Raw genomic sequence first — 144179 nt, forward strand, 5'->3', positions numbered from 1 at the left:
ACTAGAGAGCTACGCTCACTAAATGCGGGACTACTTGTAGTTCCTAGAGTCTTAAAAAGTAGAATGGGAGCCAGAGCCTTTGGTTATCAAGCTCCTCTTTTATGGAACCAGCTTCCAATTTCAGTCCGGAGGCAGACACAGTCACCTCGTTTTAAGAGTAGACTTAAGACCTTCCTCTTTGACAGAGCTTATAGTTAGGGCTGAATCAGGTTTGCCCTGGTCCAGCCCCTTGATATGCTGCTATAGGCTTATAGCTGCCGGGGACGTTTTAGGATGCACTGAGTACCTATCTCCTCTTTTTCTCTCCTTAAGGATGAATTTTCATCTCTCAATCACACGTTACTAACTCTGCTTTCTCCCGAAGTCCTTTTGACTTTCGTCTCATGGGATCATCGGAACCTATAAAACAACATAGATCCTATCTGCCTGATGCATCGTCTGGGTCGTGGAATTCCTGCTCATGACTACGCCACTGTCCTGTTGAGACTCCGCCCTCCTCCTCCCCACCGCCATCTGCCTGATGGATGGTGGAGGTCTCCATCGTGGAATATGCCTACTATGAACTATTCATACACTCTGTCATATTCATTGAATGTATTTTAACTCTAAATCTGTCCTTCTGTACACATTACATCTATTGCATCTGTCCATCCTAGGAGAGGGATCCTCCTCTGTTGCTCTCCTCCAGGTTTCTTCCTTTTTCCCCTGAAGGGTTATTTGGGAGTTTTTCCTGGTCCGATGTGAGGTTTTGGGGCAGGGATGTCTATGTGTACAGATTGTAAAGCACTCCGAGACAAATTTGTAATTTGTGAAATTGGGCTATACAAATAAACTGAATTGAATTGAATTGTAGTCCTCAATGAAGACTTGTAGTCCTCAATGAAGACTTGTAGTCCTCAATGAAGACCTGTAGTCCTCAATGAGGACTTGTAGTCCTCAATGCAGACCTGTAGTCCTCATTGAAGACCTGTAGTCCTCAACGAGGACCTGTAGTCCTCAATGCAGACCTGTAGTCCTCAATGCAGACCTGTAGTCCTCAATGAGGACCTGTAGTCCTCAATGAAGACCTGTAGTCCTCAATGCGGACCTGTAGTCCTCAATGCGGACCTGTAGTCCTCAATGAAGACCTGTAGTCCTCAATGAAGACCTATAGTCCTCAATGAAGACCTGTAGTCCTCAATTAAGACATGTAGTCCTCAATGAAGACATGTAGTCCTCAATGAAGACCTATAGTCCTCAATGAAGACCTGTAGTCCTCAATGAAGACATGTAGTCCTCAATGAAGACATGTAGTCCTCAATGAAGACCTGTAGTCCTCAATGAAGACATGTAGTCCTCAATGAAGACCTGTAGTCCTCAATGAAGACCTGTAGTCCTCAATTAAGACATCAATGAAGACCTATAGTCCTCAATGAAGACCTGTAGTCCTCAATGAAGACATGTAGTCCTCAATGAAGACATGTAGTCCTCAATGAAGACATGTAGTCCTCAATGAAGACCTGTAGTCCTCAATGAAGACATGTAGTCCTCAATGAAGACCTGTAGTCCTCAATGAAGACCTGTAGTCCTCAATGAAGACATGTAGTCCTCAATGAAGACCTGTAGTCCTCAATGAAGACTTGTAGTCCTCAATGAAGACTTGTAGTCCTCAATGAGGACCTGTAGTCCTCAATGAAGACTTGTAGTCCTCAATGAAGACCTGTAGTCCTCAATGAAGACCTGTAGTCCTCAATGAAGACTTGTAGTCCTCAATGAGGACCTGTAGTCCTCAATGAAGACCTGTAGTCCTCAATGAAGACCTGTAGTCCTCAATGAGGACCTGTAATCCTCAATGAAGACCTGTAGTCCTCAATGAGGACAATGAAGACCTGTAGTCCTCAATGAGGACCTGTAGTCCTCAATGAAGACCTGTAGTCCTCAATGAGGACCTGTAGTCCTCAATGAAGACCTGTAGTCCTCAATGAAGACCTGTAGTCCTCAATGAGGACCTGTAGTCCTCAATGAAGACCTGTAGTCCTCAATGAGGACCTGTAGTCCTCAATGAGGATCCTTGTGAGTTAAACAGACGTGTTCAGCAGCTTCAGTTCAAGCTTTTCGGATCCCTGGTTCTTGATTGGATGAAAGTGATGGCGGTTGAGTTGGCGGCTGCTGTGATTGGTCCAATCCGCTCCATCTGATTGGTGCAGATGCCACCGAGCTGACACATGACTGCCGCAGCACCCTGATGTACGCCGGGTTTCCGCGGACCAGGATTTAGGGCCCAACATGGCCGCCGACGGGGTGGCGTGGGGACGTTCGAGGCAGCCGATTGGTCAGCTGATCAGTTTGGGGGAGGGGCGTCGGCCTCCAGAGCGTCCGAGATCATCTGGGAGAGCTGGGAGAACGGCGGGCGGTCGTCAGGCCTCTGGAACAGAGAGCAGGAAGTCACGGTCGCTCCATCGGTCTCTTCAAGTCAACCGGTCTCACCTCCCGCCAGCTGAGCTGCATGATGTCATAGATGGCGGGCGGGGCCATCTTGGGCCTGTACAGGCGGTGGCCCTTGGTCACCATGACAACCACCTCGTGGTTCTGGTTCTGTTCAAACGGCATGCGGCCCTCGGTGAAGACCTCCCACATCAACACACCTGGACACACAGGGAGCTCCATGGTTACACACTGACTGACTGACTGGTTGACTGACTGACTGACTGGCTGACTGACTGACTGGCTGGCTGACTGACTGACTGACTGACTGACTGACTGACTGACTGGCTGACTGGCTGACTGACTGACTGACTGACTGACTGACTGACTGACTGGCTGGCTGACTGACTGACTGACTGACTGACTGACTGACTGACTGACTGACTGGCTGGCTGACTGACTGACTGACTGGCTGGCTGACTGACTGACTGGCTGGCTGGCTGACTGACTGGCTGGCTGACTGACTGACTGACTGACTGACTGACTGGCTGGCTGGCTGACTGACTGACTGACTGACTGGCTGGCTGACTGACTGACTGACTGGCTGGCTGGCTGACTGACTGGCTGGCTGACTGACTGACTGACTGGCTGGCTGACTGACTGACTGACTGACTGACTGACTGGCTGGCTGACTGACTGGTTGACTGACTGACTGGCTGACTGGCTGACTGGCTGACTGACTGACTGACTGACTGGCTGGCTGACTGACTGACTGACTGACTGGCTGGCTGACTGACCGACTGACTGACTGGCTGGCTGACTGACCGACTGACTGGCTGACTGACTGACTGGCTGGCTGGCTGACTGACTGGCTGGCTGACTGACTGACTGACTGGCTGGCTGACTGACTGACTGACTGACTGACTGACTGGCTGGCTGACTGACTGGTTGACTGACTGACTGGCTGACTGGCTGACTGGCTGACTGACTGACTGACTGACTGGTTGACTGGTTGACTGACTGACTGACTGACTGACTGGCTGGCTGACTGACTGACTGACTGGCTGGCTGACTGACTGGCTGACTGACTGACTGGCTGACTGGCTGGCTGACTGGTTGACTGGTTGACTGACTGACTGACTGACTGGCTGACTGGCTGACTGGTTGACTGGTTGACTGGCTGGCTGACTGGTTGACTGGCTGGCTGACTGGTTGACTGGTTGACTGACTGACTGACTGACTGGCTGACTGACTGACTGGCTGACTGGTTGACTGGTTGACTGGCTGGCTGACTGGTTGTCTGGTTGACTGGTTGACTGACTGACTGACTGACTGACTGGCTGGCTGACTGGCTGACTGGTTGACTGGTTGACTGGCTGGCTGACTGGTTGACTGGCTGGTTGGCTGGTTGACTGGTTGACTGGTTGTCTGGTTGGCTGGCTGACTAGCCTGCTGGTGTGAGGGGCCTACCGTAGGCCCAGACGTCGGACTTGCTGCTGTATTTGCAGAAGTTGAAGACCTCAGGGGGCGACCACTTGACCGGGAACTTGGCCCCCGACGAGCTGGTGTACTGGTCGTCTAACACGTACCTAGAGGAGACAGGAGACACAAGGAGGAGACACATGGAGGAGACAGGAGACACAAGGAGGAGACACATGGAGGAGACAGGAGACACATGGAGGAGACATGAGACACAAGGAGAAGACAGGAGACACAAGGAGGAGACACATGGAGGAGACAGGAGACACAAGGAGGAGACAGGAGACACAAGGAGGAGACACATGGAGGAGACAGGAGACACATGGAGGAGACAGGAGACACATGGAGGAGACAGGAGACACAAGGAGGAGACATGAGACAAGGAGGAGACAGGAGACACAAGGAGGAGACAGGAGACACATGGAGGAGACAGGAGACACAAGGAGGAGACAGGAGACACATGGAGGAGACATGAGACACAAGGAGGAGACAGGAGACACAAGGAGGAGACAGGAGACACAAGGAGGAGACACATGGAGGAGACAGGAGACACAAGGAGGAGACAGGAGACACATGGAGGAGACAGGAGACACAAGGAGGAGACAGGAGACACAAGGAGGAGACAAGAGACACATGGAGGAGACAGGAGACACAAGGAGGAGACAGGAGACACAAGGAGGAGACACATGGAGGAGACAGGAGACACAAGGAGGAGACAGGAGACACAAGGAGGAGACAGGAGACACAAGGAGGAGACAGGAGACACAAGGAGACACATGGAGGAGACAGGAGACACATGGAGGAGACAGGAGACACAAGGAGGAGACAGGAGACACAAGGAGGAGACAGGAGTTAGCCAGCGGAAGGTTCCATGTGGAACACGGAGGAGGAGGAGGAGGAGGAGGAGGAGTCGTACCGCGTCATGCCGAAGTCAGAAACCTTCACCACCAGAGAGGAGCTCACCAGACAGTTCCTGGAAGCCTGCAGACACAGGAGGGAGGAGGAGGAGCAGGAGGAGGAGCAGGAGGAGAAGCAAGAGGAGGAGCAGGAGGAGGAGCAGGAGGAGCAAGAGGAGGAGCAGGAGGAGCAAGAGGAGGAGCAAGAGGAGGAGCAGGAGGAGGAGCAGGAGCAGGAGGAGGAGGAGGAGCAGGAGGAGCAGGAGCAGGAGGAGGAGCAGGAGGAGGAGCAAGAGGAGGAGCAGCAGGAGGAGGAGCAGGAGGAGGAGCAGGAGGAGAAGCAGGAGGAGGAACAAGAGGAGGAGCAGGAGGAGGAGCAGGAGGAGGAGCAAGAGGAGGAGCAGGAGGAGGAGCAGGAGGAGCAGGTGGGTCAGACGTGGTCCCTGCGTCCTCCTCCAGGTGCTCCAGGTGCGTTGGTACCAGGTCTCGGTGGATGAAGCCGTGGGCCTCCAGGTGCTGCATGCCCTGGCTCACGTCCAGGCAGAAGCTCAGCAAGGACCCCAGGCCGAGGCGTCCGCGCCGCTGCCTGAGGAAGTTCAGCAGGCAGCCGAGCTCCAGGAACTCCGTCACGATGTAGAGCGGCTTCTGCTGGCTGCACACGCCGTACAGCTGCACCAGCCTGGGGTGGGACAGCCTCCTGGAGGAGAGAGGAGTGATGAGGAGGCGCAGAGGAGACGCAGAGGAGACAGAGAGGAGGAGAGAGAGGAGGACAGAGAGGAGGAGAGAGAGAAGGACAGAGAGGAGGACAGAGAGAAGGACAGAGAGGAGGACAGAGAGGAGGACAGAGAGGAGGAGAGAGAGAGGACAGAGAGGAGGAGAGAGAGGAGGACAGAGAGAAGGAGAGAGAGGAGGACAGAGAGGAGGAGAGAGAGGAGGACAGAGAGGAGGAGAGAGAGAAGGACAGAGAGGAGGAGAGAGGAGGAGAGAGAGAGGAGAGAGGAGGAGAGAGGAGCAGAGAGGAGGAGAGAGGAGGAGAGAGGAGGAGAGAGGAGCAGAGAGGAGAGAGGAGGAGAGAGGGGAGGACAGAGAGGAGGAGAGAGGGGAGGAGAGAGAGGAGGAGAGAGAGGAGGAGAGGAGGACAGAGAGGAGGAGAGAGGAGGACAGAGAGGAGGACAGAGAGGAGGACAGAGGAGAGGACAGAGGAGGAGAGAGGAGGAGAGAGAGGAGACAGGACAGAGAGAGAGAGAGGAGGAGAGAGGAGGACAGAGAGGAGGAGAGAGGAGGAGAGAGAGGAGGAGAGAGGAGGAGAGAGGACAGAGAGAGAGGAGGACAGACAGGAGGACACACAGGAGGAGAGAGAGAGGAGGAGAGAGGAGGACAGAGAGGAGGACAGAGAGGAGGAGAGAGGAGAGAGAGGAGAGAGAGGAGGAGAGAGAGGAGGAGAGAGAGGAGGACAGAGAGGAGGAGAGGAGAGAGGAGGGGGGAGAGAGGAGGAGATGAGGTGAGAGAGGAGGAGAGTGGAGGAGAGTGGAGGAGGAGAGAGGAGGACAGAGAGGAGGAGAGGAGAGAGGAGGAGAGGAGGGGAGAGAGAGGAGAGGGAGGAGAGGGAGGAGAGAGGAGGACAGAGGAGAGGAGGAGGAGAGAGAGGACAGAGAGGAGGACAGAGGAGAGGACAGAGGAGGAGAGAGAGGAGGAGAGAGGAGAGAGGAGAGGAGAGGAGAGAGGAGGAGAGAGAGGAGAAAAGAGGAGGAGAGAGGAGAGACGAGAGAGGAGGAGAGAGGAGAGGAGGAGGAGGAGAGAGAGGAGGAGAGAGAGGAGAGAGAGGAGGACAGAGAGAGGAGAGAGAGGAGGAGAGAGAGGACAGAGAGGAGGACAGAGAGAGGAGGAGAGAGGAGGAGAGAGGACAGAGAGAAGGACAGAGAGAGGAGGAGAGAAAGGACAGAGAGGAGAGGACAGAGAGGAGGAGAGAGAGGAGGAGAGAGAGGACAGAGAGGAGGACAGAGAGAGGAGGAGAGAGGAGGACAGAGAGGAGGAGAGAGAGAGGAGGAGAGAGGAGGACAGAGAGGAGGAGAGAGAGGAGGACAGAGAGGAGGAGAGAGAGAAGGACAGAGAGGAGGAGAGAGAGAGGAGGACAGAGAGGAGGAGAGAGGAGGAGAGAGAGAAGGACAGAGAGGAGGACAGAGAGGAGGAGAGAGGAGGAGGAGAGAGGAGGAGGACAGAGAGGAGGAGAGAGGAGGACAGAGAGAAGGAGAGAGAGGAGGAGAGAGAGGAGGACAGAGAGGAGGACAGAGAGGAGGACAGAGAGGAGGACAGAGAGAAGGAGAGAGAGGAGGACAGAGAGGAGGAGAGGAGGACAGAGAGGAGGAGAGAGGAGGACAGAGAGGAGGACAGAGAGAAGGAGAGAGAGGAGGAGAGAGAGGAGAGAGGAGGAGAGAGAGAGGAGGACAGAGAGGAGGAGAGAGAGAAGGACAGAGAGGAGGACAGAGAGGAGGACAGAGAGGAGGAGAGAGAGGAGGACAGAGGAGGAGAGAGGAGGACAGAGAAGGAGAGAGGAGGAGGGAGAGGAGAGAGAGGAGGACAGAGAGGAGGAGAGGAGGAGAGGAGAGAAGGAGAGAGAGGAGGACAGAGAGAGGAGGAGAGAGAAGGACAGAGAGGAGGAGAGAGAGGAGGACAGAGAGAAGGAGAGAGAGGAGGAGAGAGAGAAGGACAGAGAGGAGGAGAGAGAGGAGGGAGGACAGAGAGGAGGACAGAGAGGAGGACAGAGAGGAGGAGAGAGGAGAGAGGAGGAGAGAGAGAAGGAGAGAGGAGGACAGAGAGGAGGAGAGAGAGGAGAGAGAGGAGGAGAGAGAGGAGAGAGAGAGGAGGACAGAGAGGAGGACAGAGGAGGAGAGAGAGGAGGACAGAGAGGAGGACAGAGAGGAGGACAGAGAGGAGGAGAGAGAGGAGACACAGGAGACAGAGAGGAGACGGTCCAACCGGTCGGTTCCATCAGAACCAGAGAGCAGAGAGACGCTCACTAGGCTCCTCCCTCAAAGGAGCAAGACTTTGACAGATTGAAACCAATAAATGACGAAGAACAAGCAGGACCCGCTGAGGAGGAATGAGGAACAGGAACAAATGGATCGACACACAGGAAGCCGAGTCAGAACCCACCAGAACCAATAGAACCCAACAGAACCCACCAGAACCCAATAGAACCCAACATAACCCACCAGAACCAACCGAACCCAACAGAACCAATAGAACCCAACAGAACCCACCAGAACCAATAGAACCCAACAGAACCCACCAGAACCACCCCTTGTGACCTTCAAGACGTTGACCCGTCATCACAGGCCACCATCACTGAGACGTGTAAAGACTTCTACTCCAGTTCCTGGTCCTGGCCAACCCCTTGATCTTGACCTTTGACCTTGGTCTTTTCAGGGCCTCACATCATGACTCTGGCCTCCTCGATGAAGTCCTCCTCGGACATGGCGCCCTCTCGGATGGCCTTGATGGCCACGCGGCGCCGAGCCCTCCACTTGCCGAGCCGCACCACGCCGAACTGCCCGCTGCCCAGCTCCTTCATGAAGGTCAGCTCCGCGGGGTCGATCTCCCACTTCTCTGGAGGGGGTCAGAGAGGTGCGTTCAGGGACACACGGATGTTTCAGACCGGAGCTCTGTGGGGACTCACCGTAGCTGAAGCCGGCGGTGGACGGGGCGGACCGGTCCTGCTTCCCGACGGGATACCGCAGCCTAGCAACCAGACCTGGAGGGGGGGGGGGGGGGGGTAAGTATGCGCCCGACACGACGGTTACCACCGTCCACGGAATGAAAGAAATGGCATCCCCCCGGTGGTCAGGAGAGAGAATGCAGCTCTAACACATGAAGCATAGACTTCTATACAACCAGAGGAGCCCCCCGGTGGTCAGGAGAGAGAATGCAGCTCTAACACATGAAGCATAGACTTCTATACAACCAGAGGAGCCCCCCGGTGGTCAGGAGAGAGAATGCAGCTTTAACACATGAAGCATAGACTTCTATACAACCAGAGGAGCCCCCCGGTGGTCAGGAGAGAGAATGCAGCTCTAACACATGAAGCATAGACTTCTATACAACCAGAGGAGCCCCCCGGTGGTCAGGAGAGAGAATGCAGCTTTAACACATGAAGCATAGACTTCTATACAACCAGAGGAGCCCCCCGGTGGTCAGGAGAGAGAATGTAGCTCCAACACATGAAGCATAGACTTCTATACAACCAGAGGAGCCCCCCGGTGGTCAGGAGAGAGAATGCAGCTTTAACACATGAAGCAGACTTCTATACAACCAGAGGAGCCCCCCGGTGGTCAGGAGAGAGGATGCAGCTTTAACACATGAAGCATAGACTTCCATACAACCAGAGGAGCCCCCCGGTGGTCAGGAGAGAGGATGCAGCTTTCACACATGAAGAATAGACTTCTATACAACCAGAGGAGCCCCCTGGTGGTCAGGAGAGAGAATGCAGCTTTAACACATGAAGCATAGACTTCTATACAACCAGAGGAGCCCCCCGGTGGTCAGGAGAGAGGATGCAGCTTTCACACATGAAGAATAGACTTCTATACAACCAGAGGAGCCCCCTGGTGGTCAGGAGAGAGAATGCAGCTTTTACACATGAAGCATAGACTTATATACAACCAGAGGAGCCCCCTGGTGGTCAGGAGAGAGGATGCAGCTTTCACACATGAAGCATCGACTTCTATACAACCCCCTTGGGTCAGCCTCCCAGTCGGTCACTCCCCTGTACGTGGAGGTGGCAGCTCTGTCTACCTGCTGCGTTGTGTTTGTGGTACTCGATCAGGTCGGGGATGGAGCTGAACAGGTGTTTCTCAGCCAGGTAGAACTGTAGAGGCGGAGCTTGTGTCTCCTTGATGTGGTAATGCTTTATAGCTCCACCTCCCTCTCTGCAAACACACGACAATAAAACACAACCAATAAGACTGAAGTCCGACGCTTATTAAACACGCCTCTTTGATACATCACAGGGTGCCCGACTAGAGGAAGCTCCTCCCTCCTTGGGGGCGTCCTTTAGGATGGAGGAGGAGTCCTCACCCCGCAGCCGACTTGGCGTAGAGCGACACGGTGTAGGCTCCCGGAGCGCTGGAGGCTCTGACCATGAAGGCGCCTTCTTTGTCCTGCAGGGGGCGACGGGGAGCACATTCAGCTTCTGACTCACGTCTGGAGCGCCAACCATGAGCCGCTTTGTTTGGGATCGAGGGGGGGGGGGACAACACAAAGGGTCACAGCAGTGATCCTCACCTCTCTCTTTAGCAGCTCTTCAGCCTTGTTCCTGTTGACTTGTTTACTGAACCAGCTACAACAAACAGTCATGTTACTGTCACAAAGCGTCTGAATCCAGAGTGAGAGCCAAGCAGAAATACGTCAACAACAACAACACAATGCACGTATTTAGAATGAAACAATCCAGAGACTCACACAAACTGCACCAGGTTCGTAGACGACTTCTCCGTCACGTAGTTACTGGGAATGTAGCCTTCCTCGCTGTGCAACACACACAGACACACACACAGACACACACACACACACACACACACACACACACACAGACAGACACACACACAGACACACACACACACACACACACACACACACACACACAGACACACACACAGACACACACACACACACACACACACACACACACACACACACAGACACACACACAGACACACACACAGACACACACACACACACACACACACACACACACACACACACACACACACACACACACACACAGACACACACACAGACAGACACACAGACACACACAGACACACACACACACACACCACCTCGTCATTCACTGTTCCAGGGTTTGATGCGTACGCTTCAAAACGTCTAAATGCAGCTTTAACTCATGAAGCAGAGACTTCTATACAACCAGAGGAGCCCCCTGGTGGTCAGGAGAGAGGATGCAGCTTTAACACATGAAGCATAGGCTTCTATACAACCAGAGGAGCCCCCTGGTGGTCAGGAGAGAGGATGCAGCTTTAACAGATGAAGCATAGACTTCTATACAACCAGAGGAGCCCCCTGGTGGTCAGGAGAGAGGATGCAGCTTTAACAGATGAAACATAGACTTCTATACAACCAGAGGAGCCCCCTGGTGGTCAGGAGAGAGAATGCAGCTTTAACACATGAAGCATAGACTTCTATACAACCAGAGGGGCCCCCTGGTGGTCAGGAGAGAGAATGCAGCTTTAACACATGAAGCATAGACTTCTATACAACCAGAGGAGCCCCCTGGTGGTCAGGAGAGAGAATGCAGCTTTAACACATGAAGCATAGACTTCTATACAACCAGAGGAGCCCCCTGGTGGTCAGGAGAGAGGATGCAGCTTTAACACATGAAGCATAGACTTCTATACAACCAGAGGAGCCCCCTGGTGGTCAGGAGAGAGAATGCAGCTTTCACACATGAAGCATAGACTTCTATACAACCAGAGGAGCCCCCTGGTGGTCAGGAGAGAATGCAGCTTTAACACATGAAGCATAGACTTCTATACAACCAGAGGAGCCCCCTGGTGGTCAGGAGAGAGGATGCAGCTTTAACACATGAAGCATAGATTTCTATACAACCAGAGGAGCCCCCTGGTGGTCAGGAGAGAGAATGCAGCTTTCACACATGAAGCATAGACTTCTATACAACCAGAGGAGCCCCCTGGTGGTCAGGAGAGAGGATGCAGCTTTAACACATGAAGCATAGACTTCTATACAACCAGAGGAGCCCCCTGGTGGTCAGGAAAGAGAATGCAGCTTTAACATATGAAGCATAGACTTCTATACAACCAGAGGAGCCCCCTGGTGGTCAGGAGAGAGAATGCAGCTTTCACACATGAAGCATAGACTTCTATACAACCAGAGGAGCCCCCTGGTGGTCAGGAGAGTCGATGCAGCTTTAACACATGAAGCATAGACTTCTATACAACCAGAGGAGCCCCCTGGTGGTCAGGAGAGAGAATGCAGCTTTAACACATGAAGCATAGACTTCTATACAACCAGAGGAGCCCCCTGGTGGTCAGGAGAGAGGATGCAGCTTTAACACATGAAGCATAGACTTCTATACAACCAGAGGAGCCCCCTGGTGGTCAGGAGAGAGAATGCAGCTTTCACACATGAAGCATAGACTTCTATACAACCAGAGGAGCCCCCTGGTGGTCAGGAGAGAGAATGCAGCTTTAACACATGAAGCATAGACTTCTATACAACCAGAGGAGCCCCCTGGTGGTCAGGAGAGAGAATGCAGCTTTCACATGAAGCATAGACTTCTATACAACCAGAGGAGCCCCTGGTGGTCAGGAGAGAGAATGCAGCTTTAACACATGAAGCATAGACTTCTATACAACCAGAGGAGCCCCCTGGTGGTCAGGAAAGAGAATGCAGCTTTAACATATGAAGCATAGACTTCTATACAACCAGAGGAGCCCCCTGGTGGTCAGGAAAGAGAATGCAGCTTTAACATATGAAGCATAGACTTCAATACAACCAGAGGAGCCCCCTGGTGGTCAGGAGAGAGAATGCAGCCTGGCTTCCCTCACCTGAACTGGTTGCGTGCTTTGTACCAGTTGACGTCGCCCTTGTCCAGGATGACGTATTCTCCTCCTTGGACCAGACTCAGGCCGTGCGGCTCGGTTCCCAGGAAGTCGTACAGCGCAATCACCACCTCTTCCTCCTCCTCCTCCTCTTCCTCCTCTTCCTCGTCATCATCATCATAATCTCCATCATCACCACCCTCAGGAGGCAGAGGAGGAGGGGGCCGCCGCTGGAGGAGAAAGAACAACTGTGTGTGTGCGTGCGTGCGTGCGTGCGTGCGTGCGTGCGTGCGTGCGTGCGTGCGTGCGTGCGTGCGTGCGTGCGTGCGTACGTGTGTGTGTGTGCGGTTACCCTCTCGTTGCGTCGCTTCTCTCCAGGAATCAGGGGTAAAGGTTTTCTGGAAACTATAAAAGAGGAAGAGCAGAAGGTTTTAAATGTTTACATGGCGGCTGCCTAGAGGAAGTGTCCCAATACCAAGTCTTATTATGACATGTTTACAACATTTTAATGAATCGTTAAGATACTCGTTTCTTACTGTCTCCAAACAGGTTGTACTCCTCGCAGCCCAGAGCCAGCTTGTCCACCTGCCGGCAGCAGAGCCACGCCCCTTCCTGCCAGAACTGAGGGTGGAACTTAGTGGAGACCACGGCGTTGTCTTTGATCTCTGCCCACGGAGAGGGGGTGTGAGTCACTTATGTATACGTCCTACAGCTGCATTCTCTCTCCTGACCACCAGGGGGCTCCTCTGGTTGTATAGAAGTCTCTGTTCATGTGTTCTACTGACCCCCCTTGAGGCTCTGCACCCAGAGGCTCCTGCTCTCGTTGCTCGGGGCGAACACGTAGAGGGTGACGGCGTCGTGCACCACCTGCACACAAACGAGGCTGCTTAGAACCACTCTGGAGAACCACTCTGGAGAACCACACTGGAGAACCACCCTGGAGAACCACCCTGGAGAACCACTCTGGAGAACCACCCTGGAGAACCACTCTGGAGAACTACACTGGAGAACCACTCTGGAGAACCACTCTGGAGCACCACACTGGAGAACCACTCTGGAGAACCACACTGGAGAACCACCCTGGAGAACCACTCTGGAGAACTACACTGGAGAACCACACTGGAGAACCACTCTGGAGAACCACTCTGGAGAACCACTTTGGAGCACCACACTGGAGAACCACTCTGGAGAACCACTCTGGAGAACCACTCTGGAGAACCACACTGGAGAACCACACTGGAGAACCACTCTGGAGAACTACACTGGAGAACCACCCTTGAGAACCACTCTGGAGAACCACTCTGGAGAACCACTCTGGAGAACCACACTGGAGAACCACTCTGGAGAACCACTCTGGGGAACCACTCTGGAGAACCACTCTGGAGAACCACACTGGAGAACCACTCTGGAGAACCACTCTGGGGAACCACTCTGGAGAACCACTCTGGGGAACCACTCTGGAGAACCACTCTGGAGAACCACTCTGGAGAACCACTGTGGAGAACCACTCTGCCTAAAGGGGGCGGGGCCAAAGTCTGTCTGGAGTGTGTTGAGCAGTTTTAAAAAATGGCGTCAATTTACTAAAGCATCATGGGAAATGTAGAGCGCGGTGGTCTTCTTAAAGGGACAGCGTGTGGAGACCAACTGAACCCCTTCAAAGACCGTGGTAAAGTGAAGCGCCAAGTCGGTCTAGAGTCCGCATGTCACTTTAAAAACATGGCGGACCCCGCCTCTCGCTCCCGGAGGACTCGCAGCGTGCTCACGCAAAACAAACGACGACTCTTAGTTCAGTCGATTAAACACAGGTTGAAACATAACTATGACGCTGGCCCTTTAAGGATGATGATGATGATGATGATGATATATACTTTATTAATCCCCAAGGGGAAATTAGTTCTCTGCATTTAACCCCTCCTTAGTTATTAAGGAGCAGTGGGCTGCAGTGAAGCGCCCGGGAAGCAACTGGGGGTTCAGTGCCTTGCTCAAGGACACTTCGACTTGCAACTAATGGGGAGAGCGGGGATCGAACCCACAACCCTGGGGTTGCAGGACGGCCCTCTTACCCCACTGAGCTAAAGCCGCCAAAAGGAGACGTTAGAACCGTGATAATAATGACACGATCAAAACCTCTTTTATTTTGAAGTCTTAGGTCGACTTTGAAGCAGGAGATGGGCTCAGGTGTTCAAGACATGGCGGACTGAAGGGTACGTGTTGGGGCAGGTGTGTACCTGAAGGGTACGTGTTGAGGCAGGTGTGTACCTGAAGGGTACGTGTTGGGGCAGGTGTGTACCTGAAGGGTACGTGTTAGCAGGTGTGTACCTGAAGGGCACGTGTTAGCAGGTGTGTACCTGAAGGGTACGTGTTGGGGCAGGTGTGTACCTGAAGGGTACGTGTTGGGGCAGGTGTGTACCTGAAGGGTACGTGTTGGGGCAGGTGTGTACCTGAAGGGTACGTGTTGGGGCAGGTGTATACCTGAAGGCACGTGTTGGGGCAGGTGTGTACCTGAAGGGTGCGTGTTGGGGCAGGTGTACCTGAAGGGTGCGTGTTGGGGCAGGTGTGTACCTGAAGGGCGTGTTGAGGCAGGTGTGTACCTGAAGGGCGTGTTGGGGCAGGTGTGTGCCTGAAGGGCGTGTTGGGGCAGGTGTGTACCTGAAGGGTGCGTGTTGAGGCAGGTGTATACCTGAAGGGTACGTGTTGGGGCAGGTGTGTACCTGAAGGGTACGTGTTGAGGCAGGTGTATACCTGAAGGGTACGTGTTGGGGCAGGTGTATACCTGAAGGGTACGTGTTGGGGCAGGTGTATACCTGAAGGGTACGTGTTGAGGCAGGTGTGTACCTGAAGGGTACGTGTTGAGGCAGGTGTGTACCTGAAGGGTACGTGTTGAGGCAGGTGTGTACCTGAAGGGTACGTGTTGAGGCAGGTGTATACCTGAAGGGTACGTGTTGAGGCAGGTGTATACCTGAAGGGTACGTGTTGAGGCAGGTGTATACCTGAAGGGTACGTGTTGGGGCAGGTGTGTACCTGAAGGGTACGTGTTGAGGCAGGTGTGTACCTGAAGGGTACGTGTTGGGGCAGGTGTGTACCTGAAGGGTACGTGTTGGGGCAGGTGTGTACCTGAAGGGTACGTGTTGGGGCAGGTGTGTACCTGAAGGGTACGTGTTGGGGCAGGTGTGTACCTGAAGGGTACGTGTTGGGGCAGGTGTGTACCTGAAGGGTACGTGTTGAGGCAGGTGTATACCTGAAGGGTACGTGTTGGGGCAGGTGTATACCTGAAGGGTACGTGTTGGGGCAGGTGTGTACCTGAAGGGTACGTGTTGGGGCAGGTGTGTACCTGAAGGGTACGTGTTGGGGCAGGTGTGTACCTGAAGGGTACGTGTTGAGGCAGGTGTGTACCTGAAGGGTACGTGTTGGGGCAGGTGTGTACCTGAAGGGTACGTGTTGGGGCAGGTGTACCTGAAGGGTGCGTGTTGAGGCAGGTGTATACCTGAAGGCACGTGTTAGCAGGTGTGTACCTGAAGGGTACGTGTTGAGGCAGGTGTATACCTGAAGGGTACGTGTTGGGGCAGGTGTATACCTGAAGGGTACGTGTTGGGGCAGGTGTATACCTGAAGGGTACGTGTTGAGGCAGGTGTGTACCTGAAGGGTACGTGTTGAGGCAGGTGTGTACCTGAAGGGTACGTGTTGAGGCAGGTGTGTACCTGAAGGGTACGTGTTGAGGCAGGTGTATACCTGAAGGGTACGTGTTGAGGCAGGTGTGTACCTGAAGGGTACGTGTTGAGGCAGGTGTGTACCTGAAGGGTACGTGTTGGGGCAGGTGTGTACCTGAAGGGTACGTGTTGGGGCAGGTGTGTACCTGAAGGGTACGTGTTGGGGCAGGTGTGTACCTGAAGGGTACGTGTTGAGGCAGGTGTGTACCTGAAGGGTATGTGTTGGGGCAGGTGTGTACTTGAAGGGTACGTGTTGGTGTGTACCTGAAGGGTACGTGTTGGGGCAGGTGTGTACCTGAAGGGTACGTGTTGGTGTGTACCTGTTGGTGTGTACCTGGAGGGTATGTGTGTGTGTACCTGAGGGTGTGTGTACCTGGAGGGTATGTGTGTGTGTACCTGAGGGTGTGTGTACCTGGAGGGTATGTGTGTGTGTACCAGAGGGTGTGTGTACCTGGAGGATATGTGTGTGTACCTGAGGGTGTGTGTACCTGGAGGGTATGTGTGTGTGTACCTGTTGGTGTGTACCTGAGGGTGTGTGTACCTGGAGGGTATGTGTGTGTGTACCTGGAGGTTATGTGTGTGTACCTGGAGGTTATGTGTGTGTACCTGGAGGGTATGTGTGTACCTGAGGGTGTGTGTGTGTGTACCTGGTGTGTGTGTGTGTACCTGGTGTGTGTGTGTGTGTACCTGAGGGTATGTGTGTGTACCTGGAGGGTGTGTGTACCTGGTGTGTGTGTGTGTGTACCTGAGGGTGTGTGTGTGTACCTGGAGAGTGTGTGTACCTGGTGTGGGTGTGTACCAGGTGTGTGTGTGTGTGTGTGTACCTGGAGGGTATGTGGGTGTGTACCTGGTGTGTGTGTGTGTGTGTACCTGGAGGGTATGTGTGTGTGTACCTGAGGGTGTGTGTGTGTACCTGGAGGGTGTGTGTACCTGGTGTGTGTGTGTACCTGAGGGTGTGTGTGTGTACCTGGTGTGTGTGTACCTGGAGGGTGTGTACCTGAGGGTGTGTGTACCTGAGGGTGTGTGTGTGTACCTGGAGGGTATGTGTGTGTGTACCTGAGGGTGTGTGTACCTGGTGTGTGTGTGTGTACCTGGAGGGTATGTGTGTGTGTACCTGAGGGTATGTGTGTGTACCTGGTGTGTGTGTACCTGGTGTGTGTGTGTACCTGGTGTGTGTGTGTGTACCTGAGGGTATGTGTGTGTACCTGGTGTGTGTGTGTACCTGGTGTGTGTGTGTACCTGGTGTGTGTGTGTGTGTACCTGGTGTGTGTGTGTACCTGGTGTGTGTGTGTACCTGGTGTGTGTGTGTACCTGGTGTGTGTGTGTGTACCTGGTGTGTGTGTACCTGGTGTGTGTGTGTACCTGGTGTGTGTGTACCTGGTGTGTGTGTGTGTACCTGGTGTGTGTGTACCTGGTGTGTGTGTGTACCTGGTGTGTGTGTGTACCTGAGGGTGTGTGTGTGTGTACCTGGTGTGTGTGTGTGTGTACCTGTGTGTGTGTGTACCTGGTGTGTGTGTACCTGGTGTGTGTGTGTGTGTGTACCTGGTGTGTGTGTGTACCTGGTGTGTGTGTGTGTGTGTGTGTGTACCTGGTGTGTGTGTGTGTGTGTGTACCTGGTGTGTGTGTGTACCTGGTGTGTGTGTGTACCTGGTGTGTGTGTGTACCTGAGGGTGTGTGTGTACCTGAGGGTGTGTGTGTACCTGGTGTGTGTACCTGGTGTGTGTGTGTGTACCTGGTGTGTGTGTACCTGGTGTGTGTGTGTGTGTGTGTGTGTGTGTGTGTGTGTGTACCTGGTGTGTGTGTGTGTGTACCTGGTGTGTGTGTACCTGAGTGTGTGTGTGTGTGTACCTGGTGTGTGTGTGTACCTGGTGTGTGTGTACCTGGTGTGTGTGTGTGTGTGTGTGTGTGTGTGTACCTGGTGTGTGTGTGTACCTGGTGTGTGTGTACCTGGTGTGTGTGTGTGTACCTGGTGTGTGTGTGTGTGTGTGTGTACCTGGTGTGTGTGTGTACCTGGTGTGTGTGTGTGTGTGTACCTGGTGTGTGTGTGTGTACCTGGTGTGTGTGTGTGTACCTGGTGTGTGTGTGTGTGTGTGTACCTGGTGTGTGTGTGTGTACCTGGTGTGTGTGTGTACCTGGTGTGTGTGTGTGAGTGTGTACCTGTGTGTGTGTGTACCTGATGTGTGTGTGTGTGTGTGTACCTGGTGTGTGCGTGTACCTGTGTGTGTGTACCTGTGTGTGTGTACCTGTGTGTGTGTGTGTACCTGGTGTGTGTGTGTGTGTGTGTACCTGGTGTGTGTGTGACCTGGTGTGTGTGTGTGTGTGTGTACCTGGTGTGTGTGTGTACCTGTGTGTGTGTGTACCTGGTGTGTGTGTGTGTGTGTGTGTGTGTACCTGGTGTGTGTGTGTACCTGGTGTGTGTGTGTGTACCTGGTGTGTGTGTGTACCTGTGTGTGTGTGTGTGTGTGTGTGTACCTGGTGTGTGTGTGTGTACCTGGTGTGTGTGTGTGTGTGTGTGTGTGTACCTGGTGTGTGTGTACCTGGTGTGTGTGTGTGTGTGTGTGTGTGTACCTGGTGTGTGTGTGTGTGTGTACCTGGTGTGTGTGTGTGTACCTGGTGTGTGTGTGTACCTGGTGTGTGTGTGTGTGTGTGTACCTGGTGTGTGTGTGTGTGTGTGTGTGTGTGTGTGTGTGTGTACCTGTGTGTGTGTGTGTGTGTGTGTGTGTACCTGTGTGTGTGTTTGTGTAGGTGTGTGTACCTGTGTGTGTGTGTGTGTGTGTGTGTGTACCTGTGTGTGTGTACCTGGTGTGTGTGTGTGTACCTGTGTGTGTACCTGGTGTGTGTGTACCTGGTGTGTGTGTGTGTGTACCTGGTGTGTGTGTGTGTACCTGGTGTGTGTGTGTGTACCTGGTGTGTGTGTGTGTGTGTGTACCTGGTGTGTGTGTGTGTACCTGGTGTGTGTGTGTACCTGGTGTGTGTGTGTGTGTGTGTACCTGGTGTGTGTGTGTGTGTGTGTGTGTATCTGTGTGTGTACCTGGTGTGTGTGTGTACCTGTGTGTGTGTGTACCTGGTGTGTGTGTGTGTGTGTACCTGGTGTGTGTGTGTGTGTACCTGGTGTGTGTGTGTGTGTGTGTGTGTGTGTGTGTGTGTACCTGGTGTGTGTGTGTGTGTGTGTGTGTGTACCTGGTGTGTGTGTACCTGAGGGTGTGTGTGTGTGTGTGTGTGTGTACCTGGAAGGGGTATTTGTTGGGGCAGGGGATCACTCCGCCGTGGCTCTTCACCACCTCGGCGCAGCGGACGCGGCTCAGCTCGATGGAGCCTCTCCTGAAGCGCTTCTGTTGACGGTGTGTAGACATAAACACACAAGATACACACAAGATACACACTCCTCTTGTCTGTAAATATGAATACTCGTACACATCAACAAGTACTGGCCTTCAGAAGCCCTCTACCGTGTGTGTATTCAGAACGAGGCAGTTTCATGAAGGTGAAGTATTTCTTGCGAGCTCTTGATGCTAACTAGCGTAGTGAACGGCTAACGGAGCTGACCTCTCTCCGCCCGTCGTAGTAGTCCAGGTGCGTCCTGGTGAGGACGAACAAGCGCTCCTTGTAGTTCAGCGGCGACGTCCTCTTCTTCTGCTGCGAGCGCTTGACCAGCAGCTCCTCCAATAGCAGCTCGGCACTCATCCTGGCCCCGCCCACGCCCTCAGCCCATTGGTGGAGGCCCGTCAGAAGGAGGAGGGCCGCAGCTGAAGAGAAGAAAACTACTCGAGACACCGTGTTATTTAAATAAGAGTATATATTTATATAACCTGTGAAGGAAATATATCTGAAGTAAACAACTTTAAAACAAGATTAAATCTGAGTTCTGACGTTTTTTCTGATAGTTGGAGGTATTTGTCCACAACTCTAACTTTATGTTGTATTAATGATAACGTGTTCAAATGTTTATAACACAAAATCATCCAGAGATAATATACTCAGTGGCGGGCCGTGGGCCTGGGGCCTGGGCCTTCAGTGAGGTCCTACACAGTCCCACCCGAATTAATCCACCTCTTATTCCTCTCATTATGATGCCATGGCTCTAGACCAGGGCTCAATACGTCGATCGCGGCGTAGTATTGGTAGATCGCATGACATTAAAAAAAATTGGCCCGCCCCCGTCATTTTCTCTATAGCACGTCTTTGTTTATTTATTAAACTAAACAGCCGTCTGATGTTGATCGTATCTACACAACAGCATGTCATTTCTCTCGGCTCTCCGTCTCGCGCTCTGCAGAATGCGCGCATCATGACGGAGAAAAAGAAGAAGAAAAAAGTCACTTGCACTCGTTTGTTCACTAAACAGGGCATTGTCGCACCCAAAGCAGATTCCAAGTATATGCTCGACCAAATCGACATCTTCTCCTCCTTCCGCCATTGCGGGTTGAAAAAACAGCTTTGTAGTCCGCGAATTAATTCCTTTATCAAATTCAGTTTCCTAGTTCTGAGGTTCTGCGTCTACCTGCCCATAGGCCCCGCCTCTCAATATTGGTAATCCAATCAAAAGACGTGCAGCACTCCGCCTGCTAGCTGGCTCCTGTGCCGGTTCCGGGGCCTTCTAGAAGGCCTAGAGGAGCCAACTCTAAAGCTGATTGGTTGACACAACATCGTCATTCCCATTCACTTGAAGCTACCAGCGCCCGCAATGTTGATTCTGAAGGCCTAAGGGCAGATGTTAGCCCCCTGGCAACACACGATGGCTGAATATGATTGGATAAAAGATCTAACATAAAGACCAGCCCTCCAAATCTCAACCTGGCGCTGGCAGCAGCGCAACCAAGAGGAACGCTATGAAATTAAGAGAATAACTCTTACTCTGGGAAATAATTGAATACATATTTGTGGGAAAATATATTTAGAAAAAAATATATATTCTGATGATGTTTAGGCCAGCAGAGAAGGCCTTGCTGGCCCTGACGGCCCGCCACTGAATATACTTGTAGTCACTTGAATACTTTGAGTATTTCCATGTTAAGGTACTTTATACTTGTTTCCTTTATATTTATTAAACCGCTTTTACTTACTTTGATCAATGATTATAATGTATTAATATAATAAATATTACTTCAGGTAAAGTATACGTTGATGAGTACTTTTACTTTAGAATACTGTATTTTACTTGATTCTTCTGGTTCTGTGTTTTCCGACAGCACCTGAATGCAGCAGAAGGAAGCGCGAGACCCCCTGCACCTGCTCAGGTGGTCACGATCATTTCCGGTGCAGTATCCATATTAGAGTAGTACTCGTGAAGACTTCTTGATGCGCTATGACGCGTTCAAAGACACAGTGACGCAGTATTTTGTGTGTATTTCTCACTAAAAGACGCGTTCAAGTATTTATAAGACTCAGAACTGGAGTTGTAGGAGTTTCTCGAGTCGACCGGAAGCTGAGCTGTTTCTTTACGCCTCAGGAGTTTAGTCAATAAAGTTTACCGACGTGAAGTTCGTCTCCTCACCGTCGGTCGTCACGTCGGTTCTCCGGTGAGCGCTCGTTTCCCACGACGGTGCGAGGCGGAGGAGCGGGATGAGGAAGTGAAGAGAGGGGGGCGGACACACACACACACACACACACTCACTTCCTCATACAGAGCTAACGGCGTGCGTGTGCGCGTGCGTGGGAGAGGATGAGGTCAGATCGTCTGACGTCGAGTGGAAACATGAAACCTTCAGAGTAAAGTTTATTTATTTAAAGTTTATTTATGTAAAGTTTATTCATTTAAAGTTTATTTATGTAAAGTTCATTTATTTAAAATGTATTTATTTAAAGTTTATTTATGTAAAGTTTATTTATTTAAAGTGTATTTATGTAAAGTTCATTTATTTAAAAAGATGTATTTAAAATGTATTTATTTAAAGTTTATTTATTTAAAATTTATTTATTTGAAGTTTATTTATTTGAAGTTTATTTATGTCAAGTTTATTTATTTAAAGTTTATTCATTTAAAGTTTATTTATTTAAAAATATATTTATTTATTTTCTTATTAAAAAACAAATGTAATTTTTTGCAAAAGGAAGAATTTCTTTGAATATTTGGACAAGTATTTTAAGATCTTTTTAGAAAGTGAGGTTGTTTTTTGGGAAACGTGAATATATTTTTTTTGTGGAGATTTAAGTTTTACAACAAATTAAAGTTTATAAAAATAAGGCATTTTTGTCAATTAAGGAAAACAAATTAAATTACAAAAAAACAGGAATTTGTTGTCAATTAAGGAAAAACCTTTTAAAAAAAGATGAAATGTGTCACTTAACCAGAAGATACAAGTATAACATTATTAATTTAACTACTGTAACTTTGTGTGAACTTAATGTTGAACATTTGAAGCCTTCAAACACAATGGACTTTGTGTTATAGAAAGTTATAGTGCTTTGAGTTATAGCTCTACTATATGTTTGGAAATTATTTATTTTACATTTGTATTAAATACATGTTTCTAAATGTTTGTAGACAATTAATATCGATATTTTGTTCATTTCTCAGTCCAAAAATGTCCTTAACCCTTGTGTTGCCTGAGGGTCATTTTGACCCGAATCAATATTACACCCTCCCCCCGCCTTAGGATTAATTTGACCCCATTCAATGTTTAATGTCGGTGTTCTTTCGGTAGTCAACAAACAAACATAAAGTGCCTCACACTTAAACTTGGAAAACAATATTAATTCTAATAATTTTCTGGAGGTTTTAATTGCTGGCGTCAAATTGAACCCAAAGGGTAAAATATGTTCGTAAATATAAAGGTAACAGGAGGGTGAAACATTTAATCGGGTTAAAATGACCCAAAGGCGGGGGGAGGGTGTAATATTGATTCGGGTCAAAATGACCCTAAGGCAACACAAGGGTTAATAATGAAAACAGACGTATTAATGGTGACGAGCGTGCACAGCGCCTGGCTGCCAGCAGGGGGCGGTAGAGAGCCTCGCTCCTGGTGAAGAAGCTGTGGACTCACGTTCATGTTGCTGCCGCTCTCTTTATGTAAATTAGACACGGTGACGTCACTGCGTGGGAGTGGTTACCGTAGCAACGTGATGCGTGACCTCACACGCAGGCACACACGCGCGCACATTGACGGTCGAGCTTTCCGTTCTCCGGTGACACACACGCACGCTCACAAACAAAACGTTACTCCAGTGTTGAGAACGGAAGTTCACCGAGCGATTTAACGGATCACGGAATTCACCTGCACGGTGAGTGTGTGTGTGCGTGTGTGTGTGTGTGTGTGTGCTGCTCCTCTTAAGCAGACGATTACTGCTTAATAGAAGAAGTTTAGAGGTGTTCGAAGTCTAAAGTCTCATTTAAAATGTTTCTTCAGTCAAATTATTGAAGTAAAAAAACTTTTTAGTATTAGAATTGACGGTTTGTCTTTTATATTGTGTTTCGGTTTAGTTTGTTTAGGCAAAATAAAAATATTCCAAAGTAGATCAATATTAATTAATAGATTTGATTGGCTCAAATAATTAATCAAATAGTAATATTATTGATGATTTTACATGAAAAGGGACTAAAGTATTTAATTAATATAATATAATTCTTATTGTCATATTTTATTTTTAAAAATGTGTGTTTCCGATTTAATTGTTATTGATATGTATTATTATTACAACTACTACTCGTCTCTGCATGAAGTTATAGTAGTTGTACTTGTTTGTGAAGCGCTAAATAAATAAATAATATATTAATATTAGTAGATGAGTAATTTTTTGTCGACAACATCTTGTGTAATTCCTTTGAATACTTTTATTTGTGATGGATTATTTTACTAAAGTAAAAAGATCTGAATATATAAGTGGAATATAATACTATCGTATATTAATATATATAATATTTAATTAATCTCTTGCGCACTCTTTGCATGTTTTCCTTTACTTGAAGTTAATTCTTTTTTTTTTCTTCAGATTTTAACACATTTGTGTTCCTTTAAATTTAAACATTTTCTAAATTTGTTCTCTCTTTTTTTTAATTCAGTTTACTTTCTCCGAGCCGTGAGTTTGGCCGATTGCAAGGTCGAGCGTCCCGACGAGCGAAACCGTATCTCTGATGCGTTAACGAGTTGTTGGCCGATGGAGCGCTACGAGTCTCTGGGTCTGATCGGCGAGGGAAGTTACGGCACCGTGCTCAAGTGCCGGCACCGAGACTCCGGACGACTCGTCGCCATCAAGAAGTTCGTGGACTCTGACGACGACAAGGCGGTGAAGAAGATCGCCCTGAGGGAGATCAAGCTGCTGAGGGTGAGTATCGATGAGACTCCGTGAGACGGAAACCCGGAGAGACGCTAAACCAAATTTACCACGACTCGGGAATCAAGAGGAAACATCGGAAGGGTTTCTGGAGCCCGATCGTTCTCTGAGATCTAGAAAATGACTCTTTACCATTTGCATATTTAAGGCTATAATTCATTATTTTACTCTGAACATGTTGCGCAATAACGTGACCCATGTATTGCAGCCCGCGTACCGACAGTATTACAGGTGTACCACCAACACCGTAAGGACATGAGACTCTTCATCACTTCATCACTGCTGCCGATGGCCGCTCATATCGATACCGCGACACGGTTAGGGTTAGGGTTAGGGGGTTAGGGTTAGGGTTAGGGGGTTAGGGTTAGGAATATGAATATACTCATGAATCTCCCCGCGTTCGCCCGACGGCTCGGCAGTTGAATGGAGATCCAAGGAATGCACGGGCCGACGCGTGTATCTTAGTATGCCTCGTCCGGTAGATCTTAAAACCCAGGATTAGGTTAGGGTTCGGGTTAGATTCGGGACTTCCTAATCTCTTGGACGGGTCTTTTCCAGACGGTTCTACTTCCCTTTACCCACTTAATCATTTATGAACTACTTGCACCAATAGCAAAGTTTTTGGTCAAAAGTCCGGTGATATTTTCTGAAGCTCATTTTCTCGTCCAGCAACTGCGTCACGACAACCTGGTGAACCTCCTGGAGGTGTGGAAGCGCCGCCGCCGCTGGTACCTGGTGTTCGAGTTCGTGGAGCGAACCCTCCTGGATGACCTGGAGCAGAACCCGAGCGGCCTGGACCTGAACACCGGCCGGCAGTACCTGTACCAGATCCTGAGGGCCGCCGCCTTCTGCCACCGGCAAAACGTGAGCACGGGAAAGCTCTTCCCCGAGGATTACCACAGGACTTCAACCCATCTGTTCCCATCTAGATCATCCACCGGGACATCAAGCCGGAGAACATCCTCCTCTCTCAGGGGGGCGTGGTCAAGATGTGCGACTTCGGCTTCGCCCGGACGATGGCCTCGCCCGCCGAGGGCGGCGTCTACACGGACTACGTGGCCACGCGCTGGTACCGGGCGCCGGAACTCCTGGTGGGAGACGCCAAGTACGGCAAGTAGGTGTCGCCGCGGTGCGCCGGAGCCGGTCCCATGCAGACGCCTCAGTGTGTGTGTGTGTGTGTGTGTGTGTGTGTGTGTGTGTGTGTGTGTGTGTGTGTGTGTGTGTGTGTGTGTGTGTGTGTGTGTGTGTGTGTGTGTGTGTGTGTGTGTGTGTGTGTGTGTGTGTGTGTGTGTGTGTGTGTGTGTGTGTGTGTGTGTGTGTGTGTGTGTAAAAGTTTATTTATATAGCGCCCTTCGCAGTACGAATACACAGAGTGCTTTACAATAAAAACAGTACAACATCATCAATATCATCATGTTAAGCATAGCAGCAAGGTGCAGAAGCCAGTGCTACATTACAAATTGCGGGTGCATTACCTCCGGTACACAAGACTTTTGAGCAGTCACAAACGCAGTAGAAGAAACCAACAAACAGTAAATTAAACATAGAGAGCAGAAAACCGATAACACACAGAAACCTAACCCAGAAATGCCTGTTTGTAGAGATGTGTTTTTAGCTGATTTCTGAAGCTATTTTCGGACTGAGCTGCTCTCAACACCTGCGGAAGTGTGTTCCACAGGCGTGGGGCCACTGCAGCAAAGGACCGATCGCCTTTGTTTTTAATCGTGCGCGGCACTGCCAGGAGCCCTGGTCAGCTGACCGTAAGGACCGGCTGGGGTGTGCTGTATGATGAGGTCATGTATATAACTGGGGGCGAGGCCGTGTATGGACTTAAAGGTAAAGAGAAGTACTTTGTACTGGATCCTGTACTGGATTGGTAACCAGTGTAGGGCAGCCAGTATAGGGGTAATGTGACACGATTTCTTTGACCTGGTGAGTAATCTGGCAGCTGCATTTTGAACCAGTTGGAGGCGGTTTATGGATGCCTGGTTTAGACAGGTGAACAGTGAGTTGCAATAATCCAGTCTGGAGGATACAAAGGCATGTATAGCCATTTCCATCTCAGAGTGGGCGATGATGGAGCATAATTTCGCGATGTTTCGCAGGTGGAAAAAGCAATTGCGACTCAGAGTCATGACGTGTTTATCCAGCAGCATTGCCTGGTCAAAATGAATACCGAGGTTTTTGATGGTTGGGTGGACATTATTTTTGAGAGGGCCCAGATGTTCTAGTACCCTGGCTGTGGTGCCATCGGAGGCGATGACCAACACCTCGGTCTTGGTTGCATTTAACTGCAGGAGGTTGTTAGCCATCCAACCCCCAATGGCGGCTAAACACTCCATCAGGATGCTGAGGGACTGCATTTGCTCCGGTTTAAAAGAGCAAAGCAGCTGGATGTCGTCAGCATAAAGGTGGTATGTGATGCCAGAGAATGTTCTGATCAGCTGACCCAATGGGATCAGGTATAGGGCAAAGAGTAACGGGGCCAGCACCGAGCCTTGTGGTACAACCAGTGCAGAGGGGCGGAGTCGGATTTATATGGACCAGCTGACACTGAGAAATGTCTCTCACTGAGGTAAGAGGCAAACCATTTTAGTGTTAGACCTGACACCCCAACCCAGTTCTTTAGCCTATCTAGGAGAATACTATGGTCGACTGTGTCAAAAGCTGCACTCAGGTCTAGCAGGACCAGAACAGAACTTTTGCCACAGTCGGAGGCCATCATGATGTCATTAGATACTCCAAGAAGGGCAGACTCGGTGGAGGGTTTCTACGGAAACCGGATTGAAACTTGTCACCAATGTTGTGTGTGGCCAGGTAGAGGTTAAGTTGGTTAGCTACAACTTTCTCCAGTACCTTTGAAATAAAAGGTAGCTTAGATATGGGCCTGTAGTTTAGGGGAGAGGAGGGGTCCAGGTTGGGCTTTTTGAGGAGAGGTTGGACAGCCGCCTGCTTAAAATAAGAAGGCACCACACCCGTGACCAGAGACATGTTTATAATTTTGACCAGACTGGGGGCAACAGAAGAGATAGCTTCTTTTAGCAGGGAGGTGGGCAGGATGTCTAGGGGACTAGAGGAGGTCTTCATGGCATTTACTACCTCCAACACCTCCTCCAGCTCAACAGGTGAGAAGTTGCTCATTGATGGTGTGTCTGTGTGTCTGTGTGTGTGTGTGTGTGTGTCTGTGTCTGTGTGTGTGTGTGTGTGTATGTGTGTGTGTGTGTGTGTGTGGTCAGACCGGTAGACGTGTGGGCTGTCGGCTGTCTGTTGGTAGAGATGCTAACGGGTCAGCCCTTGTTCCCCGGAGACTCCGACCTCGACCAAATCTACCACATCGTCCGGTGCTTCGGTGAGCACGCGCTAAGAAATACTCAGTGTCCTCTTTCCGCTCTCTCAACACTTCCTTCTCTCTCGGGGCGTTCTCCTAGGTAACCTGACCGCTCGCCACCAGGAGCTTTTCTACAGGAATCCCGTCTTCTCCGGAGTCAGAATGCCTGAACATTCCTGCAGAGTCCGACTGGAGCAGCGCTTCCCCGCGATCGCACCCGTGGCCCTGGACCTGGCTCAGGTACCCTGAGACATCCCTCAAGACCTTCACTATGCAATCAGTGTACTGGATCATTTCTACATCGTTGTTGTTGTTGTGGAAACCATTGGGGGGAATAAGGTGTGAGCTTAGAAAGAGGGCAGGTAGCCATCACTGGATGCGTCCTCAATCACCTCCTCGCCAGAGGAACGAGTCCCGATACAGACGTGCAGGGTTCTTACGGTCATGGAAAACCTAGAAAAGTCATTTTTAAATGGTTATTTCCAGGCCTGGAAAAGTCCTTGAAAAAAATGAAATCACAAAAGTTTTTGGAAAAGTCATGGAAATGTGTTGTATTCACATGTTAATCTACGCTGAGTTTGAAAAAATGTAAATGTTTTTAAAAGAAAGAAGCTTACATTTATAAGCAGGAAATTGTCATTGGCCATAGCAACAGTAGCTCAGGGATAATCCACTATCATGTATACAACCGAGATTTCACAAAATGTTTGGTCATGGAAATTTTGTTTAATGTCCTGGAAAAGTCCTGGAAATCCATTGGTCAAAATGAGTATGAACCCTGGACGTGGGGTCACATGACGAGAGCCTTTTGAGGACTTTAGACTTGACTTGATCAAATCGAGACGTCCATGACTCGAGACTTCACTCGTTATCCAACAGTAATTCCAAAAATCTTCTGAAGACAAACCCTGAATGACGGAGATCCTCTGCTGACGGTCCAGGTCTCGGATCATTTTGAGCTTTTAGGAATCTCTGCGACATTGAGCCGCGATGAGAGGAGCGTAATGCTGCCGTGTGTCTCCGTCAGAGTTGCCTCCAGATGGATCCGGAAAGACGAGCTCAGTGTTCAGAACTGCAAGAACATCCTCTGTTCACGCAAGACTCGTTCCACATCAGGTATCTTTGTAGTCTTTAGTCCTCATGCATCCACCCACATCAGGTATCTTTGTCGTCTTTAGTCCTCATGCATCCACCCACATCAGGTATCTTTGTAGTCTTTAGTACTCATGCATCCACCCACATCAGGTATCTTTGTAGTCTTTAGTCCTCATGCATCCACCCACATCAGGTATCTTTGTCGTCTTTAGTCCTCATGCATCCACCCACATCAGGTATCTTTGTAGTCTTTAGTACTCATGCATCCACCCACATGAGGTATCTTTGTAGTCTTTAGTCCTCATGCATCCACCCACATCAGGTATCTTTGTAGTCTTTAGTCCTCATGCATCCACCCACATCAGGTATCTTTGTAGTCTTTAGTCCTCATGCATCCACCCACATCAGGTATCTTTGTAGTCTTTAGTCCTCATGCATCCACCCACATCAGGTATCTTTGTAGTCTTTAGTCCTCATGCATCCACCCACATCAGGTATCTTTGTAGTCTTTAGTCCTCATGCATCCACCCACATCAGGTATCTTTGTAGTCTTTAGTACTCATGCATCCACCCACATCAGGTATCTTTGTAGTCTTTAGTACTCATGCATCCACCCACATCAGGTATCTTTGTAGTCTTTAGTCCTCATGCATCCACCCACATCAGGTATCTTTGTAGTCTTTAGTACTCATGCATCCACCCACATCAGGTATCTTTGTAGTCTTTAGTCCTCATGCATCCACCCACATCAGGTATCTTTGTAGTCTTTAGTCCTCATGCATCCACCCACATCAGGTATCTTTGTAGTCTTTAGTCCTCATGCATCCACCCACATCAGGTATCTTTGTAGTCTTTAGTCCTCATGCATCCACCCACATCAGGTATCTTTGTAGTCTTTAGTACTCATGCATCCACCCACATCAGGTATCTTTGTAGTCTTTAGTCCTCATGCATCCACCCACATCAGGTATCTTTGTAGTCTTTAGTACTCATGCATCCACCCACATCAGGTATCTTTGTAGTCTTTAGTACTCATGAATCCACCCACATCAGGTATCTTTGTAGTCTTTAGTACTCATGCATCCACCCACATCAGGTATCTTTGTAGTCTTTAGTCCTCATGCATCCACCCACATCAGGTATCTTTGTCGTCTTTAGTACTCATGCATCCACCCACATCAGGTATCTTTGTAGTCTTTAGTACTCATGCATCCACCCACATCAGGTATCTTTGTAGTCTTTAGTACTCATGCATCCACCCACATCAGGTATCTTTGTAGTCTTTAGTCCTCATGCATCCACCCACATCAGGTATCTTTGTAGTCTTTAGTCCTCATGCATCCACCCACATCAGGTATCTTTGTAGTCTTTAGTAGGAGCGTATGTTTCATTTGACTGTTATGTGTACGTGTGTCCGGTCCCAAGAACGTTGGAAGAGAATCTCTTTAAATTGGTCTCTCTCACCCTCTTGGACTGAAGAACTGTGTTTAACGTGTTGCTGTGATGACATATATCATGCACACTGTAACTTGAGTGGTTGGCAGAGGCATTCAATGTATGACAGTCATGCTAGGTTGTTTTATCTGACATTACCTGGTCTTATAGTTATTCCCCGGTACACCTTTAGATCAATAGGGGTACCAGGAGTCAAACCACCGGCATTTTGTTTCTTGAGTTGCCTCCAAATTAGAGTTACTGTCCTCGTCCATCTTTATTTGTGTCCTTACAGATTTTTGGACGAGCTGAATGCCAAGATCCAAAAAGACCACAGAGAAAACTCGACCTTCCCCAAAATAACCAAAACACGGAGACGAGAAAGGAGCGAAGGGGATGACAAGAGACAAGGAAGCAAAGACAAGAAGCAACCGGAAGCTGTGGATGAAAAAGTCAACAGGGAAACAAAAGGAAAGCAACCTTTGAAGCTTTCTAAGACTATTCGGAACACCTCAGAACCGTTAAAGGCCACCAAACAAGTCAAAACATTGGGCGCAAAGACGATCAATAATGCAGCAAAGACAACCGCGGCCATGAAAGGTAAACCGGGAAAAACCACAGAGCTGAGAAAGGAACCACAGCTTTTCAAATCAACTAAAACCCTTACTTCTGACTCACTGGAGGTTGCCAAGACTGCAACAGATCTGAAAGACGATGACGCAGTGGCAGCTGAATCCGAACACGGGAAAGGTGCTTCTCCAGAGCCGAGGCAAGACCATTTAAAAACTATGGATTCAAAAGACAGAGATTCTAGTGGCATGCATTCTAGCTTCTCAGACTGCATTGTGTCAAGTGTGACTGAGAGGAATGTGGAGGGGATCAGGAGATCATCGAAATCTGAGCCAAGTCAAGACTTTGGGAAGAACCACTCAAACTCAAAAGTGCCCAATTTGTCTCAAAGCTCCCATCCAGACAGGAGTTTATCTCCAAACGCGTCTATGAAATCCACCATTGACCGTACAGAAACCCACCTAACACAGAACATGGGTAAAAGGTCCACTTCAGAATACCTTGAAGGTGCCTCAGCAGCTGTAACTTCTAAATTAGCAAACAGTGATCAATTAGAGACAAGCGTGACAGGTAAAGCGTCTCAACCATCCAGCGATGACCACCTTGAGGTTGCTACCCCGACTGTCCCTTCTGGCTCCAAGCCATGCAGGACGACTGTGTCCTCAGTGCACCGGTCAGCCATGAAGACAGACCGAAGAGGGACTCCTGAATGCCCAAAGGTCTCACCCTCACACCACAGACCACTCGAGGCTAACTCAAACTTCGGCCCCAAAATCACCCAAAACCATCTATCTTCGTCCAACAGCCCTTCAGACCTTTCAAGGCAGTCCTCCACAGTTTTTAGAGAGGCCAGTCCTGCCCAGAGCACGATAACACCACCTAAAGGAACCGCGAATACAATGTGGTCCAAAACTGGCTCTTCCTCACACACTAAACCCTCAAATGACAGCATATCCGTCCCCAACACACCTTCGAGAGGCCTTCCAACAGACAGAGAACTTGCAGAAGTGTCTATCGCAACCAAAACTCAGCAGGATAGTCGTAATGCTTTGAACAAGGACCTCACGGACGACCACACTGAGATACCTGATGCTGCGGCTGGAGATTCTAAAGGGAGTCCTGAGTTCACTGAGCCATCCAGTGTCCATCTGGACGTCGGCACTTCTAAGTCCAAGATCACCTTCAGAACCACCTCCATGCCGAATGACATGCCCAAAACCAACGCGGCAGGAGGGGCCGCTGTTCTGAGAACGTTGGAAGTCTCTGACAAAGAGAACCGGGAGGATTTAGCACTTCCTGTGTCCATCAGAGCTTTAAACAAATCTTTAGTGAATCGGCCCTCAAAGGTTTCTAGAGACTCACATATTGAGCGACAGAGCAACAGCAGAGAAGCTGAACCGGACACAAAATCCACAAAACCCCCCTCCTTCAAGTCTTTGACCGGAGACCCTAAAAAACCAACAAAGTCCAACGCAACAATGACGGTAAAGAAAACCAACTTTCCTCCAGAGGCCAGAAAGAAGAGAGACAACCCAGAAAGAGACGACATAACCAACCTCTCCACGATCGCAGATTGGACCTCCTTCACCTCGACGGCGACTCCGGAGCCCAAAGCTTCCACCAGGATCTCCCTCCTTCTCAACAGGGACGCCGCCGACGTGGAAGAGTCTGATTTCGGCGTAGATCCTTCGTCTCCACCTCCTCCTCCTCCTCCTCCGTCCTCCACACCCCTCATCCCCTCCCTCCGTGTCGTCAGCCCGGCTGCCAGCGATCACCTTTCCCTGGGGGCAGGTTTCCGTTCGAGGGCCCACAGCTTTAGGTATTTAAGTCCTAAGAGGAGTTCTGAGCCCAACCGTTGCCTGGTGGCGTCGTCAGAGTCGTTTCCCTTTGCCTGAGAGTGAAGGAGAAGGTCCGAGTTTAATTCTGAAACCTGAGCAGCTGTTCTGATCTCATTCAGACTCATTTGTGTCTGTTTGGCTTTGATGTGGCTCAGTAGCTCAATGATCCACCTGCAAAGTCTTCCAGCCACTAGAACTGCCGTAAATGACCACAACACCAACCCTATTTGAGTAATAGCAATGGGCGACTGTGGCTCAGTGGGTAGCAGGTCTTTCAATCAGGGGGTTGGAGGTTCAATCCCCGCCCTAGTGGATGTGTCCTTGAGCAAGACACTTGACCCTGAGTGTCTCCCTGTAGCTGCTCTACGTGTCTGAATGAAACAGGATCGTACGTCTCTTTGGATAAAAGCGTCAGCTAGGTGACGTGTGATGTAAATATCTGAAGTCTGAACCAGGCGTCACTATCAGGCCGTAGGTAGAAGTTTTAACGCCGACCGTCAAACTAACATTGATTATTTGTAATAACTTCCCTTTGGGTTCCATTCAGGCCTCGGCCACAACTCTTTATTGCCGTTTGAATGTCTGATCGGTGACGCGGTGCGTTTCTTTGCGTTGGTCACAGGTGCGTCGGCCAGCCGAGGCGTCACAGCGGCGTCTACGGCCGCGCTGCCGGAGCCCTCGCCACACAGGTAACGCGGCGCGTTTCACTTCCTTTCCTTTCACTTTTGACTTTGAATGCGTCGCCACCGTCTCGATCTTTTCAGGCGTCGGAGAAGAACCCGACCGGCGAGCGCCCCTTCCCGTCCGATCGCTGTAACCTCGGTAACGGCGGCGGCGGCACAGCCACCAAGAAGAGGTCAGACATCCATTTTCCAGATCTGAGAAACTCGGTGATGCCAGAGGTCCGAGGACGAGAAGGTGACCGCCCACCTTTTTAAACAAAGTGCTCATTGACGTTCTGAAGGTCCTTAAATCCTCGTTAAGAGTTTGAAGCCGAGCGACTGTCAACGTCACCGTAAAAACAATTCAGGAACAACAAGAGAATTGGAAAAGGCAAAGTTACAAGACTCTGTGCTTAATTACTTCAAGTTTGAAGGAGTTCCTCATCTCAATAACCGTTGTGACTTTTGTTTGTATTATTTTGTCAAGAATTTGTCAATTAAATCATTTTGGAGAAGTCATGTTTTCCAATATTATGAACCAGATTTATTGATTTTCAAAAAAATGCTCAAAAGTACCTTTCATTAAGCATTTTATTTTTACAATGGTTCTTAAAGGTCACAACTGTCATGACTTGGGACTTCTGTTTTCGCCACTGGGGTCATTGGCGACCTCTGGTGGCCGAAAGACATTATTTCAGTCTTTCTGTGTCACACCTGTTTTTTATTTGGTAATGTTCAATTATCTTTGTTTGACCAGGGTATAAATACCTGGCAGTGTGCTAGACACGTCATCGCGACCTTTGTTCAGACCTTGTGATCCTCGTTACCCTCTCGTTACGTTTACTATTCTTCTGTGCTTTGGACTTACCTCTTTGTTTGGATTATACCTTTTTGGATTTAACGCTTTCGTTTGGATTATACCCTTTTTGGATTTAAGGAGTTTGTTTGGATCTACCTCTTGTGTTTGCGTTATTGCTGCTTCAAAGACACTTTTGCATTTTTTGAAACTCCGTTGTGACGGAGAGAAAATAAAACAATCTTTTGACTTTACTCTCTGCATCTGGGTCCTCAATTGCCCACTGGGTAAATCGTGGGTTACCACTCCAGCGACTAGGGTTTTCTTCCCGACTCCGGTGTCCTGACAACGAGTCACAAACAAGTCACATTATTGTCCTTGTTTCGGAGTAGTCGCTATACAAGAAGACCAGAAAACAACAAACCGTTTGATTCTCCGAGTCGAACGCCTCAGAGAGATGGCGCGGCTGTGTCCAGTCGCCGTCAAGGTAGCTCCGCGGAGATTGTGCGCTCTTTTAGTTTTTGTGTTTATTTTTAATATTTTCTTTGCCACAAACACATCGGCACTAACAACATACGACCGCAGCACACTTTTGGACATAAACTTTTGCGCAAAACAAGGGTTTTTGTCCACTTTTTCCATCGATCCAGCGTGGCCGGCAGAGATCGTACGAGCGAACCACAACAACAACAGTGGAGCCGCTACTACGGGGGGACGACGAAAACATCGAGGGAAACGGAGCGGAATTGAACAGACTGAGAGTTCAAGCCCACCGTCCACCTTTGCCCAGCATCCTTCTTGCTAACGTCCAGTCTCTGGAAAATAAGATGGATGATGTTAGGGCAAGGATCAGATTTCAACGGGACATGCGGGATTGTAACATCTTTTGTCTGACGGAAACATGGCTGACCCCGCTGGTGCCGGATCGAGTCATATGTCCAACCGAGTCCTTCTCTGTTTTCCGTGCAGACAGAACGGAAGAGTCTGGTAAATCTAAGGGTGGAGGGGTTTGCTTCATGACTAACAACATGTGGTGTGACCCCAAGAACATTAAGACTCTTTCTCGTTCCTGCTCGCCGAACCTGGAACATCTGACGATCTCATGCCGTCCATTCTACCTTCCCCGGGAGTTCAGCTCGGTCATCACCACAGCCGTCTACATTCCACCACAAGCGGACACCGACGTAGCACTATCGGACCTACATGATGTGTTATGTCGGCATCAGAACAAGTATCCCGACGCGGCTGTGGTGGTGGCTGGGGACTTTAACAAGGCAAACCTAAAAAAAGTCATGCCGAACTTTCACCAGCACATTACGTGTGCTACCAGAGGGGAAAGAACGTTGGACCACTGCTATACGCCATTCAAGAGAGGCTACAAGGCTGTCTCTCTCAGACCATGCCGCCATTTTTCTGCTTCCGGAGTATAAACAAAGGATCGCGCGGGAAGCGGTAGTGACGAGGAACGTAATGCGGTGGTCTGACCAATCAGAGGCTGAGCTACAGGACGCTCTGCGTGTCGTCGACTGGGACATGATCCAATCCAGTTCCAGTGACGTCAGCGAGTTTGCGGAAGTAGCAATGAGCCTCATAGCAACGCTAGCGGACACCATCGTCCCCACGGTAAAAGTTAGGGTCTTTCCTAACCAGCCTTAGGGACCTGGGTGACACCAGCAATGCCGGCCGCGGTGTCCGGGGGTCAAGAGTTGCCGGCCGAGTTTCGGAGCCCTTGGGAGGCCGCTAAAAATCAAAAAACACCTCAGGGACACAGTGGCCCTTCCGAGGTACCCTGTGGAAGAGACATATTTCAGTTCTGACCTTCGCTCGCCGCGTTATTAATGTTTAAAAAATGCATTAAAAGCATTGTAAATGTCATTTGCTGTATTCTCGCCACCAGAGGGCGCCGGGACATTTTTACCCGTTTTGAAATCGAAAACCCAGATGCCGCCATTGCTCCCGGTTTATCATGTGGCTAAGTAGCGATTTTTAAAAACGTCCAAAATGCTTGAAAATGAAACGCCAGACAGCCACGGATGCCCTGGTCCTTTATGGGACCACCATGACCACTTCACTCTGCAAGTACCCAGGTTTTGGGCACCTTTCCTGGGTACAAAACCAGTGAAATCATCTTAAAATAACCGGGGACATTGGCCACACTCGGCTGCCCATACAAGTGGTGAGCAAATGTCCCGATTTGAGAAAGTCAACTTCCCTTGAAATTATGCCTATTTCGGGAGGAAAATGGTCAATTTGCAAGAAAACTACCCAGGATCGCGGCGATTCCTCCTAGGTGCACATCAGTGAAAGTGGTCTGAGTCCATGGTACTTGGCCCCGTATTTTTATTCGCAATATTCACTTTTTAAAAAGTTTTAGAAGGCTTGGCTACTGATTAGCATGTGGCTTCTAGCGATTTTTCAACATGCTCCAAAATGCTTGAAATTGAAACCACAGAGTCCCCAGGGTGGCGTGACTAACATACTCAAAGAACTAAGCTCTAGACCCTTCATAAGAGGTACTTTCGGCACTTCCGGTCTAGCATGTAACTTCCGGTTTAGCATGTAAAACGTCCAAAATGCTTGAAAATGAAACGCCAGACAGCCATGGATGCCCTGGTCCTTTATGGGACCACCTTTCCTGGTAAAATGTCACTAAAAGTACCAGGAGAACCATGGTCACATTACGATAAAAGTACCCAGGACTTGAAGCACCTTTCCTGGGTACAACACAGGTGAAATGTCACTAAAAGTACCAGGGTCAATAGAAGACTATGAGTGAGACCGGCTGTACATTACATTACATGCAAGAGTCAATGGAAGACAATGAGCACCATGGTGACATTACTATACAAGTACCCAGGAATTGAGCCACCTTTCCTGGGTACAGAACAGGTAAAATGTCACTCAAAGTACCCAGGACTTGAAGCACCTTTCCTGGGTACAGAACAGGTGAAATGTCACTCAAAGTACCCAGGACTTGAAGCACCTTTCCTGGGTACAGAACAGGTAAAATGTCACTCAAAGTACCCAGGACTTGAAGCACCTTCCCTGGGTACAAAACATGTAAAATGTCATGAGTGTATGAGTGACACCTGCTGTACATTCGCTCTAAGACTATGAGTGTATGAGTGACACCTGCTGTACATTCGCTGTACATTCGCTCTAAGACTATGAGTGTATGAGTGACACCTGCTGTACATTCGCTGTAATAGTCAAAAGAAGACTGAGTGTATGAGTGACACCTGCTGTACATTCGCTCTAAGACTATGAGTGTATGAGTGACACCTGCTGTACATTCGCTGTACATTCGCTCTAAGACTATGAGTGTATGAGTGACACCTGCTGTACATTCGCTGTAAGAGTCAAAAGAAGACTGAGTGTATGAGTGACACCTGCTGTACATTCGCTCTAAGACTATGAGTGTATGAGTGACACCTGCTGTACATTCGCTCTAAGACTATGAGTGTATGAGTGACATTCGCTGTACATTCGCTCTAAGACTATGAGTGTATGAGTGACACCTGCTGTACATTCGCTGTACATTCGCTGTAAGACTATGAGTGTATGAGTGACACCTGCTGTACATTCGCTGTAAGACTATGAGTGTATGAGTGACACCTGCTGTACATTCGCTGTACATTCGCTGTAAGACTATGAGTGTATGAGTGACACCTGCTGTACATTCGCTGTAAGACTATGAGTGTATGAGTGACACCTGCTGTACATTCGCTGTAAGACTATGAGTGTATGAGTGACACCTGCTGTACATTCGCTGTACATTCGCTCTAAGACTATGAGTGTATGAGTGACACCTGCTGTACATTCGCTGTAAGACTATGAGTGTATGAGTGACACCTGCTGTACATTCGCTGTAAGACTATGAGTGTATGAGTGACACATGCTGTACATTCGCTGTACATTCGCTCTAAGACTATGAGTGTATGAGTGACACCTGCTGTACATTCGCTGTACATTCGCTCTAAGACTATGAGTGTATGAGTGACACCTGCTGTACATTCGCTGTACATTCGCTCTAAGACTATGAGTGTATGAGTGACACCTGCTGGACATTCGCTCTAAGACTATGAGTGTATGAGTGACACCTGCTGGACATTCGCTCTAAGACTATGAGTGTATGAGTGACACCTGCTGTACATTCGCTGTACATTCGCTCTAAGACTATGAGTGTATGAGTGACACCTGCTGGACAGTCCATTACCTGCAAGAGTCAATAGAAGAGTATGAGTGACACCTGCTGGACAGTCCATTCAAGGCCGGCCAAGGAGTGACTATTCTTGGGTAAATGTAAGTCAAATCCCCCTCTCAAAGAACCAGGGTCAATAGAAGAGTATGAGTGACACCTGCTGTACATTACATTACCTGCAAGAGACAATAGAAGAGTATGAGTGACACCTGCTGGACAGTCCATTCAAGGCCGGCCAAGGAGTGACTATTCTTGGGTAAATGTAAGTCAAATCCCCCTCTCAAAGAACCAGGGTCAATAGAAGAGTATGAGTGACACCTGCTGTACATTACATTACCTGCAAGAGTCAATAGAAGAGTATGAGTGACACCTGCTGGACAGTCCATTCAAGGCCGGCCAAGGAGTGACTATTCTTGGGTAAATGTAAGTCAAATCCCCCTCTCAAAGAACCAGGGTCAATAGAAGAGTATGAGTGACACCTGCTGTACATTACATTACCTGCAAGAGTCAAGAGAAGAGTATGAGTGACACCTGCTGGACAGTCCCTTCAAGGCCGGCCGAGGAGTGACTATTCTTGGGTAAATGTAAGTCAAATCCCCCTCTCAAAGAACCAGGGTCAATAGAAGAGTATGAGTGACACCTGCTGTACATTACATTACCTGCAAGAGTCAATAGAAGAGTATGAGTGACACCTGCTGGACAGTCCATTCAAGGCCGGCCAAGGAGTGACTATTCTTGGGTAAATGTTGGCCAGAACCACCTCTGGAGCACACTCCATGACCTTGCGCACCATCCGACCCCGTGCACCCACACTTAAGCACCCAGCCCTGAGTTAAAACCCATCTGCAAAAAAAAATTCGTTTCGGACCCCTGGTGGTATAAACGAAAATAATTGATATAGCCCGTGTCAAAATAGTACCCTGGTGGCCTGCCACCAGGGTACTATTTTGACACGGGCTATATCAATTATTTTCGTTTATACCACCAGGGGCCCGAAACGATAAAAATTCGTCAGGGTGGTTTTAACTCAGGGCAGTGCTTAAGTGTGGGGTCCACGGGGTCGGATGGTGCGCAAGGTTATGGAGTGTGCTCCAGAGGCCCGACAGACCAGTAATTACCCAGGTTTTGGGCATTTTTCCTGGGTACAAAACAGGTAAAATGTCACTAAAAGTACCCAGGACTTGAAGCACCTTTCCTGGGTACAACACAGGTGAAATGTCACTAAAAGTACCCAGGACTTGAAGCACCTTTCCTGGGTACAAAACAGGTAAAATGTCACTAAAAGTACCAGGAGCACCATACTATGCAAGTACCCAGGACTTGAAGCACCTTTCCTCCCGATTTAACTACCCTTGGAATGATGCCTGTTTCGGGAGGAAAATGGTCAATTTGCAAGAAAACTACCCAGGATCGCGGCGATTCCTCCTAGGTGCACATCAGTGAAAGTGGTCTGAGTCCATGGTACTTGGCCCCGTATTTTTATTCTCAATATTCACTTTTAAAAAAGCTTTAGAAGGCTTGGCTAATGGTTATCATGTGGCTACTAGCGATTTTGCTAACATGCTCCAAAATGCTTGAAATTGAAACCACAGAGTCCCCAGGGTGGCGTGACTAACATACTCAAAGAACTAAGCTCTAGACCCTTCATAAGAGGTACTTTCGGCACTTCCGGTCTAGCATGTAACTTCCGGTTTAGCATGTAAAACGTCCAAAATGCTTGAAAATGAAACGCCAGACAGCCACAGATGCCCTGGTCCTTTATGGGAGAACCAGGGTCACTTTACCATACAAGTACCCAGGACTTGAGCCACCTTTCCTGGGTACAGAACAGGTAAAATGTCACTAAAAGTACCAGGGTCAATAGAAGACTATGAGTGAGACCGGCTGTACATTACATTACATGCAAGAGTCAATGGAAGACAATGAGCACCATGGTGACATTACTATACAAGTACCCAGGAATTGAGCCACCTTTCCTGGGTACAGAACAGGTAAAATGTCACTCAAAGTACCCAGGACTTGAGCCACCTTTCCTGGGTACAGAACAGGTAAAATGTCACTCAAAGTACCCAGGACTTGAGCCACCTTTCCTGGGTACAGAACAGGTAAAATGTCACTCAAAGTACCCAGGACTTGAAGCACCTTTCCTGGGTACAGAACAGGTGAAATGTCACTCAAAGTACCCAGGACTTGAGCCACCTTTCCTGGGTACAGAACAGGTAAAATGTCACTCAAAGTACCCAGGACTTGAGCCACCTTTCCTGGGTACAGAACAGGTAAAATGTCACTCAAAGTACCCAGGACTTGAAGCACCTTTCCTGGGTACAACACAGGTGAAATGTCACTCAAAGTACCCAGGACTTGAGCCACCTTTCCTGGGTACAGAACAGGTAAAATGTCACTAAAAGTACCAGGGTCAATAGAAGACTATGAGTGAGACCGGCTGTACATTACATTACATGCAAGATTTTCAATCCGCCAAAAGTGATCGAAAATCGGACGCCAGACTTTGGAAAATAGAGCCGAATTATAGAGCCAGGGATGGCCTTTAATTCGGCTGGAAGTTCTTTTTCCACAGCGGGTCCGTGACCGCCGTGGCCGAAGAAAGTGTCCGGCGATCGGACTCGAAACCGCCAAAGTGCCCCTCCGCCGCGGAGGTATTTTTCGAGATTTTCAATCCGCCAAAAGTGATTGAAATCCGGACACCACACACACGCCCCATATGCCGAATTAAAGGTCTCGGTCTGGAGCTCAATTCGGCGGGGTCCGTGGATCCGCTCTCCCCAGGGAAAGCACTCGAAAGTCGGATTCAAACTTTCGCCTCAAACGCCTCCAAAACGCCCCAAATTGGGTCAATCGGGTCGGGTCCACCGCCCTCGGCACCCCGTGATAGTGCACTTTAATTCGGCCGCTTTTGTTCTGGTGACCCCTTATCAAATGAAGACAATGAGCACCATGGTGACATTACTATACAAGTACCCAGGACTTGAGCCACCTTTCCTGGGTACAACACAGGTGATATGTCACTAAAAGTACCCAGGTTTTGGGCACCTTTCCTGGGTACAAAACCAGTGAAATCATCTTAAAATAACCGGTGACATTTGCCACACTCGGCTGCCCATGCAAGTGGTGAGCAAATGTCCCGATTTGAGAAACTCAACTTCCCTTGGAATGACACCTATTTCGGGAGGAAAATGGTCAATTTGCAAGAAAACTACCCAGGATCGCGGCGATTCCTCCTAGGTGCACATCAGTGAAAGTGGTCTGAGTCCATGGTACTTGGCCCCGTATTTTTATTCGCAATATTCACTTTTTTAAAAGATTTAGAAGGCTTGGCTACTGATTAGCATGTGGCTTCTAGCGATTTTTCAACATGCTCCAAAATGCTTGAAATTGATACCACAGAGTCCCCAGGGTGGCGTGACTAACCTACTCAAAGAACTAAGCTCTAGACCCTTCATAAGAGGTACTTTCGGCACTTCCGGTCTAGCATGTAACATCCGGTTTAGCATGTAAAACGTCCAAAATGCTTGAAAATGAAACGCCAGACAGCCATGGATGCCCTGGTCCTTTATGGGACCACTTTTCCTGGTAAAATGTCACTAAAAGTACCAGGAGAACCATGGTCACATTACGATAAAAGTACCCAGGAATTGAGCCACCTTTCCTGGGTACAAAAGAGGTAAAATGTCACTAAAAGTACCAAGGACTTGAAGCACCATTCCTGGGTATAAAACAAGTAAAATGTCACTAAAAGTACCAGGAGAACCATGGTCACATTACGATAAAAGTACCCAGGAATTGAGCCACCTTTCCTGGGTACAAAAGAGGTAAAATGTCACTAAAAGTACCAAGGACTTGAAGCACCATTCCTGTGTATAAAACAGGTAACATGTCACTAAAAGTACCAGGAGAACCATGGTCACATTACTCTGCAAGTACCCAGGTATTGGCCACCTTTTATGGGTATAAAATAGGTGAAGGCTCCAAGTTAGCCTGTCACTAATTAGCGATGTTGCTCCATGGTCAATGTGCAAGCGGAGTACCCAGGACTCGAGCCACCTTTACTGGGTTCACATCAGTCAGTCAAGGCTCCAAGTTAGCATGTGGCTAATTAGCGATTTTTTTAACAAGCTCCAAAATGCTTGAAATTGAAACGCCAGATGGTCATGGATGCCCTGAACAACATACTCTAAGCACAAGTCTGTAGACCCTTCAGAAAGCTAACTTCCGTTAGCAGCATGCCAGCTAGCTAAAACCAACCAATCCTTGAAGAGTGTCTCCTGTTGTATACTATATCAAGTTTTTTCAAAAATGACCAAAAAATAATGAATAAATAATAAAATCCCATCTTACACTGGCCCATTGAAAAACTGTCTAACAGTCTAATTCAAATACCATAAATGAATCAAGATCGCCATCTAGTGGTTTTTTAATGTGTCACGGCAATGTACAGCACATGTCACAACTCAACCCTGGTGTCCCTGTCACAAGTACTACGTGTGGAAACCGCACTGACATCGTGTCTACTTTCAGTCCGTGTCACTATAAACCCTCTGGGATTTTTGTGACACCAGCCCCATATTCCCTTACCAAAAGCCGTGGGTTGATAGATCCATCCGTGAAGCTGTGAACGCCCGTACTGCTGCCTATAACTCCGGTCTTGTATCCGGCAACATGGACGAGTACAAGGCAGCGGTCTATGGACTGAGGAGGGCGGTGAAGGAAGCCAAGAGGAGGTACCGAGACAGAGTGGAATCACAGATGGAGCAGCGCGACACCAGGCGCCTATGGCAGGGGCTACGGACTATTACAAACTACCAGAGCAGACCCCGCAATGGTGAGTGCCGACGCATCCCTAGCGGACGACCTGAACTCATTTTATGCACGGTTTGAGGCTAGCAACAACAGCGCTAGCTCGCCGCTAACAACAACACCGTTAGCGTAGCCGAGGTGAGTTCTACCGCTGGGGATGAACACACACTCTCTGTGACCGAGCACAGTGTGAGGAGGGCTCTGTTGAGGGTGAACACCAGGAAAGCTGCAGGTCCAGATGGCATATCTGGGCGAGTACTGAAGACCTGTGCTAACCAGCTAGCTCCAGTGTTCACCACAATATTCAACCTCTCCTGGCTGAGTCCGTGGTCCCCGCCTGCTTCAAGAGATCCACTATTGTCCCTGTGCCCAAGAATGCTTCTCCAGCATGTATGAATGACTACCGACCGTGGCCCTCACCTCGGTGGTCATGAAATGCTGAGAGGCTGATAAAGGACTACATCTGCGCCTTCCTCCTTCCTCCATGGACCCGCTGCAGTTTGCTTATCGCCCAAACAGATCCACGGATGATGCTGTCTCCCAGGTACTGCACACCACACTCTCTCATCTGGACAGCCAGAGGGGGCTATGTGAGACTGCTGTTCATTGATTATAGTTCAGCTTTCAACACCATAGTCCCTCCAGACTGGCCGGCAAGCTGATTGAGCTGGGACTGAACACCCCTGTGTGCTTGGATCCTGGACTTCCTGACCGCCAGGCCACAGGTGGTCAGGGTGGGCAGACACACCTCCAGCCCCTCACCCTGAACACAGGATCCCCAGGGTTGCGTCCTCAGCCCCTACTGTACTCCCTGTACACACATGACTGTGTGGCCAGGTTCAGCTCCAACACCATCATCAAGTTTGCGGATGACACAGTGGTGGTGGGCCTGATCTCCGACAACGGCGAGAAGGCCTACCTGGAGGAAGTTGCTGATCTGTCACTCTGGTGCCAGGACAACAGCCTCATCATGAATGTCACCAAAACTAAGGAGCTGATTGTGGACTTCAGGAGGGTACAACAACAGAGGACGTACTCACCACTGGGGATTAACGGGACTACTGTGGAGAGGGTGAGCGGGTATAAATACCTGGGAGTCCACATCACCGAGGATCTGACATGGTCAACAAACACAGACACTCTGGTGAGAAAGGCAAGGCAGCGCCTCTACCACCTCAGGCAGCTGAGGAAATTTAAAGTTTCCCAGAGGATCCTTCAGTCCTTCTACTCTGGAGCTGTAGAGGCGTCCTGACAGGAAGCATCACAGCCTGGTTTGGCAACTGCTCCGCTCAGGACAGGAAGGCTCTGCAGAGAGTAGTGCGTTCGGCTGAACGCACTATTGAACTACACTCCCACCCTGCAGGACTTGTACACCAGGAGGTGCAGAACCAGAGCCGGCAGGATCATGAAGGATCCTCACCACCCCAACAACAGACTGTTTCAGCTGCTGCGGTCAGGCAGGCGCCTCCGTAGTCACGCTGCAAGAACAGAGAGACTGAGACGGAGTTTCTTTCCTCAGGCCATCAGGACTGTGAACTCCGACCTCACCAGGACCCCCACATAGACCCACACAACTGCCCCTCTTAGGCACACACACACACACACACACACACACACTTACTGTAAATATTGTGTTGTTTTTTATTTGTAAATAGTGTGTACTTGTTGCCCTTGCACATTCCTGCTGAGCATTGCCACTTTCATTTCACTGCACACCCTGTGTGTGTATGTGACAAATAAAACATCTTGAATCTTGAATCTTGAATCTCAGGCTGCTTTTATTACGCAACTCCTTTTCAACAGCAGCAGCCAGATCATTCATACGGTGTATTTGTCAAAGTTCAACGTGGGCATGGTAAGAATAAAGATTCTTTTTAAAGATGATTGGTTTGTTTTGGTTAGAGCAGCTAAGCTAACAGCTGTAAGCTAACATACACACACAAATGTTCATATTTCACTGCACAATATTGACTATGAACAACATGCAAAGTGTTTTTAGTGAACGGTGTGTTTTGCGAATTTCCATAAACAGACGAAGAACCTAAAAGTTCACGACTCGTCACTCGAGTCCTCTGAAGAAAACAAACTTGTTTGCCGCCTGTTCCCGCCGGTCCTTCCCGCTCTTTTCACCAGCGCCGCTCCTGATTCGTCGCTATCCGACGGCGTGCCGTAACTGTCGTGAGGCCGCCCTCCCATTGGCTGAGAGTTAAAGCTGTTGAACCCTGGGAGACGTCCTCCGCCGTTGGCCAGGAGGTAGTAGAGCAGGCTGTCGGCGAGCTGAGGCCGGACGGGCGCCGCCGGGGTCTCTGGTTTCCTCGGCGGCGCCCGTCCGGCTGGTCGTTTGGTTGTGACCACGAGTCGCTGGGAAGTTACAGAGGACAGGAAACAGGAAACAGAGGCAGTTTAAAGGGTCCAATACCCAGAGCAACTTTAAAACACAACTGAGCGGAAATACAGGCTTGTAGACTTCTATACAACCAGAGGAGTCGCCCCCTGGTGGTCAGGAGAGAGAATGCAGCTTTAACACATGAAGCATCGACTTCTATACAACCAGAGGAGGCGCCCCCTGGTGGTCAGGAGAGAGAATGCAGCTTTAACACATGAAGCATAGACTTCTATACAACCGGAGGAGCCCCCTGGTGGGCAGGAGAGAGAATGCAGCTTTAACACATGAAGCATAGACTTCTATACAACCGGAGGACTCGCTACAGCTTCCTCTTTATTTTTTCAATTACCTTCTTGGTGGCGAGTGTGGTTGTTGCTGGTGCTGGTGCTGGCCCTGGTGCTGGTCCTGGTCCTGGCGTGGGGACAAAGAAGATCCTGCAGGTGTCCACAGGGAAGCCGTGGATCTGTGGCGCTGGGAGCCGGCGTTCTGATCGAGTTCAACACAGATTAGTTTTTCTTCAGAATTCGTTTGATTTATTATTAACGGACCAGAAAGTAATAAAAAAGAGAAGAAGAGTAAAAACGATGAGTGTTTTACCATCAGGCGGACCGGGGAAAGATATCAAATCAATTTACAATAAAATAACACAAAATAAAACAATTGTCAGCATCATCAGATAATAATGAGTATTCTACACATTAGAAATACCAAATAGACCTGTAAAATAATTAAATAACATTTACAAAGTATTTAGTTCAATAATCAGTTTCCCCAATAAAAACTAAAATTGCATTCGCCGGGAACAACGAGCGACGACACGGCGTCACCGGGAACAACGGGCGGCGACACGGCGTCACCGGGAACAACGAGCGAGGACACGGCGTCACTGGGAACAACGAGCGAGGACACGGCGTCACCGGGAACAACGAGAGAGGACACGGCGTCACCGGGAACAACGAGCGAGGACACGGCGTCACCGGGAACAACGAGAGAGGACACGGCGTCACCGGGAACAACGAGCGAGGACACGGCGTCACCGGGAACAACGAGAGAGGACACGGCGTCACCGGGGACAACGAGCGAGGACACGGCGTCACCGGGAACAACGAGCGAGGACACGACGTCACTGGGAACAACTAGCGAGGACACGGCGTCACCGGGAACAACGAGAGAGGACACGGCGTCACCGGGAACAACGAGCGAGGACACGGCGTCACCGGGAACAACGGCGAGACACGACGTCACGGGAACAACGGCGAGACACGGCGTCACGGGAACAACGAGAGGACACGGCGTCACCGGGAACAACGGCGAGACACGGCGTCACCGGGACAACGGCGAGACACGCGTCACGGGAACAACGGCGAGACACGGCGTCACCGGGAACAACGGCGAGACACTGCGTCACCGGGAACAACGGCGAGACACGGCGTCACCGGGACAACGGCGAGACACGACGTCACCGGGAACAACGGCGAGACACGGCGTCACCGGGAACAACGGCGAGACACTGCGTCACCGGGAACAACGAAGCGAGACACGCGTCACCGGGAACAACGGCGAGACACGGCGTCACCGGGAACAACGAGCGAGACACGGCGTCACCGGGAACAACGAGAGGACACGCGTCACCGGGACAACGGCGAGACACGGCGTCACCGGGAACAACGAGCGAGACACGGCGTCACCGGGAACAACGAAGCGAGACACGGCGTCACCGGGAACAACGAGAGGACACGGCGTCACTGGGAACAACTAGCGAGACACGGCGTCACGGGAACAACGGCGAGACACGGTGTCACCGGGAACAACGGCGAGACACGACGTCACTGGGAACAACTAGCGAGACACGGCGTCACGGGAACAACGAGAGGACACGGCGTCACCGGGAACAACGAAGCGAGACACGGCATCACCGGGAACAACGGCGAGACACGGCGTCACGGGAACAACGGCGAGACACGGCGTCACGGGAACAACGAGAGAGGACACGGCGTCACCGGGACAACGGCGAGACACGCGTCACCGGGAACAACGAGCGAGACACGGCGTCACGGGAACAACGGCGAGAGACGGCGTCACGGGAACAACGAGACGACACGGCGTCACCGGGAACAACGAGCGAGGACACGGCGTCACCGGGAACAACGAAGCGAGACACGCGCGTCACGGGAACAACGAGCGAGACACGGCGTCACCGGGAACAACGGCGAGGACACGGCGTCACCGGGAACAACGAGCGAGGACACGGCGTCACCGGGAACAACGAGCGAGGACACGGCGTCACCGGGAACAACGAGCGAGGACACGGCGTCACCGGGAACAACGAGCGAGGACACGGCGTCACCGGGAACAACGAGCGAGGACACGGCGTCACCGGGGACAACGAGCGAGGACACGACGTCACGGGAACAACGGCGAGACACGGCGTCACCGGAAACAACGAGCGAGGTCACGGCGTCACCGGGAACAACGAGCGGCGACACGGCGTCACCGGGAACAACGAGCGAGGACACGGCGTCACCGGGAACAACGAGCGAGGACACGGCGTCACCGGGAACAACGAGCGAGGACACGGCGTCACCGGGAACAACGAGAGAGGACACGGCGTCACCGGGAACAACGAGCGAGGACACGGCGTCACCGGGAACAACGAGCGAGGACACGGCGTCACCGGGAACAACGAGCGAGGACACGGCGTCACCGGGAACAACGAGCGAGGACACGGCGTCACCGGGAACAACGAGAGAGGACACGGCGTCACCGGGAACAACGAGCGAGGACACGGCGTCACCGGGAACAACGAGCGAGGACACGGCGTCACCGGGAACAACGAGCGAGGACACGGCGTCACCGGGAACAACGAGCGGATCTCAACCAACAGCTCCGATGGGATGGAAAACAATCGGGGGAAAGCAGCTGATTCTTCAGCTTGAGAAACTCACCGTGAGTCAAGTGGACGCTCTGAACTCTGAGGAAGAGGAGGAGGAGGAGGAGGAGGAGGAGGAAGGACGGAGCTGTCAACCGGCTGGACATGATCACAGGAAACAGAAGCAGAGGATGAAAGAATAAAGATGACGAGGGCGAAGAGAGAGGAAGACTGACTTAGGATGTTAAAGGGATAAAGGGAGGGATGAAGGGGAGGAGGGAGGGATGAAGGGGAGGAGGGAAGGCGTCTAGACGGAGTTGCGTCAGTAGAGACCTCGGGTAATCCTCGCTGCTTCTGTAAACTTTATTCATTCGGGGGAATGTTCAGGGTGCGACGCCAGGTAACCACGGCGACGCCCTGCTCTCCCGTTCACTTGATCAAATCAAATCAGAAAAATGGTCTTCGCTTTGTAACAAAGTTCTTCGGAAGTGTTGAACTTTGTGTGCATTTATTTATAACTTAAAAGTTCGAAAATTAGCCCGTATTTTACGATCTTTTCCAAAACCTAACCAAGTATTTTACGATCTTTTCCTGAACCTAACTACGTATTTTACGATCTTTTCCTAAACCTAACCAAGTATTTTACGATCCTTTCCTGAACCTAACCAAGTATTTTACGATCTTTTCCTGAACCTAACTACGTATTTTACGATCTTTTCCTAAACCTAACTACGTATTTTACCATCTTTCCCTGAACCTAACCAAGTATTTTACTATCTTTTCCTGAACCTAACTACGTATTTTACGATCTTTTCCTAAACCTAACCAAGTATTTTACGATCTTTCCCTGAACCTAACCAAGTATTTTACGATCTTTTCCTGAACCTAACTACGTATTTTACCATCTTTTCCTGAACCTAACTACGTATTTTACGATATATATTTTAAGTGGTGGGAAAACATTTTTACCCTCAGCCCAATGAATGAAATTCAAACTAATATTTGTGTTTCTGCTCGTCAATCTTTTTACTTTTACAATCTTTTTAGAGTTCTGAGAAACCAAAGTCCCGTCGTCTCAGCTGTTGGGTCAACGCCTTGCTCAAAGGCACAACCCGCGGTTACTCATCCTCTCATCACTAGCTGTGTGAGAGTCTGACGGAGGTTACGCAACCGAGATTTCATCACATGCCGGGACTGTTTATACCTACGGTTGCTATGGAAATGAGTGTCTGCTTATACACACACACACTGTTGTCGACCGTGTGTGTGTGTGTGTGTGTGTGTGTGTGTGTGTGTGTGTGTGTGTGTGTGTGTGTGTGTGTGTGTGTGTGTGTGTGTGTGTGTGTGTGTGTGTGTGTGTGTGTGTGTGTGTAAATAATGAATAACTTCAACATAACGTCTCTTTCAACAACAAATCATTTTATTCTACAAACAAATGATCCGAATCGAGATGTGGACAATTACCAGAAATTACTAATAATATCTGCACAAACATTTTTGAAAGCCATTGGGTATATTACAATGGAGGAGGTGGTGATGGAGATGGAGGTGGTGATGGTGATGATGGTGATGATGGTGGTGGAGGTGGAGGTCTAGGTGAACTTCCTGATGAAGCGCAGTTTGATGTAGGCGATGCTGAGGAAGCAGAAGGTCATGACCCCCAGAGCCAGGTGGTTCTGCCAGAAGCCCCAGGTGGAGAAGTCCACGCCCTGCTCCTCCAGGAACTCCTCCCCCGTACAGCTGGAGACACGGTGAGGAACGTTACTCCACTCGCCTCTCGAACAACAGCGTATCCATGGTTACTCACGAGAGGCCAGGCGGCGTGATGGAGACGTTGAGACCACGACAGAAGTCCAACCCCGTGAACTCGTTCACCTGCAGAGCCTGAAGCACGACGTCATGCTTCAGAGGTACGGGGGGGTGTGTGTGTGTGAGTGTGTGTGTGTGTGTGTGAGTGTGAGAGTGTGTGTGCGTGTGTGTGTGTGTGTGTACGTACACCGAGGCCGTATCGTGGTATACTCAAGTATTTCAACCAGGAGAGCCAGCTGACGATGGAGGGAAGATTCACCAGGAGACCTGCGAAGATCTGAGAGAACGTTGACAGGTAAGAAACACATGAACATAGACTTCTATACAACCAGAGGAGTCGCCCCCTGGTGGTCAGGAGAGAGAATGTAGCTAACACATGAACATAGACTCCTATACAACCAGAGGAGTCGCCCCCTGGTGGTCAGGAGAGAGAGTGCAGCTAACACATGAACATAGACTCCTATACAACCAGAGGAGTCGCCCCCTGGTGGTCAGGAGAGAGAGTGCAGCTTTAACACATGAACATAGATCTCTATACAACCAGAGGAGTCGCCCCCTGGTGGTCAGGAGAGAGAATGCAGCTTTCACACATATAACTATATATATGTGTGTGTGTGCGTGTGTGCGTGCGTGTGTCACCATCATGAAGACGCAGGCGATGGTCATGAAGATGTTGGCGATGGCGACCACCGTCTGGTCGGCGGCGATGGCGAGCGCCATGGCGGTGGCGGTGTAGGCGACCAGCGTCACGGTGAACATGAAGGTGAAGAAGGCTCCGGCTGTCGGCTTCAGGCCTGAAGGAAACGTCACGGGAACAAAGTCATCAGCCCAAACTAAAACATGTTTTAGGATATTTTATAAGATTGTTAAAGAAGATCTGAAAATATACATTTGTTATATAGTTCGACATGTTTAAACAAAAATAAAAATAATCACTCAAATGAAGCATAAAAACAATATAGATTTGCAAACATAGAAAGTTTACCAACATTTTATTTTCTTAGAAATAAGAAATTATACGAAAATATTAATCAAAATTTATTTAAAGAATGCCTTAAAAATTAACTAAATATACATTGAACTAGAAAATGTGATTAACAACTTTTATTTAAATACACAACATATCTTTCAGTCTCACATTTCAGAAACTTGAACCAGTTTTTAAAAAAAACTTCATAAATGATATTACTTTATCATTGAAAAAGTGGTAAATACGCCATAACCTTCGTACCGATCATGAAGTACGCCACGCAGCTGAACATGATGGCGGGGACGGTCCTCAGCGTGATGATGTCCGACAGGACCTTCGACAGGAAGTACACCGACACCCTGTAGTACCCGCTGATGTACTCGTGACTGAGGAGGGGAAAACGTTCCATTAAACGACCTCCTCGAGAAACTCGGAACGTTAAATGACATTTATCACAGAAAGAGGCTGAGGAACGTCGGCAAGGTCGTCAGTGTGTGTACGTGTTTGTTTGAGCTACCTTGTGGGGACCTATACCTCTTAGTCCCAACAAGGTAGAAGTTTAGGTCCCAACAAGGTAGAAGTTTAGGTCCTCACAAGGTAGAAGTTTAGGTCCCAACAAGGTAGAAGTTTAGGTCCCAACAAGGTAGAAGTTTAGGTCCTCACAAGGTAGAAGTTTAGGTCCCCACAAGGTAGAAGTTTAGGTCCTCACAAGGTAGAAGTTTAGGTCCCAACAGGTAGAAGTTTAGGTCCCCTGAAGGTAGAAGTTTAGGTCCCCACAAGGTAGAAGTTTAGGTCCCCACAAGGTAGAAGTTTAGGTCCCCACAAGGTAGACATTTATGTCCTCACAAGGTAGAAGTTTATGTCCTCACAAGGTAGAAGTTTAGGTCCTCACAAGGTAGAAGTTTATGTCCTCACAAGGTAGAAGTTTAGGTCCTCACAAGGTAGAAGTTTATGTCCTCACAAGGTAGAAGTTTAGGTCCTCACAAGGTAGAAGTTTATGTCCTCACAAGGTAGAAGTTTAGGTCCTCACAAGGTAGAAGTTTAGGTCCCCACAAGGTAGAAGTTTATGTCCTCACAAGGTAGAAGTTTATGTCCCAACAAGGTAGAAGTTTATGTCCTCACATGGTAGAAGTTTATGTCCTCACAAGGTAGAAGTTTAGGTCCTCACAAGGTAGAAGTTTATGTCCTCACAAGGTAGAAGTTTATGTCCTCACAAGGTAGAAGTTTAGGTTCTCACAAGGTAGAAGTTTATGTCCTCACAAGGTAGAAGTTTAGGTCCTCACAAGGTAGAAGTTTATGTCCTCACAAGGTAGAAGTTTAGGTCCCAACAAGGTAGAAGTTTAGGTCCTCACAAGGTAGAAGTTTAGGTCCCAACAAGGTAGAAGTTTAGGTCCTCACAAGGTAGAAGTTTAGGTCCCCACAAGGTAGAAGTTTAGGTCCTCACAAGGTAGAAGTTTAGGTCCCAACAAGGTAGAAGTTTAGGTCCCCACAAGGTAGACGTTTATGTCCTCACAAGGTAGAAGTTTATGTCCTCACAAGGTAGAAGTTTAGGTCCTCACAAGGTAGAAGTTTATGTCCTCACAAGGTAGAAGTTTAGGTCCTCACAAGGTAGAAGTTTATGTCCTCACAAGGTAGAAGTTTAGGTCCTCACAAGGTAGAAGTTTATGTCCTCACAAGGTAGAAGTTTAGGTCCTCACAAGGTAGAAGTTTAGGTCCCCACAAGGTAGACGTTTATGTCCTCACAAGGTAGAAGTTTATGTCCTCACAAGGTAGAAGTTTATGTCCTCACAAGGTAGAAGTTTATGTCCCAACAAGGTAGAAGTTTATGTCCTCACATGGTAGAAGTTTATGTCCTCACAAGGTAGAAGTTTATGTCCTCACAAGGTAGAAGTTTATGTCCTCACAAGGTAGAAGTTTAGGTCCTCACAAGGTAGAAGTTTATGTCCTCACAAGGTAGAAGTTTAGGTCCCAACAAGGTAGAAGTTTAGGTCCTCACAAGGTAGAAGTTTAGGTCCCCACAAGGTAGAAGTTTAGGTCCTCACAAGGTAGAAGTTTAGGTCCCAACAAGGTAGAAGTTTAGGTCCCCACAAGGTATAAGTTTAGGTCCTCACAAGGTAGAAGTTTAGGTCCCCTGAAGGTAGAAGTTTAGGTCCCCACAAGGTAGAAGTTTAGGTCCCCACAAGGTAGAAGTTTAGGTCCCCACAAGGTAGAAGTTTAGGTCCCCACAAGGTAGACGTTTATGTCCTCACATGGTAGAAGTGTATGTCCTCACAAGGTAGAAGTTTATGTCCTCACAAGGTAGAAGTTTATGTCCTCACAAGGTAGAAGTTTATGTCCTCACATGGTAGAAGTTTATGTCCTCACAAGGTAGAAGTTTAGGTCCTCACAAGGTAGAAGTTTATGTCCTCACAAGGTAGAAGTTTATGTCCTCACATGGTAGAAGTTTATGTCCTCACAAGGTAGAAGTTTATGTCCTCACAAGGTAGAAGTTTATGTCCTCACATGGTAGAAGTTTATGTCCTCACAAGGTAGAAGTTTATGTCCTCACATGGTAGAAGTTTATGTCCTCACAAGGTAGAAGTTTATGTCCTCACATGGTAGAAGTTTATGTCCTCACAAGGTAGAAGTTTATGTCCTCACATGGTAGAAGTTTATGTCCTCACAAGGTAGAAGTTTATGTCCTCACAAGGTAGAAGTTTATGTCCTCACAAGGTAGAAGTTTAGGTCCTCACAAGGTAGAAGTTTAGGTCCTCACAAGGTCGAAGTTTATGTCCTCACATGGTAGAAGTTTATGTCCTCACAAGGTAGAAGTTTATGTCCTCACAAGGTAGAAGTTTATGTCCTCACAAGGTAGAAGTTTATGTCCTCACAAGGTAGAAGTTTATGTCCTCACATGGTAGAAGTTTATGTCCTCACAAGGTAGAAGTTTATGTCCTCACAAGGTAGAAGTTTATGTCCTCACATGGTAGAAGTTTATGTCCTCACAAGGTAGAAGTTTATGTCCTCACATGGTAGAAGTTTATGTCCTCACAAGGTAGAAGTTTATGTCCTCACATGGTAGAAGTTTATGTCCTCACAAGGTAGAAGTTTATGTCCTCACATGGTAGAAGTTTATGTCCTCACAAGGTAGAAGTTTATGTCCTCACAAGGTAGAAGTTTATGTCCTCACAAGGTAGAAGTTTATGTCCTCACAAGGTAGAAGTTTAGGTCCTCACAAGGTAGAAGTTTAGGTCCTCACAAGGTCGAAGTTTATGTCCTCACATGGTAGAAGTTTATGTCCTCACAAGGTAGAAGTTTATGTCCTCACAAGGTAGAAGTTTATGTCCTCACAAGGTAGAAGTTTAGGTCCTCACAAGGTAGACGTTTATGTCCTCACAAGGTAGAAGTTTAGGTCCTCACAAGGTCGAAGTTTATGTCCTCACATGGTAAAAGTTTATGTCCTCACAAGGTAGAAGTTTATGTCCTCACAAGGTAGAAGTTTATGTCCCAACAAGGTAGAAGTTTAGGTCCCAACAAGGTTTTTTTATATTTTCCACGGGAATAGTTACATTTGGGAAACTTGCATCTTAACTTTCTTTCTGAGAGCGAGATACGATGACAGTATTCTCATGTTCAGTAAAGAGTCAGGATATTAGCTTAGCTTAGCATAAAGAATGAAAACAACTACCCCCAAAACACCATAAATGGTGCTTTCACAAGTTTAACATATGAGATAAATTGTGTGAACAAATCCGCTGTAGAGAACTTTGGATTAAGCTAGGCTAGCCTTGTGTTTCCAGTCTGTATGCTAAGCTACGCTAACCTCATCCCTCAGAAAGACGTCACGGTGCTACTTCCCCCAAAGAGAGTCACATGTTCGGCGTGTTGAACCCACATGAAGAGCTTCCTCTCTGCGATGAAGAGCTCGGCCGACGACAGCGAGCTGAAGCACTGATTCACAACGATGAAGAAGAGGGCGCCGAACCTGAAGACAACCATGGTATTATTAAATCTCACACATTATACTGAACCGATGCTACTTTAAAGTCAAGTTATATTTAAAGTAGTTTGTCTCCAAGCGTTTATTCACAGTCCCTTCAAAGTGATCAATTAAGGGAAATATAGTTTAATACTACTACTGATTAGATGACTTTAAACAGGAAGTGACTTGTTGATGAAGACCAAATACTGAATTACACATTACAAAGTAAAACCAGAATGTAGTAGATTACCTGTTCTGTATGCCGCTCTGATCCTCCTTCACGTCAAAGAAAATGGCTCCAACGACGAGAGCCAGAAACAACGTCACTGCGATCTAATAAACACATTTATAGTGAATAGATATGTTATATATATATATATATATATATATTATATATATATATATATAGCTGCAGTGAATGTGTTGAACGTTTGAAGCAACACTTGTTGAAGCCTAAAAGGAGCATTTACACATCCCGGGAAAAGAAAGTTAAGATGCCTAATTTTTTTTAAACAAAGCATGATTTGCTGTCACCAGAGTTCCCACAATGCATCTGTGTTGACACAGGCGTGTCAGCACAATGTGGTGGCGGTGACCTCCCCTCGTGAGAACCTGACCTTTGTCTCTAGAGGAGCTTCATCTGTGAAGCTCAAATAAACGTGTATTTCCCCATGACTACAGCATCTGGAGCTGAAGTTCCTCGCGTGGCCACTAGGTGCTGCTGCAACTCAGGTTCAGCTGCACAGAGGCGAGGAACGCCCAAACTTCTTGTTCACGTTGCTCCTCCGCCCTCAGACTGCGTGATGTACCATGATTTAATGTTCCCTTCATGTTCCCTTCATGTTCTCTCAATGTTCCTTTCATGTTCCCTTCATGTTCCTTTAATGTTCCCTTCATGTTCTCTCAATGTTCCCTTCATGTCCCCTTCATGTTCCTTTAATGTTCCCTTCATGTTCCTTTAATATTCCCTTCATGTTCTCTCAATGTTCCCTTCATGTCCCCTTCATGTTCCTTTAATGTTCCCTTCATGTTCTCTCAATGTTCCCTTCATGTCCCCTTCATGTCCCCTTCATGTTCCTTTAATGTTCCCTTCATGTTCCTTTAATATTCCCTTCATGTTCTCTCAATGTTCCTTTAATGTTCCCTTCATGGTCCCTTCATGTTCCCTTCATGTTCCTTTAATGTCCCCTTCATGTTCCTTTAATGTTCCCTTCATGGTCCCCTCATGTTCCCTTAATTTCCTTGATGTTCCTTTAATGTTCCCTTCGTGTTCCTTTAATGTCCCCTTCATGTTCCTTTAATGTTCCCTTCATGGTCCCCTCATGTTCCTTTAATGTTCCCTTCATGTTCCTTTAATGTTCCCTTCATGTTCCCTTCATGTACCTGAGCCACGGAGGTCTGAGGGTTCAGCATCAGGTTGCGGAACGTTCTCTTGAGAACCCATTTGAACTGGGTCAGGAAGCCGGTGTTGTAGGTGATGGTTCTGGAGGGAACCGAGGAGAGAACCGGCTTCCCCTGAACGATCCTCTCTGAGGGAACAGAGAGTCAGGCTTAATAAAGAAGATGAAGAGCTGAGTCAGGCTTAATAAAGAAGATGAAGAGCTGAGTCAGGCTTAATAAAGAAGATGAAGAGCTGAGTCAGGCTTAATAAAGAAGATTAAAGGCTGAGTCAGGCTTAATAAAGAAGATGAACGGCTGAGTCAGGCTTAATAAAGAAGATGAATGGCTGAGTCAGGCTTAATAAAGAAGATGAAGAGCTGAGTCAGGCTTAATAAAGAAGATGAACGGCTGAGTCAGGCTTAATAAAGAAGATGAACGGCTGAGTCAGGCTTAATAAAGAAGATGAAGAGCTGAGTCAGGCTTAATCAAGAAGATGAACGGCTGAGTCAGGCTTAATAAAGAAGATGAAAGGCTAAGTCAGGCTTAATAAAGAAGATGAAGAGCTGAGTCAGGCTTAATAAAGAAGAGCCGTCATAAATATACAAGATGGCGCCGCAGATGGCAGCCTCGGTACTGCGCTCTCTCGTACTTTTCCTGTTTTTGTTTGTTTGTCTCGTCTCCAGCTCTCCCTCTCTGATCACATTCAGTAGGGAGGAACTTTTAAACTTCCGTGAATCCACTGGACAATTTTTTTCACCGGTCTTCAATGAACCGGATGACTTTACTGGGTTTTTGGTTGCAGGAGCAGCTGCTCTTCTCGGAATTCACCGGAGACGCCGGCGTGGGAAGCGTGCAGGAGCGCTTGTTAAAGTGCGTCAGCGGGGATTTCGAACTGCGCTCCCGTCAATTCATCTGGCGAACGTCCGCTCTCTGGCGAACAAGATTGATGAACTGCTGCTCCTGAACAAAACTAATAGGGACTTTAGCAGATCTGCCGCCTGTGCTTCACGAAACCTGGCTCGGTGCGCACATCCCGGACAGCGCACTGCATCTGCGGGCTTCCAACTCCACCGAGCGGACCGCGTAACGGCTCTGTCGGGAAAACGAGGGGAGGCGGAATCTGCTTTTATATTAATGAAGGTTGGTGCACAGATGTCACGGTGTTAAAGGAATCATGCAGCCCTCACCTAGAAACTCTTTTAATAAACTGCAAACCATTTTATTCACCGGAGTTTTCCTCATTCATCCTGGTCGGTGTGTACATCCCACCTCAGGCCTGTGTGAGTGAGGCACTCCAACACCTGGCAGAGCAGATCACCACCATGGAGCACAAACACCCAGACTCCTGCTCATTGTTCTTGGGGACTTTAACAGAGCAAACCTCAGCAAAGAACTGCCAAAATACAGACAGCACATTAAGTGTAGCACCAGGGACAAAAACACACTGGACCACTGCTACACTGTACTAAAGGACGCATATCGCTCAGTCCCTCGTGCAGCTTTGGGACTCTCTGATCACTGTCTGGTTCATCTTCTCCCGTCCTACAGGCAGAAACTAAAATCTGCAAAGCCTGTGGTGAAGACTGTGAAGAGATGGACCAACGAGGCCAAGCTGGAGCTACAGTCCTGCTTTGCCTCCACTGATTGGAGTGTTTTGAGGCTGCTGCTACAGACCTGGATGAGCTAACTGACACTGTGACATCATATATCAGCTTTTGTGAGGACATGTGTGCCGACAAAACCTTCTGCACATACAACAACAATAAACCCTGGTTCACTGCAAGACTCAGGCAGCTCCGGGCTAAAGAGGAGGCCTACAGAGGTGGGGACAGGATTCTGTACAACCAGGCCAGAAACACACTGACGAGGGAGATCAAGGTAGCTAAGAAGAGCTACACTGAAAAGCTGGAAAAAAAGTTTTCAGCCAACGACCCCTCGTCAGTTTGGAGAGGCCTGGAAGTACTCACCAACTACAAGAGACCATCCCCCCCCACTGAGGACAATCACCGACTGGCTGACGACCTGAATGTCTTCTATTGTAGGTTCGACAAGCCCACTTCCACCCCGCCCAACTGCTCCATCATCGAACAATCACCTCCACTCTCTGACTCACCTCTCCCATCCAACCCCCCACCGGCACTGAGGATCTGGGAAGAGGATGTGAGTCGGCTCTTTCAGAGGCAGAAGGTCAGGAAGGCTCCGGGCCCAGACGGCGTGTCCCCCTCCTGCCTGAAAGTCTGTGCTGACCAGCTGTCCCCCATCTTCACGGAGATCTTCAACCGATCACTGGAGCTGTGTGAAGTCCCTTCCTGCTTCAAGCGCTCCTTGATCATCCCGGTGCCCAAGAAATCCTCCATCACAGGATTAAATGACTACAGACCCGTCGCCCTGACGTCTGTGGTCATGAAGTCCTTTGAGAGGCTGGTGTTGACCCACCTGAAGGACATCACAGGGCCCCTGCTGGACCCCCTGCAGTTTGCCTACCGTGCAAACAGGTCGGTGGATGACGCAATAAATATGGGACTGCACCATTTACTGCAACACCTCGACTCCCAGGGACATATGCAAGGGTTCTGTTTGTGGACTTCAGCTCTGCATTCAACACGATCATCCCGGAGGTTCTACAACCCAAACTCTCCCAGCTCGCCGTGCCAGCCCCCACCTGCCGGTGGATCACAAACTTCCTGACAGACAGGACGTAGCAGGTGAGGCTGGGAAAAACCACATCCAGCACCCGGACCATAAGCACTGGCGCCCCCAGGATGTGTGCTCTCCACTGCTCTTCTCCCTCTACACCAACGACTGCACCTCAGAGGACCCGTCTGTTAAGCTCTTGAAGTTCGCAGACGACACAACGGTCATCGGCCTCATCAGGAACGGTGACGAGTCTGCGTACAGACGGGAGGTTGAACGGCTGGTCCTCTGGTGTGGACAGAACCACCTGGAGCTGAACAAGCTCAAGACTGTGGAGATGACAGTGGACTTCAGGAGGAGCCCCCCAACACTATCCCCGCTCACCATACTAAATAGCACTGTTCCTGCGGTGGAGACCTTCAAGTTTCTGGGATCCACAATCTCCCGGGACCTGAAGTGGGCCTCCAACATTAACACCATCCGCAAAAAGGCCCAGCAGAGGCTGTACTTTCTGCGCCAGCTCAGGAAGTTCAACCTGCCTCAGGAGCTGCTGGTCCTTTTTTGCTCCGCCATCATCCAGTCTGTCCTCTGCTCTTCCATCACTGTGTGGTTTGGATCGGCCACCAAACAGGACAGAGTCAGACTACAGCGGATCGTCAGGTCTGCAGAAAGAACCATTGGTTCCAGCCTCCTCCATTCTGGACTTGTACACCGCCAGAGTCAGGAAGCGGGCAGGAAAGATCACTGCAGACCCTTCACACCCTGGACACAAGCTGTTCCAACTCCTGCCCTCTGGTAGGCGCTACAGAGCACTGTACGCCAAAACCACCAGACACAGAAATAGCTTCTTTCCACTGGCCGTCACCATGATGAACAATTAATCAGACTCTTCCATCTGCACTATCTGCACCTTTTGACTACTGTCTTTAATGTCTTTTTTATATTTATCCCGCTTATTGTATATTGTGTGTGTGTATAAGTACGGAAGAGCAAAGTGAAACCGGAGTCAAATTCCATGTATGTGCAAACCTACATGGCCATTAAAGCTGATTCTATTCTATTCTATGAAAGGCTGAGTCAGGCTTAATAAAGAAGATGAAAGGCTGAGTCAGGCTTAATAAAGAAGATGAAAGGCTGAGTCAGGCTTAATGAAGAAGATGAAGAGCTGAGTCAGGCTTAATAAAGAAGATGAAGAGCTGAGTCAGGCTTAATAAAGTAGATGAAGAGCTGAGTCAGGCTTAATAAAAAAGATGAAGAGCTGAGTCAGGCTTAATAAAGAAGATGAAGAGCTGAGTCAGGCTTAATAAAGTAGATGAAGAGCTGAGTCAGGCTTAATAAAGAAGATGACGAGCTGAGTCAGGCTTAATAAAGAAGATGAAGAGCCGAGTCAGGCTAAATAAAGTAGATGAAGAGCTGAGTCAGGCTTAATAAAGAAGATGAAGAGCTGAGTCAGGCTTAATAAAGAAGATGACTCATTTACGAGCCTTATCTTTCGTAGGTATAGCTACGATCAGACTTGTATTGACTCCAGGGAGTTGTAGTCCTGCAGTACTTGTACGTGTCCAGCAGGACTACATCCCCCATGGAGCTCCAGTACCGACCCAGCTCTGCTCCGGTCTGCTTGAAGTGGCGGCTGCTCCGGTACTCCTCCACCAGCCGGTCCTCGATGCCTCGCCTGCACGTCGTCACGGTCTCCGGATCTGAGGAACCACATATGATCACTCAGTTATCTTCAGGTAACTGTGGATCTGAGGGACCACATATGATCACTCAGTTATCTTCAGGTAACTGTGGATCTGAGGGACCACATATGATCACTCAGTTATCTTCAGGTAACTGTGGATCTGAGGAACCACATATGATCACTCAGTTATCTTCAGGTAACTGTGGATCTGAGGGACCACATATGATCACTCAGTTATCTTCAGGTAACTGTGGATCTGAGGAACCACATATGATCACTCAGTTATCTTCAGGTAACTGTGGATTTGAGGGACCACATATGATCACTCAGTTATCTTCAGGTAACTGTGGATCTGAGGGACCACATATGATCACTCAGTTATCTTCAGGTAACTGTGGATCTGAGGGACCACATATGATCACTCAGTTATCTTCAGGTAGCTGTGGATCTGAGGGACCACATATGATCACTCAGTTATCTTCAGGTCACCGTCTGCGTCGGCCCGGTTGAGGGCGACGGCCGTGGAGTCCCCGTTGATGATGTCCAGGAAGAAGTCAGCGGGGTTGTTGTGGGGCTCACAGGTGTACCCTGGGAAATGGAGTCCGCCCGGATTAAGAACAATAGAGCGCGTGACCTCGTGGAGTCGAGGTGCCGAGGGTTAGTTCATGTTCCTACCGATGTCGGAGAAATAGTCCAGAGCGGTCTGAGCCGGGCCGTGGTACACCTGCTCATCCAACCACGAGTAAACAACAACAACACATGTTTACCAACACAACACTTGTGTAGAGTACGGCTGAGAAGAGGAGAGGGAAAAGAGACAGAAGAATGAAGAGGATCGTCCAAGAGAAACACCGGAGAACAGCAGCAGCAGAAAATGTTCATGAGAAAAGCAGCAAAGAAAAGAAAAAGGACAAAATAAATGAAGAAGTGAAGAGTAGAGCGACAGAAGGAAGAGAAGAAGAGAAGAAGAGTAGAGCGACAGAAGGAAGAGAAGAAGAGAAGAAGAGGGGGATGACCTGCTTGCCGCTGACCAGCAGCGTGAGGCTGTCGAACAGCCGGTAGATGGAGTAACGCGGCTGGTGGATGGAGAGCACCACGGTGCGCCCGCTGAGAGCCACCCTGAAGGAACGGGGCCACGGCACATCAGTTCCACACGCCGCGTGTGTGTGTGTGTGTGTCTGTGTCTGTGTCTGTGTCTGTGTCTGTGTGTGTGTGTGTGTGTGTGTGTGTGTGTGTGTGCCTCTTCAGCAGCAGCAGCACTGAGTTGGCCGTACTGGCGTCTAGACCCGTGGTCGGCTCGTCCAGGAACAGAACCGGCGGGTCGATGATCAGCTCCATGCCGATGTTCGTCCTCTTCCTCTCCCCACCGGAGATCCCTCGAATCAGCTGAGTGCCCACCTGCACACACACACACACACACAAACACAAACACATACATACATACACACACACACAGTTGTGTTCTTCTATACTTGTGACTCTCTGTCTGACAGACCTCATCCTCCTCCTCCTCCTCCTCCTCCTCCTCCTGACCTTGGAGTCGGCCACCCGGCCCAGTCCCAGCTCCTGGATCAGTTTCTCGACCTTCTCCTCCTCCTCCTCCTCCTCCTCTTTCTCCTCCTCTTTCTCCTCCTCCTCCTCACCTTGGAGTCAGCCACCCGGCCCAGTCCCAGCTCCTGGATCAGTTTCTCGACCTTCTCCTCCTCCTCCTCCTCTTTCTCCTCCTCCTCATCCGCCTCCTCACCTTGGAGTCGGCCACCCGGCCCAGTCCCAGCTCCTGGATCAGTTTCTCGACCTTCTCCTCCTCCTCCTCCTCCTCCTCCTCTTTCTCCTCCTCCTCCTCCTCCTCCTCCTCACCTTGGAGTCGGCCACCCGGCCCAGTCCCAGCTCCTGGATCAGTTTCTCGACCTTCTCCTCCTTCTCCTTCTGAGAGACGGAGGCCGGGAGTCTCAGCGCCGCGGAGAACCTGAAGTTCTCCCTGACCGTCAGCGTCCCCATCACCACGTCGTCCTGGAGGACGTCCACCCACCCAAGCGCACGCAGTGAGTCCTGAATCAAGGACTTCCTGTCTCACTTCCTGTCTGTCTCACCTGCACCACGTATCCAGACAGACACTTGAAGTTGGGCGGCTGATGAGCTCCGTCGATCAGAACCTCTCCCGACAACCCGGAGGGGTCCTTCCTGGCAGCCAGGACATCCAGGAAGCTGAAGGACATCAAAGACATCAAAGACATTAGAGACATCAAAGACATTATAGACATTAAAGACATCAAAGACAGTAGAGACATCAAAGACAGTAGAGACATCAAAGACATTAGAGACATCAAATATATTAAAGACATCAAAGACATGAAAGACACATGGAGGACAAAAGTGGCTGAAATTGGCAGACAAGTGGTATGGACAAATGTAAGAACAATTAAAAAAATTAAAGAAATAATTAACAAAATCTAAGAAAATTTAAATTAAAAAACAATCATCTTAAAATAATGAGACATTTTTTAGAAAAGTTTTAGAAAAATATTGAAAAAAATCTAAAGACAAATTTTAGAAGAAAAATGAAAAAATCAGAAGAAAATTTTTAGAAGAAAAATGAAAAAATCAGAAGACAAATTTTAGAAGAAAAATGAAAAAATCAGAAGACAAATTTTAGAAACATTTAAGACACTTTAAGAGAATTTTTTGAAATTTTTTGAAAAATGTTGAAACATTTTACAAACATTTCAGAAAGATCTTTTAAAAAATGTAGAAAACGTTTTGAATTTTTTTAAATCTTAGAAAAAAAATTGAAACATTTTAGAAACATTTTAAACAAGTTTCAGACAAATTTTGGAAAAATCCTTGAATAATATTTAGAAACATTTTAGACAAATTGTGAAAAAAGTTGAGAACTTTTTTTCAGACAAATAGCAGGAAAATGGAGAATTGATTGTGGAAACATGTCAGATAAATGGCAAGAGGAAGTGGCGGAGGAAATGGCGGAGGAAATGGCGGAGGAAATGGCGAACACAGCTCGTCCCAAAAAGGAGCGGCTTCTCTCTCTCTCAGGACCAGCATGAAGACTCACGATGACTTTCCACTTCCTGTCGCCCCCATGATGGCGTTCAGACCCGGCTTCATGAGCCCACTGGCAGACGGGAGAAAGACGAGTTAACGGTGGAGACGTTTCAGAAACCTCACGAGGAACGAAGAAATACAAAGACAGCCGACACGAAAACTACAGGAAACAAAACTCATTAATACAGGAAACAAAACTCATTGATACAGGAAACAAAACTCATTAATACAGGAAACAAAACTCATTAATACAGGAAACAAAACTCATTGATACAGGAAACAAAACTCATTAATACAGGAAAACTGAAATCATTTTCAAAATCTGTTTTTTATATGCCACATATTTCCAACCTAATGTCTGAAAGTGTAAATATTAAACTACATCATCATCTAGTTAGCTTAGCTTAGCATAAATCAAATACAAAGTAGTTTTTAGTACAGATTAATCAAACAGGACAAAATGTGTTCGAGGTGCGGAACACAGGCTAACGGTTTCCACCCGTTTCCAGTCTTTGTGCTAAGCTAAGCTAACAGTCGGCTCATATTTGCTGAATCGACTCTGTTGACGAGTGTTTCCGTTTGAAACGACGAGTCAGGTGCCGGTATCGGCTGGGCTGAAGTCCTTCATGTCACAGGGCCCCAGTAGTCCTACTCGGGGATGGATTACCGAACGAGCCGACCGGGCCCAGGGGCCCATGAGCCAGAGCCTCTGCGTGACGTCTCTGTGATTAACTTTGTATTGATATGATCTGATGCGCTGTAGCCGGTCTCTGCTGGGCTGAATCCTTCATGTCACAAGGCCCCAACAGTCCTACTGAGGGATGTTATTCCTGGTTATTGGTTTCATTCATAGAACCAAAGTCCCTGCTATCATATCATTTGCGTTCTGTTGTCTGCTCAGCTCCGGGATCGTTGTTCCATACGGACTGTTTTGTTAGCGATGTTTTTTTTGGCGGGGGCCCTTGACACGTCCAGGCCCAGGGGCCCGTGGTTTCTTCATCCGTCCACGGCTCTCAGCCAGATGTTCAAACTGAAGCCCAGATGAAGCCTGTGAGACGAGGTGCCGTTCCTCTCAAAGCAGATGGACTTTGAGTCGGCCGTCAATGATTACAGACCATACCACACCAGGCACAGCCTGCTGCACTTTGGCCGGACAACCGTTTGATAAGATACAATCTCATCAGGTGTTGATATGTCCCGGCGTCATAAACAGAGACTTTGACAGCGTGTCACTCCCTGTGGGCGTGGCCTCAGCCGTGGAGAGGCTCAGCTCCTTTGAGCTCCAGACGCTTTCCAGATGATCAGGATGGTGTTCACAAAGGACCGGTTCCTCCTCCCGATGTTGGGCCAGTCCATGAAATAAGAGGAGAGGAGTTACCCAGGTGACCCGGGCTGACGAGAGGGTTCCTCCTCTGGGAACCTCGCATGTTGACTGGAAACAAACCCACAGACTTCTTCACATCCCGAAAATTAGCCGACCAACATTTTTTGTGTGAATTCAAAACAATCGGGATCCTGCCACTGTGTTGCTTTAACCTGAGAGTCATTGTGTGTGTGTGTGTGTGTGTGTGTGTGTGTGTGTGTGTGTGTGTGTGTGTGTGTGTGTGTGTGTCAGCGCTCCAGATGTCGTCCTGTCGGCACGTAGGCTAACAAAACGCACAATAAGCGCCCACCGGGCCTCAGGTCCGCCTCCAGCCCGGAGGCCGGAGCCTCGGAGGAAACGGCTTTGTGACTCTTGAAGGAGCAGCTAGAGCTACACATGCTGCTCTGTAGGGACGTAGAAACATTTTATTTCATCTATTTTTTTTAAGAGATTGGGCATTCTGAGATTTACAGATCTACATTTGTGTCAAACAGGAATTTTTATGTACAGATTTATGAATAATAATCTGCCACATAATCTGTTACGTATGTTCACAAGGAACACACATGTCTACGACCACAACACGCGGCTGCGTGGTGGCATTCATATAAATAAACATACAGTCGACATTGTATTTAAAAGCTTCATCTGTAGAGGTCCAAAGCTCTGGAGACAAATTCCGGACGAGGTCAAATCGGCATCCAGCATCAAGGCATTTGGTTCTCGCCTTAAACGCCATCTCACTTCTTTCTGAAAGTTTTTAATATTGACATACAGCCTGGCGGCACAGTACAATAGAGGAAACATATTTAAAATAAAATGTATATCCATAATTTGATGTTCGTGATATTATTTTTATTTATTTTTTCTAAGTTATCAGTAGTTCACATTTGTCTTTTATTAATATTTTTACTATGACTTTCTTTTTCTTTTGGTTTTCTTTTCCCTATTCTGGTTTTATGTTGTTGTTGCTTGTACGACATTTTATGTTTTCATCCATATGTGTGTGTACTGTCTGTGTGCCTGTAGTAGTAGTTGGTAGGGGGGGGGGTGAAAGGGTTAGGGGAGGGGCTAAAGGGTTAGGGGAGGGGCCGTCCAACTCCTCATCTCAGAGGAGCCTACAGACCTCGGTCTTTGGACGGTCCTCCATTCGTACAATTTTTTTCTGTTGTTAATGTCTGCCAGTATGTACATGTTATGTATGTACTGATGGAAAATAAATTACTTACTTACTTACTTATATTATTATTTATTATTAATATTCTGTTGTTTTAACCTGAGTGATGTAGATGAAGGTTTTATTTCTTTAATTATTTATTTATTATTATTATTATGGCGTTTTAACCTTAGGGACGTAGATGAAGGTTTTATTTTTTTTAAATCCAAGAATAGATGATGCTAACGCTAATTAGCTGCGTTGAACACGGGAGTCAAAATGATTAAATGTTTATTCACCCGTTAGCTACCCAGCTAGCCCGTTTAATAAAAGGCTGTGTCTACTACCGCGCACTTGAGCACTTGGAGCTGACTTTCAGTGTTCGAAGTGCGCCACTGAAAAAACCAGCAGAATTCAGTGCACTGAAAGTACCCGGATGGCGCTCTGCAAACGGGCAAAACATGTAAAACGATGGACACTACTCGCTCTAAACGGCCGCCATCTTGGTGACGTAGCGGAAGAGGAGGAGCCCTTTCGCCAGCTCTTCATTTTATTTCTAAAACAATGGCGGACGAGATGCTACGGTAGCACAAGCGGTCGACCACGGAGGCTCCTGCCGCGATGGTGGAGGTATCGCAGTTTCCACATGGGGTGGAGAAAGGTAAACAAGGGACAACAAGAGACAACAAGGGACAACAAGAGGGCAAGAAGTGCTTCATTTGGTCACTTTAAGTTTCGCGGGTATGGCAAGCAGATTTGCGTACGTCACTCCCGGCTTAATTTCGCGGGTGCCGTGAACAGATTTGCGTCCGTCACTTCCGCCAAGTGGTTAACGTAAGTGTTCCATTTGAGACTCACAGCCACGAAGTACACTGCATTGTAGTGCACTGTATTGCAGTGTACTTCGTAAAGTGTGCGGTAGCCACAGCCTAGTTTAGCACAAAGCACAACGCCCTGAGGAGCTCACCTGAGGTCCAGCAGGATTTCCTTGGTGGTCCCTTTGCTCCGGCAGCCCCCCCCCTCAGTCACCGTGTAGCCGATGTTGTGGAAGCTAACGGTGGCGCCTGCAGACTGGAGATAAAGGTGTTCATTCTGCCCCTTTAACACACGGGGGGGGGGGGGGGGGGGGTACCTTTGAGGCTCCATTCGGCCCGAACTCCATCGCCACTTTGGTCTCCGCCATCTTCACCCTCCTCCTCCTGAAACACCGGGGAGCGTCGTACTGTCCCTTTAAATCGTATAATAACAAACAACAACACAGCCGACGGCTAACGGGAGATGAACCTCCAGCCTCAAATACTACACAACAAACACTCTGTGACGGTCTTCTGTTAGCTCATTAGCATGCTATATCGGAGTTTTAGCTAACGTTGGCGTCCGTTCGAAGTCTTCTTCTCACAGTGTGATGAGGAAGTTCAGATGAACTGAAGCTCCAGAACTTCTTCTTCTGCTTCTGGACCTTCTAGAACCACAGAAGCAGAACTTCAAACGGACCTCCAACGCTTTGTTGGTTTCTTGCTGATGTGTGAAATATGTTTCAGTTGATCAGCTGGAATCCATCAGAGGTCTAATGTCCAACACGAGGCCCGCGGGCCGGACGGGGCCCTCCACCACGTGAAATGTAAGAAAACAATCCTGTGCTTTTATTTTGAAGGTACCCACCACACTTTGACACTCATGAGTCTCAAAGGTTCGTGACCAGGGTCGGTGATGACCTGACCTTCTGACCTTTCACCCCCGCTCCTAAAGCTCCTTCATTTAACTGGTTGAGAAGCTGAGCGCTTCAGTTTATCATCACTTCCTCTTTCTGAGATCCAGACGGCGCTCCACAGAGGGCCACGTTGCGGAGCTCTCCGAGTCAACTTATTTACGTGTCTTTTTCTACTCACGACTTTTTTGTGCCGAGCTAAGACACAAAATGCAACGTTTTCCTCTGATCGGGCGACCCTGTTACAGCTGAGAGAGCGCAGTCATTTTGGACTCTTTTCCCCCGACGAGCCACAACTCTACCCAGAGCTAACATGCTATGTTGACTCGATGCTCGGCCCTGAGAACAACAGGCCGAAGCGGAGGCGCGGCAGACGGGGAGGAGCTGACCGAAGACTCCGGCGCTTGGTTAGCATCGGAAGGCTAACACTCCCAATCATACTGTTCGCAAATGTTCAGTCTCTGGAAAACAAGGTGGACGAGCTACATGCTCGGATCCCATGCAGAAGGACATTCAGGATTGCTCCATACTGTGTTTCTGTGAAACCTGGCTGGGGGAGGCCATGACACCAGATGGCTACACGGTCTTCAGAGAGGACCGATGCGCTGTGGAAAGCGGAAAGACTCGCGGAGGAGGAACGGCCGCACTCGTCAAAAGATCCTGGTGCACCGACAGTAAGATCATATCAACATCTTGCTCTGAACATGTGGAGGATCTGACTTTGAGGCTAAGACCATTTTATTTGCCCAGAGAACTGCAATGTATCATTGTGAGTGTTGTGTATATCCCCCCCTCCGCTAAGGAGGAGGCTGCACTGAAGGAGCTACACGACATGATCAGTGAGCATGAAAACACAGATCCCGACACTGCTGTCATTATTCGGGGAGATTTTAATCACTGCAATCTCCGGAAAAATATGCCCAAACTGCATCAGTTTGTGACCTTCCCCACCAGGGGAAATAAAACCAGGCACGTGCACAGGCTCCTCCCCCTTTGCCCTGGATGTGTAAAGGGCCCTTTTTCCTGGAGACACATTTTTTTCATTCATCAGTATTTAAGAATAAAAGTTTCTCTCTCGGTCATCAAGTCCCCACAAATGTGTTTTAATATCCGACGGGGCATTTATTTGAGTTCTTGTGAGAATTTCGCCTAGACCCGCTCCGCAATAACAATAATTGCGATGTGTCTGGACTGCTGGTCTAGGCACAGATGGCAAATAAAAAACCTTGAACCTTGAACCTCTGACCTTCAGCTCAGACTGGAACACGTACTTTAAGATTATTAAAACAGAGGATTTATTTCGACTTTTACTTCAAGTTAAAGAAACAAATACTCTGTTTCAAGTCCAAGTGCGTGTCGGTGTTGGACTCAGCATGTAAGTCTCCAAACAGAAGGCTCCTTGAGTCTGACTCATTGCTGTCTTAAAGTGTTCCAGTAGAGAGGAGCTCGTGTTAACGGCTTCATTCACTTCCTTATTCTGGAACAGGACACAGAGCGGGGAGCACATATATACAAATATATTTATATAAATACATATATTATATTTATATATTTATATTTTTGTATTTTCATACTTTTATATTTGTATAGAAACGTGAAGGTACCTCAAAATGAAGGCAATGTAGTTTCCAGTCAAACCCGTGAGAACCGGAGCAGGACTCACCTGCCGAGGCCGCGCAGTCCTGAAGGCACGGAGGTCCACCCGGTCCCCGTTAACTCTCCCGTTAACCGACCCACCGGCTGCAGAGCGCCGGTCCGTGAGAGTGAAGCCTCGTTCTGCACCGATCACAGGCAGCAGGGCGCAGGGGGCGTGTCTCCCGCCCGTCACTTCAGTGGTGGTAACATATTTATATCGTTTTATATCTATTTATATAAATAGATATAAATATAACTATACATATGTATATCTATGTATATATTTATATATATAAATACAAATATATTTATATAAATATTATATTTATATAAATGCTATATTTATATAAATATTATATTTCTATATTATATAAATATTATATATATATATATTTATATACAAATATATTTATATAAATACATATATTATATTTATATTTTTATATTTTTGTATTTTCATACTTTTATATTTGTATATTTGTATATATTTATATAAATATATATACTCGCGACAGCTGCCTGGATCAGAGGGCTGTTCTTGTTCAGTCTTTCTCGCGAAATCTTGTGCTCCTACGTGAGCAAAGGAACGCACCTATCGCGAGACTTGAGCGGTCGAAAGTTCCTCCCTGGTGGCCGCTCCAGGAGAACCGGAGCCGCGGCCGGAGACGCGCTGATGCCGGTAAGGGCTCGAACACACCGGACGCGCCTCTATAATCGCAGCCGCACCAAAGACGTCTTGTCAAAAACCTGCCGGGCCAAACAGCGCGGCGCTGTGGAGCGGACCTGCGCGCGCAACCAACCGTTGCTTTTGGGTTCAAGATATTTAAAAAAAGAAAGGAAAGAGTTCGGCGAACACCAGCATCTCCTCCATGAGTTGTGTCCAGTGTTGCCAGGTCCGCGGTTATCCCGCGGAATTGGGCTACTTTTGAAGTGTTGCCGCGGGTTGAATTGTTTGTCCTTGGTTCGGGTAGACCTATTTTTCATGCAAATTACATGAATATCTTTAAATAAAAATCCATATTTTAAATGAAATAATTTATTTATACCCAAATCCTACGAAACTGACTCCAGATCAGCACGTACACACATGGACTTTAAAAGCAGTGTATATGGTTTGGCACGGGCATATTTTGAGTTCTGATATTGGGCTGGTTTTTGGGCTGGTTTTGTCACACAGACCTGGCAACCCTGGTTGTGTCTCATGGCTTCAGCTCCCTTCCTGAGCACGAGTCAGTTTGAGAGTAGATTCAGGATGATAAAGATCCTCGTCATTAAATACCGCAAATATAATATACAAGATGAGGTTCTCCTCGGGGGACAGGAAGGAAAGCCTCCTGCCTGATCCCATTGGCTGCCTTGGGCCTCCTCTTCATCCCATTGGCTGCCTTGGGCCTCCTCTTCATCCCATTGGCTGCCTTGGCCAGGTGTGTCGTTGATGAGCGGCGCGCCTCGCGTCTGAAGTTGAGAATATTTTAATTTTTAACCGCGCCTGAAAAACGCAAGAAACCCGCCACGTGGCGTTTAGAAGACGAGTCTGAAAGTCGCGCCGCACCAGAGGGAATCGAAGGTTTAGCGGGCGACGCGTTTTTGAGAGGCGCGTCTCTCAACGCACGTTTTTCAGGCGCGGTTAAAAGTTAAAATATTCTCAACTTTAGACGCGAGGCGCGGAGGCGCGCCGCTCATCAACGACACACTCGGCCAAGGCAGCCAATTTCAATTCAATTCAATTCAGTTTATTTGTATAGCCCAATTTCACAAATTACAAATTAGTCTCGGAGTGCTTTACAATCTGTACACATAGACATCCCTGCCCCAAAACCTCACATCGGACCAGGAAAAACTCCCAAATAACCCTTCAGGGGGGAAAAAAGGGAAGAAACCTTCAGGAGAGCAACAGAGGAGGATCCCTCTCCAGGATGGACAGAACAATAGATGTCATGTGACCAGAAGGACAGATTTAGAGTTTAAATACATTCAATGAATGTGACAGAGTCAATCGGATCAAGCAGGAGGCTTTCCTGTGCGTGTGTGTGTGTGTGTGTGCGTAGGGACGGCTGCAGGATGGACAGCGGGCAGCAGAACTCGGGCAGCAGGAAGTCCCGACCTCCAGACAGCAGCTTCAGATCAACACTGTTATTATAATATTATTATTTTTATTATTAAGCACTTTTATTCTCTGTATAGATTTAATTTTTTTATTAGAAGATGTGGTTGTTTTTTCACGTAAAGTGTGTGTTGGGTTATACATATGTAAATGTTTATGTTGTAAATGACACTTTTATTACATTTTAGTGATATAAAAAGTGATGCCGTTTCATTAAAAATACGTTTAACAAATATGCAACAAACAACTATCATGTCAACACACACACTTTTTTGATACTTTAAGTATATTTTGCTGATAATACTTATTTACTTTTACCGATTAGAGCAGACATGGGCAAACTACGGCCCGCGGGCCACATCAGGCCCGTTAGGCTTTTTAATCCGGCCCGCCGAACTTGTCCAAATCGCGACTTTGTTTACTTCCGGTGTGCGTTGGCGCGGAAAGAACTCGTCACACGAAACCCTTCACCGTGATTTGTCAATCCGTTTGTCTGTCACCATTTTTCGAAAAAAACAACCAATGAGCACTCAGTAAATCACAAGGGACCCGCCCACCACACAGGTGAACAGCCGCAGTGATTTTGGCGAGCAGCGCGGAGCCTGGAGGAGCTGCAGAGCCACAGGAGGAACACGCAGCCAGAAGAGGTCCACTTGGACCGGGTAAGAGTCTTCACTACACGTTACGTGTCACGGTGTCCGTCCCGGTGTCCGTAACTTGCGCGCCGCGCTGACTAGTCTTATATTTTACAGAGAGGATTCACAAGCGCCTGCAGCTCCACCTGCCCGGCCAGCAGAGGTCTCGTGACACGATGACATGATGTTATTATAGTGAAGCCATATTGTAAATAGTCTGTCAATAGTTGTGTTCTGTTTTCTATTTCTCAACATGTATATAATGTAGATTTTTTTTTTAAATGTACAATACATATTTATTTTTACAAAAATAATGTAATGGTCATGTTTTATTTGCACACACCCCATGAAACTTTATCTGCAATATGAAGTAATTTCTCAGTCCCATCTTTACCATTTTGGTGAATGTGTGACAGACCACATCAGGAAGACAGGATCCTAAAGGACTGCCATCATCAGCCTTCAGCCTGGTCACCCCCTGCCTCTGGAAGGCGTCCCGTAGGATCCGGTCTCGCACACAGAGACTGGAGAACAGTTTCTTCCCGAGAGCCATCAGGCTGCTCAATGGACACCGACACACGATCGACACTTTACACTCGTCACTTTACACACACTGTCACTTTCAGCCTTGTACTGACACTTACACTTTCTATTGCACTACCTGCTTTCACTTCCTGCTACTCCCATTGTCTGTAGTCTAGTTATTATGTGTATTATATGTATATATGTTAGTATTATGTTCAGAGTTCTTGTACAGTGTGTATGTCATGTTATGTTATGTTATATTATGTTTGCTATGGTAGTTGTCGTGGTGCCTTGTCCTAAGAATTTCAGTGCCCAGTCTGACCCTGTGTCATTCTGTGCATCTGACAATAAAAGACTTGACTTGACTTGACTTTTTACTCAAAACGGTCATACAAAATTTGGTTTTCTTTATTTAATTCAATTCAATTCAGTTTATTTGTGGAGCCCAATTTCACAAATTACAAATTGGTCTCGGAGTGCTTTACAATCTGTACATATAGACATCCCTGACCTTTGACCTCACATAGGATCAGGAAAAACTCCAAATAACCCTTCAGGGGGAAAAAGGGAAGAACCCTCAAGGAGAGAACAGAGGAGGATCCCTCTCCAGGATGGACAGGTGCAAGTACATGTATCTAGCATTGTATTCAGATATTTCACTGCTTTTGTGAACCTATGACCTTTGGTAAACCAATTTCAAACACCAAAACAGTTTGTCTACATGAGTAAAGGTGTGTTTTCAGAAGAGATATGAAGAATTTTTAAAAATCGAACTTCAATTGTCAGTTTTAGGGTCATATTTTCTCGAGTAAAGCGCTGTCTGTTTGTGATGGGTTCATACACATGCTGACCAGATAACGCCGCACATCGCCCTCAATTTAAAGACCCCTTTCTAGTTTCTGCTGCAGGCAAGATATTTAATACAGTCTATCTCTCAGGACAATCTGTCCATTATTTTGCGGGGTTTAAAACAATTAGAAATTATTGAGTTTGAGTATTTCGTTGGGTAATACTTTGTTTTGAATGTTGAAAGTGATTCCATTGATCTCCTTCCAGTAAATGTTTATTATTTTAACTTTGCACCTTAAATTGAAATGTATAAAAAACTGACGCAATCTCCAGGTTTAATAAATTACATTGCGTGTCCAAATGCTCCTGGCCCGGCCCCTCTGTCACATTTTAGAACCGAATGTGGCCCGCGAGTCAAAAAGTTTGCCCACCCCTGGATTAGAGTATTCTTTTGAATGGTATAACAAATACCATTCAAAAGAATACTCTTATCGGTAAAAGTTCAGTAAATGAACGGTTGCAGTTCCTCCTCCGGGCCGCCTAGTGGCGCTGCTCGACGCCGCAGCGCATACGTCAAGTCGGAGGCATTCATAACGGAAATCAAACGCCCTTCAAGATAAAAAAGAACGACTTTCATTAGTTGGCTTTAACTCTTAAGCGCGTCTGCAATACGTGATATTTTATCACGGGCGTAATAACTGCAATAAATGGTGAGTCACAGAAGCTTTAATTGAACACTACAAGCTATTCACAATAAATACAAGCTTTTATTTCTTTTAATCATAATACCGGAAGTCCCGTACCCCCGTTAGCGCTGGTCGAGCCCAGTCAAAACAATGCAGCTTAGCTGGCCTGCTGCGTACAGCTGCTTCTCACCGGCCGTTAAATCCACCGTTAACTCCGCAGTCACCGTTAATTCACCGCCTGGTGTTTAACGGCTGGTTCTTATCCCCCGGAGCAGCTGCCTCCGCGTCGAGGCTCTCCCCGCGCGGTGTTATCGGTGTCTTGCTGTGGTGTTTTCTCGGTGACGGTTGATGGAGGCGCGTAAGAACATTAAATTAAGAGAAAGGAAAGAGGGCGTCGGCGGATCTTTCAGAACCTCCTGGTCGCGCGCTCCGGTGTTATGGAGTAGGCGCGCGTTCGCGCGGTTCTGACGCTCGCGGAGTTTTTTTGACGCTCGCGCGCTCCGACCAACGGATGAAAATGGAGACGGCGAAGGAAATCACATTCTATTGAGCCCCGGCGGATCTTTCAGAACCTCCCGGTCGCGCGCTCCGGTGGCATGGAGTAGGCGCGCGTTCGCGGGGGTTTAGACGCTCGCGTCGTTTTGACGCCCGCGCGGTGTCGCCGCTCCCTCGCTGCCGCCGCCGCTCCGGTGTCCGCGCCATGGCCGCGGGCTCGCTGGTGGCGGCCTGCCGCAGCCTGGCCCTCTCCACGTGGCTGCTGTCCTTCTGCTTCGTGCACCTGCTGTGCCTGGACTTCACCGTGGCCGAGCGCGAGGAGTGGTACACCGCCTTCGTGAACATCAGCTACGTGGACCCCGCCACGTCGGAGCCGCGCACCGAGAAGACGGAGTGCGGCCGCTACGGGGAGCACTCGCCGAAGCGCGACGTCAAGGGGGTCGCGGCGCTGCCCGCGGCGCCGCTCGACCGCCAGGGCTGCGACCCCGGCGGCCGCTTCGCCGTGCCCGCGCCGCACGCCGCCGCCGCCTGGGTGGCGCTGGTCGCCCGAGGGAACTGCAGCTACAAGGACAAGATCCGCCACGCGGCGGCGCACAACGCGTCCGCGGTGGTGGTGTTCAACGTGGGGGCGGCGAACCCCAACGAGACCATCACGATGCCCCAAGCAGGTGGAGTGGACCACCATGTGCACCACCTCCATCCTGCATCACCTCCATCATGCACCACCTCCATCCTGCACCACCTCCATCATGCACCACCTCCATCCTGTATCACCTCCATCATGCACCACCTCCATCCTGTATCACCTCCATCATGCACCACCTCCATCCTGTATCACCTCCATCATGCACCACCTCCATCATGCACCACCTCCATCATGCACCACCTCCATCCTGTATCACCTCCATCCTGTATCACCTCCATCCTGCATCACCTCCATCATGCACCACCTCCATCCTGTATCACCTCCATCATGCACCACCTCATCCTGTATCACCTCCATCATGCACCACCTCCATCATGTATCACCTCCATCATGCACCACCTCCATCATGCACCACCTCCATCCTGTATCACCTCCATCATGCACCACCTCCATCATGCACCACCTCCATCCTGCATCACCTCCATCATGCACCACCTCCATCATGCACCACCTCCATCATGCACCACCTCCATCATGTATCACCTCCATCCTGTATCACCTCCATCATGCATCACCTCCATTATGCACCACCTCCATCCTGCATCACCTCCATCATGCACCACCTCCATCCTGTATCACCTCCATCATGCATCACCTCCATCATGCACCACCTCCATCCTGCATCACCTCCATCATGCACCACCTCCATCCTGCACCACCTCCATCATGCACCACCTCCATCATGTATCACCTCCATCATGCACCACCTCCATCCTGTATCACCTCCATCATGCACCACCTCCATCCTGTATCACCTCCATCATGTATCACCTCCATCCTGTATCACCTCCATCATGCACCACCTCCATCATGTATCACCTCCATCATGCATCACCTCCATCATGCATTACATTACATTACATTACATGTCATTTAGCAGACGCTTTTATCCAAAGCGACTTACAATAAGTGCATTTCAACCTAGAGTACAAACTAAGAACAACAAGAATACAGGAAGTAACATTTCCTCAACATAGTCGAACTACAAAAGTACCATAAGTAAGTGCTATCTAAGTGCCACTGAAGTGCTAATCTGTGTTTTAATCCAGATATAGTCGGAAAAGGTGTGTTTTCAGTCTCCGACGGAAGATGTAGAGACTTTCTGCTGTCCTGATGTCAGTGGGGAGCTCGTTCCACCACTGAGGAGCCAGGACAGCAAACAGTCTGGATTTCGAGTGATTAGCTCGAGGTGCAGGAGGCACAAGTCGATTGGCTGTTGCCGAGCGGAGCGAACGTGCCGGGTGTACGGTGTGACCATATCCCGGATGTAGACGGGCCCGATCCGTCTAGAGCACGGCGCCAGGACCAGTGTTTTGAAGCGGATGCGAGCAGCCACCGTAACCACTGGAGAGAGCAGAGGAGCGGAGTGGTGTGGGTGAATTGCGGGAGGCTGAAGATCAGTCGAGCTGCTGCATTCTGTATGAGCTGCAGTGGTCGGATGGCCTTAGCAGGTAGACCAGCCAGGAGGAGTTGCAGTAGTCGAGGCGTGAAATGACCAGAGCCTGGATCAGAACCTGCGCCGCCTTCTGAGTAAGAAGAGGACCGATTCTCCTGATGTTGTGCAGCATGTACCTACAGGAACGCGTCGTCGCAGCGATGTTGGCCGTCAGGAGAGTTGACTGTCGAGTGTCACCCCGAGGTTCCTGGCAGTCCGGGTAGGGGCCAACACAGAGCTGTTGAAGGTGATAGTCAGGTCGTGGGTGGGGGAGCCTTTCCCTGGAAGGAATAGTAGCTCAGTCTTGTCAGGGTTGATCTTCAGGTGGTGAGCAGACATCCACTGAGAGATGTCAGTCAGACAGGCAGAGATTCGTGCCGCCACCCGTGTTTCGGACGGTGGAAACGAGAAGATCAGTTGGGTGTCATCAGCATAGCTATGGTAGGAGAAGCCATGCGAACGAATGACAGAGCCGAGAGAATTTGTGTACAGAGAGAAGAGGACGGGACCCAGGACGGAGCCTTGAGGAACCCCAGTAGTGAGAGGACAAGGATCAGACACAGATCCTCTCCAAGTTACCCGGTAGGTGCGGTCTTTAAGGTAGGAAGAGAAAAGAGCGAGTGCAGTGCCTGAGATCCCCAGGTCCTGAAGAGAAGAGATCAGGATCTGGTGGTTCACGGTGTCAAATGCTGCAGAAAGGTCGAGAAGGATAAGGACAGAGGAGAGAGGCTGCTCTAGCAGTGTGAAGCTGCTCAGAGACAGCAAGGAGGGCCGTCTCTGTCGAGTGGCCGGCCTTGAATCCAGACTGGTGAGGGTCAAGAAGGTTGTTACTGTGGAGATAGGAGGACACTTGGCTCAAGATAGCTCGCTCCAGAGTTTTGGAGAGAAAAGGAAGAAGAGAGACCGGTCTGTAGTTGCTGACTTCAGACGGGTCGAGCGTGGGTTTCTTCAGGAGAGGGTTGACTCTCGCCTCCTTCAGAGAGTTAGGGAAACAGCCAGTTGAGAGGGAGCTGTTAATAAGATGGGTGAGGAAGGTCAGAAGGTCAGGAGCAATAGCCTGGAGAATGGGAGACCTCCATCCTGTATCACCTCCATCATGCACCACCTCCATCATGCACCACCTCCATCATGTATCACCTCCATCATGCACCACCTCCATCATGCACCACCTCCATCATGTATCACCTCCATCATGCACCACCTCCATCGTGCACCACCTCCATCCTGTATCACCTCCATCATGCACCACCTCCATCCTGTATCACCTCCATCATGCACCACCTCCATCCTGTATCACCTCCATCATGCACCACCTCCATCCTGTATCACCTCCATCATGTATCACCTCCATCATGCACCACCTCCATCATGCACCACCTCCATCCTGTATCACCTCCATCATGCACCACCTCCATCATGTATCACCTCCATCATGCACCACCTCCATCATGTATCACCTCCATCATGCACCACCTCCATCCTGTATCACCTCCATCATGCACCACCTCCATCCTGTATCACCTCCATCATGCACCACCTCCATCCTGTATCACCTCCATCATGCACCACCTCCATCATGCACCACCTCCATCCTGCATCACCTCCATCCTGTATCACCTCCATCATGCACCACCTCCATCATGTATCACATCCATCATGCACCACCTCCATCATGCACCACCTCCATCATGTATCACCTCCATCATGTATCACATCCATCATGCACCACCTCCATCATGCACCACCTCCATCATGCACCACATCCATCCTGTATCACCTCCATCATGCACCACCTCCATCATGCACCACCTCCATCATGCACCACCTCCATCATGCATCACCTCCATCCTGTATCACCTCCATCATGCACCACCTCCATCCTGCATCACCTCCATCATGCACCACCTCCATCCTGCATCACCTCCATCCTGTATCACCTCCATCATGCACCACCTCCATCCTGTATCACCTCCATCATGCACCACCTCCATCATGCACCACCTCCATCCTGTATCACCTCCATCATGCACCACCTCCATCCTGTATCACCTCCATCATGCACCACCTCCATCCTGTATCACCTCCATCATGCACCACCTCCATCATGTATCACCTCCATCATGCACCACCTCCATCATGCACCACCTCCATCCTGTATCACCTCCATCCCGTATCACCTCCATCATGCACCACCTCCATCATGTATCACCTCCATCATGCACCACCTCCATCCTGTATCACCTCCATCATGCACCACCTCCATCCTGTATCACCTCCATCATGCACCACCTCCATCCTGTATCACCTCCATCATGCACCACCTCCATCCTGCATCACCTCCATCATGCACCACCTGCACCACCTCCATCATGCACCACCTTCATCATGCACCACCTCCATCATGCACCACCTCCATCATGCACCACCTCCATCATGCACCACCTCCATCATGTATCACCTCCATCATGCACCACCTCCATCATGCACCACCTCCATCCTGCATCACCTCCATCATGCACCACCTCCATCCTGTATCACCTCCATCATGCACCACCTCCATCATGCATCACCTCCATCATGCATCACCTCCATCATGCACCACCTCCATCCTGTATCACCTCCATCATGCATCACCTCCATCATGCACCACCTCCATCCTGCATCACCTCCATCCTGCACCACCTCCATCCTGTATCACCTCCATCATGCACCACCTCCATCCTGCATCACCTCCATCATGCACCACCTCCATCCTGCATCACCTCCATCATGCACCACCTGCATCACCTCCATCATGCACCACCTTCATCATGCACCACCTCCATCATGCACCACCTCCATCCTGTATCACCTCCATCATGCACCACCTCCATCATGTATCACCTCCATCATGCACCACCTCCATCATGCACCACCTCCATCCTGCATCACCTCCATCATGCACCACCTCCATCCTGTATCACCTCCATCATGCACCACCTCCATCATGCATCACCTCCATCATGCATCACCTCCATCATGCACCACCTCCATCCTGTATCACCTCCATCATGCATCACCTCCATCATGCACCACCTCCATCCTGTATCACCTCCATCCTGCATCACCTCCATCATGCACCACCTCCATCCTGCATCACCTCCATCATGCACCACCTCCATCATGCATCACCTCCATCATGCACCACCTCCATCATGCATCACCTCCATCATGCACCACCTCCATCCTGTATCACCTCCATCATGCATCACCTCCATCATGCACCACCTCCATCATGCATCACCTCCATCCTGCATCACCTCCATCATGTATCACCTCCATCATGCACCACCTCCATCATGCATCACCTCCATCATGCACCACCTCCATCCTGTATCACCTCCATCCTGCACCACCTCCATCATGTACCACCTCCATCATGCACCACCTCCATCCTGTATCACCTCCATCCTGCATCACCTCCATCATGCATCACCTCCATCATGCACTACCTCCATCCTGTATCACCTCCATCATGCACCACCTCCATCCTGTATCACCTCCATCATGCACCACCTCCATCCTGCACCACCTCCATCATGCACCACCTCCATCACCTCCATCCTGTATTACATTACATTACATGTCATTTAGCCGACGCTTTTATCCAAAGCGACTTACAATAAGTGCATCAACCAAGAGTACAAACTCAGAACAACAAGAATACAGGAAGTAACATTTCCTCAACATAGTCGAACTACAAAAGTACCATAAGTAAGTGCTATTTAAGAGCCACTGAAGTGCTAATCTGTGTTTTAATCCAGATATAGTCGGAAAAGGTGTGTTTTCAGTCTCCGACGGAAGATGTAGAGACTTTCTGCTGTCCTGATGTCAGTGGGGAGCTCGTTCCACCACTGAGGAGCAGGACAGCAAACAGTCTGGATGTAGAGCGATTAGCTCGAGGTGCAGGAGGCACGAGTCGATTGGCTGTTGCCGAGCGGAGCGAACGTGCCGGGGTGTACGGTGTGACCACATCCAGGATGTAGACGGGGCCCGATCCGTCTAGAGCACGGTACGCCAGGACCAGTGTTTTGAAGCGGATGCGAGCAGCCACCGGTAACCAGTGGAGAGAGCGGAGGAGCGGAGTGTTGTGGGTGAATTTCGGGAGACTGAAGACCAGTCGAGCTGCTGCATTCTGGATGAGCTGCAGGGGTCGGATGGCCTTAGCAGGTAGACCAGCCAGGAGGGAGTTGCAGTAGTCGAGGCGTGAAATGACCAGAGCCTGGATCAGAACCTGTGCCGCCTTCTGAGTAAGAAGAGGCCGTATTCTCCTGATGTTGTGCAGCATGTACCTACAGGAACGCGTCGTCACAGTGATGTTGGCCGTCAGGTTGACTGTCTAGTGTCACCCCGAGGTTCCTGGCAGTCGGGGGCGGGGCCACAGAGCTGGTGAAGGTGGTAGTCAGGTCATGGGTGGGGGAGCCTTTCCCTGGAAGGAATAGTAGCTCGGTCTTGTCAGGGTTGATCTTCAGGTGGTGAGCAGACATCCACTGAGAGATGTCGGTCAGACAGGCAGAGATTCGCGCCGCCACCCGTGTTTCGGACGGTGGAAACGAGAAGATCAGTTGGGTGTCATCGGCATAGCTATGGTAGGAGAAGCCATGCGAACGAATGACAGAGCCGAGAGAATTAGTGTACAGAGAGAAGAGGAGGGGACCCAGGACGGAGCCTTGAGGAACCCCATAGTGAGAGGAAGAGGAGGGGACCCAGGACAGAGCCTTGAGGAACCCCATAGTGAGAGGAAGAGGAGGGGACCCAGGACGGAGCCTTGAGGAACCCCATAGTGAGAGGAAGAGGAGGGGACCCAGGACGGAGCCTTGAGGAACCCCAGTAGTGAGAGGAAGAGGAGGGGACCCAGGACGGAGCCTTGAGGAACCCCATAGTGAGAGGAAGAGAAGGGGACCCAGGACGGAGCCTTGAGGACCCCATAGTGAGAGGACAAGGATCAGACACAGATCCTCTCCAAGTTACCCGGTAGGTGCGGTCTTTAAGGTAGGAAGAGAAAAGAGCGAGTGCAGTGCCTGAGATCCCCAGGTCCTGAAGAGAAGAGATATGGATCTGGTGGTTCACGGTGTCAAATGCTGCAGAAAGGTCTAGAAGGATAAGGACAGAGGAGAGAGAGGCTGCTCTAGCAGTGTGAAGCTGCTCAGAGACAGCAAGGAGGGCAGTCACTGTATCACCTCCATCCTGCACCAGGGGGTGGTCTTATGAGGGAATGATCATCCTCTGTGACGCGTTTACCTCTCCTGCCTTTGTCTTCACCTCAGAAGTTCAGGTGAATCTCAATTCAATTCAATTCAAGTTTTTTATTGTCACATCCCCTTTTATACAAGTATAATCGGTTCGTGAAATTCTTATGTGCAAAACACCCGACAGCAGTAGCAGACTAAAAAAAGAATAAGAATGAGAATAAACTATACAATATCCACACAAAAAAAAAAAAGAAGAAAGTATTAACAATATATATATAAAACAATGTAATAGAATATACATCATGGCAATATATATATATAAAACAATGTAATAAAATATACACTTTTTTTTGAGACTATATATATATTTATATGTATATACATACAATATATATATATATAAACAATGTAATAAAATATACACCATGGCCATAGATATTCACAGAATATGTTCTGGTGTGTAGTGTTAATGAGGGTCTCAGTCCTTGTTCAGCAGCCTGATGGCCTGACTGAAGAAGCTGTTCTCAGTCTGTTTGTGCGGCACTTGATACTGCGGTATCGCCTGCCTGACGGTAGAAGGGTGAACAGTTTGTGGCCGGGGTGGTTATTGTCTTTCATCATCCGCTTGGCCCTGGCCACGCACCGCTTGGTGTATATGTCCAGGATGGAGGGAAGCTCACCTCCAACGATGTACTGTGCCGACCGCACCACCCTCTGTAGTGCCCTACGCTCCAGGGCGGTGCAGTTCCCGTACCAGACGGTGATGCAACCTGTCAGAACACTCTCGATGGTACTGGTGTAGAATGTTCTGAGGATGCGGGGGGCCATGTTGAATTTCCTCAGTCGCCTAAGGAAATACAGGCGTTGTTGGGCCCTTTTCACCACGTGAGTGGTGTGCGTGGTCCATGTGAGGTCCTCGGAGATGTGCACGCCGAGGAACTTGAAGCCGCTGACCCTCTCTACTGCGACTCCGTCTATGGAGATGGGGGTGTGCTCTCCTCTCCGCTTCCTGTAGTCCATGCCATCATGAGTAGTGGAGACCTGTGGTCCAGATAGGAAGCTGTCATCTCACAGAGCAACAGGTGTTATTGTCATGTCCGGTTAAAGGTGTGGTAAGGTATATATATATATTAGAGATGCACCGATCAGGTTTTTGGTGCCGATCACTGAAATCAGTATCTGCCGATCCGACAATACCGATCACGGTGTCGATTGAAGCATTCTATTTATTGTGTAGCATTATTGCTATGAGGAAATACATATATAAAACAACTCAAACATTAAAGAAATTACAGATTTCTTTCAACATTTAGGACTTTTACTTTGAAAAATGTCCTTGTGGCAGCGGGGTGTGTTTAAGCTCGGCTGCAGAGTGGGTGGAGCGGGGGTGTGGTTCAGGGAACGGTGTCTAATTGTCATCAGCTGGTCGGGTGACAATCAGACCAGCTGATGACAATCTGGGTTTGTGTATCTACGAGGCTCTGTCCCCATAAAGGAGCTGGACAGGAGGAAGAGGGGAGCCATGAGCAGGGACACAGTCGGCGGTCAGAGCGCTCAAATAAAGCCCGTTACCAACGTTCCCTCTGGTTGCGCATTGCTTGGTGCTTAGGGGGGGGGAAACCTACCGGTGACGGCCACGAACCTGTCACACTCTCTGAGGAAGTTCTCTATGAGGGATTGGGGCATAGAACAGAAGTGGATGTCCATCCTGCTCCCTATGCTGTTGCTCTACAATGATCCATTTTTCCCGCTGTCATTCCTGGTGAACAGCTGGTTTCCAGGGACGTTAGACACTTTCTTCCAGGCTCTGTTCCTGTGTGCGCTGCTGCTCTTCTGGCTCTGTGTTTACCATGGCTTCAGGGGGAGAGGAAATGTCTGACGTTCTACTTGCCGAAGCTGATAATTGTAGGTTTTCTGTGGCTGTCGGCGGTTACACTGGGCATTTGGCAAACGGTTAATGAACTCCAAGACCCTACCTATCAGTATAAAGTGGACATAGTGAACTTTCAGGGCATGAAGGTCTTCTTCCTGATCGTAGTTGCCCTCTACATCCTCTACCTGATTTTCCTGGTCGTCAGAGCTTGTTCTGAACTCAAGAACATGCCTTACTCTGGTATCACAGCACACCTCTCAGGGTTTGATTCAATTGCTATCAGTATGATTACATTAATGTGCTGTGTTTTCAACCACCAGATCTCCGGCTCAGGTTTTTGACAGCTCTGACGTTTGTGGTCCTTGTTATAAGCATGGTCATCCTCTACCTGAGGTTTGGTGCCAAGGCTCTCCAAGACAACTTTGTTGCTGAACTGTCGACGCATTACCAAAACTCAGCTGAATTTTTATCATTCTATGGTCTACTCAATTTTTACTTGTATACATTGGCATTTGTGTATTCTCCCTCCAAAAATGCACTTTATGACTCCCAGTTGAAGGATAATCCTGCTTTCTCCATGCTAAATGACTCAGATGATGAAGTAATATATGGGAGTGATTATGAAGACATGCCTTTACGAAACGGACGTGCTATCAAAGCAACCGCCAAGTACCAGGATGAGTGTGACAGGTTCGTGGCCGTCACCGGTAGGTTTCCCCCCCCCTAAGCACCAAGCAATGCGCAACCAGAGGGAACGTTGGTAACGGGCTTTATTTGAGCGCTCTGACCGCCGACTGTGTCTCTGCTCATGGCTCCCCTCTTCCTCCTGTCCAGCTCCTTTATGGGGACAGAGCCTCGCAGATACACAAACCTAGATTGTCATCAGCTGGTCTGATTGTCACCCGACCAGCTGATGACAATTAGACACCGTTCCCTGAACCACACCCCCGCTCCACCCACTCTGCAGCCGAGCTTAAACACACCCCGCTGCCACAGTCCTAATTGATACATTAAAATAGTTTGATTGCTATTGTTGGGGATTTCAGATATGTATGGAACACATCTGCATCATTCATTTCCTGGATCTCTTGGGGAAATCTATTTACAGGACTTTGTTTAACATACAAAAGTCTGACTTATTTTTATAAACTCTTCCTTGGTACAGAAACAATGTTTTAATGTTAGCAGAATTTAAGCTAAATCTCAGAAACGATCTCTAAAGATACTAAATCACTTCATTGTTTACTTTTATATGTTAGTGCAGTGGTAACCAACCTGCGGCCCGGATCCGGCCCGCCTCCACATGTGGACCGGCCCCCTGAACAGAACCAGAGACGCGTTCCGATGTATTATGTTGTTCACCTGGCCCGCTGCCGTTGAGATTGCAGTGAGACGCGGAGAAAATGTGAAGTGGTGCTCTTCTTCACAATAGAACGTCTTTGATGGGACGTGTCGCGTCTCGGCCAATCAGCGTTCAGATGTCCACAGCGTTTGGGAAGTTAGGTTAGCTTGAATGTGAGCCACTACATCTGCTGCTGTCACGCTGCACGGTGTAGCGATGCTAACGAAGTACCGTACGTTAAACACGATGTGATTTAGCATATTTCATTAAAAGAGCGATCAGAGCTCCGCTCCGTTAAACGCTGTCTGCACGCGCAGCGCTCACAGCGAGTGGCGTCAATCCCCCCGCCGCTCGTTGGTGAGGATCCCCTCTGACCTCTGACCTCTGCGGCCCTCGCCGGGCGCATCGTCTCCGTTGCGCCGCGATTGAAACGTCTGATAGTTCTCAGATGTGACGTCATCTGATCGGCCGTTTTGAGAACGCCGATCAAAACCGATAATGGGAATATCGGCCGATATGGATCGGCGCATCCCGATATATAATACATTATATATATATTATAATTATATATAACAAAAATAAAATGTAATCTAAATTATATATAACAGAACATATATATTTATGACATATTATAGATCGTTTAATATATCAATAATTTAGACACAGGGATGTACAGACATCCTCATTTCACTACACACTAAATAAGAGGGAGTGTGTCCATTAAAGAGGACAATAATTCATTTATATTAATATACAAATGTAGGAAGTACCACTTCAGAGGCAGACGCCTCACAATCAACACATTTAGTGAGTTTTTTCTAAGCGTGTGTGTGTGTATATCTGTATATCTATATTCTTGTGTCCCGTCTGTTCCTCCAGGCACCGGCGACGTCGTCTCCATCATGATCCCCGAGCCCAAAGGTCGCGAGGTGGCGTCGCTGCTGGAGCGCAACGTGACGGTGACGCTGAGCATCAGCCTCGGCACCAGGAACCTGCAGAAGTACGTGAGCCGCACGTCGGTGGTGTTCGTGTCCATCTCCTTCATCGTGCTGATGACCATCTCTCTGGCCTGGCTCGTCTTCTACTACATCCAGAGGTTCAGATACGCCAACGCCCGGGACCGCAACCAGGTAGGACCCACAATGCACCTCTGAGGGTCCGAGTCCTCGCGGAGCTGCTGAATGCCCCCCCCCCCTCCAGCGTCGTCTTGGCGACGCGGCGAAGAAGGCCATCGGCAAGCTGCAACTGCGCAGCATCAGGAGGGGCGACCAGGAGACGGAGGCCGACTTCGACAACTGTGCCGTCTGCATCGAGGGCTACCGGCCCCACGACGTGGTGCGCGTGCTGCCCTGCAGGTACGGCCGCCGGGCTTTTATTGTGAAAGGTACAACCAGGTGGACGGACTACCAGGCCCGTGATTGGTCGATGCCGTCAGTATGTTCTGGTGTTAAAGTACCAAAGTGAACAACTGGTAAACTTAGTAAGAACTTAAGTGTGAAGACATGTTATGTTTCCTCCTGACGGCATAAACAACTGTTGTTGTTGTTCCCTGCAGACACTTGTTCCATAAGAGCTGCGTGGACCCGTGGCTTCTGGACCACCGCACCTGTCCCATGTGCAAGATGAACATCCTCAAAGCCCTCGGCATCGCTGTGAGTCATTTGATTGCATTCTCTCTCCTGACCACCAGGGGACTCCTCTGGTTGTATAGAAGTATGCTTCATGTGTTAAAGCTGCATTCTCTCTCCTGACCACCAGGGGACTCCTCTGGTTGTATAGAAGTATGCTTCATGTGTTAAAGCTGCATTCTCTCTCCTGACCACCAGGGGGCTCCTCTGGTTGTATAGAAGTATGCTTCATGTGTTAAAGCTGCATTCTCTCCCTGACCACCAGGAGGCTCCTCTGGTTGTATAGAAGCTGCATTAAACCAACATATAGGCCTCCTTCTTCCCTCCAGCTGAACGCAGACTGCCTGGACGACCTCCCGTTGGACTACGACCTGGGCGGGGGGGTTGTGGGCGGGGCCTTGGCCGTGGCGTCCAGCGACGGCTCCTCGGTGGCGCTGGACGCTGGCGTGAGGCGAGTGGGGCTCCCTCAGGACCACCAGGACCCCCTGAGAGACTCCATGAGGGCCACCACGGACACACACACGGGTAACACACACAGGGGTAACACACACACGGGTAACACACACGCACACACGGGTAACACACACACGGGTAACACACACACACACACGGGTAACACACACACGGGTAACACACACACGGGTAACACACACGGGTAACACGCACACACACACGGGTAACACACACACGGGTAACACACACACGGGTAACACACATGCACACACACACGGGTAACACACACACACACACGCGTAACATGCACACACACAGGTAACACACACACACACGGGTAACACACACACGGGTAACACACACACGGGTAACACACACACGGGTAACACACACACACGGGTAACACACACACGGGTAACACACACACGGGTAACACACACACACAGGTAACACGCACACACACACGGGTAACACACACACGGGTAACACGCACACACACACGGGTAACACACACACGGGTAACACACACGCACACACACACGGGTAACACACACACGGGTAACACACACGGGTAACACACACAGGTAACACACGGGTAACACACACGGGTAACACACACACGGGTAACACACACGGGTAACACACACACACGGGTAACACACACGGGTAACACACACGGGTAACACACACGGGTAACACACACGGGTAACACACACGGGTAACACACGGGTAACACACACGGGTAACACACACGGGTAACACACACGGGTAACACACACGGGTAACACACACGGGTAACACACACGGGTAACACACACACGGGTAACACACACGGGTAACACACACGGGTAACACACACGGGTAACACACACGGGTAACACACACACGGGTAACACACACACACACGGGTAACACACACGGGTAACACACACACGGGTAACACACACACGGGTAACACGCACACACACACACGGGTAACACACACACGGGTAACACACAAGCACACACGGGTAACACACACACGGGTAACACACACGGGTAACACACACGGGTAACACACACACACGGGTAACACACATGCACACACAGTAATACACACGGTAATACACACACACGGGTAACACGCACACACACACGGGTAACACACACACGGGTAACACACATGCACACACACGGGTAACACGCACACACACACGGGTAACACACACACGGGTAACACACACACACGGGTAACACACACACACGGGTAACACGCACACACACACGGGTAACACACACACACACAGTAACACACACACACACACGGGTAACACACACACACGGGTAACACACACGGGTAACACACACGGGTAACACACACGGGTAACACACACGGGTAACACACACGGGTAACACACACGGGTAACACACACACACAGGTAACACACACACAGGTAACACACACACAGGTAACACACACACACAGGTAACACACACACACACACGGGTAACACACACAGGTAACACACACACACACGGGTAACATGCACACACACACAGGTAACACACACACACACACGGGTAACACACACACACACACGGGTAACACACACACGGGTAACACACACACGGGTAACACACACACACGGGTAACACACACACGGGTAACACGCACACACACACGGGTAACACACACACACACACGGGTAACACACACACACAGGTAACACACACACGGGTAACACACACACAGGTAACACACACACACACAGGTACACACAGGTAACACACACACGGGTAACGCACACACACACGGGTAACACGCGTAACACGCACACACACACAGGTAACACGCACACGGGTAACACACACACACACACAGGTAACACACACACACGGGTAACACACACACGGGTAACACGCACACACACACGGGTAACACACACACGGGTAACACACACGGGTAACACACACGCACACACAGGTAACACACACGGGTAACACACACACGGGTAACACACACACACACGGGTAACACACACACGGGTAACACACACACACGGGTAACACGCGTAACACGCACACACACGGGTAACACACACACACGGGTAATACACACAGGTAACACACACACACGGGTAACACACACACGGTAATACACACACACACACAGAGACACACACGTAACACACACACAGGTAACACACACACGGGTAACACACACACACACACGGGTAACACACACAGGTAACACACACGGGTAACACACACAGGTAACACACACGGGTAACACACACAGGTAACACACACGGGTAACACACACAGGTAACACACGGGTAACACACACACACACGGGTAACACACACGGGTAACACGCACACACACACGGGTAACACACACACACACACACACGGGTAACACACACACGGGTAACACGCACACACACACGGGTAACACACACACACGGGTAAACACACACACGGGTAACACACACACACACAGGTAACACGCACACGGGTAACACACACACACACGGGTAACACGCACACACACACGGGTAACACACACGGGTAACACACACACGGGTAACACGCACACACACACGGGTAACACACACACGGGTAACACACACACGGGTAACACACACACACACGGGTAACACACACACACACGGGTAACACACACACGGGTAACACACACACAGGTAACACACACACGGGTAACACACACACACACACGGGTAACACGCGTAACACGCACACACACACAGGTAACACACACACGGGTAACACACACACACACACACACACACACGGGTAACACACACAGGTAACACACACACACACACGGGTAACACACACAGGTAACACGCACACACACACGGGTAACACACACACGGGTAACACGCACACACACACAGGTAACACACACACACGGGTAACACACACGGGTAACACGCACACACACACGGGTAACACACACGGGTAACACACACAGGTAACACGCACAACATGCACACACACACACGGGTAACACACACACAAGGGTAACACACACACACACACGGGTAACACGCACACACACACGGGTAACACACACACACGGGTAACACACACGGGTAACACACACACACGGGTAACACACACACACACACGGGTAACACACACACACACACGGGTAACACACACACACACACGGGTAACACACACACGGGTAACACACACGGGTAACACACACGCACACACAGGTAACACGCACACACACACGGGTAACACACACACACACGGGTAACACGCACACGGTACACACACACACGGTACACACACACACGGTACACACACACGGTACACACACACGGTACACACGGTACACACACACGGGTAACACACACAGGTAACACACGGGTAACACACAGGTAACACACACACACACGGGTAACACACACAGGTAACACACACACACACACGGGTAACACACAGGTAACACGCACACACACACGGGTAACACGCACACACACACGGGTAACACACACAGGTAACACGCACACACACACAGGTAACACGCACACGGGTAACACACACACACACACGGGTAACACGCACACACACACACGGGTAACACACACACGGGTAACACACACACACACGGGTAACACACACACACGGGTAACACACACACGCGTAACATGCACACACACAGGTAACACACACACGGGTAACACACACACACAGGTAACACGCACACACACACGGGTAACACACACACACACACGGGTAACACGCACACACACACACGGGTAACACGCGTAACACGCACACACACAGGTAACACACACACGGGTAACACGCACACACACACGGGTAACACACACACACACACGGGTAACACACACACGGGTAACACGCACACACACGGGTAACACACACACACACGGGTAACACACACAGGTAACACACACACACACGGGTAACACGCACACACACACGGGTAACACACACAGGTAACACGCACACACGGGTAACACACAGGTAACACACACGGGTAACACACACACAGGTAACACACACGGGTAACACACACGTAACACACACACGGGTAACACACACACAGGTAACACACACACACGGGTAACACACACACACGTAACACGCACACACACGGGTAACACGCGTAACACACACACAGGTAACACACACATACACACACAGGTAACACACACACACACGGTAACACACACACACGGGTAACACACACGGTAACACACACACACACACGGTAACACACACACGGTAACACATACACACACGGTAATACACACACACACGGTAACACACACACACGGTAACACACACACACGGTAACACACACACACACGGGTAACATACACACGGTAACACACACACACAGGTAACACACACACGGTAATATACACACGGTACACACACACACACACACACACACAGGTAACACGCACACACACACAGGTAACACGCACACGGGTAACACACACACGGTAACACACATACACACACACACACACAGGTAACACACACACGGTAACACACACACACACGGTAACACACACACACACACACGGGTAACACACACACGGGTAACACACACACAGGTAACACACACACACGGGTAACACACACACACAGGTAACACACACACGGGTAACACGCACACACACACACACGCGTAACATGCACACACACAGGTAACACACACACACACGGGTAACACACACACGGGTAACACGCACACACACACACAGGTAACACACACACACACGCGTAACACGCACACACACAGGTAACACACACACAGGTAACACGCACACACACACGGGTAACACACACACACACACACAGGTAACACACACACGGGTAACACACACAGGTAACACACACACACACGGGTAACACACAAGCACACACGGGTAACATGCACACACACACGCGTAACATGCACACACACAGGTAACACACACGGGTAACACACACACACACGGGTAACACACATGCACACACACGGGTAACACACACACAGGTAACACACACACACGGGTAACACACACACACGTAACACACACACACGGGTAACACGCACACATACACACACACGGTAACACACACGGGTAACACACACACACGGGTAACACACACACAATACACACACGGGTAACACACACACACACACACACACACACAGGTAACACACACACACGGGTAACACACACACACAGGTAACACGCACACACACACGGGTAACACACACACAGGTAACACGCACACACACACGGGTAACACGACACACACAGGTAACACACATACACACGGGTAACACACACACGGGTAACACGCACACACACACGGGTAACACGCGTAACACGCACACACACGGGTAACACGCACACACACACGGGTAACGCACACACACACGGGTAACACGGGTAACACACACACACACAGGTAACACACGGGTAACACACACACACACACGGGTAACACACACACACACACACACACACACACAGGTAACACGCACACACACACGGGTAACACACACACACACACAGGTAACACACACACGGGTAACACACACACACACGGGTAACACACACACACACACGGGTAACACACACACACACACACAGGTAACACACACACGGGTAACACACACAGGTAACACACGGGTAACACACACACACACGGGTAACACACACACAGGTAACACACACACGGGTAACATGCACACACACAGGTAACACACACACACACGGGTAACACACACAGGTAACACGCACACACACAGGTAACACACACACACACACGGGTAACACACACACACGGGTAACACACACGGTAACACACACGGGTAACACACACACAGGTAACACGCACACACACACGGGTAACACACACAGGTAACACGCACACACACACAGGTAACACGCACACGGGTAACACACACACACACACGGGTAACACACACACACGGTAACACACACACACGGTAACACACACAGGTAACACGCACACACACACAGGTAACACGCACACGGGTAACACACACACACACACGGGTAACACGCACACACACACACGGGTAACACGCGTAACACGCACACACACAGGTAACACACACACACACGGGTAACACACACACGGGTAACACACACATGTAACACACACACAGGTAACACACACACACACACACACACACAGGTAACACACACACAGGTAACACACAGGTAACACACACACAGGTAACACACACGTAACACACAGGTAACACACACACACACACACACACACACACACGGGTAACACACACACAGGTAACACACAGGTAACACACACACACGGGTAACACAGGTAACACACACACACGCGTAACACGCACACACACACAGGTAACACGCACACGGGTAACACACACACACACACACGGGTAACACACGGGTAACACGCACACACACACAGGTAACACACACACGGGTAACACGCACACACACGGGTAACACACACAGGTAACACACACACACACGGGTAACACGCACACACACACAGGTAACACACACAGGTAACACGCACACACACACGGGTAACACACACACGGGTAACACACACACACGCGTAACATGCACACACACAGGTAACACACACGGGTAACACACACACACACGGGTAACACACATGCACACACACGGGTAACACGCACGCACACACGGGTAACACACACAGGTAACACACGGGTAACACACAGGTAACACACACGGGTAACACACAGGTAACACACACAGGTAACTCACACACACGGGTAACACACACACACGGGTAACACACACACACAGGTAACACGCACACACACACGGGTAACACACACACAGGTAACACACACACACAGGTAACACACACACACACACGGGTAACACACAGGTAACACGCACACACACACGGGTAACACACACACACACGGGTAACACACACAGGTAACACACACACACAGGTAACACACGGGTAACACACACACACAGGTAACACGCACACACACACGGGTAACACACACACACACAGGTAACACACACACGGGTAACACACACACACACACAGGTAACACACACACGGGTAACACACACACGGGTAACACACACACGGGTAACACGCACACACACACGGGTAACACGCACACACACACACAGGTAACACGCACACACACACAGGTAACACACACACACACAGGTAACACACACACGGGTAACACACACACAGGTAACACACACACGGGTAACACACACACACACACGTAACACGCACACACACACAGGTAACACACACACACACAGGTAACACACACACGGGTAACACACACACAGGTAACACACACACGGGTAACACACACGGGTAACACACACACAGGTAACACACACACGGGTAACACACACACACACACGGGTAACACACACACGGGTAACACACACACACGGGTAACATGCGTAACACGCACACACACGGGTAACACACACACACACAGGTAACACGCACACACACGTAACACGCGTAACACACACACACACGGGTAACACGCACACACGGTAACACGCACACACACACGGGTAACATGCACTCACACACACATGGGTAACACACACACACACACGGGTAACACGCGTAACACACACACACGGTAACACACACACACACACGGTAACATGCACTCACACACACATGGGTAACACACACACACACACGGGTAACACACACTCACACACACACGGGTAACACGCACTCACACACACACAGGTAACACGCACTCTCACACACACTGTGCTTTACTGACACCTAGTGGTGTTTCTGACACATTACACTTTTATCTGCCAACAAATGACTTAGTGAGTGACAAATCAAATAATTAATAATTGGCAAATTAATATATACATACATATTTATTGCCATTAAAAAAACTATATTTAAAATTATATTTATTTCCTTGAAAAAGAAATATGTATTTATTGCCATTAAAAAATTAGATATATTTTAATTTTTTCTGGCAATAATTATATATATATATAATAAAAGAAATTCAACATGTTTTTAATTCTTTTATGTTTTGTTATTCTAACTGTGTATGTAAATATATGTTTCTAATATCTATATTTATTTCCATCCGACTCCGCCAGGTGAACTGCAGCCGATGGTCATCACCGTGGAAACGGGCCTCTCGGACGAGGAGGGGCCCGTGGACCCGTGTCAGCTGGGGGACACGTCCTGAGAGGCGCCCAACAGAACCAGACTAGAACCCCAGACCCCCCCCACGCCGCCCCCTACCACCACCCGCCAACACCCTCCTATCAGGTTCAGATGTGATCCAGACCTGGTGGACCCGAAGCTTCGGAGAACTGATCCAGAACCTAGCTGGACCAAACCATCGAGTCTGGACCGCAGGGGGGGGACTGGAGTCTGGACTGATGGGTTTGCACATCGTGGACTTGAGTTAGTTTACGGGGTTGGCTTTGATCTGGACTCCAGGGTTTGGAGTCGTGGAGGTAGGACCAGAACCGGACCTGTTTAACGCGGGAACCCTGATCTCGTGGACATTTGAGGTCCGGAGGTCCAGAGGGGTCCAACCCGAGTCGGGCGCCAGAGCAGGGTCCGGTTCTCTGGGTCGTCGTTCCCTCTTGGACCTTTTTATCTGGATTATTGTGTTTCCTGGTTTTCCTCCCGGTGGAGACGCACACCAGGTGATCAGGACCTGTGGTGGTGGTCCAGAACCAGGTGATCAGGACCTGTGGTGGTGGTCCAGAACCAGGTGATCAGGACCTGTGGTGGTGGTCCAGAACCAGGTGGTGGTGGTCCAGAACCAGGTGATCAGGACCTGTGGTGGTGGTCCAGAACCAGGTGATCAGGCCCTGGTGGTGGTCCAGAACCAGGTGATCAGGACCTGGTGGTGGTCCAGAACCAGGTGATCAGGACCTGTGGTGGTGGTCCAGAACCAGGTGATCAGGACCTGTGGTGGTCCAGAACCAGGTCATTGTGTCTTCTTCTGGCGTTTGACCTCGTGGTCGTATTCACCCGCTGTGACGTAACCATGACAACCACCACGAGGCTCCTTTGATCTTTCACACATGTTTAGATTTTAAAGCGCTTCGGAGAACGCGGTAACCAGAGGAACGCCACCAATCAACCCGCCGGACTCTTTGACGGCAGCCATGTTGGAAACGTGGCTATTCTACGTGGTTATTCCACATGGTTATTCTACGTGTGTATTCTACGTGGTTATTCCACATGTGTATTCTACGTGGTTATTCTACGTCGTTATTCCACACGGTTATTCTACGTGGTTATTCCACATGGTTATTCTACGTGTTTAGTCCACACGGTTATTCCACATGGTTATTCTACATGGTTATTCCACGTGGTTATGCTACGTGGTTATTCCACGTGGTTATGCTACGTGGTTATTCTACGTGGTTATTCCACGTGGTTATTCCACGTGCTTATGCTACGTGGTTATTCCACGTGTGTATTCTACGTGGTTATTCCACATGGTTATTCCATGTGTGTATTCTACGTGGTTATTCTACATGTGTATTCTACGTGGTTATTGCACGTGGTTATTCTACGTGTGTATTCTACGTGTTTAATCCACGTGGTTATTCTACATCGTTATTGCACGTGGTTGTTCTACGTCGTTATTCCACACGGTTATTCTACGTGGTTATTCCACATGGTTATTCTACGTGTTTAGTCCACACAGTTATTCCACATGGTTATTCTACATGGTTATTCCACGTGGTTATGCTACGTGGTTATTTTATGTGGTTATTCCACATGGTTATGCTACATGGTTATTCCACATGGTTATTCCATGTGGTTATTCTACGTGGTTATGATATATGGTTATTCCACGTGGTTATGCTACATGGTTATTCTGTGGTTATTACACGTGGTTATGTGACATGGTTATTCCACATGGTTATTCTACGTGGTTATGCGACGTGGTTATTCCACATGGTTATGCCACGTGGTTATTCTACGTGGTTATGCTACGTGGTTATTCCACGTGGTTATGCTACATGGTTATTCCACGTGGCTATGCTACGTGGTTATTCTACGTGGTTATGCTACATGGTTATTCTACGTGGTTATGCCACGTGGTTATTCCACGTGGTTATTCTACGTGGTTATTCTGTGATTATTCGACGTGGTTATGCTACGTGGTTATTCAACGTGGTTATGCTACGTGGTTATGCTACGTGGTTATTCCACGTGGTTATGCTACGTGGTTATTCTACGTGGTTATGCTACATGGTTATTCTACGTGGTTATGCTATGTGGTTATGCTACGTGGTTATGCTACGTGGTTATGCTACGTGGTTATGCTACGTGGTTATGCTACGTGGTTATTCCACGTGGTTATGCTACGTGGTTATGCTACATGGTCATTCCACGTGGTTATGCTATGTGGTTATGCTATGTGGTTATTCCACGTGGTTATGCTACGTGGTTATTCCACGTGGTTATGCTACGTGGTTATGCTACGTGGTTATTCCACGTGGTTATGCTACGTGGTTATTCCACGTGGTTATGCTACGTGGTTATGCTACATGGTCATTCCACGTGGTTATGCTACGTGGTTATGCTATGTGGTTATTCCACGTGGTTATGCTACGTGGTTATTCCACGTGGTTATGCTACGTGGTTATGCTATGTGGTTATGCTACGTGGTTATTCCACGTGGTTATGCTACGTGGTTATTCCACGTGGTTATGCTACGTGGTTATGCTACATGGTTATTCCACGTGGTTATGCTACGTGGATATGCTACGTGGTTATGCTACGTGGATATGCTACGTGGTTATTCCACGTGGTTATGCTACGTGGTTATGCTACGTGGTTATGCTACGTGGTTAGGCTATGTGGTTATGCTACGTGGTTATTCCACGTGGTTATGCTACATGGTTATTCCACGTGGTTATGCTACGTGGATATGCTACGTGGTTATTCCACGTGGTTATGCTACATGGTTATTCCACGTGGTTATGCTACGTGGTTATTCCACGTGGTTATGCTACGTGGTTATTCCACGTGGTTATGCTACATGGTTATTCCACGTGGTTATGCTACGTGGATATGCTACGTGGTTATTCCACGTGGATATGCTTATCTTGGCGTGGATTATTTGTGTTCTCGTACATGCAGTACGCAAAGGACTTTTAAAAACGTACGTTTAAACGTCCGAGAACAATTGCCCTCTGAAGACGACGTAAAGCGCCTCAGGACGTCGTGGGTTCAACCCGGATGTGAATGATGACCTGGAGTGTCGTTCTTCTTCTGTGGTGTTGGAAGTCAACGGGCCGGTCAGACGCCTGTGTGTGCCGGTAACCATGGCGACTCACGCCTTCAGCCGAGGTCAGTCTACACGTGTTCCCGCTCTTACGGTTCATAGATACATGTGTGTATCTTTATATACTGACTATAGATTCATATCTGTAAATCTCCTCCCAGCCGTTGCCGTGGTGACACGTCGTTCCCCTAAAATACTGAATAATGTGTTTTGTGGCAAGTTTAAAACATGTTAATATTCGTTTTGCCCGATGTCGTATTTTTATTTTTTCACGAGCCAATGTGCTGATAAAGAAACGGACCCGTGTCACTGCAGTGCTGACGTCTGATTGGCTCCCTGGAGGCCCAGTTTTGATTGGTGCACTTTCATTCTGTGTCTCTGGAGCGGTCCCCCCCCCCCCTTGTCCTTCTTTACCTTTCACAGCCCTTCATTAAGCTCCTCCCCTCCCCCCCCCTTGGGGGAGCGTGAAGCCCCGTCTGGGCGTGTTTCTACGATATTAATTGTTCTGCGAGCGCGTCCGTTTGACGTGCACACACACACACATACACACACATGCATACACACATACATATACACATATACATACACGTACACACACATGCATACACACACATACACACACATATATACACACACATACATACACACACACACACACACACCCCCCCCCTGTGGAGCCGTGGTTCAGCTGCTCGATGCGTTTCAGGACTGAATTTAAATAAAATGTCATTCAACTGTTTTGTTTGTTGTCATCTTTAAGTATTTATGTTTAATACTGAGGTGGGATTCTTTAATCCTCTAGAGCCTCTGGTCCTGTTAACATGTTTATCAAGAGGAACAACCTGTTTTATATTCTACAGCCTCTGGTCCTGTTAACATGTTGATAAAGAGGAACAACCTGTTTTATATTCTACAGCCTCTGGTCCTGTTAACATGTTTATAAAGAGGAACAACCTGTTTAATCCTCTAGAGCCTCTGGTCCTGTTAACATGTTTATAAAGAGGAACAACCTGTTTAATCCTCTAGAGCCTCTGGTCCTGTTAACATGTTTATAAAGAGGAACAACCTGTTTAATCCTCTACAGCCTCGTCCTGTTAACATGTTTATAAAGAGGAACAACCTGTTTAATCCTCTACAGCCTCGTCCTGTTAACATGTTTATAAAGAGGAACAACCTGTTTTATCCTCTAGAGCCTCTGGTCCTGTTAACATGTTTATAAAGAGGAACAACCTGTTTAATCCTCTAGAGCCTCTGGTCCTGTTAACATGTTTATAAAGAGGAACAACCTGTTTAATCCTCTACAGCCTCGTCCTGTTAACATGTTTATAAAGAGGAACAACCTGTTTAATCCTCTAGAGCCTCTGGTCCTGTTAACATGTTTATCAAGAGGAACAACCTGTTTTATATTCTACAGCCTCTGGTCCTGTTAACATGTTGATAAAGAGGAACAACCTGTTTTATATTCTAGAGCCTCTGGTCCTGTTAACATGTTTATAAAGAGGAACAACCTGTTTAATCCTCTAGAGCCTCTGGTCCTGTTAACATGTTTATAAAGAGGAACAACCTGTTTAATCCTCTAGAGCCTCTGGTCCTGTTAACATGTTTATAAAGAGGAACAACCTGTTTAATCCTCTAGAGCCTCTGGTCCTGTTAACATGTTTATAAAGAGGAACAACCTGTTTTATATTCTACAGCCTCTGGTCCTGTTAACATGTTTATAAAGAGGAACAACCTGTTTAATCCTCTAGAGCCTCTGGTCCTGTTAACATGTTTATAAAGAGGAACAACCTGTTTTATCCTCTAGAGCCTCTGGTCCTGTTAACATGTTTATAAAGAGGAACAACCTGTTTTATCCTCTAGAGCCTCTGGTCCTGTTAACATGTTTATCAAGAGGAACAACCTGTTTTATATTCTACAGCCTCTGGTCCTGTTAACATGTTGATAAAGAGGAACAACCTGTTTAATATTCTACAGCCTCTGGTCCTGTTAACATGTTTATAAAGAGGAACAACCTGTTTAATCCTCTAGAGCCTCTGGTCCTGTTAACATGTTTATCAAGAGGAACAACCTGTTTTATATTCTACAGCCTCTGGTCCTGTTAACATGTTTATAAAGAGGAACAATCTGTTTAATCCTCTAGAGCCTCTGGTCCTGTTAACATGTTTATAAAGAGGAACAACCTGTTTAATCCTCTAGAGCCTCTGGTCCTGTTAACATGTTTATAAAGAGGAACAACCTGTTTTATATTCTACAGCCTCTGGTCCTGTTAACATGTTTATAAAGAGGAACAACCTGTTTTATATTCTACAGCCTCTGGTCCTGTTAACATGTTTATAAAGAGGAACAACCTGTTTAATCCTCTAGAGCCTCTGGTCCTGTTAACATGTTTATAAAGAGGAACAACCTGTTTTATATTCTACAGCCTCTGGTCCTGTTAACGTGTTTATAAAGAGGAACAACCTGTTTTATCCTCTAGAGCCTCTGGTCCTGTTAACATGTTTATCAAGAGGAACAACCTGTTTTATATTCTACAGCCTCTGGTCCTGTTAACATGTTTATCAAGAGGAACAACCTGTTTTATATTCTACAGCCTCTGGTCCTGTTAACATGTTTATAAAGAGGAACAACCTGTTTTATATTCTACAGCCTCTGGTCCTGTTAACATGTTTATAAAGAGGAACAACCTGTTTTATCCTCTAGAGCCTCTGGTCCTGTTAACATGTTTATCAAGAGGAACAACCTGTTTTATATTCTACAGCCTCTGGTCCTGTTAACATGTTTATAAAGAGGAACAACCTGTTTTATCCTATAGAGCCTCTGGTCCTGTTAACATGTTTATAAAGAGGAACAACCTGTTTTATCCTCTAGAGCCTCTGGTCCTGTTAACATGTTGATAAAGAGGAACAACCTGTTTTATCATCTAGAGCCTCTGGTCCTGTTAACATGTTGATAAAGAGGAACAACCTGTTTTATCCTCTAGAGCCTCTGGTCCTGTTAACATGTTTATAAAGAGGAACAACCTGTTTTATCCTCTAGAGCCTCTGGTCCTGTTAACATGTTTATAAAGAGGAACAACCTGTTTTATCCTCTAGAGCCTCTGGTCCTGTTAACATGTTTATAAAGAGGAACAACCTGTTTTATCCTCTAGAGCCTCTGGTCCTGTTAACATGTTTATCAAGAGGAACAACCTGTTTTATATTCTACAGCCTCTGGTCCTGTTAACATGTTTATAAAGAGGAACAACCTGTTTTATCCTCTAGAGCCTCTGGTCCTGTTAACATGTTTATAAAGAGGAACAACCTGTTTTATCCTCTAGAGCCTCTGGTCCTGTTAACATGTTTATCAAGAGGAACAACCTGTTTTATATTCTACAGCCTCTGGTCCTGTTAACATGTTTATAAAGAGGAACAACCTGTTTTATCCTCTAGAGCCTCTGGTCCTGTTAACATGTTTATAAAGAGGAACAACCTGTTTTATATTCTACAGCCTCTGGTCCTGTTAACATGTTGATAAAGAGGAACAACCTGTTTTATCCTCTAGAGCCTCTGGTCCTGTTAACATGTTTATCAAGAGGAACAACCTGTTTTATATTCTACAGCCTCTGGTCCTGTTAACATGTTTATAAAGAGGAACAACCTGTTTTATATTCTACAGCCTCTGGTCCTGTTAACATGTTGATAAAGAGGAACAACCTGTTTTATCCTCTAGAGCCTCTGGTCCTGTTAACATGTTTATCAAGAGGAACAACCTGTTTTATATTCTACAGCCTCTGGTCCTGTTAACATGTTGATAAAGAGGAACAACCTGTTTTATATTCTAGAGCCTCTGGTCCTGTTAACATGTTGATAAAGAGGAACAACCTGTTTTTCACAAATGAAGAAACGGATTACATCCTTGTGTTATTCATTATTCCAGGAATGTTTCAAGTTTTTAAATTAAATTAAAAATGTTTGAATAATTTCATTTGAAAGAAGAATGAAGCAATGTTTTAGTTGTAGGATTTGATGTATTCGAACTAATTGTTGTTCCAGGTCCTAATGAATCATTGTGAGGACACGTCTGTGTTTTATTTTGAAAGCTAAGCATCTTTCCTCTTTATTCACAGAAACACTGAAGACATCATGAACCAGCAGAACACGTCTGAGGCCACTTCCTGTTTGTAAAGCACATCTATCTGTTTCTCCTGTTTATATTCATCCGTTGCATAAACGTCTCTGGAGGAACAAACTCAACGTATTTTAACGTTAGCTTGTTACGAACCCCACCTCCGTCCACTTGCTAACGCTAACATTAGCATGTTTCTCTCCGTGCTGGCGGCCAGACGACGAGGGATGTCCGTCTGAAAGCACCCGGACTACTTCTAAGCACCCGGACTACTTCTGAAAGCACCCGGACTACTTCTAAGCACCCGGACTACTTCTGAAAGCACCCGGACTACTTCTAAGCACCCGGACTACTTCTGAAAGCACCCGGACTACTTCTGAAAGCACCCGGACTACTTCTAAGCACCCGGACTACTTCTTAAAGCACCCGGACTACTTCTAAGCACCCGGACTAGTTCTGAAAGTACCAGGACTACTTCTGAAAGCACCAGGACTACTTCTGAAAGCACCCGGACTACTTCTGAAAGCACCCGGACTACTTCTAAGCACCCGGACTACTTCTTAAAGCACCCGGACTACTTCTAAGCACCGGACTACTTCTGAAAGCACCGGACTACTTCTAAGCACCGACTACTTCTAAGCACCGGACTACTTCTAAGCACCGGACTACTTCTGAAAGCACCGGACTACTTCTAAGCACCCGGACTACTTCTTAAAGCACCCGGACTACTTCTAAGCACCCGGACTAGTTCTGAAAGTACCAGGACTACTTCTGAAAGCACCAGGACTACTTCTGAAAGCACCCGGACTACTTCTAAGCACCCGGACTACTTCTTAAAGCACCCGGACTACTTCTGAAAGCACCCGGACTACTTCTAAGCACCCGGACTACTTCTTAAAGCACCCGGACTACTTCTAAGCACCCGGACTAGTTCTGAAAGTACCAGGACTACTTCTGAAAGCACCAGGACTACTTCTGAAAGCACCCGGACTACTTCTAAGCACCCGGACTACTTCTTAAAGCACCCGGACTACTTCTAAGCACCCGGACTACTTCTAAGCACCCGGACTACTTCTAAGCACCCGGACTACTTCTGAAAGCACCCGGACTACTTCTGAAAGCACCCGGACTACTTCTTAAAGCACCCGGACTACTTCTAAGCACCCGGACTAGTTCTGAAAGTACCAGGACTACTTCTGAAAGCACCCGGACTACTTCTAAGCACCCGGACTACTTCTTAAAGCACCCGGACTACTTCTGAAAGCACCCGGACTACTTCTAAGCACCCGGACTACTTCTAAGCACCCGGACTACTTCTGAAAGCACCCGGACTACTTCTGAAAGCACCCGGACTACTTCTGAAAGCATCCGGACTACTTCTAAGCACCAGGACTACTTCTGAAAGCACCCGGACTACTTCTGAAAGCACCCGGACTACTTCTAAGCACCCGGACTACTTCTGAAAGCACCCGGACTACTTCTTAAAGCACCCGGACTACTTCTAAGTACCCGGACTACTTCTAAGCACCCGGACTACTTCTGAAAGCACCCGGACTACTTCTGAAAGCACCCGGACTACTTCTGAAAGCACCAGGACTACTTCTTAAAGCACCCAGACTACTTCTTAAAGCACCCGGACTATTTTACGAACGTCTCTGTCTTCCTCTACTGAGGCCGCTCGTCTTCTGCTCTCCGGTGACGAACCTCCTGTTTCTGTAACGTTAGCCGAGTCTTGAGCTTCTGACAGGACGATGCTATCACTATATTTAGTCCAATGCCAGACAAACGTCTTTAAAGAGCTCTTGTAAATACATCTATTCAGACATTTCACTGGCCTGCTCCTACACATCTTCAGATAGCACATGCTATTAGCTTAGCTTAGTCTTATTTAAACTGTTTGGCGTGGTTAGAGCAGTTTTATAAATGTTTGTTTTTCTCAGTTGTAATAGTTCATTAAAGCGACAAAAGAAAACAAAATATATAGAAGTTTTCACTTCAAAGATAATTTACGTTAGCTAGAAAAATGGTGAGTTGAGGGTCAAAGATTTACATTGTTTGTCTTTAATTTACTGACTAACGTCAGCTCTTTTTTTATTAAGTATTAGTATTTAGTACGCATTAGTAACTACCAAATCATTTTCACTTTAGACGTCGGTTTAACTTTTGATTTCTTTCGTTTTTCCATTCAGTTTAATTACTGTCGTGCTTAAAAACATTTCTTTGTCTTCGGGGCAGGAACAGGAAGTGAAATGTACTTCCTTGTGGTACTTTTCATGTATTGACTTGACTCGGTACTTCCTGGAGCTCCTGAGAGACAGAAAGAGTTTCAAGAGTTAGAACCTGAAGTATTTAAACAACAAGACACTCAAACATATTGCAAATTAAACTTATTGAAATTATTAATTCATTAATATTTTTATTTCGAAAAAATCCCGGAAACGGAACGTTAATTTACTACATGTTTTATACTTTAAGAACATTTCCCCTGTGGATCTATTGTACTTTATGTGTTTCCAATGTCTGACTTTAGCTTCTCGTGGAGTGTTTGTACTGAAGTAAATACTTTAAGACCACAAACATTTTACCTGCAGACTTCATGCTGTGAACGAGTTGGAGCTGGAAAAGAGAACGGAGGACAGGTCCAGGGTTAATTGTTGCTTTCCGGGTTCTACAAGTATATTTATATCTTTATATTTATATATATATATTATGTTCCAGGTAAAAAGTGCTTCACCTCCTGGTTTCTCTTCTGGCTTCAGCAAACTTGTGTCTCAACAGGAAGGAAGCCACAGCTTCAGCCACCTGGAACACGAGGTGGTCATGACAGGTGAGCCTCAAGATTCACCAAACAATGGAACATATTCCTATGACAGAACCTATTGTCTTTTTTAAATGTAAAGTATGTATAGTTATTATATGTATTGAATTATAATTATTGATGTGATTTAATCAAGTTACACAGTTCGCCTGTTTTAGGCTTGAGTGGTGAAAGTTGGTGGCTAACTGCAAGTCAATGGAAACACACAAAGTAGTACGATACCCGTTGATGTGCAAATGTATTCAGGTTCATGAGAACGAAGAGGAAATATGTTTTAGTTGTGATGAGGTTCAGTTGTTTGGGTATTAAATGAAAGTCAACGGAAGTTCGGTCCGAAACGTTTGTGTTGGTGTGTTTTTATTTAAGGGTTGAGAGCTGTTGCAATGGATGCAAGTCAATATAAAGGCGTGTTCAATGGAGCAGTGTGTCCATAGTGAATGTAAGTCAATGGTTGTCAATATAAAGGTGTGTTCAATGGAGCAGTGTGTCCATAATGAATGTAAGTCAATGGTTGTCAATATAAAGGCGTGTTCAATGGAGCAGTGTGTCCATAGTGAATGTAAGTCAATGGTTGTCAATATAAAGGTGTGTTCAATGGAGCAGTGTGTCCATAGTGAATGTAAGTCAATGGTTGTCAATATAAAGGCGTGTTCAATGGAGCAGTGTGTCCAGAGTGAATGTAAGTCAATGGTTGTCAATATAAAGGCGTGTTCAATGGAGCAGTGTGTCCATAGTGAATGTAAGTCAATGGTTGTCAATATAAAGGTGTGTTCAATGCAGCAGTGTGTCCATAATGAATGTAAGTCAATGGTTGTCAATATAAAGGCATGTTCAATGGAGCAGTGTGTCCATAGTGAATGTAAGTCAATGGTTGTCAATATAAAGGCGTGTTCAATGGAGCAGTGTGTCCATAGTGAATGTAAGTCAATGGTTGTCAATATAAAGGCGTGTTCAATGGAGCAGTGTGTCCAGAGTGAATGTAAGTCAATGGTTGTCAATATAAAGGCGTGTTCAATGGAGCAGTGTGTCCATAGTGAATGTAAGTCAATGGAAAGGCTGAACGTTATCGAGCTTTGTTGTTAATCACTTTTGCAGATGATAAAGGTGGAGATAAAGTTAACTAAGTTATACACATAATAATATATTAACGTATGTATACATTGTAGTGAAGTAGAATTATAAAGAAGTGTTACATGTAAATACTCAGATACCTCAGACTTGTTTTAAAGAGTACTCGAGTCCTCGGTCACGTTCCTCCCCTGAACCTGGAGTTTTATTACTTTTTCTGGTTTGTTTTCTTGCACTGCGTGGCCAGAGGGGGGCAGCACCTGCATCATGAATCTACCTGGAGACGAGCAGAGAGACAGGTAAACACACACACACCTCTCTGATGCTATTTTTTCTTCACACACACACACACACTCCCGGGCTGTCACTTCCAGCGTGGTTGTTGACTGACAGGAGCAGCTGTCTGGAGAGGATCTGCCGCCTCAAGGTGTGTGTGTGTGTGTGTGTGTCTCCTTAGAGACGTCTCTGCAGCCCTTCACCTTTTCCCTCACAGTGTCGAAACACAGTGTGAAAAGAATGTCAAGTATTCCCAATTTCACTCTGTTTCTCTCCATGTGGCCGTGTGTCTCCATAAAACTACATTTCCCATCAGCCCCGGTAACTTCTGCTTCGTTCGCCTCCTTTTTGAAGAGGACCAGACTACTGGAGCTGGGAGTTTTCTATCTTCTGTTGCCAGAGAGTTTTTATTCTTACAATTGAGGAAGAAGTATTACGCTCCTTTACTTCAGTGAAGGTACTAATACCACATTGTGGACATACTCCAGGACCAGTGAAGGTACTAATACCACATTGTGGACATACTCCAGGACCAGTGAAGGTACTAATACCACATTGTGGACATACTCCAGGACCAGTGAAGGTACTAATACCACATTGTGGACATACTCCAGGACCAGTGAAGGTACTAATACCACATTGTGGACATACTCCAGGACCAGTGAAGGTACTAATACCACATTGTGGACATACTCTAGTACCAGTGAAGGTACTAATACCACATTGTGGACATACTCCAGGACCAGTGAAGGTACTAATACCACATTGTGGACATACTCCAGTACCAGTGAAGGTACTAATACCACATTGTGGACATACTCCAGTACCAGTGAAGGTACTAATACCACATTGTGGACATACTCCAGGACCAGTGAAGGTACTAATACCACATTGTGGACATACTCTAGTACCAGTGAAGGTACTAATACCACATTGTGGACATACTCCAGGACCAGTGAAGGTACTAATACCACATTGTGGACATACTCCAGTACCAGTGAAGGTACTAATACCACATTGTGGACATACTCCAGGACCAGTGAAGGTACTAATACCACATTGTGGACATACTCTAGTACCAGTGAAGGTACTAATACCACATTGTGGACATACTCTAGTACCAGTGAAGGTACTAATACCACATTGTGGACATACTCCAGGACCAGTGAAGGTACTAATACCACATTGTGGACATACTCCAGTACCAGTGAAGGTACTAATACCACATTGTGGACATACTCCAGGACCAGTGAAGGTACTAATACCACATTGTGGACATACTCCAGTACCAGTGAAGGTACTAATACCACATTGTGGACATACTCCAGTACCAGTGAAGGTACTAATACCACATTGTGGACATACTCCAGGACCAGTGAAGGTACTAATACCACATTGTGGACATACTCCAGGACCAGTGAAGGTACTAATACCACATTGTGGACATACTCTAGTACCAGTGAAGGTACTAATACCACATTGTGGACATACTCCAGGACCAGTGAAGGTACTAATACCACATTGTGGACATACTCCAGGACCAGTGAAGGTACTAATACCACATTGTGGACATACTCTAGTACCAGTGAAGGTACTAATACCACATTGTGGACATACTCCAGGACCAGTGAAGGTACTAATACCACATTGTGGACATACTCCAGTACCAGTGAAGGTACTAATACCACATTGTGGACATACTCCAGGACCAGTGAAGGTACTAATACCACATTGTGGACATACTCTAGTACCAGTGAAGGTACTAATACCACATTGTGGACATACTCTAGTACCAGTGAAGGTACTAATACCACATTGTGGACATACTCTAGTACCAGTGAAGGTACTAATACCACATTGTGGACATACTCCAGGACCAGTGAAGGTACTAATACCACATTGTGGACATACTCTAGTACCAGTGAAGGTACTAATACCACATTGTGGACATACTCCAGTACCAGTGAAGGTACTAATACCACATGTGGACATACTCCAGGACCAGTGAAGGTACTAATACCACATTGTCGACATACTCTAGTACCAGTGAAGGTACTAATACCACATTGGACATACTCCAGTACCAGTGAAGGTACTAATACCACATTGTGGACATACTCCAGTACCAGTGAAGGTACTAATACCACATTGGACATACTCCAGCACCAGTGAAGGTACTAATACCACATTGTGGACATACTCCAGTACCAGTGAAGGTACTAATACCACATTGTGGACACACTCCAGTACCAGTGAAGGTACTAATACCACATTGTGGACATACTCTAGTACCAGTGAAGGTACTAATACCACATTGGACATACCCAGCACCAGTGAAGGTACTAATACCACATTGTGGACATACTCTAGCACCAGTGAAGGTACTAATACCACATCAGGACATACTCCAGCACCAGTGAAGGTACTAATACCACATTGTGGACATACTCCAGTACCAGTGAAGGTACTAATACCACATTGTGGACATACCCAGTACCAGTGAAGGTACTAATACCACATTGTGGACATACTCAGCACCAGTGAAGGTACCACATCAGGACATACCAGTACCAGTGAAGGCACTAATACCACATTGTGGACATACTCCAGTACCAGTGAAGGTACTAATACCACATTGTGGACATACTCCAGTACCAGTGAAGGTACTAATACCACATGTGGACATACTCCAGCACCAGTGAAGGTACTAATACCACATTGTGGACATACTCCAGCACCAGTGAAGGTACTAATACCACATGTGGACATACTCCAGTACCAGTGAAGGTACTAATACCACATTGTGGACATACTCTAGTACCAGTGAAGGTACTAATACCACATTGTGGACATACCCAGTACCAGTGAAGGTACTAATACCACATTGTGGACATACTCCAGTACCAGTGAAGGTACTAATACCACATTGTGGACATACTCAGTACCAGTGAAGGTACTAATACCACATTGTGGACATACAGCACCAGTGAAGGTACTAATACCACATTGTGGACATACTCCAGTACCAGTGAAGGTACTAATACCACATTGTGGACATACTCCAGGACCAGTGAAGGTACTAATACCACATTGTGGACATACTCCAGTACCAGTGAAGGTACTAATACCACATTGTGGACATACTCCAGTACCAGTGAAGGTACTAATACCACATTGTGGACATACTCCAGCACCAGTGAAGGTACTAATACCACATTGTGGACATACTCCAGTACCAGTGAAGGTACTAATACCACATGGACATACTCCAGTACCAGTGAAGGTACTAATACCACATTGTGGACATACTCCAGTACCAGTGAAGGTACTAATACCACATGTGGACATACTCCAGTACCAGTGAAGGTACTAATACCACATTGGACATACTCCAGTACCAGTGAAGGTACTAATACCACATGTGGACATACTCCAGCACCAGTGAAGGTACTAATACCACATTGTGGACATACTCAGTACCAGTGAAGGTACTAATACCACATTGTGGACATACTCCAGCACCAGTGAAGGTACTAATACCACATTGTGGACATACTCCAGTACCAGTGAAGGTACTAATACCACATTGTGGACATACTCCAGTACCAGTGAAGGTACTAATACCACATTGTGGACATACTCCAGTACCAGTGAAGGTACTAATACCACATCAGGACATACTCCAGTACCAGTGAAGGTACTAATACCACATTGTGGACATACTCCAGTACCAGTGAAGGTACTAATACCACATTGTGGACATACTCCAGGACCAGTGAAGGTACTAATACCACATTGTGGACATACTCCAGTACCAGTGAAGGTACTAATACCACATTGTGGACATACTCTAGTACCAGTGAAGGTACTAATACCACATTGTGGACATACTCCAGGACCAGTGAAGGTACTAATACCACATTGTGGACATACTCTAGTACCAGTGAAGGTACTAATACCACATTGTGGACATACTCCAGGACCAGTGAAGGTACTAATACCACATTGTGGACATACTCTAGTACCAGTGAAGGTACTAATACCACATTGTGGACATACTCCAGGACCAGTGAAGGTACTAATACCACATTGTGGACATACTCCAGTACCAGTGAAGGTACTAATACCACATTGTGGACATACTCCAGGACCAGTGAAGGTACTAATACCACATCAGGACATACTCTAGTACCAGTGAAGGTACTAATACCACATTGTGGACATACTCTAGTACCAGTGAAGGTACTAATACCACATTGTGGACATACTCCAGTACCAGTGAAGGTACTAATACCACATTGTGGACATACTCTAGTACCAGTGAAGGTACTAATACCACATTGTGGACATACTCCAGGACCAGTGAAGGTACTAATACCACATTGTGGACATACTCCAGTACCAGTGAAGGTACTAATACCACATTGTGGACATACTCTAGTACCAGTGAAGGTACTAATACCACATCAGGACATACCCAGCACCAGTGAAGGTACTAATACCACATGTGGACATACTCTAGCACCAGTGAAGGTACTAATACCACATCAGGACATACTCAGGACCAGTGAAGGTACTAATACCACATTGTGGACATACTCCAGTACCAGTGAAGGTACTAATACCACATTGTGGACATACTCCAGTACCAGTGAAGGTACTAATACCACATTGTGGACATACTCCAGTACCAGTGAAGGTACTAATACCACATTGTGGACATACTCCAGCACCAGTGAAGGTACTAATACCACATGTGGACATACTCCAGTACCAGTGAAGGTACTAATACCACATTGTGGACATACTCCAGCACCAGTGAAGGTACTAATACCACATTGGACATACTCCAGGACCAGTGAAGGTACTAATACCACATGTGGACATACCCAGTACCAGTGAAGGTACTAATACCACATTGTGGACATACTCCAGGACCAGTGAAGGTACTAATACCACATTGTGGACATACTCCAGTACCAGTGAAGGTACTAATACCACATTGTGGACATACTCCAGTACCAGTGAAGGTACTAATACCACATTGTGGACATACTCCAGTACCAGTGAAGGTACTAATACCACATTGTGGACATACTCCAGTACCAGTGAAGGTACTAATACCACATTGTGGACATACTCCAGGACCAGTGAAGGTACTAATACCACATTGTGGACATACTCCAGGACCAGTGAAGGTACTAATACCACATTGTGGACATACTCCAGTACCAGTGAAGGTACTAATACCACATTGGACATACTCCAGTACCAGTGAAGGTACTAATACCACATCAGGACATACCCAGCACCAGTGTAGGTACTAATACCACATTGTGGACATACTCCAGTACCAGTGAAGGTACTAATACCACATTGTGGACATACTCCAGTACCAGTGAAGGTACTAATACCACATCAGGACATACTCCAGGACCAGTGAAGGTACTAATACCACATTGTGGACATACTCCAGGACCAGTGAAGGTACTAATACCACATTGTGGACATACTCTAGTACCAGTGAAGGTACTAATACCACATTGTGGACATACTCTAGTACCAGTGAAGGTACTAATACCACATTGTGGACATACTCCAGTACCAGTGAAGGTACTAATACCACATTGTGGACATACTCTAGTACCAGTGAAGGTACTAATACCACATTGTGTACATACTCTAGTACCAGTGAAGGTACTAATACACATTGTGGACATACTAGTACCAGTGAAGGTACTTACCACATTTAACATACTCACCGTGAAGGTAGCATGAGCTTGTTGCATGCCAGGAAGATGTGAGCGTCTCACCTTGCATCTGTCCGATAGTCAGATCTCTATCCAGCCGGTCGACTCCTGGAAAGAGAAGCGGCTCACCGCTTATTATTAATATACAAGTAATATTTATACATACAATATACAAAAAGGTAGTACTTTCTGCCCTTTTTAATAGCATGGGCAACAGCCAGGAAGAGGTTGGAGGTCCCTCTGAACCAGCCGTCCCAGTACTTCTCTGCCTTGGACAGATCTACACGCCACACGTACACACTCTGACACACAGAGACACAACGTGGGCGTTAATACTCAACACAACCAAACGGCAACACATTGACGTGCATCGGAGGACTTTGATTTGATGGAATCTAATTACACTTACCGCCTGGTTCTGGGGCCGAGTGGTGGAAAGTTGGTGGATAAATGTGAGTCAATGGAATCACAGAAGACTTTGATAGTTGCAGTTTCGAGGTTTGGGGATTAATGAAAGTCAACGGGAGTACATTTTGAAGTTTTTGTTGATGTGTGTTTGACTGAGACGTTCGTGGTTGCCAGTCTAAAGGGCACGTTTGTGTGTTTACTATTTTAAATGGAGCATTTGAACGTGTCCGTAATGAATGTGAGTCAATGGAAAGGCACGTTATCCTGCTCTGGTTCTGAATATAATACAATCTTCAACACATTATAACTCACAGGTTGACGTTGAGGGTTAATAAGTGCGTGAGCTGAATAATTGGTCATGAATGCAAGTCAATGGAATACATTTAAAGGCGTTAATACCGCAACACGTCGTCGTTTGGTCACTTTCCGTCACTTTATGTCCTCCCTTTTTTAATTTCATTGTATTTTAATTCCTCACTATTCCTCACAGGCGTTGTCCTACCCGTTCGTTCACCTCCTCGTCTTTGTCGCCGCTCTGATCCTCGGACTCTTCGTTGCCCTCGGCGACCAGGTCGGTCACCGGGCCGGCCGCCTCCTCCACCACCTCGCACCTCCTTCATTACATTACATTACATTACATGTCATTTGGCTGACGCTTTTATCCAAAGCGACTTACAGTACTGTTACATTCATTCACTGTAGACGCAGCTACAGGGAGCAACTCAGGGTTAAGTGTCTTGCTCAAGGACACATCGACTAGGGCGGGGATTGAACCTCCAACCCCCTGATTGAAAGACGGACCTGCTACCCACTCACCCATAGTCGCCCTATCAGACAGGAAGTGAGGTGATTATCAAAATGTCATTATCAATAATCACTTTACATCCAAGAGAGAGAATGCTTAACTCGACATACAAGAAATCGCTAAAAACATTGTTTTACTTTGAATTGGAAAAGCATGATAAGGCAGCAGCCAATCACTATCCACCTCTAACTGGCCAATCAGAGCCCGCCTACCTTTTGATCTGACCAACCATTGAGACTTTGGCAGATTCCAGGTTTGTGATTTGACCGCTGACGACACTGAAAGGAGGAAAATACTTGTTACTGACCACCAGGGGGTGAATCCGCTGGTTGTATGGAAGTCTATGCTTCATGTGTTAAAGCTGCATTCTCTCTCCTGACCACCGGGGGGCTCCTCTGGTTGTATAGAAGTCTATGCTTCATGTGTTGAAGCTGCATTCTCTCTCCTGACCACCAGGGGGCTCCTCTGGTTGTACAGAAGTCTATGCTTCATGTGTTGAAGCTGCATTCTCTCTCCTGACCACCAGGGGGCTCCTCTGGTTGTATAGAAGTCTATGTTCATGTGTTGAAGCTGCATTCTCTCTCCTGACCACCAGGGGGCGCCTCACCTCCATGGCCCTGAAGGCTCGGGCCGGTCCTTCAGGACGCTCTGGATGGCGTGCAGCTCCTCCGTGGCGTTCCCTGCAGCAGGAAACGAGGCGGTGAGTCCAATCAGGCGACGTCCGACCAAATGTAAAATGGCGACCTCTTGCCTTCTACGACGTCGATGACCACGAGGCCCACGAGGGTCGGCAGCACCATGTTGCCGGCCGCGTGCACGGCGATCGCCCCGCCGACGCCGTGGCCAATCAGGACGATAGGGGGAGGAGTCTCACCGTAGCAGGCTCGGATCACATTGGCTACGTCGCTGGAGCAAAAACAATGGAGGTCACTCTTTAGAGGTGTGGACTGGAGGTCAAGAGGTCAGCGGGGAGGGGGGGGTGTTACCTGGACATGGTGTGGGCGGAGAAGTCCTCTGGTTGGTGGACCAGAGTGTCACCTGGGGAGAGATCACACCTTGACGACATTTAGAAACCAGACAATAACAATGTGAGGTTGAACAAAGGGAATTAATGAGTGGTTTAAATAAAACAATTTACACATTTAAAAAGTAATATTTAAAATAATAAAAATATTCATTAAAAAAGTTTTAAAAGGCCAAATTTAAAATGTTAAAAAAATTATAAATATATCTCTCTCTCTATATATATATATATATTAAAAAAAGTTTAAATATAAAAAATGTATTTAAAATAAATAAAAGACTATTAAAAAATATATATTTAAATTTCTTTTTTTTATTAAAATGTTTAATATAAATAATTTCAAAATTGCAAACATAAAAAAAATTATATTTATAAAAATAAAAAAAGATTGTCATTTTTTAAATAAATAAAAAACATAAATGTATAAAATACATGAATCAATGTGTTGTGCCACCATGGTGGTCCCAGACCGTTCCTCTGGGGGAGCCGGCTCCAGACCCCCGAGTCACGGGCACACGAGAGGACGCCGTCTTTGAGGCGGCGCGCTGAGAGCAAGACAACAAGTCGGCGGCGCCGTGCGGAACAGGAAGTGGAACCGGAAGTGGAACAGGAAGTGGATCTCACCGTGACCCCGCAGGTCCATGGCCAGAACCCTGCAGCTCACTCTGCTGGTGATTGCCGTCTGAAACCCCGAGACACGGAGCTGTTATCCGGGCCGCCGACGGCGCCGATACTCACGCTGAAGACGGCCCAGGACAGAGACGAGCGGCGCCGCCGGGCAGCAGCAGCAGCAGCGGCCCGGCGGCGCCGCTCCGGTAGACCCGGTACTCGTCGGCGCCCGGCGCCATGCTCACGTCCTCCGTGCGCTCGAAGTACCGGCGCCATGACGCCGGAGAGTAGTCGGGCGCCATCGGAGAGCGCCCAGCGACTGGGTCAACCGCAGACTCGCACTCCAGCTGCTTCCTGTTTCACAATAAAAGCTCTTTGATCAGAAACTAATGCTCAGCTGGAGCAGCTTCCTGTTTCACAATAAAAGCTCAATAACACCTCTTTGATCAGAAACTAAAGCTCAGCTGGAGCAGCTTCCTGCTTCACAATAAAAGCTCAATAACACCTCTTTGATCAGAAACTAAAGCTCAGCTGATTCAAGATTCAAGATGTTTTATTTGTCACATACACACACAGGGTGTGCAGTGAAATGAAAGTGGCAATGCTCAGCAGGAATGTGCAAGGGCAACAAGTACACACTATTTACAATAAAAAACAACACAATATTTACAGTAAGTGTGTGTGTGTGTGTGTGTGTGTGTGTGTGTGCCTAAGAGGGGCAGTTGTGTGGGTCTATGTGGGGGTCCTGGTGAGGTCGGAGTTCACAGTCCTGATGGCCTGAGGAAAGAAACTCCGTCTCAGTCTCTCTGTTCTTGCAGCGTGACTACGGAGGCGCCTGCCTGACCGCAGCAGCTGAAACAGTCTGTTGTTGTCCTCCACCAGGTACTGGTCCTCCCTCCTCCACCAGGTACTGGTCCTCCTCCACAGTACTGGTCCTCCTCCACCAGGTACGGTCCTCCTCCACCAGGTACTGGTCCTCCTCCACCAGGTACTGGTCCTCCTCCACCAGGTACTGGTCCTCCTCCCCCAGGTACTGGTCCTCCTCCCAGTACTGGTCCCCAGGTACTGTCCTCCTCCACCAGGTACTGGTCCTCCCAGGTTCCTCCCCAGTACTGGTCCTCCTCCCCAGGTCACTGGTCCTCCTCCACCAGGTACTGGTCCTCCTCCACCAGTACCTAGGTCCTCCTCCACCAGGTACTGTCCTCCACCGGTACTGGTCCTCCACCAGTCGGTCTGGTCCCCTTCCTCCTACCGGTACTGGTCCTCCTCCCCACAGGTACTGGTCCTCCTCCACCAGGTCTGGTCCTCCTCCACCAGGTAGGTCCTCCTCACCGAGTCCACAGGTTGGTCCTCCTCCACCAGGTACTGGTCCTCCTCCACCGTACGTCCTCCTCCACCAGGTCCGTCCTCCCACCAGGTACTGGTCCCCCCATCCAGCTGGTCCTCCCACCAGGTACGGTCCTCCTCCCCAGGTCTGGTACGGTCCTCCTCCACCAGGTACTGGTCCTCCTCCAGTCAGGTCCTCGGTACTCCCTCCACCAGTACTGGTCCTCCTCCCCAGGTACTGGTCCTCCTCCACAGGTACGGCCCTCCTCCACCAGGTACTGGTCCTCCTCCACAGTATGTCCTGGTACTGGCCTCCTCCACCAGGTCTCCTCCTCCATCGGTTCCTCCACCGTACTGGTCCTCCTCCTCCACCAGGTATGTCCTCCTCCATCAGGTACTGGTCCTCCTCCACCAGGTCTGGTCCTCCTCCCCGGCCTCCTCCATCGGTCCTCCTCCACCGGTACGGTCCTCCTACCATCCTCCCACCTGTCTGCCTCCCACCAGGTACTGGTCCTCCTCCCCAGGTACTGGTCCTCCTCCACCAGGTACTGGTCCCAGGTACCTCCCCTCCGGTCCTCCTCCACCAGGTACGGTCCTCCTCCACGGTACTGGTCCCTCCCCAGGTCCGTCCCACGGTCCCTCCATCCCAGGTCCTACTGGTCCTCCTCCACCGGTCTGGTCCTCCACCAGGTACCTCGGTCCTCCTCCCATGGTCCTCCCCCCAGTCCTCACGGTCCTCCTCCTCCCAGTACGTCCTCTCCACCAGTACGGTCCTCCACCAGGTCTCGTCCTCCTCACGTGCCTCCTCCACTAGGTCCTCCTCCCCAGGTACCTCCTCCCTCACCAGGTACTCCCACTACGGTCCTCCTCCACCAGGACGGTCCTCCTCCACCAGGATGCTCCTCCATCAGGTACGGTCCTCCATCCACAGGTCCGGTCCTCCTCCGGTACGGTCCCTCAGGTACTGGTCCTCCATCACCGGTACTGCCTCTGTCCTCCTCCACCAGTACTGGTCCTCCTCCAGGTACGCGTCCTCCTCCACCAGGTACTGGTTCCTCCCCAGGTACTGGTCCTCCTCCCCAGGTACTGGTCCTCCTCCACCAGGTACTGGTCCTCCTCCACCGACTGGTCCTCCTCCACCATCGCCCTCCACCAGGTATTTCCTCCTCACCGGTACTTCCTCCCCATACTGTCCTTACCTCCTCCCCATAGGTACTGGTCCTCCTCCACCAGGTACTGGTCTCCTCCCGGTACTGGTCCTCCTCCACCATACGGTCCTCCTCCATCCATCGGTCCTGTCCTCCTCCCAGGTACTGGTCCTCCCACCGGTACCTGGTCCTCCCCATCGGTATTTCCCCTCCACCATGTACGTGGTCCTCCTCGCCTCTCACCAGTCCGGTCCTCCCCGTACCTGGTCTCCTCCCCAGGTACTGGTTCCTCCCAGGTTCCTCCAGTACCTGTCCTCCCCTCCGGTCCGGTCTCCTCCACTACTGGTCCTCCTCCCCAGGTCTGGTCCCTCGGTACTGGTCCTCCTCCACCAGGTCTCCTCCACAGGTCTCGTCCGTCCTCCTCCACCAGGTACTGGTCCTCCTCCACAGTGTCCTCCTCCCCAGGTACTGCTCCCAGGTACTGTCTCCTCCACCAGTCTGGTCCCCCTCGGTCCTCCTCCCAGTACTGTCCTTCCACCAGTCTCCTCCCAGTCGGTCCCTCTCCCACTCCTCCATCCAGGTACGGTCCTCCCCCCATCCAGGTACTGGTCCTCCCTCCCCCTACTCCCCTCCACGTCCGGTCCTGGTCCTCCCCAGGTACTCCTCCTCCTCCAGTACTGGTCCTCCTCCACCAGGTATTCCTCCCATCAGGTACTGGTCCTCTCCTCCACCAGACTGGTCCTCCTCCCTCGGTCTCCTCCCCAGGTACTGGTCCTCTCCCTCTCCTCACCAGGTACTGGTCCCTCCACATGTCCTCCCCACCAGGTACTGGTCCTCCTCCATCGGCCTCCCGTCCCTACCGGTCCTCCTCCATCCCAGGTACTCGTCCCCTCGGTCCCTCCCCTACTGGTCTCCTCCATCAGGTACTCGGTCTCCTCCACCAGGTCGGTCCTCCCACCGGTACGTCCTCCACGGTACGCTCCCCGTCCTCCTCGGTCCTGCCTCCTCCTCCAGGTCGTCCTCCTCCACCGTTCCTCCCGTCCCCTCCGTACTGTCCCTCCAGTACTGGTCCTTCCTCGTCCTTCCCCAGTACTGGTCCTCCTCCACCAGGTACTGGTCCCCTCCTCCACCCAGGTACTGGTCCTCCTCCAGGTACTGTCCTCCTCCATCCGTACGTCGTCCTCCTCCACGGTCTGGTCTCCTCCTCCAGGTCTGTCTCCTCCTTCCACCAGGTCTGTCCTCCTCCACCAGGTACTGTCCTCCTCCACAGGTACTGTCCTCCTCCACATCGGTCTCTCCTCCCCAGGTACTTCCTCCCCATGGTACTGTCCCTCCCCAGTCGGTCCCCCCGGTACGTCCTCCCACCATCTGGTCCTCCTCCACCAGGTACTGCTCCTCACTCCTAGTCCGGTCCTCCTCCGGTCCTCCTCCATCGTCCGGTCCTCCTCCACCTACTGGTCTCCTCCCCAGGTACTGGCCTCCTCCACCAGTACGGTCCTCCTCCACCGGTCTCCTCCCCCAGGTACGGTCCTCCCTCCTCCTCCGGTCCTCCTCCTCCTCCGTCTCCTCCACGGTCCCTCCTCCTCCTCCCCAGGTACTGGTCCTCCTCCACCAGGTACTGGTCCTCCCACCATACGTCCTCCGGCTCTCCCTCACCGGTACTGGTCCCCTCCTCAGGTACCTCCTCCTCCACCGGTCTCCTCCTCAGGTACTGGTCCTCCTCCTCCAGGCGCCTCACTGGTACTGGTCTCCTCCTCCAGTACTGGTCCTCCGTCTCTCCACGGTCCCCATCGGTCCTCCCCACTCTCCTCCACCAGGTCGTCCCTCCCAGTCTCTCCATACTGCTCCCCAGGTACTGTCTCCTCCACCAGGTCTGGTCCTCCCCTCACGGTCCTCCCGGTACTGGTCCTCCTCCACCAGGTACTGGTCCCTCCACCATCTGGCCTCTCACGGTACTCCGTCCTCCTCTCAGGTCTGGCCTCCTCCACCAGGTACTGGTCCTCCTCCTCCTACCGGCTCCCACCAGTAGTCCGGTCTCTCCCCACGGTCCTCCTCTCCACCAGGTACTGGTCCTCCTCCACTCCTACTGGTCCTCCTCCACCAGGTACTGGTCCTCCTCCCGTCCTCGGTCTCCTCCCAGGTACTGGTCCTCCATCCTCCTCCAGGTCCTCCACCAGGTACTGGTCCTCCCCCAGGTACTGGTCCTCCTCCCCGGTCTGTCCCTCCAGTCGGCCTCCTCACCTACGGTCTCTCCCCTCCTCCAGGTTCCTGCGTCCTCCTCACCAGGTACTGGTCCTCCCTCCCAGGTACTCCTCCTCCACACTGGTCCTCCTCCTCAGTACTGGTCCTCCTCCACTCGTGTCCTCCTCCACCAGTCTGGTCCTCCTCCAAGGTACTGGTCCTCCTCCACCAGGTACTGCTCCTCCAAGGTCCCTCACTCAGCTGGTCCTCCTCCACCAGGTCTCTCCAGTCCTCCCCAGTACCTTCCACCGTACTGCGTCCCACGTCCCCCGTCGGCTCCTCCATCCAGGTACTGTCCTCCTCCCGGTACTGTCCTCCACCAGGTCACGGTCCTCCTCCACCAGGTCTGGTCCTCCACCAGGTACTGTCCTCCTCCACCAGGTACTGGTCTCCTCCTCCCAGGTACTGGTCCTCCTCCACCATCCTCCTCCTCCGGGTACTGGTCCCTCACTGGTCCTCCCCACCGGTACTGCCTCCTCCACCAGGTCTCCCATCAGGCTGTCCCCTCGTACTGTCCTCCCACCATGGTCCTCCTCCCAGGTACTCGGTCCTCCTCCACCAGGTACTGGTCCTCCCCATCCTGGCCTCCTCGGTCCTCCTCCTCCACCAGGTCTCCCTCCACCAGGTACTGTCCTCCTCCACCAGGCACTGGTCCTCCTCCACCATGTGTGGGTCCTCCTCCACCATGTACTGGAGTCCTCCACCAGGTACTGGTCCTCTCCACCAGGTACTGGTTGTCCTCCTCCACCATGTACTGGTCCTCCTCCACCAGGCATCAGTCCTCCCACCATGTACCTCGGTCCTCCACCATGTACTGGTCTCCTCCACCATGTACTGGTCCTCCTCCACCAGGTACTGGTCCTCCACCATGTACTGGTCCTGCGGGGTACTGGTCCTCCTCCACCCTTTCATGTACTGGTCCTCCTCCACCAGGTACTGGTCCTCCTCCACCATGTACTGGTCCTCCTCCACCAGGTACTGGTCCTCCTCCACCAGGTACTGGTCCTCCTCCACCATGTACTGGTCCTCCACCAGGTACTGGTCCTCCTCCACCATGTAACTGGTCCTCCTCCACCAGGTACTGGTCCTCCTCCACCAGGTACTGGTCCTCTCCACCATACTGGTCCTCCTCCACCAGGTACTGGTCCTCCACCATGTACTGGTCTCTCCTCCACCATGTACTGGTCCTCCTCCACCAGGTACTGGTCCTCTCCACCATGTACTGGTCCTCTTCCACCAGGTACTGGTCCTCCACCATGTACTGGTCCTCCTCCACCAGGTACTGGTCCTCCTCCACCAGGTACTGGTCCTCCTCCACCAGGTACTGGTCCTCCTCCACCATGTACTGGTCCTCCTCCACCAGGTACTGTCCTCCTCCACCAGGTACTGGTCCTCCTCCGTTAGGTACTGGTCCTCCTCCATCAGGTACTGGTCCTCCTCCACCAGGTACTGTTCCTCCATCAGGTACTGGTCCTCCACCAGGTACTGGTCCTCCTCCATCAGGTACTGGTCCTCCTCCATCAGGTACTGGTCCTCCTCCACCAGGTACTGTTCCTCCATCAGGTACTGGTCCTCCTCCACCATGTACTGGTCCTCCTCCACCAGGTACTGGTCCTCCTCCACCATGTACTGGTCCTCCTCCATCAGGTACTGGTCCTCCTCCATCAGGTACTGGTCCTCCTCCACCAGGTACTGGTCCTCCTCCACCATGTACTGGTCCTCCTCCACCAGGTACTGGTCCTCCTCCACCATGTACTGGTCCTCCTCCATCAGGTACTGGTCCTCCTCCACCAGGTACTGGTCCTCCTCCATCAGGTACTGGTCCTCCTCCACCAGGTACTGGTCCTCCTCCACCAGGTACCGGTCCTCCTCCACCAGGTACCGGTCCTCCTCCACCATGTACTGGTCCTCCTCCACCAGGTACTGGTCCTCCTCCATCAGGTACTGGTCCTCCACCAGGTACTGGTCCTCCTCCACCATGTACTGGTCCTCCTCCACCAGGTACTGGTCCTCCTCCACCAGGTACCGGTCCTCCTCCACCAGGTACTGGTCCTCCTCCACCAGGTACTGGTCCTCCTCCACCATGTACTGGTCCTCCTCCACCAGGTACTGGTCCTCCATCAGGTACTGGTCCTCCTCCACCAGGTACTGGTCCTCCTCCACCAGGTACTGGTCCTCCTCCATCAGGTACTGTTCCTCCATCAGGTACTGGTCCTCCTCCACCAGGTACTGTTCCTCCATCAGGTACTGGTCCTCCTTCACCAGGTACTGGTCCTCCTCCATCAGGTACTGGTCCTCCACCAGGTACTGGTCCTCCTCCACCAGGTACTGGTCCTCCTCCACCATGTACTGGTCCTCCTCCACCAGGTACTGGTCCTCCTCCATCAGGTACTGGTCCTCCTCCATCAGGTACTGGTCCTCCTCCACCAGGTACCGGTCCTCCTCCACCATGTACTGGTCCTCCTCCACCAGGTACTGTTCCTCCATCAGGTACTGGTCCTCCTCCACCAGGTACTGGTCCTCCTCCACCATGTACTGGTCCTCCTCCATCAGGTACTGTTCCTCCATCAGGTACTGGTCCTCCTCCACCAGGTACTGTTCCTCCATCAGGTACTGGTCCTCCTCCACCAGGTACTGGTCCTCCTCCATCAGGTACTGGTCCTCCTCCATCAGGTACTGGTCCTCCTCCACCAGGTACTGTTCCTCCATCAGGTACTGGTCCTCCTCCACCATGTACTGGTCCTCCTCCACCAGGTACTGGTCCTCCTCCACCATGTACTGGTCCTCCTCCATCAGGTACTGGTCCTCCTCCATCAGGTACTGGTCCTCCTCCATCAGGTACTGGTCCTCCTCCACCAGGTACTGTTCCTCCATCAGGTACTGGTCCTCCTCCACCAGGTACTGGTCCTCCTCCACCAGGTACTGGTCCTCCTCCACCATGTACTGGTCCTCCTCCACCAGGTACTGGTCCTCCTCCACCAGGTACTGGTCCTCCTCCATTAGGTACCGGTCCTCCTCCATCAGGTACTGGTCCTCCACCAGGCACCAGTCCTCCTCCACCAGGTACCGGTCCTCCTCCACCAGGTACCGGTCCTCCTCCACCAGGTACTGGTCCTCCTCCACCAGGTACTGGTCCTCCACCAGGTACCGTCCTCCTCCACCAGGTACTGGTCCTCCTCCACCAGGTACTGGTCCTCCATCAGGTACTGGTCCTCCTCCACCAGGTACTGGTCCTCCTCCACCAGGTACTGGTCCTCCTCCATCAGGTACCTGTCCTCCTCCACCAGGTACTGGTCCTCCTCCACCATGTACTGGTCCTCCTCCACCAGGTACTGGTCCTCCTCCACCATGTACTGGTCCTCCTCCACCAGGTACTGGTCCTCCACCAGGTACTGGTCCTCCTCCACCATGTACTGGTCCTCCTCCACCATGTACTGGTCCTCCACCAGGTACTGTTCCTCCATCAGGTACCGGTCCTCCTCCACCAGGTACCGGTCCTCCTCCACCAGGTACCGGTCCTCCTCCACCAGGTACTGGTCCTCCTCCACCAGGTACTGGTCCTCCTCCACCAGGTACTGTTCCTCCATCAGGTACTGGTCCTCCTCCACCAGGTACTGGTCCTCCTCCATCAGGTACTGGTCCTCCTCCATCAGGTACTGGTCCTCCTCCACCAGGTACTGTTCCTCCATCAGGTACTGGTCCTCCTCCACCATGTACTGGTCCTCCTCCACCAGGTACTGGTCCTCCTCCACCATGTACTGGTCCTCCTCCACCAGGTACTGGTCCTCCATCAGGTACTGGTCCTCCTCCACCATGTACTGGTCCTCCTCCATCAGGTACTGGTCCTCCTCCACCAGGTACTGGTCCTCCTCCATCAGGTACTGGTCCTCCTCCACCAGGTACCGTCCTCCTCCACCAGGTACCGGTCCTCCACCAGGTACCGGTCCTCCTCCACCAGGTACCGGTCCTCCTCCACCAGGTACCGGTCCTCCTCCATCAGGTACTGGTCCTCCACCAGGTACTGGTCCTCCTCCACCATGTACTGGTCCTCCTCCACCAGGTACTGGTCCTCCATCAGGTACTGGTCCTCCTCCACCAGGTACCGGTCCTCCTCCACCAGGTACCGGTCCTCCTCCACCATGTACTGGTCCTCCTCCACCAGGTACTGGTCCTCCATCAGGTACTGGTCCTCCTCCACCAGGTACTGGTCCTCCTCCATCAGGTACTGTTCTCCATCAGGTACTGGTCCTCCTCCACCAGGTACTGTTCTCCATCAGGTACTGGTCCTCCTCCACCAGGTACTGGTCCTCCTCCATCAGGTACTGGTCCTCCACCAGGTACTGGTCCTCCTCCACCAGGTACTGGTCCTCCTCCACCATGTACTGGTCCTCCTCCACCAGGTACTGGTCCTCCTCCATCAGGTACTGGTCCTCCTCCACCAGGTACTGGTCCTCCTCCATCAGGTACTGTTCCTCCATCAGGTACTGGTCCTCCTCCACCAGGTACTGGTCCTCCTCCATCAGGTACTGGTCCTCCACCAGGTACTGGTCCTCCTCCACCAGGTACTGGTCCTCCTCCATCAGGTACTGTTCCTCCATCAGGTACTGTTCCTCCTCCACCAGGTACTGTTCCTCCATCAGGTACTGGTCCTCCTCCACCAGGTACTGGTACTCCTCCATCAGGTACTGGTCCTCCTCCACCAGGTACTGGTCCTCCTCCACCATGTACTGGTCCTCCTCCACCAGGTACCGGTCCTCCTCCACCAGGTACTGGTCCTCCTCCACCAGGTACCGGTCCTCCTCCACCAGGTACCGGTCCTCCTCCACCAGGTACTGGTCCTCCTCCACCAGGTACTGGTCCTCCTCCACCATGTACTGGTCCTCCTCCACCAGGTACTGGTCCTCCTCCACCAGGTACCGGTCCTCCTCCACCAGGTACCGGTCCTCCTCCACCAGGTACTGGTCCTCCTCCACCAGGTACTGGTCCTCCTCCATCAGGTACTGGTCCTCCTCCACCAGATACCGGTCCTCCTCCACCAGGTACCAGTCCTCCTCCACCAGGTACCGGTCCTCCTCCACCAGGTACTGGTCCTCCTCCATCAGGTACTGGTCCTCCTCCACCAGGTACCGGTCCTCCTCCACCATGTACTGGTCCTCCTCCACCAGGTACTGTTCCTCCATCAGGTACTGGTCCTCCTCCACCATGTACTGGTCCTCCTCCACCAGGTACTGGTCCTCCTCCACCATGTACTGGTCCTCCTCCATCAGGTACTGTTCCTCCATCAGGTACTGGTCCTCCTCCACCAGGTACTGTTCCTCCATCAGGTACTGGTCCTCCTCCACCAGGTACTGGTCCTCCTCCATCAGGTACTGGTCCTCCTCCATCAGGTACTGGTCCTCCTCCACCAGGTACTGTTCCTCCATCAGGTACTGGTCCTCCTCCACCATGTAATGGTCCTCCTCCACCAGGTACTGGTCCTCCTCCACCATGTACTGGTCCTCCTCCATCAGGTACTGGTCCTCCTCCATCAGGTACTGGTCCTCCTCCACCAGGTACTGTTCCTCCATCAGGTACTGGTCCTCCTCCACCAGGTACTGGTCCTCCTCCACCAGGTACTGGTCCTCCTCCACCATGTACTGGTCCTCCTCCACCAGGTACTGGTCCTCCTCCACCAGGTACTGGTCCTCCTCCATTAGGTACCGGTCCTCCTCCATCAGGTACTGGTCCTCCTCCACCAGGTACCGGTCCTCCTCCACCAGGTACCGGTCCTCCTCCACCAGGTACCGGTCCTCCTCCACCAGGTACTGGTCCTCCTCCACCAGGTACTGGTCCTCCTCCACCAGGTACCGGTCCTCCTCCACCAGGTACTGGTCCTCCTCCACCAGGTACTGGTCCTCCATCAGGTACTGGTCCTCCTCCACCAGGTACTGGTCCTCCTCCACCAGGTACTGGTCCTCCTCCACCATGTACTGGTCCTCCTCCACCAGGTACTGGTCCTCCTCCACCATGTACTGGTCCTCCTCCACCAGGTACTGGTCCTCCTCCACCAGGTACTGGTCCTCCTCCACCAGGTACTGGTCCTCCTCCACCATGTACTGGTCCTCCACCAGGTACTGTTCCTCCATCAGGTACTGGTCCTCCTCCACCAGGTACCGGTCCTCCTCCACCAGGTACCGGTCCTCCTCCACCAGGTACCGGTCCTCCTCCACCAGGTACTGGTCCTCCTCCACCAGGTACTGGTCCTCCTCCACCAGGTACTGTTCCTCCATCAGGTACTGGTCCTCCTCCACCAGGTACTGGTCCTCCTCCATCAGGTACTGGTCCTCCTCCACCAGGTACTGTTCCTCCATCAGGTACTGGTCCTCCTCCACCATGTACTGGTCCTCCTCCACCAGGTACTGGTCCTCCTCCACCATGTACTGGTCCTCCTCCACCAGGTACTGGTCCTCCATCAGGTACTGGTCCTCCTCCACCATGTACTGGTCCTCCTCCATCAGGTACTGGTCCTCCTCCACCAGGTACTGGTCCTCCTCCATCAGGTACTGGTCCTCCTCCACCAGGTACCGGTCCTCCTCCACCAGGTACCGGTCCTCCTCCACCAGGTACCGGTCCTCCTCCACCAGGTACTGGTCCTCCTCCATCAGGTACTGGTCCTCCACCAGGTACTGGTCCTCCTCCACCATGTACTGGTCCTCCTCCACCAGGTACTGGTCCTCCTCCATCAGGTACTGGTCCTCCTCCACCAGGTACCGGTCCTCCTCCACCAGGTACCGGTCCTCCTCCACCATGTACTGGTCCTCCTCCACCAGGTACTGGTCCTCCATCAGGTACTGGTCCTCCTCCACCAGGTACTGGTCCTCCTCCATCAGGTACTGTTCCTCCATCAGGTACTGGTCCTCCTCCACCAGGTACTGTTCCTCCATCAGGTACTGGTCCTCCTCCACCAGGTACTGGTCCTCCTCCATCAGGTACTGGTCCTCCACCAGGTACTGGTCCTCCTCCACCAGGTACTGGTCCTCCTCCACCATGTACTGGTCCTCCTCCACCAGGTACTGGTCCTCCTCCATCAGGTACTGGTCCTCCTCCACCAGGTACTGGTCCTCCTCCATCAGGTACTGTTCCTCCATCAGGTACTGGTCCTCCTCCACCAGGTACTGGTCCTCCTCCATCAGGTACTGGTCCTCCACCAGGTACTGGTCCTCCTCCACCAGGTACTGGTCCTCCTCCATCAGGTACTGTTCCTCCATCAGGTACTGTTCCTCCTCCACCAGGTACTGTTCCTCCATCAGGTACTGGTCCTCCTCCACCAGGTACTGGTACTCCTCCATCAGGTACTGGTCCTCCTCCACCAGGTACTGGTCCTCCTCCACCATGTACCGGTCCTCCTCCACCAGGTACCGGTCCTCCTCCACCAGGTACCGGTCCTCCTCCACCAGGTACTGGTCCTCCTCCACCAGGTACTGGTCCTCCTCCACCATGTACTGGTCCTCCTCCACCAGGTACTGGTCCTCCTCCACCAGGTACCGGTCCTCCTCCACCAGGTACGGTCTCCTCCACCAGGTACCGGTCCTCCTCCACCAGGTACTGGTCCTCCTCCACCAGGTACTGGTCCTCCTCCATCAGGTACTGGTCCTCCTCCACCAGATACCGGTCCTCCTCCACCAGGTACCGGTCCTCCTCCACCAGGTACCGGTCCTCCTCCACCAGGTACCGGTCCTCCTCCACCAGGTACTGGTCCTCCTCCACCATGTACTGGTCCTCCTCCATTAGGTACTGGTCCTCCTCCACCATGTACTGGTCCTCCTCCATTAGGTACTGGTCCTCCTCCACCAGGTACTGGTCCTCCTCCACCAGGTACTGGTCCTCCTCCACCAGGTACCGGTCCTCCTCCACCAGGTACTGGTCCTCCTCCACCATGTACTGGTCCTCCTCCACCAGGTACCGGTCCTCCTCCACCAGGTACTGGTCCTCCTCCACCAGGTACTGGTCCTCCATCAGGTACTGGTCCTCCTCCACCAGGTACTGGTCCTCCTCCACCATGTACTGGTCCTCCTCCACCAGGTACTGGTCCTCCTCCACCAGGTACTGGTCCTCCTCCATCAGGTACTGGTCCTCCTCCACCAGGTACTGGTCCTCCTCCACCATGTACTGGTCCTCCTCCACCAGGTACTGGTCCTCCTCCACCATGTACTGGTCCTCCTCCACCAGGTACTGGTCCTCCTCCACCAGGTACTGGTCCTCCTCCACCATGTACTGGTCCTCCTCCACCATGTACTGGTCCTCCACCAGGTACTGTTCCTCCATCAGGTACTGGTCCTCCTCCACCAGGTACCGGTCCTCCTCCACCAGGTACCGGTCCTCCTCCACCAGGTACTGGTCCTCCTCCACCAGGTACTGGTCCTCCTCCATCAGGTACTGGTCCTCCTCCACCAGGTACTGGTCCTCCTCCATCAGGTACTGGTCCTCCTCCATCAGGTACTGGTCCTCCTCCACCAGGTACTGTTCCTCCATCAGGTACTGGTCCTCCTCCACCATGTACTGGTCCTCCTCCACCATGTACTGGTCCTCCTCCACCAGGTACTGGTCCTCCATCAGGTACTGGTCCTCCTCCACCATGTACTGGTCCTCCTCCATCAGGTACTGGTCCTCCTCCACCAGGTACTGGTCCTCCTCCATCAGGTACCGGTCCTCCTCCACCAGGTACCGGTCCTCCTCCACCAGGTACCGGTCCTCCTCCACCAGGTACCGGTCCTCCTCCACCAGGTACTGGTCCTCCTCCATCAGGTACTGGTCCTCCACCAGGTACTGGTCCTCCTCCACCATGTACTGGTCCTCCTCCATCAGGTACTGGTCCTCCTCCACCAGGTACCGGTCCTCCTCCACCAGGTACCGGTCCTCCTCCACCAGGTACTGGTCCTCCTCCACCATGTACTGGTCCTCCTCCACCAGGTACTGGTCCTCCATCAGGTACTGGTCCTCCTCCACCAGGTACTGGTCCTCCTCCATCAGGTACTGTTCCTCCATCAGGTACTGGTCCTCCTCCACCAGGTACTGTTCCTCCATCAGGTACTGGTCCTCCTCCACCAGGTACTGGTCCTCCTCCATCAGGTACTGGTCCTCCACCAGGTACTGGTCCTCCTCCACCAGGTACTGGTCCTCCTCCACCAGGTACTGGTCCTCCTCCACCATGTACTGGTCCTCCTCCACCAGGTACTGGTCCTCCTCCATCAGGTACTGGTCCTCCTCCACCAGGTACTGGTCCTCCTCCATCAGGTACTGTTCCTCCATCAGGTACTGGTCCTCCTCCACCAGGTACTGGTCCTCCTCCATCAGGTACTGGTCCTCCACCAGGTACTGGTCCTCCTCCACCAGGTACTGGTCCTCCTCCATCAGGTACTGTTCCTCCATCAGGTACTGTTCCTCCTCCACCAGGTACTGTTCCTCCATCAGGTACTGGTCCTCCTCCACCAGGTACTGGTCCTCCTCCACCATGTACTGGTCCTCCTCCACCAGGTACCGGTCCTCCTCCACCAGGTACCGGTCCTCCTCCACCAGGTACTGGTCCTCCTCCACCATGTACTGGTCCTCCTCCATCAGGTACTGGTCCTCCTCCACCAGGTACTGGTCCTCCTCCATCAGGTACTGGTCCTCCTCCACCAGGTACTGGTCCTCCTCCACCATGTACTGGTCCTCCTCCACCAGGTACTGGTCCTCCTCCACCAGGTACCGGTCCTCCTCCACCAGGTACCGGTCCTCCTCCACCAGGTACTGGTCCTCCTCCACCAGGTACTGGTCCTCCTCCATTAGGTACTGGTCCTCCTCCACCAGGTACTGGTCCTCCTCCATCAGGTACTGGTCCTCCTCCACCAGATACTGGTCCTCCTCCACCAGGTACCGGTCCTCCTCCACCAGGTACCGGTCCTCCTCCACCAGGTACTGGTCCTCCTCCACCATGTACTGGTCCTCCTCCATTAGGTACTGGTCCTCCTCCACCATGTACTGGTCCTCCTCCATTAGGTACTGGTCCTCCTCCACCAGGTACTGGTCCTCCTCCACCAGGTACTGGTCCTCCTCCACCAGGTACTGGTCCTCCTCCACCAGGTACCGGTCCTCCTCCACCAGGTACTGGTCCTCCTCCACCAGGTACTGGTCCTCCTCCATCAGGTACTGGTCCTCCTCCACCATGTACTGGTCCTCCTCCACCAGGTACTGGTCCTCCTCCATCAGGTACTGGTCCTCCTCTACCAGATACTGGTCCTCCTCCACCAGGTACTGGTCCTCCTCCACCAGGTACCGGTCCTCCTCCACCAGGTACTGGTCCTCCTCCACCAGGTACCGGTCCTCCTCCACCAGGTACTGGTCCTCCTCCACCAGGTACTGGTCCTCCTCCACCAGGTACTGGTCCTCCTCCACCAGATACTGGTCCTCCTCCACCAGGTACTGGTCCTCCTCCACCAGGTACCGGTCCTCCTCCACCAGGTACTGGTCCTCCTCCATCAGGTACTGGTCCTCCTCCACCAGATACTGGTCCTCCTCCACCAGGTACTGGTCCTCCTCCACCAGGTACCGGTCCTCCTCCACCAGGTACTGGTCCTCCTCCATCAGGTACTGGTCCTCCTCCACCATGTACTGGTCCTCCTCCATCAGGTACTGGTCCTCCTCCACCATGTACTGGTCCTCCTCCACCAGGTACTGGTCCTCCTCCATCAGGTACTGGTCCTCCTCCACCAGATACTGGTCCTCCTCCACCAGGTACTGGTCCTCCTCCACCAGGTACCGGTCCTCCTCCACCAGGTACTGGTCCTCCTCCACCAGGTACCGGTCCTCCTCCACCAGGTACCGGTCCTCCTCCACCAGGTACTGGTCCTCCTCCATCAGGTACTGGTCCTCCTCCACCATGTACTGGTCCTCCTCCATCAGGTACTGGTCCTCCTCCATCAGGTACTGGTCCTCCTCCACCAGGTACTGGTCCTCCTCCACCATGTACTGGTCCTCCTCCACCAGGTACCGGTCCTCCTCCACCAGGTACTGGTCCTCCTCCACCAGGTACTGGTCCTCCTCCACCAGGTACTGGTCCTCCTCCACCAGGTACTGGTCCTCCTCCACCAGGTACTGGTCCTCCTCCACCATGTACTGGTCCTCCTCCACCAGGTACTGGTCCTCCTCCACCAGGTACCGGTCCTCCTCCACCAGGTACCGGTCCTCCTCCACCAGGTACTGGTCCTCCTCCACCAGGTACTGGTCCTCCTCCACCAGGTACTGGTCCTCCTCCACCAGGTACTGGTCCTCCTCCACCATGTACTGGTCCTCCTCCACCAGATACTGGTCCTCCTCCACCAGGTACCGGTCCTCCTCCACCAGGTACCGGTCCTCCTCCACCAGGTACCGGTCCTCCTCCACCAGGTACTGGTCCTCCTCCACCATGTACTGGTCCTCCTCCATTAGGTACTGGTCCTCCTCCACCATGTACTGGTCCTCCTCCATTAGGTACTGGTCCTCCTCCACCAGGTACTGGTCCTCCTCCACCAGGTACTGGTCCTCCTCCACCAGGTACCGGTCCTCCTCCACCAGGTACTGGTCCTCCTCCACCATGTACTGGTCCTCCTCCACCAGGTACCGGTCCTCCTCCACCAGGTACTGGTCCTCCTCCATCAGGTACTGGTCCTCCTCCACCAGGTACTGGTCCTCCATCAGGTACTGGTCCTCCTCCACCAGGTACTGGTCCTCCTCCACCATGTACTGGTCCTCCTCCACCAGGTACTGGTCCTCCTCCACCAGGTACTGGTCCTCCTCCACCAGGTACTGGTCCTCCTCCATCAGGTACTGGTCCTCCTCCACCAGGTACTGGTCCTCCTCCACCATGTACTGGTCCTCCTCCACCAGGTACTGGTCCTCCTCCACCATGTACTGGTCCTCCTCCACCAGGTACTGGTCCTCCTCCACCAGGTACTGGTCCTCCTCCACCATGTACTGGTCCTCCTCCACCATGTACTGGTCCTCCACCAGGTACTGTTCCTCCATCAGGTACTGGTCCTCCTCCACCAGGTACCGGTCCTCCTCCACCAGGTACCGGTCCTCCTCCACCAGGTACTGGTCCTCCTCCACCAGGTACTGGTCCTCCTCCACCAGGTACTGTTCCTCCATCAGGTACTGGTCCTCCTCCACCAGGTACTGGTCCTCCTCCATCAGGTACTGGTCCTCCTCCACCAGGTACCGGTCCTCCTCCACCAGGTACTGGTCCTCCTCCACCAGGTACTGTTCCTCCATCAGGTACTGGTCCTCCTCCACCAGATACTGGTCCTCCTCCACCAGGTACTGGTCCTCCTCCACCAGGTACCGGTCCTCCTCCACCAGGTACTGGTCCTCCTCCATCAGGTACTGGTCCTCCTCCACCATGTACTGGTCCTCCTCCATCAGGTACTGGTCCTCCTCCACCATGTACTGGTCCTCCTCCACCAGGTACTGGTCCTCCTCCATCAGGTACTGGTCCTCCTCCACCAGATACTGGTCCTCCTCCACCAGGTACTGGTCCTCCTCCACCAGGTACCGGTCCTCCTCCACCAGGTACTGGTCCTCCTCCACCAGGTACTGGTCCTCCTCCACCAGGTACCGGTCCTCCTCCACCAGGTACTGGTCCTCCTCCACCAGGTACTGGTCCTCCTCCATCAGGTACTGGTCCTCCACCATGTACTGGTCCTCCTCCATCAGGTACTGGTCCTCCTCCATCAGGTACTGGTCCTCCTCCACCAGGTACTGGTCCTCCTCCACCATGTACTGGTCCTCCTCCACCAGGTACCGGTCCTCCTCCACCAGGTACCGGTCCTCCTCCACCAGGTACTGGTCCTCCTCCACCATGTACTGGTCCTCCTCCATCAGGTACTGGTCCTCCTCCACCAGGTACTGGTCCTCCTCCACCAGGTACTGGTCCTCCTCCACCATGTACTGGTCCTCCTCCACCAGGTACCGGTCCTCCTCCACCAGGTACCGGTCCTCCTCCACCAGGTACCGGTCCTCCTCCACCAGGTACTGGTCCTCCTCCACCAGGTACTGGTCCTCCTCCACCATGTACTGGTCCTCCTCCACCAGATACTGGTCCTCCTCCACCAGGTACCGGTCCTCCTCCACCAGGTACCGGTCCTCCTCCACCAGGTACCGGTCCTCCTCCACCAGGTACCGGTCCTCCTCCACCAGGTACCGGTCCTCCTCCACCAGGTACTGGTCCTCCTCCACCATGTACTGGTCCTCCTCCATTAGGTACTGGTCCTCCTCCACCATGTACTGGTCCTCCTCCATTAGGTACTGGTCCTCCTCCACCAGGTACTGGTCCTCCTCCACCAGGTACTGGTCCTCCTCCACCAGGTACCGGTCCTCCTCCACCAGGTACTGGTCCTCCTCCACCATGTACTGGTCCTCCTCCACCAGGTACTGGTCCTCCTCCATCATGTACTGGTCCTCCTCCACCAGGTACTGGTCCTCCATCAGGTACTGGTCCTCCTCCACCAGGTACTGGTCCTCCTCCACCATGTACTGGTCCTCCTCCACCAGGTACTGGTCCTCCTCCACCAGGTACTGGTCCTCCTCCACCAGGTACTGGTCCTCCTCCACCAGGTACTGGTCCTCCTCCACCAGGTACTGGTCCTCCTCCATCAGGTACTGGTCCTCCTCCACCATGTACTGGTCCTCCTCCACCAGGTACTGGTCCTCCTCCACCAGGTACTGGTCCTCCTCCACCATGTACTGGTCCTCCTCCACCATGTACTGGTCCTCCACCAGGTACTGTTCCTCCATCAGGTACTGGTCCTCCTCCACCAGGTACCGGTCCTCCTCCACCAGGTACCGGTCCTCCTCCACCAGGTACTGGTCCTCCTCCACCAGGTACTGGTCCTCCTCCACCAGGTACTGGTCCTCCTCCACCAGGTACTGTTCCTCCATCAGGTACTGGTCCTCCTCCACCAGGTACTGGTCCTCCTCCATCAGGTACTGGTCCTCCTCCATCAGGTACTGGTCCTCCTCCACCAGGTACTGTTCCTCCATCAGGTACTGGTCCTCCTCCACCATGTACTGGTCCTCCTCCACCAGGTACTGGTCCTCCTCCACCATGTACTGGTCCTCCTCCACCAGGTACTGGTCCTCCATCAGGTACTGGTCCTCCTCCACCATGTACTGGTCCTCCTCCATCAGGTACTGGTCCTCCTCCACCAGGTACTGGTCCTCCTCCATCAGGTACTGGTCCTCCTCCACCAGGTACCGGTCCTCCTCCACCAGGTACCGGTCCTCCTCCACCAGGTACCGGTCCTCCTCCACCAGGTACTGGTCCTCCTCCATCAGGTACTGGTCCTCCACCAGGTACTGGTCCTCCTCCACCATGTACTGGTCCTCCTCCACCAGGTACTGGTCCTCCTCCATCAGGTACTGGTCCTCCTCCATCAGGTACTGGTCCTCCTCCACCAGGTACCGGTCCTCCTCCACCAGGTACCGGTCCTCCTCCACCAGGTACTGGTCCTCCTCCACCATGTACTGGTCCTCCTCCACCAGGTACTGGTCCTCCATCAGGTACTGGTCCTCCTCCACCAGGTACTGGTCCTCCTCCATCAGGTACTGTTCCTCCATCAGGTACTGGTCCTCCTCCACCAGGTACTGTTCCTCCATCAGGTACTGGTCCTCCTCCACCAGGTACTGGTCCTCCTCCATCAGGTACTGGTCCTCCTCCACCAGGTACTGGTCCTCCTCCACCAGGTACTGGTCCTCCTCCACCATGTACTGGTCCTCCTCCACCAGGTACTGGTCCTCCTCCATCAGGTACTGGTCCTCCTCCACCAGGTACTGGTCCTCCTCCATCAGGTACTGTTCCTCCATCAGGTACTGGTCCTCCTCCACCAGGTACTGGTCCTCCTCCATCAGGTACTGGTCCTCCACCAGGTACTGGTCCTCCTCCACCAGGTACTGGTCCTCCTCCATCAGGTACTGTTCCTCCATCAGGTACTGTTCCTCCTCCACCAGGTACTGTTCCTCCATCAGGTACTGGTCCTCCTCCACCAGGTACTGGTACTCCTCCATCAGGTACTGGTCCTCCTCCACCAGGTACTGGTCCTCCTCCACCATGTACTGGTCCTCCTCCACCAGGTACCGGTCCTCCTCCACCAGGTACCGGTCCTCCTCCACCAGGTACTGGTCCTCCTCCACCATGTACTGGTCCTCCTCCATCAGGTACTGGTCCTCCTCCACCAGGTACTGGTCCTCCTCCATCAGGTACTGGTCCTCCTCCACCAGGTACTGGTCCTCCTCCACCATGTACTGGTCCTCCTCCACCAGGTACTGGTCCTCCTCCACCAGGTACCGGTCCTCCTCCACCAGGTACCGGTCCTCCTCCACCAGGTACCGGTCCTCCTCCACCAGGTACTGGTCCTCCTCCATTAGGTACTGGTCCTCCTCCACCAGGTACTGGTCCTCCTCCATCAGGTACTGGTCCTCCTCCACCAGATACTGGTCCTCCTCCACCAGGTACCGGTCCTCCTCCACCAGGTACTGGTCCTCCTCCACCAGGTACTGGTCCTCCTCCATCAGGTACTGTTCCTCCATCAGGTACTGGTCCTCCTCCACCAGGTACTGGTCCTCCTCCACCAGGTACTGGTCCTCCTCCACCAGGTACTGGTCCTCCACCAGGTACTGGTCCTCCTCCACCAGGTACTGGTCCTCCTCCACCAGGTACCGGTCCTCCTCCACCAGGTACTGGTCCTCCTCCACCAGGTACTGGTCCTCCTCCATCAGGTACTGGTCCTCCTCCACCATGTACTGGTCCTCCTCCATCAGGTACTGGTCCTCCTCCACCAGGTACTGGTCCTCCTCCACCAGGTACTGGTCCTCCTCCACCAGGTACTGGTCCTCCTCCATCAGGTACTGGTCCTCCTCCACCAGATACTGGTCCTCCTCCACCAGGTACTGGTCCTCCTCCACCAGGTACCGGTCCTCCTCCACCAGGTACTGGTCCTCCTCCACCAGGTACCGGTCCTCCTCCACCAGGTACTGGTCCTCCTCCACCAGGTACTGGTCCTCCTCCATCAGGTACTGGTCCTCCTCCACCAGATACTGGTCCTCCTCCACCAGGTACTGGTCCTCCTCCACCAGGTACCGGTCCTCCTCCACCAGGTACTGGTCCTCCTCCATCAGGTACTGGTCCTCCTCCACCAGATACTGGTCCTCCTCCACCAGGTACTGGTCCTCCTCCACCAGGTACCGGTCCTCCTCCACCAGGTACTGGTCCTCCTCCATCAGGTACTGGTCCTCCTCCACCATGTACTGGTCCTCCTCCATCAGGTACTGGTCCTCCTCCACCAGGTACTGGTCCTCCTCCACCAGGTACTGGTCCTCCTCCATCAGGTACTGGTCCTCCTCCACCAGATACTGGTCCTCCTCCACCAGGTACTGGTCCTCCTCCACCAGGTACCGGTCCTCCTCCACCAGGTACCGGTCCTCCTCCACCAGGTACCGGTCCTCCTCCACCAGGTACTGGTCCTCCTCCACCAGGTACTGGTCCTCCTCCATCAGGTACTGGTCCTCCTCCACCATGTACTGGTCCTCCTCCATCAGGTACTGGTCCTCCTCCACCAGGTACTGGTCCTCCTCCACCAGATACTGGTCCTCCTCCACCAGGTACTGGTCCTCCTCCACCAGGTACCGGTCCTCCTCCATCAGGTACTGGTCCTCCTCCACCAGGTACTGGTCCTCCTCCACCAGGTACTGGTCCTCCTCCACCAGGTACTGGTCCTCCTCCATCAGGTACTGGTCCTCCTCCACCATGTACTGGTCCTCCTCCATCAGGTACTGGTCCTCCTCCATCAGGTACTGGTCCTCCTCCACCAGGTACTGGTCCTCCTCCACCAGGTACTGGTCCTCCTCCACCAGGTACCGGTCCTCCTCCATCAGGTACTGGTCCTCCTCCACCAGGTACTGGTCCTCCTCCACCAGGTACTGGTCCTCCTCCACCAGGTACTGGTCCTCCTCCATCAGGTACTGGTCCTCCTCCACCATGTACTGGTCCTCCTCCATCAGGTACTGGTCCTCCTCCACCAGGTACTGGTCCTCCTCCACCAGATACTGGTCCTCCTCCACCAGGTACTGGTCCTCCTCCACCAGGTACCGGTCCTCCTCCATCAGGTACCGGTCCTCCTCCACCAGGTACCGGTCCTCCTCCACCAGGTACTGGTCCTCCTCCACCAGGTACTGGTCCTCCTCCATCAGGTACTGGTCCTCCTCCACCATGTACTGGTCCTCCTCCATCAGGTACTGGTCCTCCTCCACCAGGTACTGGTCCTCCTCCATCAGGTACTGGTCCTCCTCCACCATGTACTGGTCCTCCTCCATCAGATACTGGTCCTCCTCCACCAGGTACTGGTCCTCCTCCACCAGGTACTGGTCCTCCTCCACCAGGTACTGGTCCTCCTCCATCAGGTACTGGTCCTCCTCCACCATGTACTGGTCCTCCTCCATCAGGTACTGGTCCTCCTCCATCAGGTACTGGTCCTCCTCCACCAGGTACTGGTCCTCCTCCACCAGGTACTGGTCCTCCTCCATCAGGTACTGGTCCTCCTCCATCAGGTACTGGTCCTCCTCCACCAGGTACTGGTCCTCCTCCACCAGGTACTGGTCCTCCTCCATCAGGTACTGGTCCTCCTCCATCAGGTACTGGTCCTCCTCCACCAGGTACTGGTCCTCCTCCACCATGTCCACGTCCACTCCCAGGACACTCAGAGGGGGAGGAGCTCTTCCTCCTGAAGTCCACCACCATCTCTCTGGTCTTGGCCACGTTCAGCCGCAGGTGGTTCTCATCGCCCACTTTACAAGTCACTCACCACTGCCCTGTCCTCCTCCTCCCGTCCATCCCTAATACACCGACCACTGCAGAATCATCAGAGTACTTCTGCAGATGGCATGACTCCGTGTTGTACTGGAAGTCACTGGTGTACAGGGTGAAGAGGAAGGAGACAGAACAGTTCCTGTGGGCTCCAACATCACTGACCACCGTTCCAGACAGCACACGGCCCATTCTGACAAACTGTGGTCTGCCTGTGAGGTAGTCAGTGATCCAGGAGATGGTGGACGCGTCCACACCGGCCACCCGCAGCTTCTCACTCAGCAGCAGTGGCTGGATGGTGTTAAATGCACTGGAGAAGTCAAAGAAAGTGACTCTCACAGAGACATCGGTTCCATCCAGGTGCGACTGAGCTCGTTGCAGCAGGTAGATGATGGCGTCGTCCACTCCCACATGAGGCTGGTAAGGAGGAGGAAGAGGAGGAGGAGGAGACGACGTCGGACACAATGGGGTTTCATATTCACTCCTCAATGAACGGGTATGTAGAGAATTTAAATATAATAGTACTGCTTAAATATGTAATATTACTGTCTTAATATCAATAATATTACTGTATTACATGACATCTATTGTTCTGTCCATCCTGGAGAGGGATCCTCCTCTGTTCTCTCCTGAAGGGTTCAGACCTTTTTTCCCCTCTGAAGGGTTTGAGTCTGAAGTCTGATTTTCCCAGCTGCTCCTGAACGCATCATCTCACTCTTCCGGTAAGCTTTGGTTGCCAGCTCAACAGCGAGCATGACTTCTTCTCTCCCTCCCGCTCCCTCTTGCTCAGTGTGTCTCATGTATAGTTATCCCCCTGCCTCCCTTAATGATAACGATACATGCAACAAGTGTAGTTTATTTGCTAGGTTGGAGGCAGGTCTAAGTGGGTTAGATGCACGGCTCCGCGCTATCGAAGCTCAGACAGCTATGCTAGTTAGCCCGCCCTCTCCCGTAGTCGGCGCGGAGCTACAGTCAGCTGGTAACCGTGCAGCCGGGTGGTTGGGTACCTGTTCCAGGAGTAGTAAGTCTACACAGAAGCCCGCTGTGCACCAACCACTTCACGTTTCCAACCGGTTTTCCCTGCTCAGCGACACACCCGCTGAGGAACACACCCTGGTTATCGGGAGCTCGATAGTCAGGAACGTGAAAATAGCGAAGCCGCGGACCAGAGTCGTGTGCCTCCCGGGGGCCAGAGCGGGCGACGTGGAGTCTTGTTTGAAGCTGCTGGCTAAGGATAGCGGAGATACAGTCAGATTGTAATACACGCGGTGGTAATGACGCCGAGCCCGCCGGAACTCACTAAAATTAATGTGGAATCGGTGTGTTCTTCTGCCAGGACGTTGTCGGACACCGTAATTTTCTCTGGCCTCTCCCAAATTTGCAGACAGACGAATTGTATAGCCGAATGTCGTCTTTCAACCGCTGGCTGTCGAGGTGGTGCCCAGCGAATAATGTGGGCTATGTAGACAACTGCAAGACTTTCTGGGGAAAACCTGATCTGATGAGGAGAGACGGCATTCATCCCACGTTGGACTTGAGCGCGTCTCATTTCTGCGAATATGACCAAGTTGATCACCGGACTTAATCTATGACAACCCAGGGTTCAGATCAGGAACCGGAGCAGAGTTGTAGTTTAACACCCTTCTCTGCTCTTCCATTCGAGCAGTTACCCACCCTTGACTTTAGAGTAGAGACTGTGTCTGTCCCACGGCCACTTCAATGAAATAAATCAAAAGTAAGCAGAAGAGGAGTCGTACACAATAACCTTATACAAGTTAACACCATTATTTCAGCAGTGCAACAAAATAGGTCTATTAAATGTGGTCTCTTAAATATTCGATCTCTGTCATCTAAAGCTGTGTTACTGAATGATTTAATATCAGATAATCACATTGATTTATGTTGCCTAACTGAAACCTGGCTGAGCCATGAAGAATATGTCTGCCTGAATGAATCGACTCCTCCAAGTCATATTAATACTCACATTCCTCGAGGCTACGGTCGAGGAGGTGGAGTAGCAGCCATCTTTGAATCGAGCCTATTAATTAATCCTCAACCAAAATTACACTCCACCTCATTTGAAAGCCTTGTTCTTAGTCTTTCACATCCAACCTGGAAAACACTACAGCCAATTCGATTTGTGATTCTGTACCGGCCACCAGGTCCATATTCAGAGTTTATATCTGAATTCTCAGAATTTATATCAAGTTTGGTTCTTAAAACCGATAAAGTTATTATTGTTGGAGATTTTAATATCCATGTGGATGTTGATAATGATTGCCTTAGTGCTGCATTCATCTCCTTGTTGGACTCGATTGGCTTCTGTCAGAGAACAGAAACCCACTCACAGCTTTGGCCACACGCTTGATCTTGTTCTTACTTATGGCGTTGACATTGAGCATTTGAACGTCTTCCCACAGAATCCTCTTCTGTCAGACCACAACCTCATAACTTTTGAATTTATACTACCGGAGTGTACTCCGTTAGTCAAAAGTTTTTACACTAGATGTCTAACTGATAGTGCTGTAGCTAAATTTAAAGAAGCGATTCCTTCTGTATTTGATTCGATACCACGTCTCAATATAACAGAGGACTCCTGGTCTAACTTTAGTCCGTCCCAGATTGATCATCTTGTTGACAGTGCCATAGGCTCTCTGAGAATGACACTGGACTCGATAGCCTCTGAAGAAGAAGACAGTGAGGAAGAGGAGGTTTGCTCCTGGTATAACCCTCAGACCCGCAAACTGAAGCAAGCGTCACGAAAGCTTGAACGCATATGACGTTCAACTAATCTCGAAGGATCCCGCTTAGTTTGGCGAGATAGTCTCAAAACATATAAGGAGGCCCTCCGTAATGCCAGAGCAGCCTGTACTCATCAATAATAGAAAAATAAAACAACCCCAGGTTTCTCTTCAGCACTGTAGCCAGGCTGACAGAGAGTCACAGCTCTGTGGAGCCGAGCATTCCTATAAACCTTAGTGGTAATGACTTTATGAATTTCTTTAATGAAAAGATTTTAACTATTAGGGACAAGATTAATAATCTCTTGCCCATAACCAGTGCCAATCTGTCCTCAAGTGGAATGGCCTTGGAAAACGCTGTATGCCCTGGTGTATATTTGAGGCTTTTCTCCATCAACCGTGACCAATTATTTTCAACGGTTTCACTTGAACACGTCTACCTGTCTCTTGGACCCCATCCCGCCGAGGCTGCTTAAAGACGTTTTGACTTTAATTGGCGGCTCTCTGTTAGATATTATCAATGTGTCTCTGCTAACAGGCCACGTACCACACTCCTTCAAGGTGGCTGTTATTAAACCTCTCCTGAAGAAGCCCACCTGGATCCAGAGGTATTGGCTAACTACAGACCCATCTCTAACCTCCCTTCCTCCAAGATCCTTGAGAAAGTGGTGCCAAATCAGTTGTGCGACTTTCTACATCATAATAGTTTATTAGAGAAATTTCAATCAGGATTTAGAAAACACCACAGCACCGAGGCGGCACTGGTGAAAATTACAAATGACCTCTTAATGGCAGCAGATAAAGGACTCCTCTCTGTCCTGGTCTTGTTAGACCTTAGTGCTGCATTCGACACCATTGACCATGACATCCTGTTACAGAGACTGGAGCAGTCGATTGGCATTTCAGGCACGGCACTAATTTGGTTTAAATCCTATTTATCAGATCGATCTCAGTTTGTATTTGTAAACGATGACGCCGATAACCACCAACGTTAATCACGGAGTTCCACAAGGTTCCGTGCTTGGACCAATTTTATTTACCTTATACATGCTTCCTTTGGGCAATATTATCAGGAAACGCCCATAAACTTACATTGTTATGCAGATGATACTCAACTATATCTATCGATAAAACCAGAGGAGAGCAACCAACTCTGTAAAATTCAAGCATGTCTTAAAGACATAAAAACATGGATGACCTGCAACTTCTTGATGTTAAACTCAGACAAAACCAAGTAATTTTAATCGCCCTGAGCACCTCAGAGATCAATTATCTGGTGATGTGGATTCTGTAAACTGCATTGCCCTGGCATCCAACACCACTGTAAAGAATCTTGGCGTTATCTTTGATCGGGACTTGTCCTTTAACTCCACGTCAAAGCAAATCTCAAGGACTGCATTCTTTCATCTACGTAATATTTCAGAAATCAGGCACATCTTGTCTCAAACAGATGCAGAAAAATTGGTTCTCGCGTTCGTTACTGCGAGACTGGATTACTGCAACTCCTTATTAGCAGGCTGCTCTAATAAATCTCTTAGGTCCTCCAGTTGATCCAGAATGCTGCAGCTCGTGTTCTCACTAAAACTAAGAAAAGAGATCACATCACTCCTGCACTAGCTGCTCTGCACTGGCTCCCAGTAAAATCAAGAATCACTTTTAAATTCTTCTCTTAACCTGCAACGCCTTGTTAGGTGATGCTCCATCATATCTTAAGGAGCTTGTCGCACCATATTGCCCCACTAGAGAGCTACGCTCACTAAATGCGGGACTACTTGTAGTTCCTAGAGTCTTAAAAAGTAGAATGGGAGCCAGAGCCTTTAGTTATCAGCCTCCTCTTTTATGGAACCAGCTTCCATTTTCAGTCCGGGAGGCAGACCCAGTCACCCCGTTTAAGAGTAGACTTAAGACCTTCCTCTTTGACAGAGTTTATAGTTAGGGCTGAATCAGGTTCACCTGGTCCAGCCCTTGATATGCTACTATAGGCTTATAGCTGCGGGGACGTTTTAGGATGCACTGAGTACCTATCTCCTCTTTTTCTCTCCTTAAGGATGAATTTTCATCTCTCAATCACACGTTACTAACTCTGCTTTCTCCCGGAAGTCCTTTGACTTTACGTCTCATGGGGTCATCGGACCCTATGAGACGGCATAGATCCTATCTGCCTGATGGATCGTCTGGGTCGTGGAATTCCTGCTCATGACTACGCCACTGTCCTGTTGAGACTCCGCCCTCCTCCTCCCCACCGCCATCTGCCTGATGGATCGTGGAGGTCTCCATCGTGGAATATGCCTACTATGAACTATTCATACACTCTGTCATATTCATTGAATGTATTTTAACTCTAAATCTGTCCTTCTGTACACATTACATCTATTGCATCTGTCCATCCTAGGAGAGGGATCCTCCTCTGTTGCTCTCCTCCAGGTTTCTTCCCTTTTTTTCCCCCTGAAGGGTTATTTGGGAGTTTTTCCTGGTCCGATGTGAGGTTTTGGGGCAGGGATGTCTGTGTGTACAGATTGTAAAGCACTCCGAGACAAATTTGTAATTTGTGAAATTGGGCTATACAAATAAACTGAATTGAATTGTATAAATATATATAATAATACTGTTTAAATATATATTATAATACTGTTTGAGTATCTAGAATATTACTGTTTAAATATATACAATAATACTGTTTAAATATATACAATAATACTGTTTAAATATATACAATAATACTGTTTGAGTATCTATAATATTACTGTATAAATATATATAATATTACTATATAAATACATATATATAATATTACTGTTTGAATATATATAATTAATGAATATTTAGAAGTTCAGGACTTTAACGTGTGTCGTGTGGTATTTTCTGAGCGTGTTTTAGTCAAAGATCTGAACACTTCTGATACCACAGATATTTATCTTATTAAATTACTTTCATCACTTTTTACCGAGCTGATCTTTAGCAGCCAGGACATTATATTTAAAGGTTAAACTTTGACGTCTGTTCCTATCCGACCAATCAGGTGCTGACCTTCGACCGCCAACTTCTTCCAATATTCACACACGGGAAACACGATGGAAACGTCCCCAAATATTC

The 144179-nt window shown here is 49.9% G+C and overlaps 5 protein-coding genes, 2 long non-coding RNA genes and 2 pseudogenes across 14 annotated transcripts; 5 read left to right on the forward strand and 4 right to left on the reverse strand.

Moving 5' to 3' along the window:
* Positions 1–1979: 1979 nt before the first annotated feature.
* On the reverse strand, positions 1980–21647 carry tec (tec protein tyrosine kinase). Of its 5 annotated transcripts, none has more exons than XM_056443365.1 (18): positions 21557–21646; positions 19609–19808; positions 19290–19394; positions 13141–13222; positions 12892–13020; positions 12708–12760; positions 12362–12585; positions 10236–10301; positions 10059–10113; positions 9852–9934; positions 9570–9703; positions 8455–8529; positions 8213–8384; positions 5259–5475; positions 4799–4863; positions 3874–3992; positions 2467–2624; positions 1980–2404 (listed from the first exon to the last, which is right to left on the reverse strand). In XM_056443365.1, the coding sequence occupies exons 2-18, from the start codon at positions 19744–19746 to the stop codon at positions 2321–2323; spliced, it is 1959 nt and encodes a 652-aa protein (XP_056299340.1). In that variant the 5' UTR covers positions 19747–19808; positions 21557–21646; the 3' UTR covers positions 1980–2320. The 5 variants fall into 5 exon arrangements, 4 of the variants coding, with proteins under 4 accessions (XP_056299340.1, XP_056299339.1, XP_056299341.1 ...); XM_056443364.1 differs by having other exon boundaries at positions 19609–19823; XM_056443366.1 differs by lacking the exons at positions 19609–19808; positions 21557–21646 and adding an exon at positions 19495–19602.
* LOC130212193 (cyclin-dependent kinase-like 2) lies at positions 21209–34310 on the forward strand. Of its 3 annotated transcripts, none has more exons than XM_056443340.1 (9): positions 21209–21299; positions 24062–24324; positions 25003–25197; positions 25263–25447; positions 27570–27682; positions 27762–27901; positions 28689–28777; positions 30486–32579; positions 33221–34310. In XM_056443340.1, the coding sequence occupies exons 2-9, from the start codon at positions 24157–24159 to the stop codon at positions 33534–33536; spliced, it is 3300 nt and encodes a 1099-aa protein (XP_056299315.1). In that variant the 5' UTR covers positions 21209–21299; positions 24062–24156; the 3' UTR covers positions 33537–34310. The 3 variants fall into 3 exon arrangements, with proteins under 3 accessions (XP_056299315.1, XP_056299316.1, XP_056299314.1); XM_056443341.1 differs by lacking the exon at positions 21209–21299 and adding an exon at positions 23192–23283; XM_056443339.1 differs by lacking the exon at positions 21209–21299 and having other exon boundaries at positions 24068–24324; positions 33221–33287; positions 33363–34310.
* A 15415-nt stretch (positions 34311–49725) lies between these two features.
* Positions 49726–69813, reverse strand: abcg2a (ATP-binding cassette, sub-family G (WHITE), member 2a). 2 transcript variants are annotated; one of them, XM_056443370.1, is made up of 19 exons: positions 69713–69813; positions 67474–67540; positions 67309–67412; positions 63833–63892; positions 62856–62970; positions 62623–62775; positions 62006–62163; positions 61782–61884; positions 61441–61489; positions 61255–61353; positions 60683–60781; positions 56451–56596; positions 55318–55400; positions 54981–55070; positions 51368–51492; positions 50776–50930; positions 50324–50413; positions 50135–50211; positions 49726–50067 (listed from the first exon to the last, which is right to left on the reverse strand). In XM_056443370.1, the coding sequence occupies exons 2-19, from the start codon at positions 67522–67524 to the stop codon at positions 49920–49922; spliced, it is 1905 nt and encodes a 634-aa protein (XP_056299345.1). In that variant the 5' UTR covers positions 67525–67540; positions 69713–69813; the 3' UTR covers positions 49726–49919. The 2 variants fall into 2 exon arrangements, with proteins under 2 accessions (XP_056299345.1, XP_056299344.1); XM_056443369.1 differs by lacking the exons at positions 67309–67412; positions 67474–67540; positions 69713–69813 and adding an exon at positions 64490–64972 and having other exon boundaries at positions 62510–62775.
* A 2555-nt stretch (positions 69814–72368) lies between these two features.
* Positions 72369–73313, forward strand: LOC130212271 (uncharacterized). The gene is made up of 2 exons (XR_008835270.1): positions 72369–72450; positions 72541–73313. It is a non-coding gene; the product is annotated as an uncharacterized LOC130212271 (long non-coding RNA).
* A 1154-nt stretch (positions 73314–74467) lies between these two features.
* rnf150b (ring finger protein 150b) lies at positions 74468–97829 on the forward strand. Its single transcript, XM_056443411.1, has 6 exons — positions 74468–75586; positions 86385–86635; positions 86706–86860; positions 87061–87157; positions 87463–87658; positions 95751–97829. Exons 1-6 carry the CDS (start codon positions 75124–75126, stop codon positions 95840–95842), a joined length of 1254 nt encoding a protein of 417 aa, XP_056299386.1. The 5' UTR covers positions 74468–75123; the 3' UTR covers positions 95843–97829.
* LOC130211733 (transmembrane protein 181-like) lies at positions 83918–85866 on the forward strand (the record flags this gene model as incomplete). The annotated part of the gene is given in 4 exon segments (XM_056442702.1): positions 83918–84143; positions 84146–84403; positions 84484–84870; positions 85823–85866. Coding segments are annotated over 4 exon segments (915 nt in total), but the record flags the coding sequence as incomplete, so codon positions are not given.
* Positions 97830–105182: 7353 nt separating the features above from the next.
* LOC130212262 (uncharacterized) lies at positions 105183–107017 on the reverse strand. The gene is made up of 2 exons (XR_008835261.1): positions 105607–107017; positions 105183–105328 (listed from the first exon to the last, which is right to left on the reverse strand). It is a non-coding gene; the product is annotated as an uncharacterized LOC130212262 (long non-coding RNA).
* Positions 107018–113058: 6041 nt separating this feature from the next.
* LOC130212093 (protein phosphatase methylesterase 1-like) lies at positions 113059–116640 on the reverse strand (annotated as a pseudogene).
* A 27517-nt stretch (positions 116641–144157) lies between these two features.
* Positions 144158–144179, forward strand: part of LOC130212094 (arfaptin-1-like) — a 33412-nt pseudogene continuing 33390 nt past the window's right edge.

Source organism: Pseudoliparis swirei, chromosome 21 (genome assembly GCF_029220125.1).
Source record: "Pseudoliparis swirei isolate HS2019 ecotype Mariana Trench chromosome 21, NWPU_hadal_v1, whole genome shotgun sequence".
Classification (NCBI taxonomy): domain Eukaryota; kingdom Metazoa; phylum Chordata; class Actinopteri; order Perciformes; family Liparidae; genus Pseudoliparis; species Pseudoliparis swirei.

Bases quoted from the DNA above. Each gene is read 5' to 3' on its own strand.
- tec (XM_056443365.1), bottom strand. From the start codon at position 19,746: ATGAGTGCCGAGCTGCTATTGGAGGAGCTGCTGGTCAAGCGCTCGCAG. The intron at 13,021-13,140 runs GTCAGTAGAACA...CTCCGTGGGCAG, and splicing joins GGTGCAGAGCCTCAAGGGGG to AGATCAAAGACAACGCCGTG. The intron at 4,864-5,258 runs GTACCAACGCAC...CTGTGTCTGCAG, and splicing joins GCTTCATCCACCGAGACCTG to GCTTCCAGGAACTGTCTGGT.
- LOC130212193 (XM_056443340.1), top strand. From the start codon at position 24,157: ATGGAGCGCTACGAGTCTCTGGGTCTGATCGGCGAGGGAAGTTACGGC. The intron at 27,683-27,761 runs GTGAGCACGCGC...GCGTTCTCCTAG, and splicing joins CCACATCGTCCGGTGCTTCG to GTAACCTGACCGCTCGCCAC. The intron at 28,778-30,485 runs GTATCTTTGTAG...GTGTCCTTACAG, and splicing joins CAAGACTCGTTCCACATCAG to ATTTTTGGACGAGCTGAATG.
- abcg2a (XM_056443370.1), bottom strand. From the start codon at position 67,524: ATGGCGGAGACCAAAGTGGCGATGGAGTTCGGGCCGAATGGAGCCTCA. The intron at 63,893-67,308 runs GTGAGCTCCTCA...CCCGTCTGCCAG, and splicing joins GAAATCCTGCTGGACCTCAG to TGGGCTCATGAAGCCGGGTC. The intron at 62,776-62,855 runs GTGAGACAGACA...GACGTCCTCCAG, and splicing joins TGTCTGGATACGTGGTGCAG to GACGACGTGGTGATGGGGAC.
- rnf150b (XM_056443411.1), top strand. From the start codon at position 75,124: ATGGCCGCGGGCTCGCTGGTGGCGGCCTGCCGCAGCCTGGCCCTCTCC. The intron at 75,587-86,384 runs GTGGAGTGGACC...CTGTTCCTCCAG, and splicing joins CATCACGATGCCCCAAGCAG to GCACCGGCGACGTCGTCTCC. The intron at 87,659-95,750 runs GTAACACACACA...CGACTCCGCCAG, and splicing joins CACCACGGACACACACACGG to GTGAACTGCAGCCGATGGTC.